This window comes from Muscardinus avellanarius, assembly GCF_963383645.1.
Source record: "Muscardinus avellanarius genome assembly, chromosome: 4".
Lineage (NCBI taxonomy): Eukaryota > Metazoa > Chordata > Mammalia > Rodentia > Gliridae > Muscardinus > Muscardinus avellanarius.
In genome coordinates this window covers 131096533-131240711 of record NC_137789.1, presented here as the reverse complement: position 1 = coordinate 131240711, position 144179 = coordinate 131096533, and the positions used below count along the sequence as shown (strand labels likewise).

Below are 144179 nucleotides of genomic sequence, written 5' to 3'. Positions count from 1 at the left end.
ATGTAATCCTCTCGACACTCCCTTCATGTAGACACTTTTATATCTCAATTTTCTCAAATAAGTAAAATGAGGCAAAGAGTGGCTCAGGTGCATGTCCACGATCACAAAGAGGAGGCAGAATCCAGACCCAGGCTGCCCCAAGAATCTGTGAAATTACTGTTCCACACTCCCTCTAGGCAAGAGGCAGTTTGTGGCCAGTTGTGTTGTGAATTTTTCCTTGGGATCTGCTGTATCTTCTCATTTTTGAAGCTCTGTACCTAATAACCATTTCGGGGATATAATGAATAAATACTAAAGACTCCCAACATATAAGAAAAAGGAGAAGTTTTTTCCCCCCAAGCTCTCATATACCTACCAAGCTGCTTAGCCCTAGAGATAGATTAGGGATCTGTCTTACTGAACAAGCAAACACTGTATATAATATAGTCTGTCTTTAAAAGGACCCTTATGAAAACCAGATAAAAAGTTTTGAATTAAAGGCATATAAAATAGAAATAAGAGTCATCTAGAGATAATTCACCTAAAATACATTTGGTTTAAATGTCAATGAATAAACCTAATAATTATTGAGTGCTTATCTGAATTAACTCATTCAGTTCTTACAATCCTGCAAGTTTGGGTAGTAGTATTATTCCTAGTTATGGCTGAGGAAAATTGAAGAACAAAGAGACAAAGCAAAATGCTAATAGTAACATAATAGGTATCAGATAGTAGGGTAGAAGTTCAGAGTTACCCAAAGGTTATGTTACACTCTCACTTTAGATAGTTCAGCCAAACAATTGTTTCATGTCTTACATCCAAGGGTCGAGTTTAAAAAAAAAAAAAGCCCACTTGTCTGGTGAGGCTGAAGTGTGGGTACAGGTAGATGGACAAGATATGCAAGATGGTTTCTCTACATGTGGAAAACCGCATCTTTCATTAGAAAGACTCTTTGTAAACTATGAGTACTAGTCATGAACCCCCCACATTATCATGCATGCACACTAAAGTTGTTCAGATACCACGCCAAGAGCAAAACAAGTCATAGCAATGACTACGAAGTTAGGAAATTGGCAAATACTCCTGGAAAGCAGAGCTGCAGTTGCAAAGATACAATGCTCTTGCTGACACTAAGTAAAAGCTGGGAAACATACTCTTTCCCCATTTTCCCTCCGCAACTCCTACAGTACAGGAGGGAGCCGTACTTAAGGGGAAAATCCAGTATTTTCTGTTACCCAAATGTAGACTCGTTGTTCTTTTCATTTCTCTTCCTGGCCACATAGATGGTGCCCTCTTTTTAGAGTGTTCTCCAATTTCTCCAGGCAGAACTCACTGCTCCTCCCCATGTGCTCCTGGTACTTGCATTTTAGCACCTATTTGCTTTTGATCTTCTAGATGGCCACTTGGGTATCTATACCTTTCACTGAGGTCTAAACTGTTGGAGGGTGGGAATGGAGTTTTCCACATTTGTTTCCCCTAACTTCCACAGTGCAGTGTCTGGCACTGAGCATATACTCAGTATTGGGGGAAGAAAGGGCCAGACTCTTTCCTTTTAGTAGCTTTACTCACTCCCCAGTTCTCTCCAGGAGGTCACCTTGGAGCAGGGGGCATGATGCTGGGGAGGGGATGACGATGCAGAGACACATTCTGTTCTACATCCAACACTCCCACATCCTGCCAGAGGTTAGGTATGGGACACTGTGTACACACTACAAGGTGAGTAGCTGGAACCCTGGAGTCTGTCTGAGACACAGACTTTCCAAACAGCCACTCACTGCCTCTCCAAGCAGAGGATTCTGAGAGCTTTGCAGGAAGCCAAATCAAAGGCCTGTGAATTAAGAGCTCAGAAAGGAGATGGATGCTTTCCTATATGCTATATGATCTCTTGACACCACAGGATCACTGGCACTTGAAGAAAGTTCAGGTTATGCCACTAAAGTAACAATTCTTAAAGCAGCACACCAGACCGTCAGCATCCCTGAGAAGCTTGTTAAAGTGCAAGTTCTCAGGACCAACCTACTTTTACTGAACCAGAATCTGTGGGGATGGCACTCAGAAATCTGGATTTCAATAAAACCTCCGTGTGATCTTTTATGTATGCTAATGTTTGAGAGGCCTCCAAGTGAGGGAGGGGACACACAAGTGAACTAAGGTAAATCTGATTGGGTTTAGGACCACTGAGCAAGAAAAAGCCCACACCCACAGACATACACTTCTCCATTATATCTGCCTATAAATCCAAATGGGACAGCCAGAGGGAAACCAAAAGAAGCCAGTGGGCACCAATTCGGGCTGCATATTTTTCCAGTCAAAGCCCTGGCCATTGGTGAGGATACAGGAAACCTATGCCAACGGCCCTAGAGATGACTTCAGTCATCTACACATTCCATAGCAGAACACTGTATCGCTATTTCTATGTGGCATAGCCCTTTTAAAATTACTGTGTTCTACAGTTTTCTTTTTCGCTTAATAGATCTTGGAAAGTTTTCTATACCTGTTTAAATAGATACATCTCTTAGTAGCCTAAGGCTATGTCATGATTTACATAACCTTTTGCTTTTAATAAATTTTAGTTTATTATTAGTTATTATTATTTTTAAATTTTATATTGCTTACGATAGCAAATAGGTTTGCATTTACTTATTCATTCATTTGTCCAACTATTTATCAGTATTATTGATTTCCTTCTGCATGTGACATACTGTGGGAAGGGCGAGGTAAACAGAGCTGAGTACAGATCCTTGCCTTGTGGAGCTTACAGTTAATGAGTAGAAATATACACAGTAAAGAAGGAAGGAAACATGATTACACTTTGTGATAAGTGCTATCAAGGAAATGAAGTGTCATGGGAATATAATAGGGAATAGTACCTGGATAGCAGAGTCATAAAAGGATGCTTTGAGGAGTGGACAAAAGGATGGGAGGGTATTCTAGGCATGGGGAACAGCATGTGAAGATCCCTAAGTGAGAAAGCACTTGGCATTTTCAAGGAACTTAAAAGTGGCCAGTGTGGCTGAAAGATGACAGATGAGAGAAAGTAACATGAAATGACACTGGAGAGAGGGGGAGCCAATCAGATGAGATCTTGTAAGGAGTTCGGGTTTTTTGGGGAAACCACTGAAGAATTTTAATCAAGAGTAATATGATTACATATACTAAAGCTTACTCAGCTACCCTGTGGAAAACAGATGGGAATGGAGATGGGAAAGGATAGGTAGAATGGAATAAGCAATATAAAAGCAGGAAACCATCTCAGTAGTCCAGCCATGATAATAATGGATGGTGTGGGCAAGGATATCGCTATAAACAGAGATGGTCCATTTCAAGATATACTTAGAGGGGAAAAGGTGACATGCATAACAGGAATGGATGTGGGAACTAACAAATGGTAGAGGCATTTCCTATCAGGGTGAAGATAGGAGGAGAGTAAATGTGTAGGGAAAGGATGAATTGGGAGTTCACTTTGAACATGTAAAGTCTGAGGTGTTTATGAGACATACATGTGCAATATCAAGCCTGCACAGTCTGAGCTCAAAGGAGATGCTTGGCCCAAAATAGAACTGTGCTGGTATATCTAAATCTTGATGAAAATAAGAGGAGTGTCAATGCAGGAGAAAAACAGGATGAGAGATGACAGGCACAGAGCCTAACCTCACTTAAAAGAAACAGTACTTACACTTGTATGAGAGGAGAGAGAGAAAGCTACAGAGGCAGCCATGCAGGGGGCAGTGAAGGAGCTCCCAAACCATGGCTTCTGCCCCTGTGTAAGGCAGTCATTGGCTGAGAGGAAAGGAAATGATTGAAGAAGAGGTTTGGAGAGAAAAGATCTAGACAAAATCATAATCTCAGAGTTAAAAAAATAAGCTTGATAAAGAAAGAAATATCCAGAGATTAGCGATGTATTAACAGCACACTTGAAGTGGAGATGCTATTTAAGGGAAATCTGTCTCTGTGGTTATGTGCTTGTCTCCAGCCACATTCAGCTGAGGATGATGGATAAAGATGTTTTTGTGTATTTTTACAACCTGCAGGAAAAATAACTGAAAGTAGAATTATTGATTAAGAAAAGTGCATGTGTGTTCATTTTGTATTTCTATAGCAAAATACCTAAGGATGGGTAACATATTAAGTAAAATGTTGATTTGGCTTACATTTCTGGTGACCGGGTATCAGCAGGGGATCAGCATCCTGGCGCAGGCTGCATCACAACATGGCAGAGAAGTGGGGAAAACTCCAGCCACATGCAGAAAGGACCAAGCGTCTGCAGTGGCCTTTCTTTATAACAAGCTGCTCTCTTGAGCACTAATCCAGTCACAAGAGACCTGGCCCCCTCCTGAAAGCAGCAGTAATCCACTCATGAAGGAGAGGCCCCATGGCTTATTGTAACCTTTCATTAAAGCCATCCCTTAAAGGCTCCACCACCTCAAGACCACAACACTGGGGACCAAGCCTCTAGCACATGATCCTTTGGGGGACAAACCGTATCCAAACTTAGCAGAGTATTTTATATGTTGATAGATATCACTAGCAATATTTGCAGATTTAACTGGAAAAGAAAAGTTTTTGTCCCTGTTAGTCTATTTCTGTTGTTGCTTGTTTTTGTTTTGTTTTATTTTATTTTGGGGTATTTTTGTTTTTGTTTTGCAGTACTAGAGGTTGAACCCAGGGGTACTCTACCTCTGAGCTATACTTCCCGCCCTATTTTATTTTTTATTTTGTAACAAGGTGTTACTAAACCATCATGTGCTGCTGGCCTTGAATCTGCAATCTTCCTGTCTCAGCCTCCCAAGTACTGATATCACAGCCAGTCCTGTTAGCCTATTTTGACACAGCAAATATTAACTGGATAATAGTGTTACTAAGGCCAATAACTCACAAGTTTCAAAATAAAAATTTAAAGAGGAAAATAGAAAATTTATCTCATTTATCTTCATGAGGTTGTTACTGCATACATACTGGTTGAGTAGAGTTTGATATATTCATGTGTGTGTATGCACACTTTTGAAAATTGAAGGTGACCTACACTGCCCCAAATGACCCCCAAAACATCATGATTGCGCCCAGGGTGTACCGTAAGTGGTTTGCGGTTATTACCACTGATTTTTCACAGTGCTTTCCCACTGTGCAAGTCTGTCAGGAAAACAGAGTGGTTTGGCTGGAGATGACTGGGATTTGCTGTGAGTGGGGTAGAGCTGTCAGCTTTATATGGGTTTTTCTCTTAAAAAAAATATATGACCTTCCTTTTTAATTCACAGTAACTGTAAAGCCCATTTGGGGCCATGGCTTCCCAACCACTTGGTTCCCCGTGTTCTAATGAATGCGCAGCTCATCTCTCAGGAGGGCTGCCCTTCCGGCTGATGCATCAGATAGGAAACTCAGAGTGATTTGGTCCTGAAATTCACTCTGGGTGTCCATATTTCCGTCGTTCTTTCTTTTCACTTACCAGTCAAAGGTTACTATAACTAATTGGGTGTCTGTTCTCCACTGGCTCTCGTGGTTTGATCTGCACACACTTAGCTGCACTGATGGAATCACCATGTGGCCTGGGAATTGAGTGCTGATCAAAGTCCAAGCCATCCTCTTGCTCTCCACTCTTTTCTGGAATTCAGGCTCTGCCTCCGGAAATGCCCTCTAAAACTTGCATCGTATTTTCTGATAAAATAACATGACTCAGAGAATGTAAGCATCTTGAATTTTAAAGCTCGGCTTTCAAAACTGAAGTGTGTTTGAATGTAAGCCAGTCAAACGAACTGAAAGCTGGTGGGAGGCCAAGGCGGGAGGATGACGAGTGGCTCTGAGCTGAGCTCAGATGCCTGCCGGGAGGCTTCAAGGAGGGGAGCCTTTAATTGTGCTCTTCATCGTCACTGGGGATCTAGAAAACAGATGTTAAAGCCACCTTACTGAGAATGTAGGTAATACGAAATTCAGAGGCATTCTCCAAGGCGTAGTATTGCATGTGGGAAGTACACCGAAGAAAAACTTGTCTTTTCAAAGCTACCTCTGCTAAAATAGGAGGTTCAGAGATCACATGGGCATATACAACTGTCCCACCTCTGAAGAGCCTCAGATAAGCAACTTGATAGCTTAAAACTGTGGCTAACTAATTTTACTATCCAGATACACTGGTCAGCTCTGTGACTACAGGTAACCTTCCTAGGAATGACCATTAGATTCAGAGGTCCAGTTTCCAAGTATGCTGGGCACTTTCAGTGGACATGAGATAGAAGAGAGATTTAGTTATTGAACAAATATTTACTGAGTGCCAGCCTTGTGCCAACACTGTGGTAGGTTCTGGGAAAAGAGTTTTAAAGGAAACAGGCAGGGCCTCCTGCTCTCACAGAGTTCAGAGTTGATCTCAGACAGACACAAATAGCAATAAGTAACCAGATTTGTCAGGTATTGACTATAGATCATGGGAATGGCAATCCTAGGACAGTGGCTTTTTTTTTTTTTTAAGACAGATCTCTAGGGAAGGGCATTTAAGCAGACGCCTGCAGGATGAGAACTAGGTGCCTGAGAGGAACCAGGGGGAGCACTGTTTTCTGCAGGGAGCTTAGAAGGGAGGGGGTCAGGAAGAGTCACAGAACAGAGAGGAGACTAGATACTGTGAGGCACTGGAGTGATTTTTTGGGGGGTGGTACAGGGGTTCCTGGAAACCCTTCTACCTCTGGGCTACACTCCCAGACCTAGTTTATATTTTTATTTGGAAACAGGGTCTCTTAGCCAGCAAGACTGGCTTCAAACCTGCGTGATCCTCCTGTCTCTGCCTCCCAAGCACGGGGATTACAAGCATGCGCCACCATGCCCGGCTGGAGTGATTTTTAATGGGACAAGAGAGCTAGTCAGGGGCCATGTCAGACAGAGTGTGTAGACCACCACAGAAGAGTCCCGGAGCAATGGGCGGTCAGGATGGGGTTTAACAAAGAGCTGCTCTGGTCATATCTAAGATTTACGAGGATGACTCTAGTGGGCTGTGGATAACAGTCATATAGAGTCAAGAGTGGAGGCAGAGAGCCTGGAGAGAGAGCTGCTTCACGATGGTGATGGCAATGAGAGGACAGAAGAGGACACAGGGAAAACACAGTAGGAAATAGAAGTGGACGGACATGTGGGAAGACTGGGTGGGAAAGGGGAAGGGCAAGAGGGGACCCAGAGGATCCTTTTTGCATTCCCTTTTATGCAGACCCAGGATAGCACGGCCTACACCAGTCACATCCATACTATACAAATCCCAGAATGGGTCTGTTTTTCTGGTGGGGGCAAGTAATAGTGAACTGACTAAAAATCTTTGCAAGGGATTTGAATTGGGCCCAGAATGCTTTGTCCCTGAAATATACACCATCTTAATTTCTCCCATCCCAGTGAGTCCTGATCCTAATCTAGTTATGAGCACACAAAGCCAGTCCTTCCTCATCATTTATTTTGCAATTAAGATGTTCTCTCCAGGCCTCTACCCTGCCATCTATTCCTATTTGGAATTCCTACCCTGCCCTTCTTTCCGTTAGTATCATCTGTAAACATAATGATGACCAGGCCTGTATTTTAGCCTCCAGGTCCTTAGAAACAATGTTCTCTATATTTATTTTTGAAGTTACGAGCAGATGGCCATGCTGCATAAGTGCAAGCACTGAAATTTGAACCAAAGAAATGTGATTTTGGAATGAGACTGGCTCCCCATAACTAGGGCTAAACTTCATATTATAGGACTTTAATTTAATATAGGAGAAAACATTTTAAAACAAATAAATAAAATGTGCACTGGAGTTGTTCTAGCTGGGTGTGGTGGCATATGCCTGTAATCCCAGTACATGGGTGGCTGAGACAGGAGGATGACAGTTTGAGGCCAGCAACTTAGTGAGACTGTTTCAAAATAAAAAATAAAAGGGTTAGGAGTATAGCTCAGAGATAGAATGCTTCTAGGTTCAATCCCTAGTGCCACAAAAAAATTACATAGTTGTTTGGATGTATCTAATATGATTAATGCTATTCTGTAAGAGAAATGACACTTGTATAAGTAACTTATACATATTTTTATTTCACAGCTATACCAAAGTTGTTATTTTCCTTGTAACTAGGCAAATGCCAACAATAAAAAAATGAAGATTCTATCTGACCATACTTGTAACCATTGTACTCAAAGGGCTGAAATTTCCATTGCTGTACCTAGTCCCACTCAGGTCCTTAGGTAGCACGTAAGGCTTGTTTTTCATATGTAACCAGTCTAGAAGGCTTCAGACAGCAGAAACTAGCTTCTGAGTCTGGACTTTATGAGGAATGATGGCAATTGTCATATCCCTATTCTATGGTCATTTATAACGTTGGGAAATACGCCTTAGACAATGCATTCCCAGATAACTCTTCAAATAAGTTTGCCTTGCATTGTAGAAACATCTAATATGCAGAATAGATGCTGTTTCTGTAGTATTATATAAAAATCTAAGTTGGAACATTACTGATGATTATAGTGTTAAAACTATAACCTTAATTACTAAACACTACTTTCCAAACACTACTTTGTTCATGCTCCAAATTTCTGAAATCTCTTTGGAAGTAAAATAATGAAGAGTTTTTCTACCAGCCTCATCCTTCTGAATCCACATCCCCAACTGGGCGTGGTGGCACTCGCTTGTAATCCCAGCGCTTGGGAGACTGAGACAGGAGGATCGCACAGGTTCAAAGCCAGCCTCGGCCACTTAGTAAGGCTCTCAGCAACTTAGTGAAACCCTATTTCCAAATAAAGTATAAAATAGGTCTGAGAATATAGCCAGGAGGTAAAAAAAAAAAAAAAGCCCCTAGGTTCAACCTCCAGTACCACAAAAAAAAAAAAAAAAAAGGAATCCACATCCCCCTTGTCCACTCTCTAACCCACCAACTCTCGTGTGTCACTTTCTGTTCCTCTGAAATCCAGAGGCCACATAGCTGCCTTGGTCACTACAGCAGCCTATGAGCTTGCTTTGCTTTCTCTGAAACTTGTGGGTCTTACCCATCAAACTCAGTTTTCACCAGAATAAGATCCTTCTATTTCCCTTGGTTACCAGCTGCCATCTTCTATTAAAGGCTTTTTTCTTTACTTAGTGAGACCCTGTTTCAAAATAAAGAATAAAAATAGGGCTAGGGATGTAGCTCAGAAGTAGAATGCCCCTGAGTTCAATCCCCAGTACCACCAAAAAAAAAAAAAAAAAGAAAGACTATTCCTTTAGTAGTCAAAAGGCCACCTGGGATCTAGGCCTGTCTTCCTAGATAGTTGTCCATGTGTCTCTCCTTTGGTTTTAGATTCTTATTCCATTTGATGGTCTATTCCTATGAATTATATAAACAGAAGGGTGCATTGTGATGGCATGTAGCTTTAAAAAAAGTAAAGACTAAATGGGCCATGAAATTTTGGGAGCTCTACTTTAAAATAAAGTGCCATTAAAGGCACTAAAATGTAATTTTTTGTCCTTTCAGTCTTTCTCTTTTTGTCACAGTATTTTTTCATTTGCCATTTAGTATTGTTCTAAGTAAAGAAAAATTATGATTTTTCACTAATTAGCATGAATTTTATCATTCATCTCTATAATGTGAACATAAGATTTAAAAGCTAATATAAGAGCATTTCAATTATATGTAGAATTACCAGTTATAAAATTTATATTTTATAGCTCTATATACACATACATTTTGTACTTACAAGATCAGTGAAAATACTGAGCAAAACTAACCCAACTGTTTTTATCTCACTTCTTGATATATATCCTTTCTACCAACACTCTCTGCCATCAGATTATTGATAAGTAAGAAAATGCTATTTCTTAGGATCAATATGTTGCCTAGCTTTTCTTCTCCTCCCATGCCATCATTTTCAGCAAAAGTATTGATTAAAACAGACAAATAGCATGAGTAAGAAGGGATATGTTGGGGTTCTCACTTGTGTTTTTTAGGATGCCATTGCCTTGTTCCTACATTCTTAAAAAGTTCTGATGTGAACAGGAAGCGTGGCCTCCCGGGGCCATCAGCCCTTCCATGCCCACTGCATGCCTTATCTTATACTCACTTGCACCTCACTGCACTCCCAGGTGTTGTGGCTCCCCAGAACTCTATGCTTGTGGGATATGGCAAATACTGTGTGCTAATTAAGTAGCAAAGAATGTAAGACACACATATTGTGTACCTCTCTACTCACAAGCATGCCCCATTGAACTTAACTTACAAAACACAAATTCAGTGGTAGATAACTGAGAATTTCATGGCAACAGCAGAGCATTATGCCAAACACAGGGTTGTTCTGAGCACAGGCCCTTTCTGAGGCCCTGTGCAGCTCAGGGTGCATGCCAGGAAGCTGGGCTTGGGACTGAGAGAGGGTCATAGGGTTAGGTAACTAGAAGCAAGCAGATGGCATAGAAGCATTGGCCCTGACAAAGAAAGCCCTTATTATATTAAGGGTCCTAACCTGTTAGGTTTTCTGGCTCAGTTTCTGTCAAGAATATCTGAAATGTTTGTTTATATCTTTGGCTAAGGAGGTAGAAAAGATTGGAGGGAGGTCTGCCATTTCTTCATTATAGTTAATAACAAAACTTCTCAAGACAGAAGTGAGAGACCTAACAAAACTGTACTCTATCGACTAATTACTAATTATACAGGAAATTTTAAAGTATGTTTCCAGTATCCTGCTTATACTTTTAAAGCAACCACTGACACTTAAAACTCCAGAATGGTGATGAGAGCAAAACTAGGATAAAATTTTCCATTGAGCTTATTTTACGAGAAGAGTTTGTGCAATTCAAAACCTAACATCATTACACTCTTGCAAATGTTGGAATTACCAAGTTGTAGCCGGGCGTGGTGGCGCAAGCTTTGTAATCCCAGCATTTGGGAGGCTGAGACCTGGAGGATCGCAGTTCGCGGACAGCCTCAGCTACTTAGTGAGGCCCTCTGCAACTCAGTGAGACCCGGTTTCAAAATAAAGATTAAAAAACAGGGCAGGGGGTGTATCTTGGAGGTCAAATTCCCCTGGGTTCCATCCCCAGACCCGCAAAAAAAGAATTACCAAGTTGTATGAAGTTCATAGTAATATCTTAGTTCGGGATTCAGTTTTTCAGACTGCATATTTCTTAAATTGAATTTGTCTTGGACTTTGAGAATTTCACACGTTTAAAAGAGCTCACATTCTCCTCCATGCTGGGCTTCTGTGGCAAGGGTTGTACTTCACACTGGGCTTCTGTGCCAAGGGTGTCATTCTTTCCAACTTCTCCATCAACTAATAATTCTTTATCAAAGTTTATAAAACCCGTAAATGATTGTAATTATTGGTTTTCAATATTTGGGTAGTTATATATGAAAATATCAAAGATACTTACCGAGTTAGTACTGTGGCTTCCCGTTGGCGCTTATTCAGAGTAACAATTTATATTGGCAGAGTGCCTGTTCCAAAGTGTCTTGTTAGTAGCCCATGATTACATTCTTTTTTTTTTTTTTTTTTTTTTTTGGTGCTGGAGATTGAACCCAGGGGCATTCTACCTTCAAGCTACCCCCTCCAAGCCCAATTCTTTATTTTGATACAGGGTCTCACTGAGTTGTGGAGGGCCTCAATAAGTAGCTGAGGCTGTTCATGAACCAGGATCCTCCTATCTCAGCCTCCAAGGGCTGGGATTACAAGCATGCGCCACCACGCCCTGTTCACAATTACATTCTGAACAAGGACAAGGTGCTGGATGAAATTTTGTAAAACCCTTCCAATGGTGTATGTCATGCCAACCAAGAGAACTACTTCCTATCCCTGGTTATAAGTCAGCATCCATATAGGAAGAATTGGGTCATAACCCAGAAAAAAACCTTGCTATACAGGTGAAACATTGGTTAATTTTTGTTTTTAGTATATTTTATATTAGAAATGATCCAGTTCAACAGGATTGGCTTACCAGTTAATTACCAATCCTCCTCTTCTCCCAGTGTCATCAAAAGCAGTCAGCCTACTGACAACCCTATGCAAGGCATAAGATGCAAGCCTTATGCCTTCTCTTTCTACTGCCTCTGTCTTTTCCTTTTGAGATTCCGTGATGGAAGCTGGCTTTATTCCATAAGACCTGTTTTATCTTGCCCTGAAACTGCCCTATATACCTCACATGCTTTTTCTTGTTCTTCATAAAGAACAAAAATACACATCAGTTTCTCTTACCAGAGACAAAGGAGAAAAATGATTCTCTGTCTCTCCCTAGTTTGATTCTTTATTTTCTGATTCATATTTCTATACTCATACCCTGGATTTGGGATACAACAATGCACCTTTGAGACTGCAAAGATAACTTTAAAAAACACACATGAAGCCTGCTATCAAGGAAAATATCCTAAGAGCCATTTTAGATAAACAGTTTCTTTGTAAAAGATGGATCTTACCTTATACCTGAAGCCCTGTGAGCTCATTGGCCATTGTAGAGAAGAGCCTGAAGTCCAGCAACCTTAGTGGACACTATAAAAGCATAGATAGAATATTCTACATTTAAAAAGTGAAATGTGAGAAATTTGGGGTCATATCCTAAAAATCCACTTCCTAAAGCCCTCTGTAGATGTACCTAGGGTCTGTAAATGGTGACTTATTCTGCTCAGGACTGAGGAGAGACGTGAAGGGAATGGCCTATTGTTTGCATCCAGCATTTCTTTTCCTCAGGATAGATTCTGAGCTTAGAAGTGCCTCAAGTGTAGACTCTTCTCCAACTCTTCTCCAATGTCCAGGGGGGAAAAAGACACACAAGACATGGAGATGGCCCTGTCTCCCAAACCCCAGAGCTTTCCGAGTGCGTCTGTCCCGCAGAGATTGAGTTGATAGACAGAGCTGCTTTGGCCATGCTCCCACCAGTTACACATTGTAGCCATTTCAGGTTCAGCCATGCATGCCAGATTAAATTAAATGCTTTTTTAAAAAGTCTCCAAAGCAGGAAAACATCTTCCCCCAACTGGTATTTTTTTCCTTTTTACATATTCGTTAATGAGTTTCTGCACAATAAAGATGTGGTCTGTAGCTTGTTTTCCAAGGAGGACTCCAATTTGGCTCTTGTGGATATTGCTGCTACTTAGATATAGTTTAATTCTTTAATTGAAGCAGCTGCAAAATAGCTTGTGGACAGCGCAGTGTTCCACAGGTTTTCTTGGAGCCGTCTGCAATGGAGACCACCTTCACTTGTGTGTTCTGAATTCTCTGAGCTTGTCAAAGTAGCTGTCAAGAAAATGTCTCCTTTGTGGCCATTGATGCTGGGGTTGGCCTATTACAACTATGGTTAAGTCTGCAGCTGGTTTCACAGACCCAGTTCTCCTCTTGATAGGCAGAAAGGTGCTAGCATGATGCCACTTTGGACAAAAGAGTCACCCAACTTCTCTCCAACTGCCCTTTCAGAGAGTTCTCTACCGGCTCAGTTTCCACGGCCTCTTAGAAAAGCTGCCAGCTACTTAGGAAACTTCTTTGGTTATCTCTCATTACTTCACCACCTGCCCTCAGTGTGTTTTGAGGAGAGCTAAAGGAATACTCTGGGGTATTAGACACTAGGAGGGAAGTTTCATCTCTACTTCACAGGGTCATAAGCAATGAAGGAAGAAACGTGTGAGCAGGAGCTGGTTCTACCTGACAGGACTGGGCCGAACTTCTCCCAGAATTCCACTCATGTGGTGTTCACCACACTCAGCAAGGAAGGGCTTCATGTAAGGAATATGTGACTTAGAGCAACTGAGTGACTTGTAATGAATACAACTAAAACAATTTTTTTTTTTTTTGCAGTACTAGGGATTGAACCCAGGGGGATTCTACCTCCAAGCTACAGCCCCAGCCCTAAATTTTTATTCTTTTTTTATTCCTTTTTTATTTTTTTGCGGGTCTGGGGATAAAACCCGGGGGCATTTGACCTCCGAGCTACACCCCCTGCCCTATTTTTTTATTCTTTATTTTGAAACCAGTCTCACTGAGTTGCAGAGGGCCTCCCTAAGTAGCTGAGGCTGTCCACGAACCATGATCCTCCAGTCTCAGCCTCCCAAATGCTGGGATTACAAGAGTGCAGGGTCTCACTAAGTTGCAGAGGGCCTCACTAAGTAGTTGAGGCTGGCCACAAACCTGTGATCCTCCTGTCTCAGCCTCCCAAGTACTGGGATGTGTACATGCCTGCACCACCACTCCTGGCTTAACTAAAAGCAATTTTAACTGGAACTTAAATCCAGGGGTCCTGACTCTGAATGCAAACTCCATTGCAAAGGCAAATATTGTAATACTGGCATTCCATGTCTGGAAACTTTAGTTGGTTAGGATAAATGGAAGGCAAAGTTCTTAAATTAGAATAATACCATATTAGACATTCTCACATCTCTCCATGTCATGGAGGAAGAGTTGATTCTTCACCTCAGGATTGGCTTACTTGATGGAAAGGGATTTTAGGACACACCTATCAGAGACATAGAGGTGCATTTAGCAAAGTAGAAAATACACTTCCAAGGGAGAATATGGGCTATCTCAAGAGCGAGATAGAGAGGGGTGCCTTTAGGGGGTTAGGGTTCTTCTTTTACAGGGGCTTTCATGAGGGCTGGGCAAGAGGAATGTGAGACCGAGACAGTTTCCAGTGCTCTGGTGGCCCCGTCATCCTCCCGTCCCCAGACTGATTGAGGTCTCCATGATCGCATCACTACCTAAGCTGGAGAGTCTCCTAAATTATAGATTTCACAATATATCATATGTGTCTTGTTAACAATGCACAGAGCAACTATAATTTCCTTTCATTAACTCTGGGATCTGCAGATTTCCCAGGAATTTGGGAGACAGGTATGGGAAGGAGAATTGGTCTGGGGAGTAAAGGCTGAGGAACCTGTACTAGGTTCTTATATTAAAATTTTATTTTACTTTTCCTTCCTGTCTTTCTCTTTTTTACCTACAACAACAATCAAATATAAATGTTAGGCTAATGGGATACTTTCTCCCCTCCTTCACCTCAAAGAAGCATATATGTTCATGTGTGTTTATGTGATGCTTTACACTGCCCCGTAGGAGAGGGACACGCCCATGCTCTGTTTCCCATTCTAGGTCAGTGGCTCCCTGAGCAAAGAGATGGAAGCGTGATTCTTCTCTACAGGGCACAGTTGGCAATGTCTGGAGACATCTTTGGTTGTTACAACTTTGGGGGAGGTGTGCTACTGGCACCTAGTCAGTACAGGCCAGGAATGCTACAAAGTACCCTACAATGCCCAGGACAGCCCCCCCCCCACAGCAGATCCTCACCAGCCCAAGCTATCCACAGTGCCCAGGCTCAAAGGCCTGCTCTAGCCAGGCGTGGTGGTGCATGCTTGTAATCCCCACACTTGGGAGGCGAAGATGGGAGGATCATGCAGGTTTGAAGCCAGCCTTGCTGGCTTAAGAGACCCTGTTTCCAAATAAAATGTAAACTAGGTCTGGGAGTGTAGCCCGGAGGTAGAAGGGTTCCATCCCCAGTACCACCAAAATAAATAAATAAATAAAATAAAAAGCCTGATCTAGGTCTTAGGATTGGAGAAATCATGTACTTTGTCTCAGTTTCCTGAGATTCCAGTGAAGGGATTATTCCTAGTATATTTTCCTGCATTCTTTGTAATTGTGCCTGGAACTAGAAATCTCTCCAAGATTCAGGAAGGCCTGATGGATTGAGGAAGCCTGACGATCCTCACACAAAGCAGGAGAGTCTCTCACTTGCTTTTCTGCTTGCTGAATTCCACCTTGAACTAGAGACTGTGGCCTGCTGCTCCTGTTCTCTTTGCTCCAGCGCTCAGGTGACTATCACATTTGTCCCAGGCTGGCTCTTCGTATTTTAGGCCCCTCTTTACCATGTAGAGGTCTGGACCATGACTGTGCTTTAAGGTTCTGGTTCTGCCCAGGTATTCAAAGGGCAGCAGAAAGGAGTTCAGGGCACCATGGGCCGGATCTAGAGACCAGGCCTGTTCTTACCTGTTACTTTCCCCTGCATCTAATTTAGCCAGTGAAGCACGCTCTCTGGTCTTATTGATTCTCACAGAGGCATTCAAGGGAGGGGAAAAGACGAGAATGATTTTTATCTCTAAGCAACAGTGGCTCTGAATTTTAAGGGAATTTCATAGTAAAGTCACTAATTAGTGAGATAAGATGTTTTTCCTCCTTGGCTACATGCTGAATTTTACCCATTTGATCCGGGCTGATTCTCGCAACATATTTAACTTGTAAATTCAGAGAACTGTAATAGTGAAGCTTATCTACATAATTTAATTCATTTGCTAATTAATTCATTAGATATATATTAAGCACCTACTCTATATGTAGCCCTTCTTGCTATTTTCTGTCCTTATTAATTTTCTTATCTGAACAATCGATATATGTGTAATCATATGAAATGTTTATATTTATCTTATTTCACTTAGCATAACGTTTTCAGAGCTTTATTCCTTTATATAATTGAAAACTGAATTATTGTACACACTGCATGTTGTTACCCCAAGGGTACCTCGGCTCTTCTCACCTTTTGACTTTTGTGAATAATGCTGCTGTAAATATTCAGGTACAAGTATCTAAGTCCTTGTTTTCAATTTTTTGAATTTATACCTAGGAGTGAAATTTCTAGTTCATAAACAAATTTTACATTGAACTTTTTGAGGAACTGCCAAACTTTTCCACAGTGGCTACACTTATTTGGCAATCCATTTATGATACTAAATAACAGGAGATGTTTTATTGGCATTCAAGACCTTCGCCATCTAACTATCCACATTATTAAAATAAGAACCGTTTGGATGCATTTTTTGTCAAAAATAATTTTCACTGAAAGCTTATAGTTTAGCATTTTTTACAAGAAACTTACCAGTTCTGCCCCTGGCTTTTGAACCCAGACAGCACTATCTGACTTTTCCAAATGAGCAGAAGAGGCATTCCTTTGTGCAAGCTTTTCACTTGCAGATGCCTGGGATTATGATTTCATACCCCAGTACTTCTGGAGCCCCTGTGTGATGACCCTCTGAACTGTGGTTCTGGGTTGGAGGCTTCCTGGATCTATATTCCACTTAATTCTGTTCAGTGCATCACCTCCATCGCACTGGGCTACAGGTTCTTCAGTGCCACTGTGCCCTGCTCCACAGAGCCCACATTAGAACCAATCTCCCACCCTAATCATATGGTCTATGATTGAAGTATCTGAGTGAAAAAAAAAAATTGTCACTTTTTTCAGAGTGCATTACCTGAAGTCCTGATATAGACAGACGGAGTGAGAGAAGCAAGGGACGGGAGACCACAGCAAAGGGAAAATGGGCACCGCGGGCCCTCCTACTTCCACCTCTTTATTAAGCATGTTTATGTTTTAGGTGCTGTATTAGACTCCAGGTATTTAGCTTTGAGAAAATGTGGTCCCATTAACATGGAATTCATAGTCCAGAATGAATCAGATAATCCTATCAACAAATATCTAAATGCAAGCCTAATCAAGTGTCCTAAGTAAAGGAGATGGTTCTTTGAGAATAAAACAACACAGAGATTTGACAATGGGGTGGCACAGGAAGGCTTTCTGGGAAAATAACATGAGTTAACAGAGTGTGCGTGTGCGTGTGCGTGTGTGTGTGCACGCACATGCTGGGGTGGGATAGGGGAGATAGAAAGCAGTTAGAGACAGAAAGACCCTGCCAGTGGTGAGGAGGTGAGGAGGAGGGAAGCTCAATGCCCTGGAGTGTGGAGGCCAGGTGGGGCGAGACAAAGTGGGAAGGGCCTGTTTATACAAAAACCACTGGTCTTCCTTCTCCAGCTGCAAGCAAGGGGAAGCCATTTGATGGTTTTAAGTTAAACAGTCAAACAATAGATTGGAGGAGATTTGTTTTCCTCTAGAAAGGGCAGCAGAGGAAATCATAGCTTTTAGAATTTCCAAAGAGGCTCTAGTCACAGGAGAACTTCCAGGGTCTGGCTTACCATTCCCCTCTGTGGAGGAAGTTGGAGGAGCTGCTTCCCCTACACACTAGCTCCAGTGTCCTTCCATATCTGGTGCAGAACCACAGTGATTTCCTCTTCCTTTCTTCTTGGCTTTCCAAGACCAGATTTCTAGACAAAAGCCAATCTGGTATAGCATCTGTGCCTACTCTAAAGTTTTTGTAACTTTAGAAGTAATATAAGAAACTGGATGCGGTGTTGCATGCTTGTAATCCCATCATTTGAGAGGCTAAGAAAGGAGGATCATGGTTCTCAGACAGCCTCAGGTACTTAGTGAGGCCCTTTGCAACTCAGTGAGACCGTTTCAAAATAAGGAATAAAAAATAGCACTGGGGTGTAGTTCGAAGGTAGAATGCCCAGTACCACACAAGAAAGAAATAATACAAGAGACTCTGTGAGGGAAAAATATTTGTAGTTTTAGATGTCAGTAGGTATGTACTTCTCAGAAGAAATATAAAACTAAAATTAAACAAATGGCCAATAATCATTAAAATCTGGAGATGCAAATCAGAACTATACTGAGATTTCATCTAACCTCAATCAGAATGGCAATCATCAAGAAGTCAAATAACAATAAATTTTGGTGAAAATGTTGGGAAATAGGAACTCTACTACACTGTTGGTGGGACTGCAAACTATTTCAGCCACTATGCAGATTCCTCAGAAATCTGGGAATGGATCTGCCCTATGATCTGGCTGTACCACTCCTAGGTATGTTTCCAAAGGGGCTGAAATCAGAGAACTAAAGTAATAATGCATACCATGTTCATAGCAGCACAATTCACAGAAGCTAAATTATGGAACCAACCAACCTAGGTGTCCATCAACAGATGAATGAATTACAAAATTATGGGAAATACACACAATGGAATTCTACTTAGCAATAAAGAAGGACAAAATTATGTCATTTGCAAGAAAACGGAAGGACCTGGAGAACATTATATTAAGTGAGATTAGCTAGTCACAGAAAATGAAAGGTCATAAGTTTTCTTTAATATGTGTAAATTACAGAGTAATTGGGATACCATAGGGACTCCAGACAATGGAAGAAAAACCTCAGTGGAGCCAGGGAGGAGGTCTAAGGGAAGGCGAGAGAAAAGACTAAGGTTTACTAATGGAAATACTAACATTAACTATATGTGCATAAGTGAATATACATCAATCTTAGTACTCTGTATCAGGAAGGGGGTAAATGAGGAAGCAGGTGGGGGCACCAAGTGCTGTGTGCATGTATGTCACTGTCAACATGATTTATATTATGATATGAGACTATAATGCACCATAAAAGCATATTATTAAACAAAACACCTGTGGTGAGGCCTATCAGTGCTCAGAAAAACCATGATCACTGAACCTTGTGAAGTTTTTATTTCAATCCCCTTCAATCATGGAAGCCCTCCACCAGCTTCAGGTGAATCTTAGTTTGATTGTCCATTCAATCAAAAGTACCAATAGCTAAGGCACTGGGGATGCAAGATAAGCCTTGATCTCAAGGAGCTGTTTTCCAGCCATACTTAACCTTCCCAACACACACACCTGCATGCCTCTGTGCACACATGCACATGCACACATACACACATGCACACATACATACAGACACACACACAGCAGTGTGTTTTCGTGGAAATCTGAAGCATAACTGTGTACATGATATATTTCGATGAAGCTAAAAATCTTTAAAATGACAAAGAGAAGAATAAGCAACATTCATTAAATACTTCTATATATCAGGCACAATGATAGATGTATCCCAAGCATTATTTCATTAAATCCCTAGGAGGACATTGAGTCGAAACCTCAGGGGCAATAATAACTTTCCAGGACTTGAGTATATATCTTTCATCTCTAAGCAAATTACTTTTCTATTTTGGTTTCTCTGTGAAGCCTTCATTGAACTCCCCAAGTTATAAAAAATATTGTTTCCTCTTCTGAATTCCCAAAGTGCTACAAGTGGTTTCTGCTCACATCGTGTTTACTCTAGTCAACCTCATTCTACAAAGAGTTGTGAACATGTTTCTTTGACCCTAAATCCCCTGAGGACAGGAAGGTGTCTTGATCATCTTTGCAATCCCCAAGCTAAATAAAATACCTTTCACACCACTCGTGCTCTTATAAAATGCTTATAGTAGAAAAGAATCCACTAATGTATCCACAGATTCCACTGGATTGGTCACAGCCTAGGGCCACAGCCCAGCCCACTGTTTCTCATCTCTGCCTCTGGAGTATACCATCAGGGGTCTCAGAGGCATGCAACCCAGTGCATGAGCCAAGCTCTGCTCACATCTCCATGAACAGGTTCCCCTTGCCACCCCTTTCTGGCCTATCGGTACACACTCCAGAATTAGAATCCACCTGACCTCAAGTTCCAGGTCTGAAAGCCAAACTCCAGATTGCAGCCCATGCATGTCCTGGCATGTGCTAGAGAGTATCTGAGCAGAGAATGCTGAGGTCCTGGGCACGCAGAGCATGGTCTAGAAAGGGGCACCAGCTTGTGGGCCTCACCTCATAGCTAGGGCTCAGCTGAAGAAGGGCCAGTACCCAGCCTTCTAAAGCCAGGGTCTCCTTGCCTAGCTCTAGATTATTTGAAATAGTCAATGTGAAAACTAGTGAGTGAAGTTCATGGATAAAGACAAGACATTTCAAAAATATATACTAGATTCATATGCACTAAAAATGATAAAAAACAGAACTTAATTTTGCTAACACATCATACACATTGATTAGCCATTGGCATTATTCCTTTTGACTCTTTTTTCTGTTTTGATATGTTCTCTTTTTTATTTATCCCTGGCAGAATTTGGGGTAGAGGGCAGGTACTGAGAATGGAACGCAGGGGCATTCTACCTCTGAGCTAACCCCAGCCATTTTTATGTTTTATTTTCGAAACAGGGTCTCGCTAAGTTACTAAGAGTCTTACTAAGATGCTGAGGGTGGCCTAGAACCTGTGATCCTCTTGTCTTGGCCTTCCAATTAGTGGGATTACAGGCATTGCTACCATTCCAAGCTTCCCTGACAGACTTTATATCACTAAGTTGTAGTGGGCTGGGGCTGGGTCAAGAGGAGATGAGATTGAGGGTAAGAGGGAAATCTGCTGTTGTTGCTGGAAAACCAGTCACCATCCTGCCCTCCAGAATCAAGGCCTTGAGTATCTGACTTCATGCTCATTCTCTATATCCAAACAATCACCAATCCTATCATTGTTATCTTCTAAATAGCTTTCAAATCCTTCTTCTAATTTAACTTCCTCAATCAAATTATCATCATCTTTCTTCTCAACCTCTTAAATAGTTTTCTTCAATTCATTTTCTGCACAGCTGTGGAAGTCAACTTGTTAAATGTAACTGAATAATCTCACTTTCTCTCTTAAAATTCCATCATGGCTTCCTGTTTCTTTTAAGATGAACTCTAAAATCATTAGGCCTACATGACCTCTCACTCCTGCCTTTGCTTACTGAACTCCAGCTGAATTGGTCTGTGTTCAGATTCTAAGATGTGCTAAACTTCCCACCCAGAACCTTTGCAGATGCTCTTTTGCTTGCCCCAAACAGTCTCTGTCCCCTCCCCTGTTTCCCTCAAACCCTAAAGTTCACTCCATTCGAGACTTCATCCCCCATCTCCTAGACTGGACCAGATCTTTTGCTATAGGATCTCATAGAATACTGCCCTGCTCCTCACTTGCTGTTAGCACTATTGACAATCAACTGAAGCTTGGAATGATGTTATGCACATGTTGCTCCAACTACTCAGGAGGCTGAGACAAAAGGTTTGCTTGAGCCCAGGAGTTTGAAGCCAACCAACATGGTGATAGCCCATCTTAAAAAATGGGGGTCATCAGTTAACTGCCAAACTTATGTGCTTAAGGACCATCCTTTGTGCTGGATTGTAAGTTTCATAATGGCAAGGACTGTATTAGTCTTATTCACCACAGTATCCTGAGTGCCTAGCACAGAATCCTAAGCACAGTGGGAATTCTGTAATCAAATGTCAGCACCTCCTATAGGCACTGAGCTGCAGAACTGGTATGCTCGTTTCAGGCCTCAGAGAACACGGGGCTCAGCAATTCATCCAGTAAATTCAGCCAGCCTCTGTCAGTTTCTCTTTTCCTATTTATTTTGGTTCAACTTACTCTATATACTGCCTTGTCTAGCCTTCAGACAGCAATTGACTTTTTAACAAATACTGAGGAAAAAGAAAAGATTTAGAACCCCTGTCTTTTTATTGTCATCTGCTATTAGTTTTTCCCCTCCAACTAATAAATGGACACTATTTTTCTTCAACTTCTTCTCATGTCTGATATATTTAAAGAATGTCTGTCTGTGTCTCTCTTTGTCACCTGAAAATTACAATGTATCCTTCCCTTTGGGTGTTTTTTATTATTGACATCAAAAGCCATTATATTTTCTTCCTTGTTAATGACTCTTATTATCTGAAAAGTTCTCATTATGTTCCATCTTTCCTACAATTTCTTTGTGGTTGTTATTGTTCTTATACATGCATGTATATTCATTATTTTACCTATCTGTTCCTTGCATAAAGATAATTTTTCTGCTTTTTCATATCATTACCTGAAGAAGTAGTCCGAAGTCATTTCATTTGTTTAATTTTATGATTATATAAATGGCATATATTCATAACTATAAAAAGAAAGAAATAGAAAAAGAGGGGAAGGGAAGGAAAGATGGAGAGAGGAGAGAGAGGAATCAATCTAATTCTGCTGAGAGTTACTTTACACAAAGGGGAGATAAGAACAGAGAGAGGGGATGGAGTTCTTTGTCATTGTTTGGGAGGCTGAGACAGGAGGATTGTGGATTGCAGACAGCCTCAACTACTTAGCGAGGCCCTTTGCAAAATAGCGAGACCCTGTTTCAAAATAAAGAATAAAAAATAGGGCTGGGGCTGTAGCTCGGAGGTAGAATGCTCCTAAGTTCCATCCCCAGTACCGCAAAAGGGGTGGAGTGTAGGATAAATAAGGGGCTGAGGGAAAAGCAAGGATGAAAAAGAAGTCTGCACATGACCCATGGAGATTAGTGGAAGTGAAGATTCCTACCATCGACTGCCTTGCCAGCCACAGCCCTCCATCCCTGCAAGGAGGAGCTGGGAGACAAAGAACAAGTCACCATCAACCCATCTATCTTTGGTCAGAGCAGGTCAAGATGTCAGCCTATGGGTGGGTCAATGATACGTTTGACTAAAGAAATCTCTGAAAAACATCATCGAAAACTCTTCATTAATTATCTTTTAAAATATTGTTTGACATGTAGATTATCCATGTATACATGTTACTTACTTTTAAAGCAAAACAATATAATCCATATTTACAAGTCCATCACCCAACGCCAAAACTAAAACATAAGCAATAACTCCCATGAACCTAGGAGTTCCTTCACTCTCCTGTTCCCCTGATTCCCCCGACCCACCCCAGGAAACCATTATCTCAAATTTTATGTTTCTCAACTGTTGCATATTTACATATACAGAGCACACAATTTTATTACAAATGTATGTGTGCATTGAAAATATATTTGACTAAATGTGAACTGATATTTTAAAAATAAAAAGCAAACCTTTGCTTTCAGTATGTGAGAAATACGCAGTCCTTACCTAGATCACAGTCTTTAACCGGGCACGTTGCCCTCGGGTATGGGGTAGGAGGCGTGCTGGAGATGAAGGCGTTCCTGCAGCGATGCACGCTTTCAGAGAGGGCAGTGAGGAGACCCTGGACAAATCGCCGTCATAGAAGAGCAGATGGATGGATGGAGAAGGGGACGGAGAAGCACTTTCCAAGTGCTTTCTGTAGAGATGGGAAATCAATGCGTCTGCCATCAGAGCAAGTGCCAGGCTAACACTGCAGTCTCTGTATTGTTACGCTTACTACTAAGTGGCTGCTAGAGAACTGCTAAAAGTAAATTGTTTTCTGGTTTCATTCCCTGAGCTTTAAAAAGGTTTTCTTGTTCTTTTTCATCAAATTTTTATTTTCATTATTAAACATCTAGGATAATTTATTTTTTATTTTGTTTTGGTACTGGGGATTGAACCCAGGGGCATTCTACTTCCAAGCTATTGAAATAGAGTCTCACTACATTACTGAGGCTGGCCTCAAGCCTGCAATCCTCCTGTCTCAGCCTCCCAAGTACTGGGATTAAAGGAATGCACCACCACACCTGCCTATGATAATTTCTTAACTTTCAAGTGGGGGGAAGGGAATGGTACCTCACACCCTCCTGAAAAAGATCTTTGTTAATTTCTTTTACATCTATGGGTAAGAAATTTTAATGCCCTAAAAATGTAAGTTCTCTTCATTTGAGTTATAAATTTAATTCAATTACAAAGTCCCAACAGATTTTGTTTAGATCCTGGAAAATCTGATTTTGGAATTTCTCTGACTGAGCAAAGGCCCCAAACTAGCAAAGCCATGTCTGAAGAATAAGATAGGAGGATTTTCTCTATCATATTTCAATATATAGTATAAAACAGTAACTAAAATAGTATGGCCTTGGGATGGGGAAGAAGAGCGAGCTCAAAAACAGACCCATGGATATATAGGAGTTTAATAGAGGACACAGAGGGTGTTACAGATCACTAAATGATGGAGAAACTCCTTAGTAGATGATCATCCGTATGGGAAAATATGAAATTAGGTAACTATCTCACACCTATCCCCAGAAAAAGTCTACATTGATTAAAAACTTAACCACAAAAGATAAAAGCTTTTAAAGATTTAAATGAAAATATAATTATCATTATAAACAATATAGGGAGGACTTCTTAACACACACACACACATACACTCACAAATGCTAGACATTTTTATATCCATTAGATTGCAAAAAATTAAAAAGTCTGAAAATAATAGATATTAGCAAGTATACAGGTGCTGTTGGAAGGAGGATAATTTGAATTACTTTATATTACTTTGGAAAGCAGGCCTAACCTATAAATTTGAATTTTTGCATATGTGTGTGTGTGTGTGTGTGTGTGTGGTACTGGGGATAGAACCCAGGGGCATTCTACCTCTGAGCTACACCCCCAGCTCTATTTTTATTCCTTATTTTGAAACAGAGTCTCACTGAGTTGCAAAGGGCCTCACTAAGTAGCTGAGGCTGTCCACAAACCATGATCCTCCTGTCTCAGCCTCCCAAACACTGGTATTACAAGTGTGTGCCACCACGCCTGGCTTGCATATCTGTATATGACACAGACATTCTAGAAATTCTACTCTTAGTTCTATTCCCTAGAATGCAGTGAGCATCAGAATCACCTAGACAGCTACAGGAGTCTGGTACCCCAGCCCTCGAGATCCATTGTGAAGTCTGGGAATCTGCTTCTGTGGAGCTCCCAGGTGATGAGACTGCTGCTTGTGTTCACAACTGGACTACCATTTCTCTGGTTTCTTCACCTGTGTGTTAAGAAACGGGAACAAGAATTTCAAAGCCACAGTGCAAATAGTAGCAAAAACTCAAATATTCATCAACAAATGAATGAATAAAGTGTGGTATATTCACATAATGAAGCAATATACAGCATTGAAAATGAATGAGCTATAAGTGACTGTAACAAACAGGATGAATCTTAGAACATAAAACTAAGTGAAAAAGGATAAAATTACATATAGTACTTTACCACTTTAAAGGAGCTAATATCAAACATATATTTATAAGTTAGTATATGATAAATATGGCTATTTGCTATATACTATCATAACTATTAAGTTACTTAAAAATAACAAAGTTATGCTTGATATGGCAGCACATGCCTGTAATCCCAGTATTTGGGAGGCTGAGACAGAAGAATGGCAAGATTAAAGCTAGCAGAGGCAATTTAGTGAGACACTGTCTCAAAATAAAAAATAAAGAGGGTTGCAGGTATAGATCATGGGCAGAGCACCGCTGGGTTTAAACCCCACTACCATAGATGATAATAATAACAACAATAATATAATAAATAATAATAATAATAAAGTTAGTACCATATATGAAAACATTTTCAATGAATTCAAAGGTTAAATTTTTAGTGTGTGTGGGAAGTGAAACCAGGGGCATTCTATCTCTGAGCTACATCCCTGGTCCTTTTATTTTTTATTTTGAAACTGTCTTGCTAAGTTACCATGTGCTGGCCTCAAACCTGTGGTCCACATGTCTCAGCCTCCCAAGTACTGGGATCATACTTACACACCACTATTCTGGCCAAATATTAAGTTTAAAATTATAATATTAAAAAGAACTAGAAAGAATATAAGTGAAGATACATCTTATCCTCATATGAGAAAGGACTTTTAAAGGAAACAAAAGAAGAAATCAAAAAGGAAAATATTAATTTATTTCCTATGAATTTTTAAGTTCTCCATGTCAAAAAATCATAAGAAGTCCTAAAAAGCAAACTATAAATTTTACAAGAATATTTGTTGTATCATTTACAACCAGAGGATTCTTACAACTAATATTTGAAAATACATTGCAGAAGATTCTGGGAAGATGGTGGAAGAATTTGTCTCCCCACCTAGGTAACCTCTGCACTGGCAGACAGTGTCTAGTGCAACTGCTTTGGTCTCTGAAAGTTTGCATATCCATGAGAGAGCTGGGATAGTGAATTGCAGTTAGTTTTCCAATTTTAGCTCTTAGTTCAGCAGGAACGCCACCCATCTGTTCCTTACCCCTTGGTCCAATGGCAGGCAGTTGTGCACATATTCTTGGAGCAATATACACACGGCTTGCAGGAGCCAGAGTGGACCAAAAAGACATAGTGATCCAAATATCAGTGATGCCTGCCATCATTGTGGGTTGCTGCTTCGATGTGGGTTGCTGTGATCCCTGGTCGCTGCTGCTAATCACAGAGGTACAGACAAAGGAATAATCAGCCATTGCTTTTGCGCCTTGATGCAAGCCCTTCTCTTCCAGCTGAAGTTGCTACAAAGGACATAAAGGGTCCTTTTATTTACTTCCTTCATTATTTTTTCTTTCTTTCTTTGGGAGTAAGTCAGTAGAGACAGGAACTTTCGAAAGCACTGCATATCCAGAGAAAATTAGAAATTAACCACACATGTCCAGGGAAGGCACAGACTCAAATTAAAAAAAAAAAACACTGAGAAAACCTTAAAGTTTACATATCAGGCTGATCCTTGGCACAGAACAGCCTACCACAATTTAAAGAAATAACAAACAAAAACAACAACAACAAAGCAAAATAGCAAACCATGAGGAAGGAGAGAGTGTGATTTCTAGAGTTACCACATTATTAGATTCAAATGTCCAGGCTTCAACAACAATAATAAAATCATGTGGCATGTAAAGAAACAGAAAAGTATGTCCTATTTAAAGAAAAACTGTCAGCAATGGTGGTTCATGTGAGTGATCCCAGAAACACAGAAGGTTTAAGGCAGAAGGATTGCAAGTTCAAGAACGAACTCTAAAACCATTAAATTAAAAAATAAATAAATAGATACTGTCTCTGAAAAATATACGATGGTAGATTTTTAAGTAACTATTAGAAGGCTCCTAAAAGAAGAGGTGGAGAAAGCCAAGAAAAATGAATAAAATGGAAATACCAATAAAAAGGAAGCCTAAAGAAAACAAAAAAAAATCTGGAGTTGAAAAGTAAAATAACTGAAATGAAAATTTTAGTAAATAGTCTCAAAAGCAGATTTGAGCAATCAGAAAGACCAATGAACTTGAAGTAGGATATTGGAAATTATTAATTCTGAGGAACAGAAAGGGAAAATGAAGAAATAGGAATAAAACCTAAGGTATCTGTAGAATACCATCAAATTTATTGACATGTACATTGTGGAAGTTCCAGAATAAGAAAGATAAAAAGGAGCAGAGAGAATATTCAAGAAAATAATGGCTGGAAACTATCCAAATTTGATGAAAAAATGAACATAAACATCCAAGAAGTTCCATAAACTCCAAATAATAAACCTAAACAGACCTACACCGACACTATAAGCAAATTTTTTAAACTAAAGGGACAGTCTTGAAAGCAGCAAGAAGCAACCAATCACACACACACGTTTCTCAGTAAGATTATCAGCAGATTTCTCCTCATAAATTTGGAAAGCCAGAAGGCATTAGGCTGATATAGTAAAAAAAAAAAAAAAACTATCAACCAACATCCTATAGTAATCAAAATTTTCCATCAGAATTGAGGGGGAAAATAAGACATTCCTCAGGGAAGGAAAAGCAGAAAGAGTTTGTTACCACTAAATTTGCCATGCAAGAACTGCTCAAGAGAGTATACAAGTTAAAAGGAAAATACACTTGTCAATAACTAAAAGCCATATGAAAAAATAAATATCTCAATAAAATTACATACATGCCACTTATGAAAGTATTATTGTAACAGTAGTTTGTAACTTTACCTTTTGGGGTTTTTTTGGTATTGGGGTTCCTGTAAAGCCTTCTACCTCTGGGCTGCACCCCCCAGACCTAGTTTTCATATTTTTATTTGGAAACAGGGTCTCTTATGCCAGCGCGGCTGGCTTTGAACCTGCGCAATCCTCCTGTCTCTTCCTCCCAAACGTGGGGATTACAAGCTCATGCCACCACGTCCAGCGTGGATTTTATTTTTATTAGTGCATTGTAGTCATACATCTTAATAGGATAAAAGATGGTGGACGCATACATGCACACATCACCCAGTTAGCCCTTATCCAATTCCCACCTCATTCCTCCCCCTCCCTTCTCATGCTTGGCTTAGTGATTGACTTTGATGTGTTTGTTTAAGTACATCATGTGCATTAGAGAATTTCCCTCTTCCCTCCTCCCATCTCCTCAGGTCACCTTGTTTGCACATCTATAAAATCTCCTTCTTCATCTAGAGTTCCTCTTATGACCCATTTCTCCCTAGCTTTCACATATTAGGGAGAACATCTGATTTCTTGTTTTTTGTGATTGACTAATCTCACTTAGCATAATGTCCTCCAGTTCCATCCATTTTCCTGAAATTATGTAATTGTATTTTTCTTTATGGCTGAGTAAAATTCCATTGTGTACATATGCCATAGTTTTGTAATCCATTCATCTGTTGATGGACATCTTGGCTGGTTCCATAGTTTGGCTATGGTGAATTGTACAGCTATGAACATAGATACACATGCATTAGTTTGGTAGTTTGGTTTTCTTTCTTTTGGGTAGATACCCAGAAGTGGTATTGCTGGATCATATGGTAGGTTCATTCCCATTCTTCTGAGGATCCTCCATGCAGTTTTCCAAAGTGTTTGCATTGATTTGCAATCCCACCAACAATGTAGTATGGTTCCCACTTCTCCACATCCTCGCCAGCATCTGTTGTTGTTTGTGTTTTGAATGATTGCCATTCTGGTTGGAGTTAGGTGAACTCTCAGGGTAGTTTTGATTTGCATCTCTGATTACTAATGATGTTGAGCATTTTTTCATGCATTTATTGGCCATTTGAATTTCTTCCTTTGTGAAGTGTCTTTTTAATTCACTTGCTCATTTTTTAATTGGGTTATTTGTTTTCTTAGTGATGAGTTTCTTGAGTTCTCTGTATATTCTAGATACTAGTCCTCTATTGGAGGAATTGTTGGCAAAAATCTCCCAATCTGTTGTCTCTCAGTTGAAGTTCTTGATAGTTTCCTTTGCTGTGCAGAAGCTCTTCAGTTTCATGCAATCCCATGTATTGATCCACCTTTTAGTTTCTTGTGCCTTTGGGTTCTTGTTGAGAAAGTTTTTATCTGTGCCTATGTGTTGCAGTGTTAGACCTATGCCCTCTTCAAGGAGCCTCAAGGTCTCTGGTCTAATTTCCATGTCATTGATCCATCTTGAATTGACTCTTGTGCAAGATGAGAAAGTGAGATTTATTCTCATTTTTATGCATATGGTTAACCAGTTTTGCCAACACCATTTGTTGAACAGGCTATCTTTTTGCCAGTGTATGATTTTGGCCCCTTTGTCAAAAATCAATTGACTTTATATGTGTGAATTTGTTTCTGAGTTTTCATTTCTGCTCCATTGGTCTATGTATCTGTTTTTGTGCCAGTACCATGCTGTTTTTATTACTATAGCTTTGTAGTATAGTTTAAAGTCAGGTATTGTGAGTCCTCCTGCATGGTTTTTGTTGCTGATAACTACTTTGGCTATTCTGGGTTTTTTTGTCCTTCCAAATGAATTTAAGGACTGATTTTTCTATGTCTATGAGGAATGATCTTGGTAATTTAATGAGTATTGTGTTAAATCTGTTGATCACTTTTGGAAGTATGGTCATTGTGATGATATTTATTCTGCCTACCCATCAACATGGAAAATCTTTCCATCTTCTAAGGTCTTCTTGGATTTCTTTATTTAGTGTTCTATAATTTTCATTGTGGACATCTTTTACCTCCTTAGTTAAATTTATTCCAAGGTATTTTACTCTTTTTGAGGTTATTGTGAATGGAATTGTTTTCAAGATTTTCTTTTCAGTTGATTCATGCTTGACATATAGAAAAGCTACTGATTTTTTTTATAATGATATTGTATCCTGCTATTTGTCTGAATATGTTAATCAGCTATAGAAATATTTTGGTTAAGTTTTTGTGTCTTCTAACATAGGATCATGTCATCTGCAAATAGAATTAACTTTAGTTTTGTTTTGCATTTATATTCCTTTGATTTCCTTCTTTTGCCTCATCATTCTAGCTCAAGTCTCAAGCTCTATATTGCAAAGGAGTGTCAATAGTGGTCATCCTTGCCTTGTTCTTGATTTTAAAAGGAATTCTTGCAGTTTTCTTTAAATTGATTTTTACTGGTGCATTATATTCATACATCTTATTAGGATGCAAGATGGTGGAGACAGTTTGTCCCCATTCAATGTGATGTTGCTTTGGGGCTTGTATAATGCCATTATTATATTGAGATAAGTTCCTTCTATTCCTGTTTTCTGCAGTTCTCTTACCATGAATGAATCTTAAATTTTGTCACATGCTTTTTCAGCATCTATTGAAATGATCATGTGATTTTTGTCCTTAGTTCTATTTATGTGTTGAATGACATGTATTGATTTGCATATGTTGAACCAGCCTTGCCTCCCTGGGATGAAACCAACTTGGTCATGGTGTACAATTTTCTTTATATGGTTTTAAAAGGATTGCTAGTATTTTGTTTAGAAACATCAAAAATAGAATTTTTGCATCTATGTACATCAAAGATATTGCTCTATAATTTTCTTTTTTTTTTTGCAGGACCTTTCTTTGGTTTTGGTATTAAGGTAATACTTGTTTTATAGAAGGAGTTTGGAAGAATTTCCTCTCTTTCTATTTCTCAGAATAATTTGTGCAGGATTGGGTTTAGTTCTTCTATAAAGTTTTTATAGAATTCCACTGGGAATGCACCTAGACTTTTCTTTGATGGAAGGCTTGGTGTTGCTGTTTCTGTTTGGTTGCTATTGTTTGGCTTTCTATATCCTTTTGGTTCAATTTAGATATGTTGTAAATGTCTAGAAATCTGTTTTTTATGTTAAATAGTTTCTGATGATCCCCTAGATTTCGCCACTGTCTGTGGTGATGTCTCCTTTTTCATTTTAGTACTTTGGGTTGATTGTCTCCTTTCAGTTAGGTTGGCTAAAGATTATCAATCTTGTTTATTTTTTCAAAAATCCAGCTTTTTGTTTTGTTGATATTGTATGGGTGTGGTCATTGTTGTTGTTGTTCTCTATTTCATTGATTTATGTTCTAGTTTTAATTTTTCCTGCCTTCTACTGGCTTTGGGATTAGTCTGTTCTGTTTTTCAGGTGCCTTGAGGTGTATTATTAGGTTGATTAATTGGTCAGTTTCTGTTTTTCTTATGTGGGCACTCAATGCTATAAATTCTTTTATACTTTTATTGGTACATTATAGCCTCACATCATAATACAGTTCATAGTGATGGTGACATCCATGCACACAGTGCTTGGTGAGCTTTTTCCTGGCTCCCTCCCTACTTCTCTGTTCCCCGTATAAGGTTTTGAGATAAGCACTGGTATTTTCACATATGTGTATGTCAGTGGAAGTGTTCATTAATTTTCCCTTTCCCTCTTTCATACCCTCTCCAAAATTACCTCCCTGGCTCCACTGGAGTTTCTCCTCCAGTATCTAAAGTCTCTCTTGCATCCTGATTATTCTCTAGCTCCCATATATGAAAGAAAATGTGTAACCCTTCACTTTCTGCAACTGTCTAATCTCGCTTAACATAATTTTCTCAAGGTGTATCTATTTTCCTGAAAATTACAATTTTGCTGTTCTTTATTGCTGAGTAGAATTCCATTGTGTGCATATCCCATAATTTTGTAATCCATTCATCAGTTGATGGATACCTGGGTTGGTTCCATAATCTGGCTATTATGAATTTTGCTGCTATAAACATGGATATGCATAAATTTTCCTCTTAAAACTGCCTTCAAAATGACTCATAGATTTTGGTACATTGTGTTTCTATTTTCACTTAATTTTAATCCTAATAGTGACCACAATATATGCATATACATATGTATATGTATCTATAAAATATATACATATATATGTGGCAATGCAAAAGAGATTTAAATATTTCATTACAAAAAATCAACCAAACACAAACGACAGTAATTCAGTAAAAGAGGGACAAAAATCTATAAAACATACAGAACAGATTAGAAAAATGGCAAAAGTAAGTCCCTCTTTATCAATAATTACTTTATATATTAGTGAATTAAACTCTCCAGTCAAGAAACAGATTGGCAAAAAAAAATTTATGTAAAACATAATCTCATTGTATGCTATCTGCAAAAAATTCACTTTAGACCCAAATATACAAACAGATTGAAAGGATGGAGAAAGTAGTTTCATGTAAATAGTCATCAAAATAAATCAGGAGTAGCCATGGTAATATTGTTACTGAGAGAAACTGTTCCTGAATGGAGGCAAGAGTTAGGCTCTACTGCTTCTCCCTGCTCTACAAATACTGGGAATCAAATCAGCAGGAAAATAGGTTTCACTCAAAGCCAGCTCTGGAGGAAGATAGAGGAAACCTTCTTGTTTCAAATCTCCTTCTTTGGAGAACTCCAGGGCAGGGAGAGGTTTTAGAAGAGGCAGTAACATGGATGGAAAAGTAGGACATACAAATATGCAGATTTAGCTAGCTAGGAAACCTGTTGGTCTTAGAGCTTCCTTGGTGTCCACCAGACTGAGGTAGGGGGGCTCTTCAGCCTTTCGATAGGAGAAAATATAGAATGCACAAAAACAAATGATCAGGAAGTTGTCCTTAATTTCAGACGGACCCTTAATTTCAGAGGAAGTTTGTTTTAATATCAGACAAAATTGACTTTAAATAAAAAAAGTTTATAGGAGACAAAGAAAGACATTACATATTAATAAAAACATCAATATACCAAGAAGGTTTAACAATTACAAACATTCACACACTTAATAACATCATAAAATATGTGAGACAAATAGTGAATTGAAAGGAAAAATATAGATAGTTCTACAATAATAGCTGAATATTTCAATACCCTGTTTTCAGTAATGGATAGAACCACCAGAGAGAAGATAAGGAAATAGAGGATGTAAGCACAATAAACCACTAGAGCAGACAAAACACTTCCCAACAATAGCACACATAGTTTGCTTATTGCCCATTTTTCAGAGTAGACCACAAATTAAGTCAAAATATGGTATGTACATAAAATGGAGTATTATTCAGCCTTAAAAAGAATGAAACCTCTAACATACGGTACAACATGAAAGAGCCTTGAGACTATTATGCTAAGTGAAATAAGCCAGTCATAAAAACTAAAATGTTGTATGATTTCACTTACATGAGGTACACAGAAAGTAGAATGGTGGTTGCCAAGAGATTAGGAGGAAAGGAACTGAGCAGTTAAAATTTAATGGGTTTAGAGTTACAGTTTTACAACATGAGAAGAGTTGTGGAATTGGATGGTGGTGATGATTATGTAACATGGCTGTATTTAATACGACTGAACTATTAAAAATGGCTGGGATGGTACATTTTATTTTATGTATATTTAACATAATAAGAAAAGCTGGGGGAAAAATACTGGTCATTAGGAATTAACTTTATCAACTTCTTTTATGTCTTCATCTTAAAACTTTTTTAGCACTTTACACAAGTGTCCACATCTCTTTTCTTAGGGAAAAAATTGGCATTTAACTATCCCATAGTGGAAAGAAGATCAGTTTAAGATGATGAAACAGATCACAAGTTTAGCTTTATAATTTAATAATGTTGAAGATTATTTATGTTGATCTTGCTGAATTAGATTTTTAATCTTTACATAATTATTGAGAATTAAACATAATGTCTCTTTTTTCTAAATGTGAGTGGCTTCCTAAATGTGTCTTACCTTAAGTGAAAATTGCCTTGATACAAAGATCATAGCAGGCCAAATGCAGGTCTGAGAGCAAGTCTATTTAGCTTTTCAAATTTCCTAACTAAAAACCAGGTGTTTGTGATATGACCTTGAATTGAAGGATAGGAGGAAAAAATTGTGAATTGGAAATGGAGAAAAAACCTATTTGGTGCTTTCACGTTTCTTGTTTTCTAAACGCTTTGAGAATGAAGAAACCACAAATCAAATCACAGTAATTCTCTGTACTAATAGTAAGGACCCCTTCCAGAGTGCATAAAAGTATTTTACAACTGTTGGAGGAAAATAGGTCGCTATTTGATTTCATGGGCTACCACTTACTAGTTTTGTGACCTGAAATGCACCTTTAAACATTCTGAACCCATTTTCATTTCTATAAAACAGGAATAATAATCCCTAAGCAGAGAAGCTACTGAGAACATACCAGGCTAATTGCATCAAACCTAAACATTAAGTTTGAGTTTATTGATCCTTCATAACTCTTATTATTGTTAAAAAGGCATATTATAAATCAGTTTTAAAAGGTGGAAATTCCACTGGGATATAATAGACATTTCATAAAGTCTTTTAAAACACAGAAATTGTAATCAAATAAGAGTAAATTAAGCCAATGACATTTTTCCATCTGTGTGGTTGAATATTTGCCATTTAAATCTTAAAAGACCATACTCAGTAGCCATCCTAGAACCACTTAAAATTCATTAATGTAAACAATTGAGCAAGGGTCAGAGTCCACTGCTCAGGACAAATATGGAGCTAGTCTGGTGAATTAGAGAATTTATCTAGATTTATACAATTCCCCAGACATTTTTAGGCAGATGAGACTATAATTAAAAAACAAAAATCACTAGGGAGCTTCTGCCCAGAAAGATGAAGGCAGAGAAGACAGGTTGGTGTCTTCAACACTGAAGAGCATGCTCACTGTATTTCAGAATTGGGTGTGGTCGGGGCAAACAAATTGGGAAGCTCATATGGTGAACTATAAGTACTGAAGCCATTACCCCATAGCAGATATTAAAAGTTTATATAACAAGAATGTAAATTTTATGTTTGCATCAAATACAAAATAAAATATAACAGCAAATGCAACCAAAATAAAGGTGGTAGTGGTGGCTAGATTTTTATAAACTCAGTCACAGGCCAGGGCTATTGATTATTATACAATTATAGATGGAACCTGGAGTGTTTTAAAGTATCACATTCTTTTCAGTTTAGAATTATTCTATTACTTTTATTGTAGAATGCTGAGGATAACCAAGAATTGCCACTATGGTATGCAAACATTCTTCCGTTTGCCGTACTGGCTCTGGAATCAAGCACTCCGGCTCCTTCCTGGAGAAGCCTCCTCTCCCTTCTCTTTGCTAGCAGTCCCCAGTTACAGTATTTAGGAATAATATTTTGGATTTTCATATTGGAATAATACTAAGAAATCTTCCATTCTACAATTAAACAGAAGCCATACTCCAGCATGAAAGTCACAGGAAACAGAGTTGAAAAATTAAGGACCGCCTGGTTATTTCATTTGTGGAAACCTTTGCTTCATTCATTCCGCCACATGGGTCCACTCCGTTTATGCTTCTGCTCTTACCTAATGGAAAGTCACGTTAGATAGGGCCCATTCAACAACCCAGAGCGAGCCCGTCATGGGGCAACCATACTACTCCAGGTTGGGAGTGGTTTCTGGCCGGTGTTTGTTGTGTGTACTCAGAATGCCTGAACCTGAATTAACCCCTGACTCTTGGACTCTATTCTCAGGACTACTGGCTCTCTCTCCTGTACAAGCGCCTGATTGGCCCCAAAGTCTTGGCCGTGCATGTAGCTGGGCTCCAGCGGAAGCCAAGGCCAGGCCGTGTGATCCGGGACAAACTGAGGATTTATGCACACTGCACAAACCACCACAAGTAAGTCTTCACAGAGGTGGAACAGAAGGAGCATCCAACATTTAGAACTTGAGGATCCCTTTAAGACTAGTATCTGTGTTCACTGGTCTTAGTTGAAAACTGCCTCTGGGATCACCATGCTCTCTGTGGGTTTCAAATAACTTTTGACAGATAGTTTTCCTCCAAATAAACTTTCCTCATAACCACTAGATGTATTCATAAAAGGTTCATAAAATGCATGCTATTCGTTCATTTGCTCATTCATCCAACACATTTTTATTGGACATTTTCTCGATACCAGTTGTAATGACCACAAGGTTTGTTTTTGTGCCTAAGCCTGGGCCAAGGCAGGTGGCCAAATCTCACCCAATGATCCACCAGCAGAGCCTGAGGAAGTAAGTCCACATTTCTAAGAGACATGCTGGAGAGCTACCCCACTAGAAACCTAGCCCTTGTGTTTCTTTTTTTTTTTTTTTTTTTTTTTTGCGGGTTTGCGATGGAACCCAGGGGCATTCGACCTCTGAGCTAAACCCCCTGCCCTATTTTTTATTCTTTATTTTGAAACTAGGTCTCACTGAGTTGCAGAGGGCCTCACTAAGTAGCTGAGGCTGTCCGTGAACTGCGATCCTCCAGTCTCAGCCTCCCGAATTCTGGGATTACAAGTGTGCGCCATCACGCCCGGCCACCCTCATGTTTCTTAAACTGGGATCTCTAGAATTAAGAGTTCCAAAGGTAGTTATGCTGGCTTTAAAATCTCATCAGCATGTCAGTAATCTTCTTGGCTATATTAAGTATTTATAAGCTAAATCAGATATAGGCTTCCTAGCCAGGCCTTAATACCAGTACTTGGGAGTCTGAGACCAGAGAATCAAAGGTTTGAGGCCAGCCTAGGCAATTTGGTGAGCCCCTCAGCAATGAAACCCTATTTAAAAAGAAAAAAGAACTGGGGTATAGCTCAGGGGTAATAATGCCCCTGGGTTTAATTCCCATTAACACACACACACACACACACACACACACACACACACAATGTAGACACAAATGTCTTTTTTGGGGGGTGTGGGGGTGGGGAAAATAACCAGATATATAATAATCCAATGTGATAATATGGTGTTATTCTTCTATTTTTTTATCAGAAGCACTGGTTGTCATTAGAGTTATCTTTAAAACAAACAGAAAAATGAACTATCAGTAAATAAGGTTTAGCAGATAAAAAATTTTAAGACATGAAGACCATAAGGGAGAAATTTAAAACTAGGCCAAAAGCAAAATCCATCTAGCCAAATGTGTCTTTTTTACATCACTTCCTGTTGAAGGTAGGGTAGGCTGCCCTGGAAAAAGGAACTCTTTCTCCTTTTGCAGAGTAAACCTGGGGCAAGGAGGGCGGGGAGTGCCGCCTGCCAGACCTGGTTTGGGGCCTATCTGGTGATCAAGGGGAGGGAGGCACAAAGCTGAAGTGGTCAGATTACACCAGATGCTCCCTCTCTGTCCTGGATGAGACAGGAGCCAACCCAGCTAATTCCCCATGATAAGCTTCTTCAAAGAACCACTCTGAGCAGAGGGGGCTGGGGCCAGTTGTCTTGCCAGTAGATACAAGTGCCTATTGTAGGTGAGGGGAGGCTGGTTTGGGCAGAGGCCAGAGGTTTTCAACATCCCTTTGGCTCAGCAGGAAGCTCAATCCCATACCTGACAGAGAGTGACTGCTTTACAGTCTTGGCCTGGAGTTATCTGATCACCACACAAGGCAACATTGTACTCCTTGTCTCTGCCTGGCCCTGAGGTAACCACCCAAAAGGTGGACCCCCAGCCTCAAGAGAGGAAGATTGCTCTTGGCACCTACCATCCCTGTTGGAAAATACAGTCTGTAGCTTTTCTACTACTGGTCTGAGAACCCAGGGCAAAAATATCAGTAGCCAAATGGGTTTAGCAGGATTTGAGTGTCCACCCAGAAGCCTTCATACATTGTCTTGTTCTGAAGTGCACCCCAGTGTTCTTTGACATTCTCGTGGGAAGTTATCACTAATATTCTCGGTATTCCAGGAAAATGAGCCAGTCACGTTCATTTTTGTATTCTTGGTGCCTAATATAGTGACTGGCATAAAGAGCATAAACGGAGAGATGGCTGAGTGATGCAGAAACAGGGCACCAAGCCACCACCTCTAACCGATAGCTGTCTTCCCCCATGAGGTCAGCACTGCAGCCAGAGGCGGGCGGGTGGCAGAACAGATAGGCGTTCTACCATTCACTACTGTGGGACTGCACACAAGCTAGTGACGTCATCATCTGATCGGGACCTCTCCTTCTACACTGCCAGCTCTCCTCCAGTTGCTAGGGGAAGTCACGGTAGAACTAGGCAAGTCATACTACCTGGCTTCTCTCAATACAACCTCCCCCTCCCCCTGTTAAAAGAAAAGGAGAAAAGACTTTAATAATCCATGTTACACATAACCCTAATGATAAAAAAAAAAAAAGGCAAAGGAGCCTGCTGGGATCTCAAGCCTCCTCCATGTAGCAGGTATCTGGGGCCTAGCACAAGGACAGGAGACGTCCCTGCCCCCTCTCTGGGAAGCATGTGCCCCTCTATCCTCCTCAACAGTCATAAGGAAGCACTCTTGATTCATTTGGTTTAGTTGTGGCCAAAGAAGACTAAGTCACAGAATTGTCCCTGAGGTGGCATGCTGGCTCCATGCAAATAAATCAACCTTGACCAATACTCAGAAAAACAAACATCCTGGTCAAAACAGGCATTGGATGAGAAAGTATAAACTTACTAGTAGAACAATCCAAAGACAATTCTTGCACTCCAGTGTGTGCAGAACACTTGCTACGTGACAAGTAGCTTGCCAGAAATTTGTATTTATATTTTCTTGAATTCTGAAGGTTCTGAGTATCATAACTATATGTAAATAACAAATAAATAAGCCAAAGGATGTTTCATTTAAAAAGAGCTCTTAGAGGTCATTCAGCCAGTGTACTATTGAACACAGGAGTCCTGTTACTGCTCCCTAAGAGCCAGTCAGACAACACCTACTTGGATACACTGACCACCTCTAATGGAAGTCTCTTGCACTGAGGGTCGTTTCTGGCCCAGCAGAGTGTTGTCTCTTATGATTGATTTAGGAGAAAAAGCTGTTCATTTCAACACCAGCAGGTGCTTTTCTGCTTTGTGGTAGGGTTAACACATTAGGATGGTAGCAGAAAGAAGATCTTGTTCAGAGAATAATCAAATGTTGACAGGGAAACCTCCTTTTTCTAAGGAGGTTTAAGAAACAATGTATGTTTCTTGGGTGAAGCTGAAGTCCTTAGCCAGTTTCAAAACCAATTGGAACCTGGTAGAATTTGAAGCAAAATTGAGCCTTTTGGGGTTCAAGTTCGTTTATTATTGGCAAAACATAACTTCCTGTTTTTCAGAAGAAGCTTTTTTAAAGGCTCATAAAAAAAGGTTCCTGAGGCTTCTTGGACATCAAGTGACTCTTACAAAACAATATTTTGATGAGTTAAGTGTAAATGAATCAGAAACATGTGGATTAAATTTCCCTTAAAATACACAGGGGCTTTGAAATTAAGGGGAAAAAATGTTTGGCAAAACAGGGCCTGACTTTTACCGAACCCAAAACCTTTGAATTAGATGTGGAGACAATGGACCAAACCAATTTTCAAGCACATTGGCTTTCACTGGGACTGACCATGGACTGAAAAGCACCATCCTCCTTCCTTTTTCCCAGACTCCCGGCTTCACTGGAGATGTTTCTAGAGCATGACTGTTTTCTATCTGGAACTCAAGATGTGCCTCCCATATGACATCTCCCACCTCGTACACTCAGGCTATTCTGAGTCCAGCCTCTCTTCCCTGACTCACTTCCTCCTCCCAAGGCAACACAGAGAAGATGTCAGGCAGGAAAAGAGCAGCCAGAAAAGATGAACTCCAGATACAGGGGTTGGCTGCTAGCAAAAAAGTCTCACGATGAGTGAGACATAGAGCCATATAGATTTATATTGAGACAGTTTCACTCCAGAAAGAGGCGTTCACTCAGGTGACCCAAAGCCACCTGGATTTGACAACATCAGGAGTCAAAAATGGCCTGCTGACCAAGCCTTCAAAAGATCATTTGCCCAAGGAACAGGTACTCCTCCAGGATTCGTTTTCCATGAGCAGAAAATATACTTTCTCCAGGAATACAAATTCTCAACACAGTACTCTCAGGCTGATGCCAAGAATGTGTCTTTGCAGACAAAAGGCCTCTGCTTCATGCCCTTGCCCATCAGCCACGCAGGTGAGGAGTGGCTGAAGCAGTCTTCAGTGCCAGGCCTCCTACCTGAGGAGGCCCCATGCGTCCTGTGAGAGCCTGTGCACATCGGTCCCTGCGCTCTGCTGATTTGCCTCCCCCATGGGAACTTTGTAAAAGGAAGTTAGACCATTGCCAAGCAGCTTGAAAAGACAGCTTTCCCTGCGGCAATGCTGTGATTTCAGGTCTCCCTCCCACCCACCACTTCCCCGCATTCCCAGCCCTTTCTCTGCCGTCTCCAAGGGCTCGTTCTGCCCCAGCTCTGCCGAGGAGAAACTCATAAATGCAAGCACGTGGCTCTCTCCTCCTCCACTGTTGGCCTTTGAGAGTATTGTTGATAGTTTACAACAGGGTTTACTGAAATCTGGCAAAATTGGTACCCATCTACACCTGTTTGGCTCATACTCAGAAGCTTAGAATACCTGTAGTCAGTGGTATCTTATTCAAGTTTGCACACAGCTAAGCTAAGCTGGAAGCCCACCAATTGAAACTAGTTGGTGTTCTTCTTTAGCGATGATCAACACCAACACAGACTGCCAGCATCTTTCTTCAGAGCTTTGGTGACATGAGTCTGATCAAACCACTTGGTATTTTCTTCTGACTCGTTTGGCGACAGAAACTATTTCTGCAAGGCTGAGGAAGGACCGCAGCAGGAGGACCACACAAGAGAACCATTTCATGATTTATCAAAACATAAATGCAGGCATCCAAAAGCTTTGAACACAATAAAATACCCTCCTAAAGATGCAGGAAAAATCATCTGATGCAGAGCTGGTGGGAGTTCTTCTCATAACCTTAATGGGTCCTTCTAAGCAAGAGATTCCCAAAACCAACTCAGTAGCCAAATACTCAGAAGGATTTTTTTTTTTTAATACAAGTCCCCAGTTCTTAACCCTAAATGGATTGAATCAGAAACTCTAGAGAAGAGCCCTGGAAACTGTACTTCTTTTTAAAATCTCAAGTTATCATATTGACCTTGCTTGGCTTCTCAACTCTTAATTAGCACCTTTAGAAGCAGAGATGCGTGGCCCAGGGATCAAGGGGTGCTGTGCCTGCAAGGAACAGAGTTTTCCTCTGGCAAAGCTGACTTAGACTTTCAACTCCTCCTTTGAAGGTGGGGCCAGGTCATTTTTTTTTTCTGTTTCCTCTCATTTCATCCAGATGGGGCCTTAAGGGACCCCTTAGAAACAAGGTCTTTTTTCCTACAGAGAAAAGGAAATCATTATAGTTTTGTTGATACATGCTAAAAGGCTCTTGCATGTAGGCATATAGTTCTCCCAGGCTTCTGGAGTCCTATGCTGGTTTAAAAGGATTCCAGAATGGTGAATAGCTTTATAATCTTGGGGTAGGTAAAATAGCAAAAGCCAGAATCAAAAATAAATAAGTTTGGTTATATAAACATTATGTAAAGTTAGAATTCACCAAAAAAGGAAATAACAGACAGTAAATAAATTTGAATACATAAAGATTTTTAGACTTTTATATATCAGAATACAATGTAAGCAAACTGAAATGGCTAGAGAAAATCAGAATAAACTTTGCAACACACATGTATAAAAAGGGTTGCTATCTTTAATATATAAATAGTTTTTCAAGAACATGAGCAGGCAGTTTACAAAAGAAGAAATGAAATGGAAAATAAGCAAATGAAAAACTGCTGACCTCAGGATGAATTGGAAAAAATATAATTTAATACAAGACCAAGATCCCATTTTTCACCACTCATATTGACAAGGGTCTTTTAAAAGGTTAATATCCAATGTTGTTCGAGGTTTGAGAAAATGGGTGCTCTCATACAAAGCTGGTGGAAGTGAATTGCTACAGACTTTGAGAGTTAATATCATCAAAATGTGTGTATCGAGAAACATAAGTGAGGTTATACTGTGATAAATAAGAACCCCACTAAATCTTTGTGGCTTTCTCTTTGTTGTTGCTTTTGCTTTTTTTGTACCTTTATGGGTGTGTTAGAGTCTCATGCCATGAGGCAGGTCACACTGACAGTGACAGGTGAGCACCCAGCACAGTCCACCGTGGTTCCCCTGAGCTCTGCGCTGCACCTCTCCATCCCAGCACCAGCCAGGAGTACAGCCTCGTTCTAAAGCACTGCCGGTCCTCTGACAGAGGAAAGAACAACGGCAAACAAGGCTGGCTCCTCAAACCTCTTCCCTGGGGCTTACCAAGTCTGCTCACATTTCCTGGAACAAAGCAAACATGTACTCACTTGGGGGTTCAGCAGGGCCAGGTATAAAATTTCCCCATAGGGAGGGCACCACTGTGAATGAACTGGAAAGTCTGATAAGGGATTCTACAATGCACATTCCCCTTGACCTAATGATTCCAAATGTTTAGAACTTTACCTATCAAAAATAATCATGATGTTCCCAAAGCTTTTATGTACAATGAAGCCTTTTATGACATCATTTATAATGGCAAAAAAAAACTGAAAATGACATGTCTGCAAGAGTAGGGGATTAGCTAAGTAAATTATGTTACATGTGTATGTTTGGAAAATCTACCATTCTTCTCTGAGTAGAAGAATATATAATAACGTGAGAACATGTTAAAGATGTTCATTAACCGAAAAAAGCTGTGTAAATGGTGTGATCCCAATTATACAAAAATTATATTAAAACAGTAATATATTTGTGTGTATCAAAACAATAAATAAATGCTGTTAAATTAATCACTAAAAAATACTGGCAGGACGTTTACCAAAATGTATCATAGCTCAAGATTATATGATTATGGAGGATTTTGTTTCTCTTCATTGTGTTTATATTTTTCCTAGGTTGGCTGGTTTGTTTTTACAATCATGTTTTACTTCCATACTCAGCATAAAAGTATATATTATATATATACATATATGTTGTGTTTTATAAAGTCATTGAAATAAATTTATACAAAAACAAAAGGAATGTGGTAAGGAGTGGGTGTCTTCTCAGGAAACCACAGTAACAAGGCTTTCTTGTCTTGAAGGTCTGTTGTAGCCAAAATCCATAAAATAAGTGCCCCTTTCTGGGGTGGTCCTGTTTTGTGTAGCCTATAAATTATTTAGAAGCATCTAACTGACCATTTCATTTTCATTTTTTCCCTCTGACTCTGGATCTCAGCCACAACTATGTCCGTGGCTCCATTACACTTTTTATCATCAACTTACATCGATCAAGAAAGAAAATCAAATTGGCTGGGACTCTCAGAGACAAACTGGTGCACCAGTACCTGCTGCAGCCCTATGGGCAGGAGGGCCTGAAGTCCAAGTAAGTGCCGACCTGGAGCTAGCTTATGAGCATGTGCGGCTGGAGCCGAGTGGGGAGGAAGCTGGAGTCACCCTTTGGCTGAAGGCACAGGTTGATACTAATTTACTCTGGGGCGCAGAGTGGCCCAGAGTCAGGAGACTGCAATTTCCTTGGGGACCCTGGTCAAGCCCCTCTCTATCTCTAGGTTTAGATTCCTCAGTTGTAAAGTCAAAGGGGACTCTTGGTGCTTGAGCAAGACAGTCCTTTATTGTGACAGACTATCACATTTTAAACTACTTGGCATTCCTGGCACCTATCCACTAAATGCCATTAGTGCCCCTGGTCATGTGATAACCCCAAATCATGGTAGTTAAGAGCAACATCCATTCCCACTGATATTCAGTGATGCTGTAACTCCCTTTCATCTACAACCCTCATGGGGCTTAGAGGAAGCAGCACTGGAAAAGAGGTCAAAAATTCAGAGATTAAGAGTCAGTTCTGCTCCTAACTTTAGAACTTTGAGCACTGTTTGATCTCGGTTTCTCCATATAAACAAGAGAAGGGAGATTATATTCTGGGGGCTCTGTGACCCTGAAGGGGCCCAGAACATAGGCCCCCATCACCATAAATGTATGATTCCATGATGCTCCCTACCTTCTTCCATCTTCACTACTGGAAACACTAATCTACAACAGAAGCAGCCACCAGCCACAGTGAGAAGGGCCTGGTCAAGGGCAAGGACACCCCGGCTCCCCAAGCAAGGCCTCAGGAAGGGTATGGGATGCTCTGCAGACTGGGGGCGTTCCCATTCCATTTCTAATGTTTACCAAGTTTAACAAAGCTGTAAACTTGGAGCAGGTGGCTTGCACTCCCACAGCTGCCCACAAATATTTGCGCTATAATTGTTCACTGTTTCATTGCAACCTTGGTGGCTTGCATTTGGCTTCCAACTGTATGTGCAATGGGAACAAAACACAATCTGGGAAGTCACTTACTGAGTCTCTTTAGCCCACCCTAGATCTGTATTTTCACATACTGGCAATTCTTTCTGGCTCCATGTACATGGCTTCTACTTTCCTTTTCCCAGACCTATCTATTTCAACAGGACTATTCAGTATTTTATCCCTTTGTCTCCAGAATGCTGAAATCCTGACCTTCATCCTACAAGGGAGACAAAGTTCCAGTCCCAGTTTCCCTGCTAAACAATTGTATGACTTAGACAAATCCTTTGCTCCCAATCTCTTGGCATCAACTTCCACATCTGCAAAATTCAAGGGTTCCTGTATATTTGGTAAGGTCCCTTACAGCCCTAAAATTCTCACTATGTCTGAATTTCTGAGGCCTACTAATTCATGGAAGTCTCCTGCTCCCATTCAGCGATGACCCATGAACCATTTCTGGCAGCAAGTCTGACTCCTCAGCAGTGATCGTGGCAGGTTAAGATCCCCCAAAGCCAAAGAGCTTAGGAGCTGAGCCTGCCCAGCCAGGAAGACTGCGTGCACTGTGTGGAGGGGACTGGCCGGTGCTTTGGCCTAATAGGCCAAGATGCCCGTTCCTACTGCAAACTATAAGGTCTATGAGCCTGTTTCCTCCTAGGTAGAGCCACACAAATGAGGTCATCTGTGTGAAGTCCTTGACACATAGTAAATGCTCAGTAGATGTCTACTGCTAATCATGATTTAAAAAAAAAAAAAAAGGCATGCCGAGTGTGGTGGCCCACGCTTGAAATCCCTGCTCTTGGGAGGCTGAGACAGGAGGATCACACAGGTTCGAAGCCAGCCTCAGCTACTTAGTGAGGCTCTCAGCAACTTAGTGAGACCCTGTTTCCAAATAAAATAGAAATTAGGTCTGGGAGTGGTAGAAAGCCCCTGAGTTCCACCCCCAGTACCACCAAAAAAAAAAAAAAAAAAAAAAAGGCATGCTGAGAACCCTATAAAACAAAACTCTGTAACAGGAGGGGATGGTGGTAAGATGGCAGCATTTTTTAAATGAGCTCATTTCCCTAGCAGCCAAGGGCACAGGCCTCCAGCCTATGTACCCCATTCTTGAGTCCCTGCTGCTTGGATCTAGCCACACCTGCACCCTGCCCCACCTCTACCTGTCTCTACTGGACTAAGTGACTCACTAGCTAGCAATATGCGGGGTGTTCAAACTTTGCTGGCTTGTGTTTCACCTTGTCAGTATGTCAGTGAGGAATTGTGCTACAACCCTCTTAAGGTTGTAGGAGAGGGACCGCCACACTGATACACTCCTGTAATCCCAGGACTTGAGAGGCTGAGACAGGAGAATCATCAGGTTGGAGGCCAGACTCAGCATCTTAGTGAGACCTTGTTTCAAAATTAAAAGAAAAAAAAAAAAAGGCTAGGGGTATAGCTCAGTGGTAGAATGCCCCTGGGTTCAGACAAGAAATGTAGGAGAGTGACAAGGACAAAGAAAATTTCATTGCACAGGGGTCCTGAAGAACGTGATAACACCCGCTGAGATCAGATAACAATTTTGTATGTTGGGAGAGCAATGGAGATGGAGTCAGAGGCCTAGATCGGAAGCACATGCTGGCATTTTTCTATGTGGTCAAATCTGTTTCTTTACCTGTCAAATGGGATTATTGTGTGAATCACATGAGAGGATGTGGGTAAAATAAAGCCTTCAACACGCTCTATATACATCTATAAATATAAATACAGGCATTTCACATAGAAAGTTTTGGAGAAGAAAAGAACTGGATTCCTGCCTCTGATCCTGCCACTAATCTGAGAAACTCTGAGCCCTGAACTCACATCTGAGTTCCTTCCCTATGGACTACTCACCTATCACCTCTCCTATCCCAGAACCCAGTGGCTCATTGTGCTAATCGATCTTGAGGTGTAAGCTGCCAGGCAGGCACTGTCGGGGGCGTGCCCAGCACGTCCCGCGCGTCCAGCACGCAGCTGCATGGCGGAAGGAGAGCCAGAGCCCTGCGCGGCCCTTGGCTGGGGATCTCCCAGGAAGGTGTGCTTCCAGGGAGGCCGACTGCAGGAGGGATCAAAGGAAATGCTAGGAAGTGCTTTCAGTCTTTGGTGCTTCTTTTTCTTTTATAAGCCTCTGAGGTCAACTCTGTGTTCTATGTCTGTTAATTCCTTGCTACTCCTTGCTACAACCTGAAGTCATATGAGTGCAGAAGAGAACAGAAACTTTGAAGGCAATGGAACATGTCACTGCTCCAATCTGGAGGAACCAGAAAAAGGACATGGGGCAAATCAGCGCCCCATTCAAGCCACAGTTAGGCGTTTTGGTCTGAGGTTCCAGGATTAGGGAGCTGCCAGATGTTTTTGATTGGTGAGCACATAGGGCCATTCTCATTCTCTTAGAATTGCATCGAGGCTGGGAATATTTGAAGTCTCTGAAAGGGCATCTCCATCTGAACTCAGAGCTAGCGTTAGCTATCACGTGAAAGCACCCCAGGGCTGCTGGGCACACACAGTCCAGGCATCCGGATTCACAGAAAAGTTCCTGTTTCCATTCTTAGTGATGAACCAATCATAAGACCTCTCACACAAGACTCAACTTCCTGTACAAGAGATGGTTCTCATTCTAAGAATCAGACAAAAGCTGGGTCTTCTCTCCCCCAAAGGAAGAAGTTTTAGAAACCGCAGTGTGTGCCAGGGGAGGGCATTCTGCATCTGGAATGCATTCTTCAAGGAATGGCTAAAGGGAATGGGGGGAGGGGTGTAGTTCATGAAAGAAAGGTGAAGTGAATCATGAGGACATTCTTCAGGTACTCACAGGCCTACCAAGCAAAATTAAGTTGATTTGGCCTACAGTACTTCAAAATGGCAGAAAATAAGGAATTCAATTTAAGAGAGATAGATTTCACCTCAAAATGAGCTCATTTTCTAAAGGCTCGCCTGGTCTGGCAGAGGACAGGATACGCTTTCCAAGAAGATGAGAAGACCCATGACATCCCAGAGGGGTTCTGAGTCCCTGCTTTGTGGGAGGCTGGGTAAGAGAATACCCCCTCCTGCCGGGCTCTAAAATTCTATCTTTTCTACTCCCCTCTACCTCCACTCCCAGAGGAGCACTCTCTATAACTGCCAACAAGGCAACTAGTATCTTCAAGGCACTCAGAGACCACACAAAGAGACTGTGGTTTTCCAGAAAATCCCTAGCTGGCCATGTGCCCTGGTTCCTCACCTTTCTGGATGGTGGTCCCATCTGCACCCAGGACAATGGTCTCATTCTGGATAAGTCAGAGGAGAGAAGCACCTTTGGGGCAACTCCACATCTACACAAAGAGAGAATCTGCCCGTGGTCTCCTGTGATCACAAATCAAGAAACATTATCCTCTAGGGGATCACTCCTACCTGAGACATAAGTGTCTCTTACATGAAGCTTGCCAAAAAGCTAACTTACGTTAAAAAAAATAATAATAAGAGGGCTCACTTTTCCAAGGAAATTCAAACCCAGGAAAGGTGTTAGGTCAGATCCCAGGGTTTTCTACCATGTGTTATATTCAATTCTACTTGGAGGGAAGATAATCCAAAAAATAGGAGGATAAAAAAGGAAACAATCTTCAGTCACATTGGCTGTTCTGACACATTGACCTAAGGGAGCTGGCAAATGCTAAGAGTTCTGAGGTATAATGACATTTCGAGGTGACCTGATTCCTTCCCCTGCCTTCAGATGGTCTATGACTAAGCCACTTGGACCAGAGGATGTTTCATGCTTTAGATCCCTCTGGGAAAGAGTGGCCTTACTTTCATCTGACCACTTAGGTTTATAATTATACTGGGCCAACTGTCCCTATGGCTATGACTTTATGAGGAATAGCTTTAGTAACTATTATCTCATTAACACTACAAAGCAGATAGAATAATTTTCCCTCCCTCCCACTTTACAGTTAAAGAAATTGAGTTTAAATCAGTGACTTATTCAAGAGTCAGACAAGTGATAAACCTAGAAAGTACCTAGCAGCAGTGAGTACCTTCACCCTCCTAATCCAGAGCACTCTCTTCACCAATATGAGGGCCAGTAAAATAAAACTGTAATTATGGAGGATGAACATACAGTAACTGACCATGGTTGTGATGTGCTCTGGGTTCATTTAATCCTAAACTCTTTATAGAATGAATATATCTGAATAATACCAGATCACCCAATAGTTCTCCCCTCCAGGCTAATTCACCCTGGTTCCATTGACTTTCCCTTTGAAGTCCTAATTTCAGACCTCTCATACAAGTTTTTCTCTGAGCTGCTTCTAAAACCATCATCAATCTTGAAATTCCAATAAAAGCAATTTTTTTCTCAGCAAAATTAGGGAGTTCGTTTTTACTTCTTCTATTTTCCTATGGAATATTTCCAATGGAATTATTAAATATAAGAATTCACTATAAACCCGTTTAACATGAGGTTTACTAAAATTAATCTCAATATATTATATTCTGGTACTATGTGCACAGGTACTACCAGCTCCCCAGCACTTAACAGAATCCCTCCCCAGAGGCACACTTCTGAGAGAAAGAAGCCACCAGGGGAGGCTCCCTAAGGAAACTAGGAAGTATATGTCTTCATCCTCATGGTAATGTTTCTACACTCTCAGCCCTTTTTATCTTGGAAATTGGTCTCTCTAAGTTGCTAAGGGTCACATTAAGTTGCTGAGACTGGCCTCTGCCTGCAGTCCTCCTGTCTCATCTTCCCAAGTACTGGAATTACAGACATTAACAACCATCTCTCTCTCTCTCTCTCTCTCTCTCTCTCTCTCTCTCTCTCTCTCTCTCTCTCTCTCTTCTCTCTCTTCTCTCTCTTCTCTCTTCTCTCTCCCTCCTTCTCCCTCTCCCTCTCCCTCCTCTCTCTCTCCCCCTCTTCCCTCTCTCCCTCTCCCCCTCTCCCCTCTTCCCCTCTCTCCCTCTCTCCCTCCCTTCCTCATTTTTTGTTTTTTATTGAGATCCTACCTTGTGCCAGATGTAATTTGTATTTCTTCAGCAATTAACTTGCAGTAGAGGTCAATCTGGTTAAATTTTTCTAAAGAATGGTGGTCTTGTAACTCTTAAGTGCCCAAGACTCAGTAGGAAAATCTAGAGAAAAGTCTGAATGTAAGATTCAGTGTGAATACTTCAGTTCAGTAGGTCCCTTGATCTTCCTGATGCTAGGCCAGGCCATCACCTGACCTTCAAGAGCTATTTAATGTGGAGCATTCTGGGGTGAGGCTGGAGGAGGGGACCCTGAGGTCCCTGCCTTCAAAGGGCTGTCTCTAGCATTAGAAACAAACACGTGGCAGGAGGCAGCTTGCGAGTGGTGCCATAAGAGAGGTGCAGAGTATTTCTGCTGAGCTATTATGTTCTGTGTTAATGTTTAAACTTGCTATCTGCATGAGCCCCTCCTTCAGCCACCATGATTTTAGCTGAAAGAATCTGAAAGGGCCTATGAAATAACAATTTTATGGCCTATTCTGTGATGAAATGAACATCTTTTTTTCTTCTTTTTCCACATTTTTCCATCTCCCTGAGACATAACTTTTGCTTTGATTTTGCCCTCATTAAATCTTATATCAAAGGGAAAAATTGGCATCTAGCTGCATGCTGTTAGAGAGGTGTCATATGATGTTAGCCGAACACAATGGTTCTGAAAAACTCAAGTAATTCCCAGGTGCTAGGACTTTAAAAATAGCTTCATGTCCCTGTTGGAACAGACTGTACTGTGATATTTCACCTCTGGATTTAGAACCTGTCTATTGTCAAAGTCATGAGCTTCAAACTGGCCTCCACCTGTCCCGCTGCGATCTCTCATGGTAAGTAGAAGCACCCCATTCTGCTTTGGACATGGACAGATCTGGGAAGGGAGCATGGCCGATGTGCCCTTGGTCCATCTACCTCTGCAGACTCCAGACATCACCGTGAATCTATACTCCTGAGAGTAGTTGGTACCTGGATTATTTTTAACTGTGCTCAACCAGATGTACTCCCTGCAGCTTTCCATTATTACCACTTGTCTGGGATCATTCAGATGAGTTTCTTTTTAAAACAAACCTCTCTGTTCAGTTCTGTAGTTGTTAAAAGTGACTTTCTAGAAGGCATTGCTTATGGGCCAAGAAGTTTCTTCTATAATGTCCCTGTCATAAAGCTTTTCAGCTTCCATCTGATGGACAGCTTGGCTCCTTAGTTGGCCCACGATAGGACTAGCAGCTCCGAATGTAGGAGAGATCCTCCTTAAAGACCAGAGGGTGTTTTCTTCCCATTTCCAGCCTTGCTTTAAAAAGATCAAGCAGAGTAAATCTATCCCTTCTTCTTTCTAACAGTTTTTAATATCTCTCCTTAGAGCTCTAGTCTCCAAGCTAACCACGCCCAGATCCTCAACTTTCCTCAAATGGCCTGATTTCTATCTTGCTCACCTCGGATTTCTGATGACCTCGGGAGCCATCTAGTTATAGGATCATATCTTATGGACTTAACTTTTCAGTTCCTTACCTCAGCTGGGCTTAGTTGAAAAGGTCTGAGAAGGAGTAGGAAATGTGAAAATTTCACTATAATTCACACCACCAACACAGTACAGAAACACTTCTACATATTTGCCAGCTTCGTAATGACAAATTATATTCTTATTTCAATTTATATTCTTTGAGTATTCATGCGATTGAAAATTTTTCATGTCTATTAGAATTATGTTGCTTCTATAAATTTTCTATGTCCTTTACTATTTTTCTATTGGGTGTTGGTTCCCCTTTGCTATCTATCAAATATATTGAACTATTTTCTCCAGCATATTATTTGCTACTTTCCAACTATTTCATTTTTAGGATATTATCATGACATAAAAAGTGTATCCTTGGATTGGGAACACCAGCAGTAGAGCATTTGCCTAGTATGCTCAGAGCCCTGAGTTAAATCCCAGCACTGAAAAAAGAAAAGAAAAAAACTTTTTATATAGTTAAATCTGATTATCTTTTGCTTTGTGCTTTCTCCCATTCCACTTATGTACATATATATTTATATTCCTAAAATCAGATAAATATGCATCTCCTAGTTTCTTCTTGTTTCATTTGTATTCTTTCTATAATGCATTTATAATTTGTTTGAGGGACTATAAGAGGTAAGGAACCTCAATAATTGTGATGCTCAAGCTGAGAGTGTGTGAGGAAACCTGCTGACCTATTAGGGCTTTATGTGGTAATTTTAAAATATCGGGGTGGAGGAAAGAATCCTCTTTTAAAAGCAAGACTTTGACTCCTTTACGTGAAGGGAAACGCTTTGCTGGGGCAGAGGCAGCCATATCAGCTGCAGCCCTTCGAAAGGCCATTCAGAGCCCTCACAAAGAAAGAGGCTGCAGAGCAGGAGCCCTGCGTGGCGAGCAGGCGGCGCGACCAGAGATTTATGAGCTGCTATGAGTGGACGGGAAAGTGGTACTTACTCTAAACACTAGCATTCAAGTTCGCGTTCCAAAATAAGTATATGTGGGCATATGTATTTATAAAAAATGCTTATATTTAAGGATCTGGACCAATCTGTAGAAAAAAGAAAGAGAGGCAAGTATGTAGAGAAACAAGCCTTTAAGAATCTTCAGATGACACAAGCTCATTCATTGGAACTTCGAAGAGTCCAGATCCTTTTGACCCTTGTGCTAACTGGGGGGCACTTTGTGGCTCACAAAGAAATAGTAGTGATAACAGTCTACACGATGTTGTCTAAGCAGATAATTACTCATCATAACATTCCAGTGAGAGCACCAAGTGGTATGTTCTTCCTCTGCCTGGAGGAAGCTTGAGCCATGTCCATTTGCAGAGAGCTCTAGAACACAGCCCAGGACCTGGGACAAAGCTAAAGCATTTTATAGGACTTGCCTGTCAAAAAAGAAATACTTTTCTCTTCCATGTTAAAGAAACTCAGAGCTGTTGTCAGTGCTAAAGATTCATCTGATTGGGTTCTTAATTCATCCTGTGAAGTGCTGCCCACATGCTCCTCTGGTACCTGTTGGGAGCAAATTCAGCTCAGCACTGGAAGGGAGGGTGGGGAGTAAAGGAGTAAAGAAACTATTCTTCTACAATAGTGAAGACGCTGGCTTCAGTCTATCCAACAATAACAAAACAAAACATGCCTTTGAAATTTTTACATCTTTTCTTTGGGTTAAAAAAATGTAGCCTCCTAACATGGTACTCCAAAAGAATAAGAAAATAACTTTTTATTTAAAATAAATTCAGAATGTAATGGTTAGAAAGTTGATTCCTTTCCACTCTCAGCTGCAAATATATTCCCACTCCATCTTCCACCAGTCCTGCTCAATCTTGGCTGCACTTCCAATCACCAGGGGGCTTTAAAACCCCAGTGCCCACACTGCACCCCACGCCAATTAAGCCACAATCTCTGGGCCGGGCCCCAGGCACCATTAGTTCTTAAAGCTCCCCAGGTAATTCAAATATGTGGCCAAGGTCAAGAACGGCTGTCCCTCTATAAACCACAGAAACAAGGTCCCGGGTGATTCGCGGGTTTGATTTCCCCCAGAGTCTATTCTTCATTCAGGCACCAAGCCATTTTGCCAAAGGTGTGAACATGCCAGGAGCCGCTGGGAGCTCTCCATGGCCAAGTGGAAAGACGAGTACTGGCTTCCCAGAGATTTTATTGTTTGTTTTGTTTTAACTCCCAGATTAGTAATGTGCAGATCACTGCACAGATTAGAGGATTATAACATACTTTTATACTTTACAGTGACTTGACATCTTAAACCAAGATGTTTAGGAATCCAGGGTTTTCACTGTTATTTCTGAGAGTTTTCCATTTGTTCTCAGCTCCAGAATATATTTTCTTGTAGCTGACTCCCACCAGCTGGAAACTGTCTGCATAGTTGTCCATCAAGGCGATGGTCTGCGGTCCCCACCCCATTCACTTGGGGACCCTCTTGGAGCCAGAGATCTCTGTTCTGTCCCAGATGCCCCAGATGAAACACTAGTAAATAGGATGTAGCTGGCACATTTCAGAACAGTGGATTCTGAACTGAGGGCCAGGGAAACAGAATATATAGGCAGTACTTGTGGACTGAGAAGTGGCCCTGGTCTTCTCTCTCCACACTCTTCAGAAGCTGTGGTTTAGTGGTGGACAAATAGAAGCTTCAAAGGGCTGGAAAGTTCTAATGCCGCTCATCCTCATAGCAAGACCTGGGTCAGGAATCAGCGTCCTTTGGCTGCCAGGTATCTGAAAGCCCAGGGAAGGACGTGGCTCATTCAGAAGGAGGCCTGGGGCACAAAATGACTGACCAAGCACTGAACACCAGCAGTCACCTTGCAGACCCCTCCCTGCTGATCTTTGCAAGAGAGGTTGAGTCACTACAGTCTTTGCCCGGTGACGTCTGCGAACCCTGGAACATAGCCTTTCCCACCTGGGACATCGTAATTTTTACTGTGGAGGGTATACCAGAACACCTGATCTTCTAGAAACCATTTTGTCAAAGCCAATAAAACTGAGGTATTCATCTTGTTGCTTTAACAGATTTGAATAGGTGTCCAGGGAACCGTGACTTAGAGTCCTGGAACTATGTTAGGGTGCGGCGTATGGACTAGATCATGTGCTTGCATATGGAAAACCTATCTTTGCAACACACATCTTTCCTCCTACCTGACTCTCTTCACACCAGCTGTAGGCTGCCTATAAAAAGAATGCTTCCCATCACCCCCCCAACACAGCCTGTTCCTGATCCACACAAGTAGGAATGGTGAAACCTGGGCCCTCCCCAAAGAGAATACATTGACTGCAAGACAGAACAGACCACGTGAGTAAGCGCAGAAGCCCGGGAGCAGGGAAGGGAGACAGCTTCTCTTGGAAATGTGGGGCATTCTCGAGGCCGAGGAGCCTGAGTAGAAAGGAGCTGCAAGGATGCACTGTGCTTCTAGGAATTGCTGCGGGGAAGGCCATCTGAGGCAACAAGATAAGCTTACTAAAGGTTTGCAAGTACTAAAGTTCCAGGCTCATTTTGTCTTGGCATGGCAAGTCTTCTCATATGACTGGAATATAGGATGCTCTGTGGGTGAGGGGAGAGCCACAAAGATACACTGGGGCCAGACGGCAGAAGCCCTTGAAATCCAGGCTAAATTCGATTTTCCTTTTCTTCCTGCTTTTTGTGTAATATGCTTATTATGGTGTATTTGGCCTCGCATTTGCATGCTTCAGTGTTTTCTGTCTTAGAGAGCGAGGACTAAATCTGTTATAATTGAATTTGTACAGCACAAAGAGCAGTGGGATGTGAGTAATGCCCCTTAAACATGCTTGTGATGTTGGTGATCAGGCACCAGTGCTGCGCAGAGGCGGGCATGGTGCACACACTGAGGTTCCGTGCTTTCTGGTTTTGTAGCCGGCCCGCGCTGTGTGCTGCGCTTCCTGTGTGACATGCCTATGACATGGAGCTTTGAGATGGCTGCAGAATTGAAGTTTCTTCCCAAACTGCCCAGATGATTCCCTCATCTGTTGGGAGTTAACCATATCAGTATAAATCCAGGTTCCTTAATTAGCTCTCATCTTGGCTGCCAAGTGTGCTGAGTTATTTTAAACCATTAGAAGCACATGGTAGGATCCCATTATGGCTTGGACCAGTATTACACAGACTTGGAGAGAACACAGATCAAACTGTGGCCCCAAAACCTAACTACAGGAAAGCCGAGGTCCCTAACCACTGGCCTCTAAAGTCCCCAGCGCTGCGTGGACAAAGGAGTCCTAGTGTTTTCTCAGAGTGTTGCAAAGGTAGTTCAAAACCAGCTTCATTTTATCAGTACAGCCCTCAGAGGGTAGGATGAAGGGCAAATTTCTTCCTCAGCCTCGAGACTGTCTCAATGGCCAGGACCTTCAGATATGGCGAGGACTACTGGAGGGCAAAGTGAACAGGAAGCCTGCTTTCTTCTCGCTTCCAGTCTCTGTCCTTAACAGTGGTAGAGGAAGAACTTGGAATGCCCAGCCAGCCATGTTGGAACCCCTAGAGAGACTGAGTGAAACTCTGGACTATCATAGACAAAAGGCACTGGGCCAACTACCATGAAGAACTAAGAAATGAAAACAAGTCAGTCTCGCAGGCAAAATGCCTCCCGCCCACAGGTAAAATAAGGATGCGAGGGAGCCGAGCTAAGGGGCGCAGCCCGGCGCCCCTCTGCCTTCAGGCTGCGCTACCAGCGAGCCGTGGAGGAGGCCCAGAGGGAAGACCGGGCTTTGGGGTAGATTCTACCAGACTTCAGGTAGGGCAAAGAGAACGGAGGGGAAATGCACCGCGAGTGCCTGCAAGGACGGAAGCGCCGGCCGCGAGCGCAGCTGCCCAGGGGCGCAGTCCCAGCGCCGGGAGAGGGGAGAGGGGAGAGGGGAGCCGGGAGCCTCTGCCCCGACGCCTGCCCGGCTCCTCGGGCTCGAACTTGCCCCTGGCCTGGAGGAGGGCAGGGCGGCGGCGCGGCGGCACAAAAACGTGGGGCCGGCGGCGGGGCCGGGACCCCAGGCCCAGAGCCCGGGCCGGCCGGGCGGCTGGGACCCCTTGCACCCTGGCCGCAGCCCGCCCGCCCGCAGGAGCCGCAGCGCCCGCGTGTGCCCTTAGGGTCAGCCCCTGCAGAGCGCACCGCCATGAAGGGTGGGCTGGGATTGATCGATAGCGTGATCTGCTCCTCCAGAGGCCTAGCGGAGGAGCAGCTCCCGGGGACCCAGACGAGGGCGGGCAGCGGACACCGGCGCGGTCCAGCGTCCCCAGAGCCGCGGCGAGCCCGCGCCGCCCGCCGTTGTGTGGGACAATGGTGCCCTCTAGTGGCGCGGGGAAGCGCACTGGGACTCGCGCGGGACCAGAGGCCCGCAGGAGCACCGCCAGCCGCTGCCCCCATGCGTACCTGCTGGATTTTATTGTCTCCTCTCTTACCTTTCCTTCTTTTCCTCTTCTCTCCCTCTCTCCCTCTTTCCATCATTTAACAGTCAGAAGCCGACTAGAGGTGGCTAGTAACCGATCTAGACCTGCACATTTATGTCCGGAGTCTAAACTAAAACTCAGTTTCTGGGCTTCCAGTCAAATGTCTTTACCATCTTGGTTGTAGTTCTCCTGCCCGAATACTTACAGCTAATATGTCACTGACTGCCTGTCGCGAGAGTGTGTGGGCAGGACAGGGAATGGTAAGAGTCACTGCTGTCCTATAGAGGGCACTGACAAGTGGTCACACCCTGGTGAGGGGTGCTAAGGCCCCAAGAAGTCCTGGGGCACATAGTCCAGACCTGAAGGAGAAGCAGAGACGGCCAGGAAAAGGAACCTGGGCGCCGGGGCAAGGCATGGAGGAAGTTCCAAGCAGAAAACCAACACAGACACAACCCAGACCAGAGGGGGCGGAGGCTGGAGGATGGCAGAGTAGGATGCAGAGGTGGTGGGTGGTGGGGAGCTGGGCAGGGCAGAGGCCAGGAAGAGCCTCCAGGGGCTGGAGGAGTAAAGGGGCCTGCTCCTGAGGACGTTGGACAATATTCTAAGAGCAGCCCAAAGCCACTGAACATTTAAACCAATTAATAGCATGGTCCGAGTTCTATTTGTGCAGGATGGGTCTATTCTAAACTTGGCATTAAACTTTGCCATACACTACCTGTTAGGCTTGGACAACCTGGCGGATAAATGAACAGACAAGAGGGCATCTTAGGGTTCATCTGGCCTGTCACCTCTCTTCTTACAGATGGAGAAACGTATGCTCCGAGAAGGCAGTAACTTTCTCTAGGTGGCAGAAGTAGAGTTGGTTTTCGCCCCCTACTCCAGGGCCCCAAATCTGCCAAACACATCTGAAGGCTTCTCCTGATAAAACACACTCCTCAAAAAAGCTCCCCACCCACCCCAACCAGAGCAGAGCCCAGCAAATCATCTTCAAGATTGAGAAAGGGCGAGCTCATTAGCTTTGCTTCTGGAGACCTCAGAACAGTTCAGCCCTTGCTGAATACTCATGGCCATCAAGAACCATGGTAACAGGAGATTGTACACAGGTTGTGGGGGAGGGAGAGTGGCCTGGCCAAGAGGCTCCCAGGGAGACCTGGGGAGCAGAGGGCTCGACTCCAAACTGACACATCAAATCCCCTTTCCAATAACATTTAAAATTAAGAAAATAAGTTTAGAAATTGGAAGGTAATTTAAACTTTGTAAAAACAGATGGTGATAAAACACAGTTGTCTTAATATTTGGATAATTTAAATGCCCTCAGCACTTAAATTCAGGAAAGCTAGAGAATCAAGGGCAATGGTTCGATGTGGGCTGGGTCATTTGGTGTTTGGGTTGGAAAGTCATGAGCCAGGAATGAGGTCCAGGCCCGTGATGAAAATGTGATAAGAAAGCTTTTCAAAGAAAGAAACATGAGTCTAGTGAACAGCACCTGGGCCTGGGGAGCAACATGAGACAGTAGAGAGAGGTGGTCAGGAGGCCAGAACCTGAGGCCCAGCTTAGCCACTTATTAGCTAAGTGACCTCGCCTACACCACTTAACCGTTCTGACCTCCTCTTAATAGTGAGGTTACAAAAATAATAACACTGCCCTGCGTGTCTCACAGGACTCTAGCAATTACACATGGAGGTGGAGGTCAGAGAGGACTAGATCAGAGGTGTCAGTGCAAATCCCAGCCTTACTATTACTGGCTGTGCAACTCAGGTGAGTTTTATTTGCCCATCCTTAATCCAGTCCTTAGTTCTAACACCTGGACTAAATGAGACAGCGTAAGTCACAGCCTAGTGCCTTTCACATAAACAGTGCTCCACAGTCAGGGATCTTTGTAAACCACCCGCGTATCTGTCTGCAAACTCACAAACTGTTCAGTATACGTAAATGAGAGATTATTTTTATATTCAGTATGATATGGTTACATTAACAAGATAAATACTGAAAAGAAATTATAAACAGAAAGAATAGAACGGAGGTGATAAAGCACATTGTCCACCTTTAAAATAAAAGGATTTGCAGATAAAGATGCATGAGAACTCAAGGTCTCACAAAACCTACTCACAAAGCTAACTCATGTTGGCTCAGCCAAGAGATGGTCATACAGATCTTTTCTAAGGATGAAAAACACTAGCAGTGATCAATGGCCTCTTGTCAGGATGGGATAAGGTATCCAGTGAATGACTGTGAGAATCGGTGATAATTCAGATCTTATCTAACATTTCCACTGAGAGCAAGAATAACTGGTACATTAATGAAATCTGTAAAGACAGCCTCCTGAGAACCTCTTCAGAGCCAGAGAAACTAACGAAGAAAGTCCAAAAATAACGCAGAGAGCCTTGAAAGCCCACTCAGCAGCCCATTATTCAGAAAATAGTCCCTGCTGTTTCTTTGGGCACTGGAGATGCCTAGCCCAGCGAGGGGCAGAGAGAGAAGGGCCGTGGTTCAGGTGAGTTCTAGGCTCGGAGACAGCACAAAGGTGGGTTCCTGACCCAACCCAGGGGGCAGAGAAGGCTGAGAGGAGGCGACAGATGAGCAGACTCTACAAAGAGCCACTGCAGCTCCTCCGGCAAGGAGGGCTGGCGCCGCCGCAGTGCCCAGAAGCCAGACTGAGAGTTGTTTAGTTTGGTCCTGCTGGGACCAGGGTGCCCGGCCTCTTCATGTACCCGCGCTCCTCTGATAGGTCAACAAGTGCCATGGCCTTCCCATAGCAGAGTAATTGTCCTTCTAAAATCTGTCTTTAGAAAAAGCACATGATACCCCTTTCTCCCCCAAAGTTTATTGATACCTTTTATAACTGTTTTGAGAGAACTTGAGCCTTATTAATAACCAACAGTATCTATTGAAGTTTATGTTAGAAAAATGTTTACTATACTTTTAAATGAACTTTTAATTCCTACATGTCTATTTAACATCTTTCATTTGAAAAATATTTATTTCATCTGTGTAAATAACTTTTTTCATTCTAGATTTATACATGGTTTTGTCGATGAAATCTTTACAATAACTGCCAGCTCCCCCCACACCTGCTCCCGAGGCCTGTGGTCCACAGTTAGCATGGCACGTGAGCAGCTGGCAGATGGAGCTGGCTGCACTGTCCACAGTGAAGTGGGGGGACGGCGGGCTGCTGGGAGTTTGAGGGAGTGCACTGAAAACAGATTGCTCTGTCCACAAGGCAGCGCAGGGACAGACGCGGAGGCAAGCTCTGAACTACATAGTAGCAGTGAGTGGAGAAAACAGAGCCGACTTGGAAAAATAATTAAAGATAGAATTGACTTGACTTAGTGACCCAAGACATGGGAACTGGGGAGAAGTCTCAGAAGACTCCCAGCTTTCCGGCTCGGGTGACTAGATAAATGGTGATACCATCACAGAAAAAAATTTAAAAGCAGAAATAAGGACAGAATTTGAAAAGATTGTGATTTTGGACCATGTGACTTTGAAGTTCCTGTGGGACTGCAAAGTGAAGACACATACATCTGAAAGAAGCGTGGAGGCTAGAGATTGGCTTGGGGAAGCACCAACACATGGCTAGTAATCAGAGTCACAGATGTGGGTAACAGCACCCAGGGAGGACCATAGAGAGAAGAGAGCAGCGTCCAAGGACAAGCCGCGGGAGCCCCAGCCTCTGAGAGGCAGGTAGACAGAAAGCGCCGCCAGACATGAAGGTCATGGGAGCCAGGGGAAGGCTTTCAGAGGGAGCCACAAAAGGCATCCGTTCTACAGGGCAGTCACGTACGAGAAAGACCCAAAGTGTGTCTGTCTATGGTGACATCAAAGAATAACAACAGGAGCACTAGCTCTGACTTTCCTGGCTCTTTGTGATTGCAGAGTACTTTGATATTTTTTATTTCATTTCGTTTCCACGATGGCCTCTATAACATTCTCGCAGATGCGAAAGGTGCAGGGCAATGGGGGCGAGGGCCTGGCAACGCCATCTGGCGAGTGAATGGCCCAGCTTCTGACTTTGAGGCCAGGGTCTTAACGTGCACCCTGGCTCTACCCACACTCCAGTTAGCTTTAATCAATTGATGAGGAAATTAGAATGAAGCCTGTTGCAGCACAACTGCTTGTTATGATTATAGTTTTTTTAAAGTTTGCTTTTCACTTTGTTTTCCGCTTCCCAGAACCCAAACGTAGCAGTACTCTGAGATTATCTGTGTCTAAAAGGGCATTGCCTAATTCTTGCATCTACTTCTGAAGGTTTTCAAGCAGAGAAGTGATGGGAATTAGAATGTGTTTGGGCAGGGTTCATTGGTATCATTAAGCTTATATTTGTGCTTATGTTTAAATGCTGGACTTCACATCACCGGAAACAAAACAGTGCAAACTCACCATGAAGACCACAACCTGTCCGGGGTTCTTGTACAACTGGGCCCTCCCTTCACCCTGCCTCCCGCTCCAAGGCAACGGGGAGGCAGAAGGTCCATTAGGTTTGGGATCACAAGCCCCTTGCTGACGCATCAACCCTGGACCTTAGGCCTCAGCTCTTCCTTCCCACTCTGTGAGTCTCCCGCTCCTTCACTCTGCGGGCATTCCACCATGAGGAGGGGCCACTCCCTCTGGCCTGCCAGGTCTGGACCCAGCCCAGTCGTACCAGCTGGGAACTAGCCTGGAGCGCTCCTCTGCCTGGCTCTCCATGGGGAACAATTTACAACGCACTTATCTCAGGACATTCGCTGCTCTGTGGGGCATGAGTCTGATTATGTCTCTCTAAACCTGTCTGTCATTCATAGCACGGAAGGAACACCAAACAAAGGCCCCTATATCAACCAGTAACATTTCATTCCCTTTACAGCTCAGATGATATCACTGCAGTGTTATCACCTTGGAGGCTGGGCAAAGGCCAGAGACAGTCATCACTATGCAGTGTTGGTTTCCTGAGGCTGCCTCACAACTGCATTTCCGGCTGGTGGCCTGCTTCTGGCCTTTAGGCTGGCCCATAAAACTGAGATACCACCTGGGCACGTGTCTGTCAGGAGGAGCTGGGGAGTTGTCTAGATTCTGAACTACAGGCCAGTGGTGGGTGGTATTTCCCTCTCATCTGGGCTGAGTTGAATTGTGTTTTCCCCTTCTCTGGCTTTAAAGTGTCTGATTACACAAAAAGAATAAAAGCAAGCAGGATCGTTTAATTGTGATCACAAATACCTGCTTTATCACCTACTTTGCTGTGTCGGTAAAATGAAGCCACCTGTTAAATATTAAATATAAAACTCGTTCTTAGATTAGAAAAAGGGGAGTTGCTAGCTAGCTCTCTGTCAGACTATCAGAATAACCTTAGACAAGAAACACGATGCCAGTTCTCTAATCTGTCAAATAAACAAATGAAAGATGCAAGTAAATAGAAGATTCCTGAAATCATGTTAAGTCTGTGCATCATTCCACAGGGAAAACCCTTGGGTAGAAATGTCAAGCTGAGCTGCAATTAGGAATTTTTAAAAGGACATGAAACGTTTTCAGCATCTGTATCCAGGGACTTCTCACTGGTCTAAATGAAGCATCTCTGGGTTCAAATCCTGGCCCTGGCCCTACAATTGTATAATCTTGGGAAAGTCACTGCGCTGCTGATGGTAGAGCCACGTCATGGGTCCCTGACCTCAAAGGGCCATGAGGGTGTCTGGTGAGTTACTGTGTAAAGCACCAAAGTCAACTCCCAGGCATGGTCAGCCTCAGTAAGTCCTGGACAGACTGCTGGGTGAGACAGGCCACCGGGCTTTGTTAAGGCTCCTTGCTAATGAAGTAATGAGTCCCATGCTGTTTTCCCCGCTGTAGGTCAGTGCAGCTGAATGGCCAGCCCTTAGTGATGGTGGACGACGGGACCCTTCCAGAACTGAAGCCCCGCCCACTGCGGGCCGGCCGGACGTTGGTCATCCCTCCAGTCACCATGGGATTTTACGTGGTCAAGAATGTCAATGCTTTGGCCTGCCGCTACCGATAGGCCGCCTTCACTCACGAGCTCCCAGCGGCCTGCTGGACTGCCTCCTGCCCTTCCACCCTGATAGTATCCTTATTTTTCAGACATCTTCTTAGCAAGATGCCTCTGCTGCCCCATCCTGCTGGAATCAACATAGATTTGCTCTCCAAGAGACTAAATGTCTTAGTGTGCGCTTAGTCTAGATAGGCTGCATCCACCCCTAACAAAAATGTAGACGTCGTCTGTACCCATATGCTGATAAAGGTATGTGTCTAGAGCTGTATGTTTCCATTTACGTGCACCATGAGAACAGGCTGGCAGCACTCTCCCAGGACAAATGTTTCCAAATGGCCCCCAGCCCCATGATCCTGGTCATCCAGCAGCCCAGCTACAAACCCCGGGGCTTAGCCTGTAGCTACTGTCATCTGCAGAAAATGAGGAAAGAGGAAATAGAAAAGACCTGCAAGAACCCAGTCCTCTTCTAACCCCTTCTTTGTCTGTTTCCTGCTGCTGCCCTGGGTTTTCTGACACCTCTCTTCCCACAGGAGAGCAAATGGGTGAGTCAGCCGTGGCCCGCTGGGTGAGCTGTTTATGTAATTTCCTGGCTGATGTATGAGCCTGTGCATCTGGGTTTCTGACAGTGGCATCCATCACTAGCTAGTCCTCTGGGGAGCGGGTGCTTCAAAAGTAGAATTACAATCATCCTCCAGGTTTGTAAGAAGGTTCTGTTCCTCTGTGAATCCAGATTCCCCGGGGCTTGGAGTGGGAGTCAGGTAACAAGATTCCCTGAGTGGAGAGCAATGTATTAGGCACCACGAAAAGCAATTATAATTCTTCATTTTGCCAGGAGGAAGAGAGTTGTAGTACAAAGAGAAATCACAAAGAAGCACCGAGCCAGCGCATATGCGCGCGCACACACACACACACACACACCACACACACACACACACACAAACACACACCACAAACACACAACACACACACAACACACACAACACACCACAAACACACCCACACACCACACCACGCACACACACGCCACACACACCACACCACAAACACACACAACACACACACAACACACCACAAACACACACAACACACACCACACCACACACACCACAAACACACACCACAAACACACAACACACACAACACAACACACACCACACCACACACAAACACACACCACAAACACACACAACACACACACAACACACCACAAACACACCCACACACCACACCACGCACACACACGCCACACACACACCACACCACAAACACACAACACACACAACACACCACACACCACGCACACACACACCACACACACACCACATACACACACCACACACACAACACACACACCACACCACACACACAACATACACACACAACACACACCACACCACACACCACACACACCACATACACACAACACAACACAACACAACACACACACAACATACCACACCACACACACAACACCACACACACAACACACACAACATACCACACACACCACAAATACACATACCACAAACACACACACCACAAACACACACCACACACACACAACATACCACACACACCACACACACACACAACATACCACACCACACTACACACACACCACACCACACACCACACATACAACATACCACACCACACACCACACCACACACACACACACACAACACACATACCACACCACACACACACACCAAAGCAAAGTAAATTAGACCTGCACAAAACTGAGAATATTAAGGGCATGAGGGCACAATTAGCCTTTAGTCATTTAGTGGCCAGAAACCATTAGAAGGTGTGACTCAAAGGTTGTAGCTGTAAAATACAACTCAACCTGCCCTTCCTGCCTCTTCCCACAGAGCCGCGCCTCTCAATGGCATTGGCTGGACAGAAACCCAGTCTAGCTAGGCATTAAAGATGACCAGGTCCATCCTATCCCAGAGAACAGCACTTTCAGTTTGCCATCGCGGGCAATGTGGAGATGGGCCTGGTGGCAGAGCCCAGCATGGGACTCAGGAAGCTCTGTGTGGACGGGTAGAAAGCAGAGCTATCCGTCCATGCTCAGGAGCTTCAGGACTCGAGGCCCAGAGGTCTGCCAATAAGCCACAACTGCAAGGTTTTTCTTTCCTGTGGATGCAGTTGTCCTTGGGATAAATGACACGAATGGGGCAGGAAGAGATGCTTGATGCTGTCCTAGGGTTCCCCTGTTGTGTGAAAGGACAGAAGTGGCAGGGCAGGGTTGCTTAGGGCCAAGCCAAGGAGACTGCCTGAGAGCCCCAGGGGAGGAGCTGGGCCACGTCTGTGAGAGACAGGAGAGAGGTTACACAAGCCAGGCAGTGGAGAAGCCTCAGCTTGGAAAACGGAATTCAGGTGAGGAAAGCCAGCAAGTTAGTTTTATGTAGAAAGGTGGTAGACTTGATTTTTAACACACTCCTCGTTAGGTACAGAAGGAAGAGCACGCAGGAGGTGTACTAGAGCGAGCAAGAAAGGGGGTGACCAAGGACGGGCTGGACCCCGTCCCAGGCCCTGCTCAGCTCAGAAGCATCTGGAGAGCTAAGAGCAGACCTCGAGACAGCCTCCCAGAGCCCCCAGCGGTCCTCCTCCTCAAACCGGCACCTCCTGCTGAAGCGCTGGCTCTGAGAGGGCAGGAAGAGCAGGGCCGAAACAGGGTAGAAAGGAGGAGAGAGAATGGACAGGCGGACCGGCCAAAGTGAGGAAGAGGGAGGAGAAAAGAAAGGGACAAAAAGGTTGTTTCCATAAACTCTGTGGAGATTTCAGAATCTCCTTTCTGTTCCAGTGCAGGCACAGCTTCGGGATCCCAACAACTGGTCACTAGAGGTCCCCGAATGTCCAGCCCCTGGACTAGTCCACTTTGCGTATATAAAGCTTGTACATGGCATCCTTATTTTCCTCTGAGGTGTGGAGAGCATCCTTCGCTTGCCCAGGGTCAGCCAGGGAAAGAGGTTGCTAATGGAGGAGAGGTCCAGAGCCCACCCTCCCATCCAGCAGGCTCGGCGGCCACGCAGGTCAGACGTAGCCCTGCGCCTCCTGGCAGGCTCTGCTCGTTCTCCGCAGCCAGGATCTCCAGAGCGCCATCCAAACACATTTTCTGTAAATGAGTGTTGATCCTTCACTAAGCCTTGCAGAATATAGGTAATTCCCGCTTCTTTTGTCTTTCTTTGTGTATTAAATGCTGCACCCAAGAGGTTTAAGTTCTGTTTATTCTGTAGTTAATAAAAGGGGAAGAGGGGAACACTGAAATTGATCTTTGAAGTCTTGTAGTTCTGACTTTGCAGCCATCTCATGGAAGAAGCATTTGCATTGTTCAAAGGACACCAAGCAGCTTGCCATAACATCGCTTTCCAAGGCCATTTCAGCCCAGGCGTCTGTCCTGGTGCCCGTTGGCAGGGGAGGGGGTCATTCTAAGGTGTGGCTCATTATAGTGATCCCCCTGTCGTGCTCACCCCAAAAGGTAGCCTGCAGAAAACAGCATCGCAGCTTACGTCAAGGGAGCATTTTCTAGGGCAGCCGGAAACAAAGGAGCAGAAGATCATGCACCAGCCCCTCCTCTTCCTCAATCGAGACCGGCTGAGGGCCTGTGAAACTTAAGAGCCACCTTATTTTAAACTGAAGAATGAGCCGGTGGAAACGCTTATTTGAAAGAGTAATAATGCATAAAGAGGAGTCTGCGCCTTTTGTTGCAATGGTTTTATGCTCCTTCTGCCTCTAGGAATGATTTTCTTTCTCATTTCTTATCACAAAGACTCAGAATAAATTCTCATTGTTATTTGGAGAGAAAGTCCCAATTCTTCTAATGCCCTGAAAAGAGGCTGCAACTGAGGGACATTAGTATTATCTCTGGCTAGAAAAAAGCTTGGAAATATCAGAACCTGACTTCTGTGGTTCTAAGACCTGGGAGGCCCAGAGCCCAATTCCTCCTGCAGCCTGGCCTCCCCACATACATCGGGAATCCCCAGGCAGGCGGCCCCAAGCCCTGCACTCCCAGGCAGGACAGAGGGGGCAGAAGCATTCTTCCAGCACCCCGCCCCCTCCACTGGGAATGAGAACCCCTCTCCTCAGAGGGTTGCTTACCACAGAGCCTCCAGGAGGAGGCATGGTGGGGTGGGGCCCAGCATTGGTACCTGTAAGGCCCTGCGCTTGGGATGGATGCGGCTGCAGCACTCACCTTGAAAACCCACTGAGATGGCTGCATTTCTGAAAACAAAATGTCAGTGTTTAATCTCTACAGAAGCAAAAGTGAATCAGGTGGGTCCCTCATGGTTAAAACACTAAACAAGGTAGGATTTAAATATTGTGAAATATCAACACCGCAACCAAAAATAATAGTGATCCAGTTCTAAGAAGGCAAGGGAAGGACAAGCAGCAGCACTTTCCTAAAGCGACCCCTCCACACCCCACCCCTGAGATGAGTTTAATCCTTTCTATAAGGGTCAAACACCAGAAATATCTAGAATCTTCCCTCAGGCCCACTGATACCACCTGAGTGCTTCTGCCCCAATCTTTACCGAGTACCTTCTCATCAGATTCCATATTTAACCCCCAGGCTGTCCTGGGGGTGCAGTTGAGTATTTAGACCCTGTCATAGTGGAGAGCGCTGGAGAAGGAGCCTGCCATGGCCACCCGGTCAAGGGTGGCAGAACTGGGGTCTGGTCCCAGGTCCGTTGGGTCCCAGAGCCTGTCGTCATTACACTCAGTTACCTCTCCTCTGACTGATGGATGATACCAACCTTTTCTCACCTCTGCACCGCCCACAGCTGGCTTTCATAATGTCCTGGGATGTCCCACAGAGAAGCCTAGCATCCCTTCCCCAAGAACAGCTGGCCTCTGGGCTGGGAAGCCAACTAGCAACAGGCAGTGAGTACGGCTGTGACCAGCCTTGGCGAGTCCCGACTCCCCAGCCCACCGGTGGCTCTTTGGTCTGTCTCTGTTTTTCTGTAGAACAATCTAAGGCCCACTCCCACCACCAACACCACAGTAGATAGTTTGTGGCATGTCGAGGTCCTGGGAGGTAAGTGGCGGAGCCAGTCAGCACCTACACATGCACTGCCCCTCCCCCACCACCCAGAGGTGCGGAAGTCTCTCTCCATCTCCCAGATGAAACAATAAATCCACCAGGCCATCACCCTAAAGGTAGAATTCTGCAAATGCTATTGTTAAAAAAGAGAGTAAACCACAGCAAACCAACTACTCTGGCACCATTTCCTTCCAGACAGCAGCCCCAGGAGCACAGGGAACACTTGGTTGTAGCTGAGAAGTTCCCTACGCCTGGCTTGTGAATCAATTCCTCAGTCTCTTGAGCCAGCAGAGAACAGAGGGCTCTTCTGACAGCCCGTGTCAGGAACATTACTCTTCTAATTATTATTCATGAAAATACTCTAGGATTCTTTTTCAAGTTGTAAATGTTTTATAATAAATTATAGTGTTGGAAGAAGCGAGAAGAAATCTTAGTTTTATTCATCTGGAAGTTGGCAAAATGAGACCAGGAATGCCTCCCAGGAAACCTGTTTCTTCGTGCAAGGATGTTAACAGGTGTTAACATTTCTTTCCAGAAAAGAGATTATAGTATGGTTTATATGAGCCTGGCAATTGCAGGGAAGGCAGGTCCATGAGGTATTTTCTCTTTTGAGGTAATGTTTTGGAAGTAATAAAATGTGACTACTCTAACGTTCTGTTTCAGGGGATTCGGTAGGAAGAGAGGGCAACTGTTACCCACACTACACTCTGACCTTAAGACTTGTGGTCTGGTGATCAGACACTGCGGCCTTTGATTTCATGGAGCCCTGCCCTCTTCCCCACCCCCACACACTTTGCTTCAACTATTCTAAGTAGAAATCAAGTTTTATAATTTAAGTTAGATAATTTGGTTGTATTAATCAAAGTAAATGTTAACTATAGTAACAGGTAGACCCTGGAATCTCGGGGGCTTAACACAAAGTTTATTTCTTGCTTATTGGTAATGGGGTGGGGGGGTTTTCTACTACTAAGGGACATAGTCACTTAGGGATCTGGACTCACAAGGCCCTCCACCATCCGTGGCACCTCCCCAAAGGCTGCTCTAGGCATCCACATGCAGTTGGTAAAGGAGGAGAGAGCGCTGCAGGCTGGCATGGGAATGGCTCTGGGCTTAGCCTGGAGTAGCCTAAATCCTTTCCCCTCTAATTTCATTGGCCAGACCGCAGTTATGTGGTCCATCGAGATACCAGGAGCCTAGGAAGTGAAGTCTTAAGCTGGCAGCCACTTTGCAGTGCTTTTCCATTTCCTGGAAAAGGAGCACAAGGCTTTGATGGATGCTGGGAGGCTGGAGGATGAATCATGGGTATTAGTTCCCTCCGGCTGATTTGCCGTTCAATTAATGACCCAAAAGGCCCTTCTTCTCCATCTCCTTCACCTCTTAAACTCTGCGTCTTCTAATATTTGGCTGATGTTTTCAGAAAACAATCTTTGTGTTGTTCCCCTGTTATCCAGCTAGGATGCACACAGTACTAGATGCTGCGCCCTCTACTGGACGTATCAGAAATATAATTTAAAACAAATAGTTGGTTAAACAGGCACTAGACAATCAAGAGGCCACAACTCCAAACCAAAGGAACTGCCCCTCAGAGGTGACAGCAATGCTATCCCACGGATACTGTCCACCTCAGAAGATGACTCCCTCAGCCTCTCTGGACCGTAGAGTCCTCGTCTATAAAAATGAGGACTTTGAGTTAAGTAAAAAATGAGGACTTTGGGTGAAGTGAACCCTAAGGTCAGCTGACCTTCCCTGCGGCCCAACTGTGTGTCAAATGGTCCCTGTTTGGTGGTGCCGTTTTCTGTTTCCTCCTCATATGGACTTATATGGACTCATATGGACATATGAGGACTTATGAGTCCTCATATGGACTCATATATTAGACACAAAGTATGTCTTTGTAAAGAAAAGACAAAGCCATAGACTGGGGAATAAAAGAGAGACCTTTTATTTTATAGCGTGGTGGTGGCGCACGCTTGTAATCCCAGCATTTGGGAGGCTGAGACCAGAGGATCACGGTTCATGGACAGCCTCAGCTACTTAGTGAGGCCCTCTGCAAACTCAGTGAGACCCAATTTCAAAATAAAAAATTAAAAAATAGGGCAGGGTCTGTAGCTCGGAGGTAGAATGCACCTGGGTTCCATCCCCAGATCCACAAAAAAAAAAAAAAAGAGAGACCTGATGAAGGAAGTTGTATCTGATACCTAATGAAATCAGTAAGTAATAAGGAAAACAATTCTGTTTTCAAAACGCCCAAGAGATTGAACACTTTGCCAGAGGAAAATATGGATGGCATGTAAACGAGGACATGGAACAAAGTTTAACATCACTAGTCAACAGAAAAATGACTAAAACCACAGAGAGGTCCAGCGCATCCCTCAAATGGCTAAAGGTGAAAAGGACACCGTCCAGCTGCTGCCAAGGCCACAGAACAATTATGACTCTCAGCATTTCGAGGCGAAATGTAAAATGGAAAGTTCACCTTGGAAAACGGCTCACAATTCATTACAAGTTTAAACCCACCCTACAGCCTGGCAGTTCCTAGAACTTGACCCCAGGGAAATAAAAACTTACGTTGAACCACTTTACACCGATTAGGATAAAATAAAACAAGTGAAAAACAGAAAATGACAAGTGTTGACAAGGATGTGGAGACGTTTGAACCTTGTAAACCTGGGGGCAATATAAAATGGTGCAGCCACTGTGGAAAACAGTCCGGGGGATCCTCAAAAAAGTAAAAATAGAATCTCCATGTGATTTAGCAGATTCTGGGTAAATACCCAAAAGAAATGAACTCAGGGTCTCAAAGAAATACTGGTACACCCATGTTCCTAACTGCATTATTCACATTAGCTGAAATGTCAAGGCAACCCAAGTGTCCATTGACAGACGAAGGGGTGAGAAAAAATATGGTGCACGTACTATGGAACATTATTTGAGCTTAAAGAGGAAGGCTGTTCTGACAGTATATGAATAAAATTTAAGGACATTATGTTTAATGAAATAAGCTAGTCACAAAAAGACAAATATTGTATGAGTCCCCTTATATGAGGAGCTTAAGAGTAGTCAAAATCATAGCGACAGAAGTTGAAGAGTGGTTGCCAGAGATTGGGGGAGGAAGGGACAGAGCATTAGGGGTTAATGGATATAGAATTTCAATTTTACAAGGGGAAAAAGTTATGGAAATTGATGGTGGTGATAGTTTCATGACATTATGAATTTATTTAATACCACTGAACTGTACATGTAAAAGATAGTTGAGGTGGAAATTTTTGTTGTGTGTATTTTACCACAATAAAAAGTGTGGGGGGGGGCTTGCTACAAAAATCTATAAGCAACTAAAATTAGATTAGAATGGATTACACCAAAATAAAATAAAAAAAACTTTGGTGCTACAAATGGCTGTACTGAGAAAGAAAAGATAAAGCCACACGATGGGAAAAACTTTTACAAATCATGTATTTGATAAGGAACTTATCTAGAACAAAGAATTTTTACAACCCAATAATAAAAATAATTTGAAAGGGGTAATGGATTTGAATAGATATTTTCCCAAAGAAGATGTACAAATGGCCAGAGTGGGGGAGGGGCACACAAAGAGATGATGAACAGCAGGAGTCATTGGGGGAATGCAAATCAAAATCACTTGCTGCTGCTCCACGTCCAGTAGAACAGCTTTAATAATAACGACGACGACGACGACAATAACAGGTATTCACGTTTATAAAAAAGTTTGACACAAGAGAAAAACACGGTGAGTGAACATGGCAGGATAAAGAATGCACAGACCCACCTCAGCTACTCTACTCGCTGGGGAGATGCCAGCAGGGCACGCAGCTGGATTCCCCTGGGCTGGGAGTGGTGGTTGTGGGGGGCTGGGGAGCAATGCTCTGGTACCAAATCGGGAAGTTGTGGAAGGACGATTCTGTCTGTATACCTTTCGCCAAAGGATGCTCCATCTGCTGCATCCCTGCAAATCCCTGCACCCACTTCCCTGCTGGGTGAGGCTCAAGCTCCCAGGTGCACCACCCAAGGGGGGGGGGACATGAGTAGAGAACGAGCCCTTTCCACAGTCCACATCAGACACACACACACACACACACACACACACACACACACACTTTTTTTTTAGCAACTCCAATTTAGATATCTTCCAAATACCGTTCAAGACAAAACCCCTAATGTGCCCACAAAATAGATTGAGAACACTTATAAAGAAACTCCAGTAGCCGGACGTGGTGACGCTGAGACAGGAGGCTCACAGGTTCAAGGCCAGACTCAGCAATTTAGTGAGACCCTGTTTAGAAAAAAACAAAATGTGGCTGGGGGTGTAGTTGGGAGGTAGAGCACCACTGGGTTCAATCCCCAGTGCCACGAAAAGTGGGGCAGCTTTCATCCCTTAATCAAGCTCAGCAACTAAAACCAGGGGTGGGAAAGGTCCAACCCAGAAGCCAGGAAACGTGGGTTCTGATTCTAGCTTGACCCCTCTGCAAGTTATTTCTTCTCTGCCCGAGCCCTCGATTTCCTCTTTTGTAAACCGGGGCCAACACAGGAGTGGTATCAGTTCCCTGGGGGAGAATCCCTTGACCTAAGGTCAACTGGAAGGACCGACGGGGCCGGGCGCTGAGCAGGTGCCTCGGCGGGGCAGGAGCGTCCTCCAAGTGGGGCCTCGGTCCTCCCTGAAGCCCGGGCCACGGCACAGCGGGGCGGGATCCGAGCTCGCAGCCGCCCGGGTCCGACCCCTGGCTCCCGCCGCGGCGGCCTCGGGCGCGGTCACGTGGCGCGGTCACGTGGCCCCACCCGGAAGCGCGCCTCCGGCCGAGCCAGGCTGCGCCGCTCGGCCGCCATCCGGTACGTGGCACCGGGGACGGTCCGGCGCCGCCCGTGGTGGATCCGCATTGGGCAGCGGAGCTTCCTCCCAGAGCTCGGGTGCGGCTGTCCCGGGAGGCGGCGTTCTCGGGGTCCCCGGAGCGGGCCCCACACGCCCGAGGGCCGGTGCACACCAGGCCTGCTAAGCGGTGGCCGGGAGGATGGGGATCTGGGGGTGAAACTGCTGCAATACTGGAGTGGGGGGCGCACGGGGAGGCTGCCCTGGCGGAGCCCGGCGGCCAGAGGGCCCTCTGCCCGCAGAGCCAGGCCGGCCCGAGGCAGGCGGCCAGAGGTGGAGGAGGAGGCCGCAGGGAAGCTTGCTGGGGGAGGGCCGGGATCCCGATGGTGGGAGCTGGGATCTTCTCAGACCCTCCTCTGAGTTCCCCCTACCGAGCAGGACAGCAAGGAAAACGAGGCATCACAAAACCCTGTCTGGGAGGGTCTATTCCCAACAGCCTCAGCCTTTGGGTAAGAAAAAGTAGAACTATTGTCCACTGAAAAGCGCCCCGTGTTTCCAGGAATGTAACATTAAGGCCAGTGGTGCCTGTGGCCAGTCTGAGAGCTAGGTTGCAGGATCTGCGGGACCCTAAGAGCCCTTGGTCTAGCTCCTCCCTGCTTACAATGGTTCCATGATAAGCTTTGTATTTATCCCTACCTTTTTATCAAAATATAAATGAAGCTGTGTGTGGTGGTGCACGCTTGTAATACCAGCGTTCCGGACAGGAGGATCGTGCTTCACGGCCAGCCTCAGCTACTTAGTGAGGCCCTCCGCAACTCAGTGAGACCCTGTTTCAAAATAAAGAATAAAAAATAGGGCTGGGGATGTCACACAGATGTAGAATGCCCTGGGTTCAATTCCCAGTACCAGATAAATATATATATATATATATATATATATATATATATATATACACACACACATACATACACACACACATACACACATTTTTAACATATATATTTAACATATATATTTAACATATATTTAACAATATGCGTGAATCTGGAGCAGTGTAAATCATTCTATTCCTCGAAGAAAGGAAGCTGGGAAGGAAAAATGAACACCACCACCCTCCGGTGGCTATGAGGAGCAGGGTTTGTCCCCTCCTTTCCCAGGGAGTTTGAGGCTTAAGTGACCAGCAACGCCAGCACTGGAGCCAGGTCTGGGATGTTTTTTCTGTTCATTTGCTGCCATTCATGGCGGCCTCTCAAGACACCCACTCTTCCCTTCTCATGGAGGCTGCCCAGCAGGGGCTACTGACCACAGCTTGTCTCTGAGTGGCCCACCTTGAAAGGATAGCTCACAGGAAGAAAACGGGAGGTGGGAATCTGTTTGGGGCCACCTGCTGGCTGGGTTCATGTTCTCCACAGGAGAAAAGGAAGAGGCCTGTGACCTCTCACCCTCTCAGCCAGTCCATCCAGGGCGGGTGGGCAGCAGCGGGACCAGCACCTCCGCTTACCCTCATTCTTTCACGGTATCAAGCATTTGCAGGACTGAGGATGCTGCGTTGCTGTTCCCTGAGCTGGTCTCCGAGCCTGGCCGCCACCACCTCTTCTGGACCTCTGGCTGACTGGAAGCGCTGCTGTGCGGCTCGCCAAGGTAGACGGCCCTGCCGTCCTGGGGCAGACACCACTCTGGGACTATGGGAAGCAGACAGCCTGGTGTGTAGACTGACCTCAAAAACCTCCCTGATGTCACCCTTGCCTAACACGCGGTAGTGCTTGGCAATCCCATCTCCCTGCTGTGGGCCCTTAGTGCCTTGGCCAAGTGCTCCGGCTTGGAGTCGATCCGCCAGCTGGAGATCTGGGGTGAACACAGTGAGGGCCGCTGAGCTGGGCCAGCAGAGGTACAGCAGAGCCGGCTGAATCCTGGACCTTGAGATGCTCTGACCCTCCTGGGAAACCACGCTCCCTCTTGTGCAAAAGTTAGGGCTGAGCTTCCGGATCCTCTTCACAGCTTAGCCCCACATAGTGTGGTCTCATCTGAGCTCCTTGAGGGGATTTGAAGCCAGAGGCTAAGGCCTCTAGCCGCAGCTCACCCGGAGCTCTGGCCTCCCAGTCTCAGTCAGGTTTCCGAAGGGTTGAGAGCTGCAATGTCTTGCTGCTCTGGAGGCCAGAGCAGCTCTGGGTGAAGAAGCCACTCATTGTGAATAATAAAAACTGTTTTGTATGCAAAAACTTAAAACATGCGGCCCGGAGGGGAGCAGTGTGGGAGGTGGGGAACGGGGTTCTGAAGAAGCCATGGCTAAACAGTTCTGCAGAGAACCATGAACGAGCCCCCAGGCAGCCTCAGTTTATACAAGGGCAGGGAGCTTTTGAGTGAAGTGCCTTTAGTGTTGACACGGGTCTCAAGGCTGAGCTTTGGAGCATTTTTTTTTTTTTTAATTGGAAGGACACAATGCCTGGGCTGCCCAGAGGTGGAGTCACTGTCTACTGCCTGGGAGAGTGGCATGGCCCCCGTGGGCAGTCCACCATGTCCAGGCCAAGATCTGGGCCCCATCCTTACATTCTTTTTTAGTAGGCTCCACGCCAGTCCCATGCTAAGGAAGAGGGGCTCCTGGATTACCCAGAGGAAAGAGCCCCAGCCTCGGCACCTGCCTGGGTTCTGAGCCCAGCTCTGCTGCTTTCAGCTGTGCCGCTACCTGTGTAGCAGGGAGTAACAGGAGAATGTCACTTCCATTAGCTTGCAATGAAATACACCAGGAAGGCCCTCCCGGTGGTGCCTCATGTGCAGAAAGGGCTCTGTGAACGTGGCCTGGGGTTAGGATGCTCTTTATGACTCAGGCTGAGCTCCTGGATGCGGGGGACCAGGGGGGACCTTGACCCTGCTTCTCCCTGGCAGATGAAGTGTGTTTTGGTGGCCACCGAGGGTGCAGAGGTCCTCTTCTACTGGACAGATGAGGAATTTGAAGAGAGTCTCCGGCTGAAGTTTGGGCAGTCAGAGAAAGAGGGAGGAGAGGTGAGTGGGGCATAGGCTATCCCAGGAGGGCCGGGCGGGAGGGAGCAGCATGCTTACCCCTCCTGGGCCAGCCTGAGGAATTAGCAGGGCATGTACGAGTCCCCCGACCCTCACTCCCCAACGTGCATCCTCAGAGGTCAGCCAGTGAGGGCAGGAGGAGGTAGATTTTTAACCAAAGAACAGAGAAATTTGTTATCAATTTCTTTACCTAAGAAGTTTAGCATATTCTTAATGCGTAATTTGTCTACAACAGTAATATGGTATAATTGACATACCATTATCCATACATATTAAAGTATACACGTGGATATCCTTTGATGTATATATACCTGTGATTCCATTATAATCATTAAAAAAAAATTATAATCTCGGCCTTACTACCCTACCCTCTAGCAACCACTGACCTGCTTTCCAGCTTGATTAGTTTGTACTTGATAGAAAGGAATCTTACAGTGTGTGTTTGGTTTTTGCTTTGTGTTATTTCTGTGTTTTGGTCTGGTCTCTTTCATTCAGCATAATTCTTGTCGATTCATCCATGTCGTAGCACCCATTCATTCCTTTTCATTGCTGAGTAACAGTCTATTGTAGCAAGAGCGATGAACATTCATATACAAGACTACATGGACATATGCTTTCATTTTGTAGTGGGTAAATGCTTAGGATAGAATGGCTGGATCATTCTGTGTATGTTTAACTTTTTTAAGAAACGACCAACCTCTTCTTTCTTTCTTTTTTTGGCAAGCTTAAGCAATTTTATTATTACAAAGGTAGAAAGAAGGGACAGAACTATAAAGCACTGCATCAGAGAGAGGGACGCAGTGGAGTGTCTTGAAAGTAAGACACTGGAGTTGTGAACATAGAACAGTTTTTATAAGGATGTATTATCTCCCATCCTGTTTACTCGATAGTCTATCTGCCCCTGACCTGATGCATGTGTGGGCCCACCCATCACCTTCAGTGCAAGCCTTTGTTATGATTATAAGGATTTACTATCTCCCGTCATGCTTGACCAAGAAATGACTGACCTTTTCTAAGTGATTGCATCATTTTACAGTCTACTAGCCGTATGTGAGTTCCAGTTCCTCCATATCCTCACTAACACGTAGCTACGGCCAGTCTTTTTCATTTTAGCCAGTGAGTTCCAGTTCCTCCATATCCTCACTAACACGTAGCTATGGCCAGTCTTTTTCATTTTAGCCAGTTTAATATAGGTCTACCAGAATCTCGTCATATTTTATTCTTTATTCTTCAGTGATGAGCAATTTTGAGCTTTTTTTTTTTTTTTTTTTTTTTTGCAGTACTGGGGATGGAACCCAGATGCATTCTACCTCCAAGCTACATCCCCAGCTCTATTTTCTTTTCATAATCTTTATTTTGATACGGTCTCACTGGGTTGCAGAGGGCCTCACTAAGTAGTAGCTGAGGCTGTCCATGAACCTGGATCCTCCCATCTCAGCCTCACAAATGCTGGGATTACAAGCGTGCACCACGACTCTTGGCTTGAGAATCTCTTCATAAGCTTATTTGTCATATCTTTTGCTCATTTTTTATTAGATTCATTGGTTTATTGTATTATTCTTAATTAGTTTTTAAAGTTTTCGATACAAGTATTTTATTGTATGTTTTGCAGGTGTTTTCTTTTCATCTGTGGCTTATCTTTGCATTTTCTTAAGCTATCTAAGAGCAGAAATTTCACTATTTTAATGACACTAAGTTTTCATTCTTGCTTTTATAGATTATATTTTTTGTGCCTTAACATATCATTGCCCAGGCCAGGCGTGGTGGCGCACGCTGGTAATCCCTGCACTTGGGAGGCAGAGACAGAAGGATCGTGCAGGTTCGAAGCCAGCCACACACGCTGGCTTAGGAGACCCTGTTTCCAAATAAAAATGTAAACATTGCCTAGCCAGGCGTGGTGGCTCACGCTTGTAATCCTCGCGCTTGGGAGGCGGAGACAGGTTTGAAGCCAGTTGCGCTGGCTTAAAAGACCCTGTTTCCATATTTTAAAAAAATTATAGATCTGGGAGTTTAGCCCAGAGGTAGAAGGGCTTCCAGGAACCCCAGTACCACAAAAAAAAAAAAGAAAGAAAGAAAGAGAGAAAGAGAGTGATAAGTAAAATAAAAAATTAAATGCGAGTAAAATAAAAATAAGTGAGTACGGCGGAGTGTGAAAAACACGAGAGGGGTCCGGTACACATGGCATGTAAAGTTTTAATGGCACGGCTCTCCTGGGGATCAGGGCGAGGCACCGTGGGGCCCGCGCGCCTGTCCGAAGCTAGAGGACGCGGGCTCTCCTTTTAAAGGCATGCATCTCACGAGATGGGGGGTTTACTCGCGGGAACGCCCAATTCTCGCGGGGTTTCAGCCCCTCCCTTGCCCTGCAGAGGTCATGTGACACAAAGTCACATGAGTGCAGGACCCAACTTAACAGAGAGAAGGAAAGAAATCATTGCCTAACCTAAGAATTTTCCCTATATTTTCCCCTGGAAGAAGTATATTTTGAGGTTTTATATTGGACCTAATAATCCACTTGGAACTCTTGAATATGCTATGCGCTATGGATTAAAGTTTTTTACTTTTTTATTTTTTGCATAGGAAATCCAGTTAATATTACTTTTGTATTCCTCACAAATAGTTTTTCTTTTCACTTATATAATTTCCACTCTGAATTTTAAAGAAGGAACTTTTTTTGGATTTTTTCTAGATGAATTGTATTGGAATGTAGTGGTCGGCTTCTGGCCTTCCTGCCTCGGCCCGGCCTGGCCTAGCGGCCTCTCCGTGCCCTCTGGCCCTAACAGGCCTAATCTCCAGGAACCCACTCCACTTCAGCATGTTAACTCACCATCAGCAGTGCTGATATGCTTGGTACCAAGTCACTAAAAAAAAAAAAAAAAAAAAAAGCATCAGCGGTCATGGACATTCAGGTGATTTTATTTAAGCTAAAAATCAGATCTCTTAGGGTTTTTTTTTTTTTACTTTCTATCCATTAATACATCTAATTTTTAAGTTAAGAATTTGTATTTCCCATCTATAACTACTGTTTCAACTAGATACATTTAAGAAGCAAACTGACAGTCTTCCCTTCTTCTTTATTAAGAGCCCAGCACAGGAACAAATTCCTGATTTTTTAGTTCCTAAATGACTGAAAGGAAAAAAGTCTTTAAAGTTTTATTTTTAATGTATGCCACACTCATTTTTTGGTCTGATCATATAAATAACATGAGTTAATTGTAGGAAATTTAGAAATGCAGAGAAATAGTTTTTAAATGACCCATAATTCCACTGCCCAGCACTATTAGCTTTTTAATATACTTGCTTTGAGTCTTTATCTTTTATATAGTGGAAATTATACCACAGTCACAGTTTTATTTCTTGTTTTTTTTTCATTTGCCATTGTATCAAAGTCATCCATCCATTTTGCTAAATGATCTCAAAAGCATAATTCTTAATGGTGTCATTATACCCTATATGAATAAATGTGTCGTCATTTATTTAACCATTTCCCTAATGCTGAACATATATATTGCTTCTAGTTGATAATCACTATTGCTGTAGGGGACATTTGTGCTTGAATTTTATTCCCTAATTATTTAATATTATGATTATTCCTAAAAATAGAAATGAGTCAGAAAGCTATTCAAAGACATCATAGCACTTTATAATTCCACTAAGTAGTATATGAGAATGCCCCCTTACATACACTAGAAATTCTCGTCCCCCCAAAAAGACGATTCTCCCTATACCTGTAGGAAAAGCTACTACTTTTGCCTGGAGTGGTTTACTTTTTCTTTTTCTTTTTTTTTTTTTTCAGTACTGGGGATGGAACCCAGGGGCATTCTACCTCCAAGCTACACCCCAGCCCTATTTTTTATTCTTTATTTTGAAACAGGTCTTACTGAGTTGTAAAGGGCCTCACTAAGTAGCTGAGGCTGTCTGCGAATCGCAAGAATCATGATCTTTCTGTCTCAGCCTCCCAAATGCTGAATTACAATTTTTAATGCTACTTGGGAGGCTGAGATGGGAGGATCACAGGTTCAGAGCCATCCTTGGAAAGTTAGTGAGGCTGTCAGCAACCTAGTGAGACTCTGTTCCGAAATAAGAAATAAAATTGAGCTGGGGATGTAGCTTGAGGGTAGATGGGTTCAATCCCCAGTACCCACCTCAAAAAAAAGAAAAAGCTACTACTTTTAAGATGAGTTGCTGTACACAATCATATTTTTAAGTATCTTTTCTAGTAATATAATTTGTGTCTGTTTAAAAAAAAATCACAGAATGTGAATAATTCAGCCAGCATTTGTTCTTGTCTCTGTTGAAAGATTTCCATTCAACAAATATTACCTGAGAACCTAGTAGGTGCCAGCCTCGGGGTAAAGCAGTGGTGTCCCTGCTCTGCTGGGGCTTAGTGTCTGTAGAGGGATGGTGTGCAGTGAACCCAATGGCAAGCTCACACCGGGATAGGTGGACCAAAGACACTGGGCAGGGTGTGGGAAGGAGGGCGGCGGGGGACCCAGGCGGTCGGGGCCAGATGATGCAGCGCAGCCCCGTGACAGCTGCCTGGCTGGCTGCCGGGCTGGACACACGTGAGCCTCTGACTCTGGAGTATGTTGCAAGAAAACATACACAGTGCCGCACGTCACGCTGGCCGGTGCCTGGTTCTTTGTCCGAGGCCAGGGCTTCTGCAGCCTCTGGCGGTTAGCACCCGTTCCCATGACACCGCGCCCTTCGCCAGGTGTCAGTTGAGTGTCTGAAGTCGGCCTGGCGAAGGCCCTTTTTCCCTCCTGGATTGAGAATTGGATCTGCAGCCGGTCCCCTGGCTCCCTCCATGGCTATTTAGGCCCCCAAATAATTTACCCAGTTCCTTTTTGTTTTCATTTGTTGTTCTGTTTCTTTTTGTGGAGGGCAGCAAGAACTGATGAAGGAAAAGCTTGTCAAGGCAAATACATACTTGTTATGGAAAACAGGGAAAACACAGAAACATAAAATATGGGGGGGGGATCACTCAATCCTTCTACCTAAAAGTAGTAACTTTGGCAGCATTGGCTTAATATTTTTGATACTTTGTTTCTTCTATGCATTTTAAATACAGAGCATTCATATCCTTAAAAAAATGTAACATAATGGGAGAGGAATCTTCCATGTCATTAAAACACTAATGTCTTTGCATAACCATGTAGACTCTCCATTATTTTGTTGTGCTGTTTTTCTAACCATTGCCCTCGTCCTGGACATTTACAGGTGTTTTCAGTTGTTTGCAGCTGTAAATTATGCTGTAGTGAACATCTTTGTGCACGTATGTTTCCTTAGGATAAATTCCCCAAAGAAGTCCATGCTAACAACAGATGGCATAGACTTCGGTATGTGTATTAGACATTCTTAGAATTGGCACATTCCCAATTAAATGCCCCAAACATTCCACTGTGGAAATGTGGCCAAATTCTTCAATGTTTCCTTCCAGATTCAGAGTCTCATCAGCAGTTATGAGGCTGACCCCACCTTCCCAGCCACCACCCAAGGTGGCGGGAACAACTTTTCATCCCCTCCCAGGCAGGCGGGGTGCTGTGGAGCCACAGTGACAAGGCCTGGGTCTTGGCCAGCCCTTCATCCCCAGAGCCTGGCACACTCTGAGCAGCACTGCCCTCCCCCTTGCAGCTCCCCGCCCTGGAAGACCAGCTTAGCACCCTCCTGGCCCCAGTCATCATCTCCTCCACGACCTTGCTGGAGAAGCTCTCAGACACGTACACCTGCTTCTCTACGGAAAATGGCCACCTCTATGTCCTTCACCTGGTGAGTGTGGCTGCGGCCCTTATTCCTCTTCTCCCCACTCCATGGGGAGCCCGTGTGCCTTCCCTTGTCTGGGGCTGTGGACTCCTTTGGCAGGTAGGAACTGCATGGAATCGAAAGCCCCTGAGACCCAGGCCTCCCTCAGTCGTCTCTTGAGTTGGCGTGGAGGGAAGGAGCCCCCAGTGCTGGCTGACGCAACCCACTGCGCCAACAGTTTGGAGAATGCCTGTTCATCGCCATCAATGGAGACCACACTGAGAGCGAGAGCGACCTTCGGCGGAAACTGTGCGTGCTCAAGTACCTGTTTGAGGTGCACTTCGGGCTGGTGACCATGGACAGCCAGCTCATCCGAAAGGAGTGAGTCCCCGAGGCTGGGCCCCGTGTCCTAGGCTGAGCACCCTCACAGGGCCAGCAAACGTGCCCAGCCTGTGCATCTGCGCTTCCCTGCCTGGCCCTAACTGCGGCCCCGGGTCCGAGAAGTAGCTCTTGAAAGACACTGAGAGACCATCTTGGGCTGAGACCCTCTCATTTTACATATGGGGAAGCTGAGGACAGAGAACTTGAGGAGCTTGCTGGGAGCCATCCAGTTGGTTGATGGCAGCATCCCGTCTAGAAATCTGAGCTCAGTATCCCCAGTCCAGGCTCCATCATTACCAGCCTGGTCTGAGCTAGTCCTCTCTGGCCTCCCAAAGGAGCTTTAGACTCTCCTTCCAGAAAAACATGTGCCCACGCACACAATCCTGTGATACTGTCTGAAGGGGAGGAACGCAGAAAGGGGGTGGCTGAAATGTAGGCCTAGAAGAGCCTGGTGCAGGTGAGATCACACCGGGACGCCCTGAGCCCTGAGTTTCAAGAGGACATGAGCAGATAGGCAGGCCGAGGTGCACACGGCATCACGGTCTCAAGTCATTTTAGCCCAGGTGGTTGCGGTCTGTGTCAGCGGTGCAGGCAGGATGTACCATTTCCCAGGGGTGCAGGGCTGGTCAGCATCCACAGAGCTGCACTCAGTTTCAGATAATGGGCTGGAGGTGTGTGTTTTCAGGACCCTGTGGGGGACATGAGGGGCACAGGAAATGCAAGCACCTTCCTGGCTTCCCGCAGCTGCCTCCTATGTGTCTATGAAGGGAAGGAGGAGCGGGGTCCTCAGGGCTCCGCCCATCCCTGCTGTGAGTCCCCTCGCCTAGCCGAGCCTGCCTCTGGGCACACAGCCCCCGTGCTGTGCGGCTGGCCCACCTACGTGGTCACCAGAGCTCGCTGGCTCTGACGCTGACCAGGACAGGGGTCCTCTGGTTGGGCTTGAGGTGACCTACCTTCTCACAGGCTCTGGCTCCTCCCCAGGCTGCGGCCCCCCGACCTGGAGCAGCGTGTCCAGGTGTGGAAGCACTTCCAGAGCCTGCTGTGGACCTACGGCCGCCTGCGGGAGCATGAGCAGAGCTTCGTCGTGGAGGTGACTGGGGGGCATAGAGGCCACAGGCCTGGGCTGTGGGTTGGGGCCTCCAGCTCTAAGACATATTTTCACCCTAATGAGTGAGGGCCAAGGCCGACCCTGAATTTTACATATTTGTCCAGCGTTGTTCTTCCCTGACAGGTGGACTGGGTGCTGTGATGGGCTTTCCATCATCATGGTACACAGCTATGTCAGGGAAAGACAGACTTTTCAGTGCAGGTTTGAGGCTTACTATGTATTACTGAAATCTCTGAAAACGACCCATTTGACTTCTCCCCGGAAAAAAAAAAAAACCTAAAGTGAGCTGAACAGTGGAAAGCAGTGAACTAAAGCAGCAGCAAAGGCCGGTGTCCCAAAGGCCAGCTCTCCCAACAGCACACAAAGCAGCTGTCCTGGGCGCGCTGGCCCCGCTTGGCCAGGCAGAGGGGCCAGGGTGGCTCTGGGCAGTCGCTCCCCAAGGAGGCAGTCATACGTGCTCCCAGAGCAGCAGCTCCCGCTCCAGCGTGCGTCTGCATCATCCAGAGGGCTGGCTGAGCATGTGTAGCTGGGCCCGTTTCTCACGCGGTGGCCTCGGAAGGGCTCTGGAACTGGCAGTCCTCACGTGATCTCCAGGTGGCGCTGAGTGAACTGACCCAGAAACCACACTCTGAAGGCTGCTGCTTTGGAGGACAGAGTAAGATCATCACAGGTTCCGCTTTCGGTTAAAGAGAAGCAGGTACAAAAGAAAATAAGCCACCACATCTTGCAGGAGCCAGGAGAAATCAGGGAATCAGTTACCAACAGATTTAGATCCCAAGGACCTTGATATGTTAGTCATTAGGTACAGAATATAAAATAACTGAAATTTTTTTTTTTTTTTTTTTTTTTGGTGGTACTGGGGTTCCTGGAAGCCCGTCTACTTCCAGGCTACACTCCCAGACCTATTTTATATTTTTTTATTTGGAAACAAATAAAACAAATAAATAAATAAATAAAACAAATAAATAAATAAAACAAATAAAACAAAGCGAGGCTGGCTTTGAACCTGCGCGATCCTCCTGTCTCTGCCTCCCAAGCGCGGGGATTACAAGCGTGCACCACCACGCCCGGCAAATAACTGAAATCTTAAAAGGCATAAAAGGTAGACTCACTCCAGGTGTGGTGGTACACATCTCTAATCCCAGCTGCTCAGAAGGATTGCAAGTTCAAGGCCAACCATGGAACTTAGCAAGATTCTGTAATAAATTTTTAAAAAATGAAATAAAAAGGGCTGGGCGGCGTCTAACTTAGCATAACACCCTGAGTTCCATCCCCGGTACTGGAAAAAAAACAAAACAGTAGAATCACAAAAATGAACATATAACAAGAGACTCAAAAGTAACTAGACAAATCTGAGAAAACCCCATGTAGATATTTTAGAAATAAAAAACTCAAGAGCTGAGTTAAGCAGATGAAATGTAGCTAAAGAGAGAATTAGTGAACGGGAGGCTGGATCTGAAGGAATTAATTCTCACACTGCCACTTCTCCATTCCTCCAATAGTATACAGCACCCACTGTACACTAAGGCGGTCCTTGCCCTTGAGAGGAAACCGTTTGTACGTGGATATTAATACAGTGAAGCCTCGTATGTGTCATATTAGGCTTCCCATTAAAGGCTGTAGCGGTATAAAGGACCCGGTAGTCAGCTCTTTCTCAGGAGTCAGGACAGGCTTCTCACGGGAGGTGACCTCGTGGAGTTAGGTTAGGATTTAGGCTCTTGCATGAGCCCGCCAGGCCTGGCTCAGCTTCCCTGCCTATCTCACTTCAGCCTCTTGTCGCTCCTCTCTGAAGCTCTCTATGCACTGTCACATGTGACTCCTTTCAGTTTCAGAAAGACTTTATCTTTAGCTCTGTACAATATGTTAGTCATTAGCTACATGTGGCTTTTGAATACTTGAAATGTAGCTAGTCTAAATTGAGTTATGCCTTGCATGTAACATACACCAAACTCTGATGACTTAGCACAAAAAAGGAATGTAAAACATCCAATTAACAATGCTTTTCTATTATACATTGGTAATATTTTAGATGCATTGGGTAAAAAAAAATACATTTTAAAATTAATTTCATCTGTTTCCTTTTTGCAAGAATTTCTAAATGATACATAGGACTTGCATTCTATTTGGGGGACAGAATTGCTCTAAACTCCCTGCGCCTCAGGGCCTTTGCAGCTGCTCTTGCCTTAGCTGCCCTCTCCTCTCCCTTCCTGTCTCTGGCAGGCTTTCCTGTTCCTAGTTTAGAAGTCCCCTCCTCAGGGATGCTGCTTTGAACACTGTAGCCAGGTGGGCCTCTGCTAATTTCCTAGGTATTGGTATTTCCTGCTCGACACATATTTCAGGTGGCACTTATTTTGTCTGTTTTCTTGTACATTGTCAGCCTCACCACTAGAGTGTGAGAGTCCCAGGCAGGCCGGCTGTGCCCGGCTGAGTCTCTCTACTCCCAAGTATCTGGCCCCAGGGATGACTCGGTGTGGACAGGCGGATGTGACCATCAGCCCAGGCTGGCACAGGGGAGGGTGGTCGGTGACGCAGCTTCCTCCGCGCCCCCACCAGGCCGTGGAGCGGCTGATTCACCCCCAGCTCTGCGAGCTGTGCATAGAGGTCATGGAGCGGCAGGTCATCCAGGCTGTCAACGCCAGCCCCCAGCGCGGCGGCGAGGAGGCGCTGCACGCCTTCCTGCTCGTGCACTCCAAGCTGCTGGCGTTCTACTCCAGGTGAGCCCGAGGCCCCTGGCCTGCCTGGCCTTCTTGTTCCCTCCTGCTGGGAAGCAAGGTCTCGGGCCTAGACAGCCTTGAGACCATCTCTTTGAAGCCTTCCCAGACCCTCTTCTGCAGCCCTCAGCCTGCCCTTCCCTGAGGCCCTTCCTCCAGAGCACTGATGGTGGAAGCCTGCAGTTAGGAGGCTCTCCCTTTAAACTGTTACTAGTCCCTAGGGCTTTCTCACTGGCAATTTTATTTTTGTACAACCAAGATTTATTTTAAAAATTAAAGAATTAATTATCATCACAGGCAGTTTTATTTTTGCACAAACAAGATTTCTTTCTAAAAATTTAAGAATTAATTATATTCATACCTTGCCTGTCTCCGGGAAAGACTGAATCGTCTGCGATGCTCCTGGAGGACGGGCTAGGCCCCAGGCTGTCCGCCCCCTGCCCCTGGGGGTGGGCACGTGCTGACTGGCCGCCTGTTCCCTTCCCTGCAGCCATGGTGCAAGCTCCCTGCGCCCAGCCGACCTCCTTGCCCTCATCCTTCTAGTTCAGGACCTCCATCCCAGTGAGGCCACAACAGAGGATGAAGATGCCCAGGTCTCGGGGAAGCAGGAGGGTGGTGACCAGGGAGGGAGACAGCTCAGAAAGCCTGCCTGAGGGTGGTGGCCAGGTCCCCAGAGACCGTGTTCCCTGTCACATGTGGGCGTGATTGGGCATGACCCTGCTCCTTTTGGATGGAAGGGGAGTTCTGGAATGCACATGGCCTGGTGGGTGAAGTGCAGGTTCATGGAGTTTGAGAGCCATCCTTACCAATGGGCTGTATGAGCTGGGCAAGTGCTCCCCGCCCCCACCCTGTCCCTCATCTGAAAGGGGATGCCAGTGGCATCACCCTCGCAGGGATGTCAGGAGGGATAAAGCAGACGCGTCACACAGAGCCGATGGTGCCTGGGCATGGTGACCGCCAGTGTCGGCCCCCCATGGATGTTGTCCTTGTCGTTAGGATGCTGCTGGTTTGGCTACCAGTGTGTTCTGGTTTCAGTGGTTCTGGAGAAAGAACAGATCACCAGACTCAAAGTATCCCTGGCAAGTCCAAGGACCTGTGCAATAGAGCTCGGTGGAGGGCCCGGGAGGGATGGCTTCTCTGTGAAGTGCTGAGAAGCAGAGGAGGGGGTGGAGGAACCGAGTCAGGCATGTGCTAACTAGTGGCCCCTGCCCCCTCGCAGCCTTCCCCACCACGGAGGCCCAGGAGCAGCCAGAACATCCCCGTGCGGCAGGCCTGCAGCCCCCACACCACGGGCCCAGCCAGGGGGAGTTCTGCAGAGACGGTATGTGCGTGAAGGAGAGGACTGCCCTGCCTTGTGTGGGACCAGGCCTTTCCTTCCTCTTGCAAGAGAGCAGGGCAGGCTGAGCCAGCTGGGAGTCTCCCCTGAGCCACCCTCTCCCCTCTCAGGACACAGACAGCTCCTCCCTCCCTGAAGAGTACTTCACACCAGCTCCGTCCCCTGGCGAGCAGAGCTCAGGTGAGGCCCAGGCCCTGCTGCAGCATGAAGGCGGGTGCCATCGGATGGCCTGGGTATCATCGGGTGCCGTGTATCCCCACAGCCTGCGTAGGAATGAGCTCTAGACAGTGCTGTGCTCTGCCATCCCTGCCAGTCTCAGCTTGAATGCACAGGCCCCTAAGACCTCTCAAGTGGCCAAAAGCTTTTTATGACATGCTGGTTTCACTTAAAAACTGATCTAAATGTGTATCAGCTTCATCTTTTTTGGGTAACTAATAATTAAGTCATTGAGTAAAATTAAGTATTTGACATCAAGTCAAATACTTACATTTTAAGATATAAAACACGCTGTCTCTGCAGTTTATTACTCTACCTATTTTTCCAAAGTGTTTTTCTAACAGCCAGGTGGGAGCAGTGGTTCTTTCCCTGGCTGCAGGAAAACAGTAAAAATAAACTATTAATATTCAAAATGTTATTAACATATTGCTTAAGAAAGTAGAGAAACCAAAATCTAGACTGTCATTGTCAGCACAAATGAGCATGAGATTTACCTCTAAAGTTTTGAGGGTAAAAGGAAGGACCCTGTAGTTCAGATTATCTGATAGAAGAAAGAAAGCCAGGGTTGCAGAAGGAGGGCCTTTTTAAAGAACTATGTTTTAAAAGAGTTTGCTGGGCGAGCCAGGCATGGTGGCGCACACTCGTAATGCCAGCATTTAGGAGGCTGAGACAGGAGGATCATGGTTCAAAGGCAGCCTCAGCTCCTACTTAGTAAGGCCCTTTGCAACTCAGAGAGACCCCGCTTCAAAATAAGAATAAAAATAGGGCTGAAGATGTAGCTAAGAGTTAGAATGCCCCTGGGTTCCATCCCCAATACCACACACACAAAAAGCTTCTCCCCCAGACCCCAGCTGCTTTGGCCCTGGTACTGCAGAGGTCTCCTGGCACTGGCCAGCTTGGAAAGGTGGCTTTACTGGGGCTGCAGCACCCTCCTCCTCTGGCAGCCTCCATCCGGCAGCAGGCAGCTGTGGATGGAACTGGAGGCCCCTGGCTCCGGCCCCTCCTCACACGCCATGGGGCCTTCATTCCCATGGTATTCATGCTGTTGACTTACCTGTGGCCTCCAGGTAGCACCATCTGGCTGGAAGGCGGCACCTCCCCCACTGATGACTCTCAGGTGAGCGTCCTGGGTTGGCTTCCCCTCCGGTGACTCCGCCAGCGGCAGCACCACCATCTGCCCCATCTGCCATTGCTGACAGCTCCTCACCCGCCCTGGTCAGGGCAGAGGACAGCAAGGCAGGGCTGAGAGGAGAGCAGGGTTTGCAGGTGACCCCTCGCCTCTTGGCAAATCCCCACCTTTCCCATGTTCTGGGGAGTGAAAGTCTAACTTATGTTTTGATATTTAAAAACAATAAGAATGTAAACATTTATTATAGAAAAATGAGAAATACAAAAGTCAAGTATGGAGAAGAGAATAAAAGGCACTCTCCCTCTCATTCTCAAAGCGAGATGAACATTTTGGGGTGTTTCCTTCTAGTCTTTTACTTGCAGTGATTTTACACACTCGTACTGCATGTATATGTACACACACTATATAGATGTTATTTTCTCTTATACATTTGGTTGCATGTACTTCATTGTACTTTTTTACTTAAGCATTTTTCCATGTACCAAGCACTCTTCAACAGCACGGTTCTTAAGGATTGTTGGAGAGTCTGCCCATGCGTATGTTACTATTTATTTAGCAAATCCCCGGAACATGCAGTATATTGTTTCCAGTTTCTTGCTGTTATATATATCTAGAGTGACATCCTTATAGAGAAATGTTTGTGGCATCTCTAATGATTTCCTTCATTCTCTAATTTTTCCCACTAAATGCTTTCTTACTCAGCCCCCCCAAAGGCTAAAGTCTTGCTTGTTTAGTTATTTTATGCCTCAGTTTCCCCAATTTGGAGGGCTGTCAAGGTGTCCGTGGATGATTGAAATGACAGGTGCACTGAACTTTAAATGCCTCCCTGTCATTGAGGGTGGGGGAGGGAGCCGTCCCCATCCCCCTGGTGTGTGTCCTCCTGCCTGCTTGTTCTATTCCTGAGCACCCCCCGCACCCCTGCCCACTGCCCTGCCCGGCATCCAGTGCCAACTCTGAGCAGAAAGGCCCAGAAGCAGCTGAGACAGACAGCAGAGACCTGGAGCCGCCGGGGCAGTTCCGACAGAGTGCAGGGATTTCAGGACTGGGGTATTTCAAAGCTGAGTGTTTTCTTATTCCTCTCAGTACACAGGATCGTGGGTAGCTACTGCTCGGGGAGGAAGCCCACATCACACACATCGCTGCCCCTTCTTCCTCCACAGATAGCTGAAGACAGTCTGCAAACACTGGCTCCTCGCTCCCCAGTGCCTTCTGGCCCCAGAAGGATCTTCCTGGATGCCAATGTGAAAGAAAACTACTGCCCTTTGGTGCCCCACACCATGTACTGCCTGCCCCTGTGGCCGGGCATCAACTTGGTGCTCCTGACCAAGGTACGGGAGTCCCTCGCCCTGCCCTGGCGGCGCCGGGGGCTGAGCAGCGTCCCACTGCAGCGCCCGTCCCCCACAGAGCCCCAGCACCCCGCTGGCCCTGGTCCTGTACCAGCTGCTAGATGGCCTGTCCCTGCTGGAGAAGAAGCTGAAGGAGGGCCAGGAGGCCAGCAGTGCCCTGCGGTCCCAGCCCCTCCTGGGAGACCTGCGCCAGAGGATGGACAAGTTCGTCAAGAACCGAGGGGGACAGGAGATCCAGGTGGGACCCAGAGCCCACGGGCACCAGCCTGAGAGGAGAGGGCAGGGCTGGCAGCAGGACCAGCTCAACCCAGGGAAGGAGGGTTTGTGTGCCGGCTTCCCTGCCTCCTCTTCATGGTGAATGAGAACAGAAACGCCCTCACTTACATATCCACTGCCTTTTTACAAGTGTGGCAGAGCATGAATCTGGTCCCATTCTAGGATGAAGAGGCAGCTGGGGCAGTTGGCCCATAAGCTGCTGCCAGGGTTGGGAGGGGAGTTTGAGTGCAAGCCAGTGATCTGCCCGACAGAGCGCCACAGCCCTAGAGCACAGAGCCCGCATAGGGTGCTGAAACCAAGAGCTGGGGGCAGTGTTAGCTGTAGTGCCCACCCACCGCCCCAGCACAGTCCATAGGGGTCACTGGGCTGATGCACACCGATGCTACAGGAGCAGAGGAATGGGAGCAGAGGGAGAGCAGCGGGAGCCCCAGGTGGCTCCTGGGGGGGGGGCAAGATGACGGGCATGACTGTCACCATGCCAGGTGCTCAGGCTTTAGGGAGAGCCACCCACAGCTGCGACTGCGAGGCCACCCAGTGCCACCCTCAGGCCACCTGCAGAGACCGCTGTCCCCAAGCCCCAGCCCTGCGCGTGCCCCTTGTCACTGACGGTATCTATGCGGCCTGCGCTTGGCCCGTGGAAGCTGCTGTTTTAAATGGAGCCTTGCGGGGTGACCAGGCCCTGTTAGGCTGCAGCCCACAGAATGCTGCCCAGGCTGCAGAGCCCGCGGGACACACAAGGCGGGGTCTCCTGGAGCTGGCACCCTCCCAGAGCCTGATCTGGGGAGGGGTCTCCCGGATCTCGTGCGGCAACAGGATCTGAAAACTGACCTGCTATGCTTCCTCCTTACAGAGCACCTGGCTGGAGTTTAAGACCAAGGCCTTCTCCAGAAGTGAGCTGGGATCAGCCTGGGAGTAAGTGATGGCCCTGAGGACAGGTGGGGGGCACCGGCCTGGGGAGATGGTCCCCAGAGAGGCAGGCTGCAGGAAGCAGAGCTGGAGGTGGAGAGCCAGCGGGCACGAGGACCCAGCCCCAGGCACCCCGAGGCCCGGCTCGCTGCAGCTGCAGCTCTGCTGGGGGCCACCCAGAGCCAGTACTTCCCCACGTTAATCAGCCAAAAGATGGGGTTGGCAAGACACTGCATGGCAGAGCACCCCGTGGGGCAAGCGGAGCCGCCTCCTGGCGCAGTGAGCCGCAGGGACGGGCCCTCTCCGTCTTCCCTGCTGTGACGCTCTCGCCTCCTGGTGCCCAGGCTGCTCCAGGTGTGTGGGAAGCTAAAGCGGCAGCTCTGCGCCATCTACCGCCTGAGCTTCCTGAGCACAGCGCCCAGCAGGGGAGGCCCGCACCTGCCCCAGCACCTGCAGGACCAAGCCCAGAGGCTCATGCGGTGAGTGCCAGCTCGGGCCCTCCGTGGCAGGAGCAGGGCCACCTCCCATCAGCTCTCACTCCCCTGCTTCCCACTGCAGCGAGCGGCTCATGGACTGGAAGGACTTTCTGCTGGTGAAGAGCAGGAGGAACATCACCATGGTGTCATATCCTGATGCCTGGACCCAGCCAGCCTGGAAGCCCTCCTGGCCCCGGGACACGGGCTCTGGGGAGGGAGGATAGCGATCCCACCACCTCGGCTCCTTTCTCTGAAGGAAAGCAATAGGAACAGTGCCTGGATGCCCTGGCTGTAGAACACTCCAAGGCTGGAATTTCAAAAATGCCCACTCTCCCACAGGTCCTTTATGTTGGTGGATACAGCCAGCAAAATGGTAATAGGAACCAGGGGCTGGTGTGGAGGGTCCTGTGGTCTGGCTGGTCCAAGAGGCCCGTGCCACCTTCCCAAGATTTTCACAGTGCTCAGTTGCATGTAAAAGATCTGAGAAGCCTACTGTGAGTGTGCGTTGCTGTTGAAAGAAGTATTTCCAAGATTTGACCCTTATGGAACACTAGTCTTATTGAATACTGGGAGTAAGGCAACTTCAAGCACCTTTTCCCATATTAAAACCTAAGTCTGCTGGGGCTCTGGTCTTCAGAAGGTGTGTGAGGGGGGTGCCTGGGGCCTCTTACCCAGCAGCGACTGCCCTTCCTGGGAGCCTGGTCCCTTCTTCACCGGGAGCCTTCCCAGCACGCAGGTGGGCGGGCGAGATGAGCGAGATCACTGTGAGGTGGGCTGCCGGCCAGGTGCCTTTGTTAGCTCAGAGCTCTGCTCACAGGACAGTTTAGAGGCTCGTATAATTTAAATTCACCCCCAGAAGTGACCGGCTGTGAACAGGCCATGCTCCTGTGAGGTCCAGAAGTGCTACTGTTAAATGTGCAGGTGTCGGGCGGGGGAGATAAAGAGGTCTTGAGGGCAGCAGGGACCCAGGGGCTTGGCTCAAATGGAAGCCTTGGGGAGGGGGCCTGGCGCCCTGGACACCACTGCCCAGAAGAGCTGGTAGTCTAGCGGCGGGACAGGGAGACGCCCTCCAGGGCCCCTGGCTCTTAAACACCTTAACTCATGCTCACCTACCTGGAGGACTTCCCCGGCCTGGTGCACTTCATCTACGTGGACCGCACGTCCGGGCAGATGGTGGCTCCATCCCTCAGCAGCACTGAAAAGACCTCATCGGAACTGGGCAAGGGGCCCCTGGCCACCTTCGTCAAAGCCAAGGTACCACTCCTCAGGCTCGGTGCTCCCTGCGCGCCGCGTGGGGTACGAAGGCGTGACCCCCACTCAGAAAGAGTGACCTACTGCCCTCTGGTCACCCAGTCCTTCACCCATACTGTACTCATCTGCTAGTGTCTGCACACCTAGTTCTGCCTGCTGCGAGCTCCTTCAGGACAGCTCTGCACCTGGGGCCACGTGGGTCTCAGCGAGCTGAGCAGCACCTCCTGGTGCATTGGGATGCACCTGGCTCGAGGAGGGTGCTCTCTGCATCCAGGTCAGGAGGAGATGGCCCACATGAGTAAACGCTCAACAAGTGTTTGTCGGGTTAAGCTGAAATAGAAAAGACTATAAAGGAAATCCACATGGGCATCTGAGTGTGTGTGTGTGTGTGTGTGTGTGTGTGTGTGCGCGCGCGCGCGTGCGCTGGGAATGAAGGCCAGGGCCTCACGCCTGCTAGGCAAGCACTCCACCACTGAGCTACACCCTAACCCCATCAGAATTTAAAGCTAGGTGGTTTCTACTAGGAAGCCGTTCTTTGGGAGTTTTATTCCCCTAATTTGGGGGAGGGGTCTGGAGATGGAACCCAGGGGCATTCGACCTCTGAGCTACACCCCCTGCTCTATTTTTTATTCTTTATTTTGGATCAGGGTCACACTAAGTTGTGGAGGGCCTCACTAAGTAGCCGAGACTGCGAACCGCAATCCTCCTGTCTCAGCCTCCCAAATGCTGGAATTACAAGTGTGCACCACCACGCCCAGCTTATCCCCTAATTTAACAGACACTTTCATGACAAACTCCTATTTTTATGTGCCACTTTCTAAAAATCTTTTGTTGTTGTTGTTCACATAAAGTGTATCAAAAGGTTAAAATAAGGGGGCTGCAGAAGGCCTGTGTTAAAATCCAAGCTCTGCTTCTAGCCATGCGGCCTTGGGCACAACTTAGCCCAGTGGCCAGATTCCTGTCTGTTAAGAGAGATAACGCTGTTTACATCCAGGGAATATTTGTAAAGCTTACCCAAGATGGTGCGTGTGAAATCTTTAGCAGAGCCTGTGGCACCCAACAGAGATGTAGTCGGGCCAGCGGGCCAGCGCCTGCACCCTCCACGGAGCGGCCAGGGCTCCCGGTGCTGCGGGTCCTCTTCCCTCGGCACACTGCCGCCCCTGAGCTCACTCTGCCTGCGCAGTTGTGTTCACCACATTCTCTGCATTATTTCAGATGCAATTCCTTGTGCCATTAATTCTTCATATCCACAGTTTTTAGCAACTCTCTAATAGTCCATCATGTGAATGTAACATAATTCACATAACCATTTCCCCCGATGTTTGAACTTTTCAGTTGTCTCCAGGCTCTTGCTGTTATAAATAATTCTGCAGTACACACCTTTCGTGCATACATCTGGGTCCGCATCTCCAATTGTTTCCTCAATATGGATTCCCAGAAATGGAATCACTAAGTCAGAGGGGAGGAATGTTTTTAAGGTTATTGATGTGTGTTGTCAAGTTGCTTTCCTGGAAAGTATAGCCAACCCATGTTTCTGTTTGCAGATTTAATTAAATAGTATATCGTGATCAGACAAAGAGTGAATCCTACATCCCTGCCTCTAAGGCTTTTAGCAAGGGCTCCAACTGAGCCTCTTCCCAGCCGCGTGGTCTCGGGCGGCCTGGGTGGCAGGCCCTGCGTGAGGCTAGAGAACTTCCCTGGGGAAGGCAGGGCGGGGGCGATAGCGGGGCGGAGGTGGTGCACAGGGTCTGCTGTTTCCATCCACACATCCTTGCTGGGCTTGAGCCCTGGGGCAGACGCTGCACCTGGCTAAGGTGTGCTGTGTGTTCACACATACTTCCCCAGCTCCTGCTATTGCGCTGTCCTCTCCCACGCCCGCAAGCGGGAGGGGGGGGGGGCTTTCACAGAGGGGGGCCTCCAGGTGGCCATGTCTTGATCTCCTACTATGTCCATGTCTGTTCACAACGTCCTGGGCTATTTTCTGGCCTGAAGGATCAATGTCTAATTTATGACTTATGTGCATAGTGCAGTTATATAAAGTATTTTATTTCCACTACAGCTGCAGGGGCGGCCCCTCCATCCATCCAGTACTGAGCTCCTGCTCTGGGCACAGCCCTGCCCTGGCTCTAGAGAGAGCCCGGCCTTAGGGAGCTGCCCAGACAGCGCTCCTGCTTCCCCCTCCTTCCCCTAATGGTCACCACCGCAGGGCTGAGCACTCTCCCCCCAGGTCTGGGCCCTGGTCCGGCTGGCACGGAGATACCTGCAGAAGGGCTGCACCACGCTGCTGTTCCACGAGGGGGACTTCTACTGCTCCTACTTCCTGTGGTTCGAGAACGACATGGTGGGTGTGCCAGCCGTGCTCCTGAGCGCTGTCCACTGCTGTAGCCATTGGACTCCTTTCCTCTGAACTGTGCTCCGTCTGTCTCTCTCTCACCTCTTCTTGTCCCTGGTGGAACGGCAGGTGAGCAGCAGGCCCCAGACCGTGTTCTGCCATCACCTGGCATTACTTTGCTTTGTGGTCCCTCCACCCACGGGCAGATTCAGGCCGCGTCCTGGTTAGGAGAAGGGACAGACGCCGCTCCGAGAGGGCCCCTCAGCATCCTCTCCTTTCTATAAAGTGGGGTGCGCTGCCACTCCCACTGTGCGGACAGGGTTCAAGGAAGCTGCCCCAGGCCTTGTTCCCCTCCTGTCCTGTGTGCCTCACTGTTCCACCGTGCGCCCAGGGCAGGCAGTCGGCTCTGTGGCCCCTCCCTCCCCTTCCCTCCCCCTCCCTCTCCCCTCCCTCCCTCCCCTCCCTCTCCCTCCCTCTTCCGCCCTCTCTCCCTCCCTCCCTCCCTCTTCTTCTCTCCCTCCTTCTCTCCCTCCCTCTCCCCTCCCTCCCTCCCTCTACCTCTCCCCCTCTTCTCTCCCTCTCCCTCCTTTCTCTCCCTCCTTTCTCTTCTTCCCTCTCTCCCTCCCTCTCTCCCTCCCTCTCTCTTTCTCTCTCTCCCTCCCTCCCTCTCTTCCTCCCTCTTTCCCTCCCTCCCTCTCTCCCTCCCTCCCCCTCCTTTCTCTCTCTCCCTCCCTCTCTCCCTCTCTCCCTCTTCCTCTCCCTCTCCCTCCTTTCTCTCCCTCCCTCCCTCTCTCCCTCTCTCCCTTTCTCTCTTTCCCTGCCTCCCTCTCTTCCTCCTCTTTCCCTCCCTCCCTCTCTCCCTCCCTTCCTCTCTCCCTTCCTCCCCCTCCTTTCTCTCTCTCCCTCCTTCTCTCCCTCTCTCCCTCTTCCTCCCTCTTTCCCTCCCTCCCTTTCTCCCTCCCTTCCTCTCTCCCTTCCTCCCCCTCCTTTCTCTCTCTCCCTCCTTCTCTCCCTCTCTCCCTCTTCCTCCTCTTTCCCTCCCTCCCTCTCTCCCTCCCTTCCTCTCTCCCTCTCTCCCCCTCCTTTCTCTCTCTCCCTCCCTCTCTCCCTCTCTCCCTCTTCCTCTCCCTCTCCCTCCTTTCTCTCCCTCTCTCCCTCTCTCCCTTTCTCTCTCTCCCTCCCTCCCTCTCTCCCTCCCGCTCTCCCTCCCTCCCTCTCTCCCTCCCTCCCCCTCCTTTCTCTCTCTCCCTCCCTCTCTCCCTCTCTCCCTCTTCCTCTCCCTCTCCCTCCTTTCTCTCCCTCTCTCCCTCTCTCCCTCTCTCTCTCTCCCTCCCTCCCTCCCTCTCTTCCTCCCTCTTTCCCTCCCTCCTGCTCTCCCTCCCTCCCTCTCTCTCCCTCCTCCTCCTTTCTCTCTCTCCCTCCCTCCCGCTCTCCCTCCCTCCCTCTCTCCCTCCCGCTCTCCCTCCCTCCCCCTCCTTTCTCTCTCTCCCGCCCTCCCTCTCTCCCTCTTTCTGTTCCTCCTAATGCTTTCTCCTCACCTGTCACCTGTGCACTTGTCATGACTCCAGTTCCAGTGGCCTCCCTCCACCCCTCAGCTCCTTGTCTCTGGTCCAGGCGCTCTGTCCCCTCCCTGCCTCTGCCCCTGGGACCTTGCCTCCTCGTCTGAGGGGTCTCGCTACCCCGTGGCCGCCACAGAGCTCCTGAGTGATGGCACCAGAACTCCAGCTCAGCACTCTTACCTGCAGGCTTCATCTTTGCTCTGTGCCTCAGAAGTGCTAGAGTTCCTTCACCTGTACCTGAGCCTCTGGGGGAGAGGGAATCGTGTGCTGGGTTGGCCCCATGAGGCAGTGGGATGCAGCAGAGCTGTGTGGTGGGCTGCGGGTTTGAAGGCTGGAGGCACTTAGCCTGGAGGGGTCCCTTAACATTGCCCGCCATCTCACAGCAGGGCCAGTGGCTGTGAGCTTCAGGTGGGGCACTTAGGAGGTGCTGTGGTGCCACCTGGCACACTGCCCATGTGTCCGACAGATCTTAGTTCCATCCCACCTTATTTGACCCTGGGAATTCCCATTTCCTTCAAATCAGAGGCTTGACTCCCCCCACCCCTTTTTTTCTTTTTTGTTACTGGGCATTAAAGCCAGGAACATTCTACCTCTGAGCTATACTCCCAGCCCTTTTAATTTATTTTTTGTTTGTTTTTGGTGGTACTGGGGTTCCTGGAAATCCTTCTACCTCCAGGCTACACTCCCAGACCTATATTTTGTACTTTTTTATTTGGAAACAGGGTCTCTTAAGCCAGGGTGGCTGGCTTTGAACCTGCACGATCCTCCTGTCTCCTCCTGTCTCCTCCTCCCAAGCATGGGGATTACAAGCGTGTGCTACCATGCCCGGCCCAGCCCTTTTTATTTTTTTTTAATTAATTTATTTATTTATTTATTTTTGGTGGTACTGGGGTTCCTGGAAGCCCTTCTACCTCCGGGCTACGCTCCCAGACCTATTTTATATTTTTGAAACAGGGTCTCTTACGCCAGCGCGGCTGGCCTCGAACCTGCGCGATCCTCCTGTCTCCGCCTCCCGAGCGCGGGGATGACAAGCGTGCGCCACCACGCCCGGCTTATTTTTTATTTTGAATCAGAATCTTGCTAAATTGCTGAGGGTCTTGCTAAGTTGCTACGGCTGACCTCAAACGTATAATCCTTCTGTCTCAGCCTCCCAAGTACTGGTATCACAGGCGTGCATCACCACACCCTGCTGACACTTGGCCCTTTGGGACCGCTTTGCCTGGCTGCCCCCCACCCACACACCCCGCCTGCCCAAGTCCTTCACTGACCCAGGGTCACCTGTGGACAGTAGTGAGAGCGCCTGAGAGCTGACCACCACACTGGGCACTCCAGGGACAGTCCCTACAAAGCTCACTGGGATTGTCTTCGCTCCCACCTCACAGATGAGCAAACAGTAGAAACAGGTGCACACATTCCTGAAGCACCAGGCACACAGGCCTCCCTTGGCCACGTGTCTCCTGTGCCCCTCGTCCCACCCCCACCCCACAGCCTCCCTGACCTCAGGACCCTCCCCCCCAGGGCTACAAACTGCAGATGATCGAGGTGCCCGTCCTCTCTGACGACTCTGTCCCCATCGGCGTGCTGGGAGGCGACTACTACAGGTAACTAACTGCTCAGGGCACGGGAGCCCCAGGGTGTCAGTGCCCCCATGGGGCAGCTCCAGGAGTGCCCACCTCATCCCGGAAGCTGAGTCCTGGGCAGGGGGCCCTGTGGGCTGGCCAGGTGTCCCGCTGGAGGAAGTGTCCGGAGAGCAGCCTGAGTCCCACCCATCCTGTTGGCAGGGTCTCAGCATCCCCGGGAGACCTGCAGGCCCAGAGCTTCCCTGCTGGCACCTCTTAGCTAGGACACCCCGGCTGAGGATTGAGCACCCCGAGGGTGGGACTGTGGCCTGAGGCCAAGCCTGGAAGCTTAGCTCAGTGAGGCGCAGGAGATGGTCGCCAGCCCAGGGCCTAGGCTCTAGTGGGAGGATTGAGGGTGGGATCCAGGTGCCCTGGTGGCTCAGAAAGGCCCCGGTCTGGGAGATCCCGTGGCCTCACTCCTGAGTCCTGTCCTCTGTTTCCCCCAGGAAGCTCCTGCGCTACTACAGCAAGAGCCACCCATCTGAGCCTGTCAGGTGCTACGAGCTGCTGGCCCTGCACCTGTCAGTCATCCCCACCGACCTGCTGGTGCAGCAGGCCAACCAGCTGGCCCGGCGCCTGGGGGAAGCTTCCCGTGTCCCCCTGCCCTAGGCCAGGCGCATGATGCCCCTGTGCCTCTTCTACAGCCACCCTGCTGCGGGTGCTCCCCACCCCATGCAGAGAACCTGTCCCTACAGCCTCCTGAGGACATGCAGAGGCCCCAGCACAGCCTGGGGCTTCTCCATCCAGCCCTGGACCACCCTCCTCAAGGGGTGACAAGCAAGCCCCCAGATCCTCTCTGGAGGGAGAGAGAGACCACGGGCTTCCTCCAAACAGCAGCTGAGGGAAGGAAGGCCAGAGATGGCAGGGCTCCTCTCTGTCCCCAGGAGAGACGAAGGGAGTCCCTAGTGCTTGGGCCCCCTGAAGACACACACACACACACACACACACACACACACACACACACACACACGCACGCTGTTCTGAGTAGAGGAAGCTACTTCCTAGTCCCCATGAAAGGGGCTCCACTGGCCGGTTTGAGTTCCAGCACTACAGCCCCCTCTGCAGCTCTGGGCTTAAATACTGTCTCTGTTTCCCCACATTTAAAGTGATAACACCTACCTCTCAGGGTGGCCAGGAAAATTACCAAAGACATGGTAGGTGTTTAATAAATGCTGGTTGTTGTTATTCTCCGGGCCCAGTGTGCCCGTGCTTCTGGGCACTCTCGGTAGCCCTGGGAAGCCCCTGCTAGGTCCTGGCCCCTCCTTCCCTGGCCTGTTTCTACCTCGGGCTCCGGCTCTAATCTCCAGACACTGGTCCAGAGATTCAGATCCACAAGGTGGGTGTGAAGGCCAGGCTCCGGTGTTTGTAGAAGCTCCCCAGGCAGTCCGGTGAGCTGCATTTCCCAGGGGTACGGCCCCGCTCTTCTAACCAAGATGTTCCCACCCCAGGTGGGCACAGGGTGAACCTGTCAGATCACTGGGATGCTGAGTGGCTGTTCCCACCAGGCCAAGAGTAGAGCTGGGTGGATAAAGCAGTACCTGCCCCAGAAAGGAGCGGATGCTCTGGAACCCACGCAGAGCGGCCTGCCGTGTCTGGATCTTGGGCAGAAACACATGCAAAAAAAACTAGTTTGGGGAGCAGCTCTAGGGAGAGCAGAGGTGCTGAGAGCTCAGGTCCTTAGAAGGCGGTGGTGAGGAGCAGTGCCCTGGAGATGGCCGTGTCTGTGGTCCTCCTTATATGGTGATGTTACGGGTGGAAACTGAAAAGAAAAATATCTGGTGTGGAAAATTGTTCTGTTAGATAGAATGATTGATAGAAGGGCACAAAGGAAAAAGAACTGATCCTTGAAGTCTATTACCATTTACAATAAATACTTTTTAAAAATAATAATAATATTTTCTGCTACAGCATCTCATGCAGATCTTGAGAAAGCTCGATCAGGGGACCCGCAAAGGCATAGATCCTCCATGAAGTATGTTTAGCATTCCCTTCTTCAAAAAATTATTTTAGGATTATTTGGATCAATATGTATAATTGGAATTTTATATATAAACATTATAACTAAAACTGATGGGCAGCGGCTGTGAGAGACTCAGGCATCAAACTTTTTTTTCCCAAGGATAAAGTTTGGGCCAAAGATTAAGTTCAAACTGACCTTAGTTTGGGCCAGTATATAAGATTAAGTTAAGTCGGCCTTGCAAAGTGAGACAAAGGACACTTTCTATGATTATTTAAATGTCTGACACCCTGCCCTGAAGTCTATAAAAAAAAACTTTTCCTGTCCTTAGAGTTCCTGCTTTCATGGCTGTGCCTTGCTTTTTCTACCAAAAAATATAAAAATTATAATATCCTGAATAAAATGTAGAAGCTTGAAGCTGGTCTCGTGTGACAGCGTCTTCTCTCATTCGACCTCGACTCTCCTCTCACCAACACATGAACCTCGACTCTTGCTAGGGCTGGACCCCAGCAATTTTCCCTTAATTTCTAGCAACTGCATGATGTGAGGTTTCTAGTTTAACCAGTCTCCCTGACCTTTCTATAGTCTTCCCTGGGTGTCCTCAGGGGATGGGTTCCAGGACCCTCCGTGGATACCAAAATCTGCAGATGCTTGAGTCCCTTAAATAAAATGATGTAGTGTTTGCTTATAACCTACAATTATCCTCCCCTACACTCTAACTCAATTACTTATAGCACTTAATACCCTGTAAATGGTATTTAAATAGTTGTTATACTTTGTTGCTTATGGAATAATGACCAGGAAAACATCTATATGTGTATAGTGCAAACACACAAAATATTTTGTTTTTAGTGTGCAGCTGATTGAATCTCTAGACACACAACCCGCAGCTATGGAGAGCAATGCATTATAATAACCCTGGGGTAGAAATTCCAAATCCTGTTTTAGTGCAGGTTCACGCATGACATAAGCCTCCCTGGTGAGGGATGCCTGCTTGAGACTGGTTCTCAGAAAGCCCTCTAACTCAGGACCAGCCATCCTTCTGTGTCTCCTGGTTCTGAGAGTCTTTTGGTAGCTGACTTTCTCAACAAGGCCAGGGCTCTGCAGGAGCCTTGGGCCTGCAGGGCCCGGGCTGCAGAGGAAACAAGCAGGAGAAAAGGGGGTTCCAGGCTCCAGACAGGCCAAAGGGACAGTAAGAAGCCCTCCAGCTGAGGATGTTTGCAGATGAGACCTTTAATCCATGACGATTCTTGGGAAATGGCGCCAAAATACAGAAATGTCCAGGCCTTCAAAAGAAATAGGCCCCAGGAATCACAGTGTGGTCCCCCAGCCCCGCAGTGTAGGGGGCTGCCTGTCACGGTGGCGTTCAGGGCTGGCCCTCTGCAGTTTGCCACAAGACCCTATTTGGTGATGCTGCCCTCGCCACTGGGTCAGGAAGCACCTGCACCTCAGCCACTCGCCCTCCACCCTGCAGGCCTGCTGGGACTGTCCCCCTCCCACTTGGAGGTTCCCATCTGCCATGGCCCAGACCCTCCACCCCTAAAGAGCTCGGGGAGTAGAGGAGCCTGCTCTGGTCAACGGCTGGCTCCCGCCCTTCTGCCCCCCTTGCCCAGCACAGCGCCTGGCACGCTGGAGCCCCAGGGAGTAGTCATTTGATCCTTACTCTGTGGGGGGCGGGGGCGGGACCCAAGACGCCCTACCCCATCTGCCCAGCCGCGCAGACTCAGCCCCAGCGAGGAGGTGGCCCGGCCGGAGCTGCCCAGCTGGCTCCTGGCTGGCTCCTCCCCCTCCTCTTCTCTCCCAGCAGCTCCCCGGGCCGCACCCAGCTGACTGCTAGCAAGTTGCTAGAGGCAGAAATGGCTGCGGGCCGCGGTCTCTGCAGGGCCCTGGGCTCCTCTCCTGGCCCCGCGTGGAGACACAGGCGCCCAGAAGCTGGGGGACACCCGAAGCCTGAGTACGAAGCGGTGGTGATAGGAGCAGGTAAAGTGGGCTGAGTCGGACAGAGTGAGGGCCGCGGGGCAGCCCTGCTCAGAGGCTTGGGAGGGTCGCCCCACCTCCTGCTCCTCTGCCCTGGGCACAATCTGGCCCGGAGTTTAGAGGGAGAGAGAGGCCGAGACCCAGGGCCTCGGGTCTGCGAGTCAGTAGCCCACGGTTCTGGCGCTGGCTCTGTCTCGGCTTGCTCTGTCCTCAAAGGAAAATTCTTGCCCTCTCTGAGCATGGGTCTTGCCACCAAAACTGACAAGAAAGAACTAGGTAAGTGTAGGGGCTCCCTGTGACTCCTGTGAAATGGGCTAGTGAGCTGGCCTCATAGTTTTCTTGGAAAGCATGGTGTATAAGCATTGGTAGAAAGAGCCAGGAACATCAGACAAATAAAATCCAGCCACCCCATGCCCTGAGTTCTGGTCTCCACCGAGGTCATCCATCCCCAAAGGAAAGCAAAATAGGGCGACAGCCCCAGTGCCTTCCTCTCAGAAGTCTGGGGGTCTGCCGCATGGCTGTGCCAGGCCAGGCCACCTTCCCAAGGCCCTGAGGGGGTTGATTTCAGTGGTGCTGGTGCAAAGACCAAGACAGGCCTGAAAGAAGAGGACTCACAAGCTCTCTGGCTTGTCATCTTGTGCACTAAAAGCAGTTGTGAGCTAGTGAAGATCTCAGTCACTCAGTCAGCCCCCTCTCCAGTGAACAAATGTGTGTGTGTGCGTGTGTGTGCGCGCACAATATAAAAACAATATAAAAATAATACACACACAATATAAAAACCAGGCTGGGGGTGTAGCTTGGAGAATGCACCTGGGTTTCATCCCCAGTACCACACACACACACACACACACACACACACACACACATACACACACACACACACACACAAAAGATATGTAGCAGCTGAGTGTGGTGGCTCACACCTGTAATCCCAGTACTTGGGAGGCTGAGATAGGAGGACTGCAGGTTCGAGGTCTGCCTCAGCAACTTAAAAAGACCCTATCTCAAAATAAAAAATAAAAAGGACTAGTGTTGTAACTCAGGTGAATGCCCCGGGGTTCAATCCCCAGTACCATAAAACAAAAACAAAAAACAAAAAAGATGTATAACACACAATTTTACAAATCAAAACAAAATACTCAAATTCCACGTAGTTAGTTGGTTCTTACACAATACTCCCCTTGATTTTTGCCAAACTCAGTAGCCAGCCGGCAGTGACAGCCCACGGGCCTAGTTCCCAAAGCATCCCTGGCATTTCCATCCACTTTGAAGCAGGACAAAAGTGGAAAAGTGAAAGGAGGATTCACGTCTCAACCCCGTTCTCTCTTCAGTGACAGAACGACCTTGCTCGGTGAGGTAGCATCTTTCTGATTCTAGAAGATGATTTTCTGTTTTTGGTGCTATTTATGCACAGTGTGACAGCTACAGATGCAGGCGCTTGGTTAAATTAATCTGCATTATGAGCTTCTAGTCACTCTCTGAGGCCAAACAGTGTTGAGAACAGCAGCTCCCGCCCTGATGCGCAGCCTCCCTACCACCGGGAGGGCGCCGAGTGTGATCTGGGAGAGACGCACTCAGGTCACTGCGTCCACCACCCAGGCACTGAGGGGCAGGTGACCACGAGAACATAGGTCGCAGACAAAGGTAGCAAAATTATTAGAAAATGATGAGTTTAAGTCATTTTTTATATAGCCGATTTAGTAAGAAGTTTATATGATTTAATTTTAATAATGTCTGTGCTTGGCACCTGTTCTACAAAATTCCTGGGCAATGGAAAGTTCCAGTACCTGCTGTCTGGGCTCGGGAAATGGAAACACCTAAGCTTCTTAGCCTCAGCAGCCCCCGCCTCCTCCTGCTCTCAGCCACAGCCTTCGTGCGGTCTCCCCGGCGCAAGAGTGACTCTGGGCCGCCTGCTCCTTGGTGAATTGCCCACGATTGCGTGCTCCATGGGAGAGCTGTCCTTGATGTGGCTTCTTCAGTTGCCAAACATTACAAATACCCTGCCTGGTGTAAACGCCCTGCCTGAGGGGAGGGTTACCTCTGCGTCCCCGCAGTCACCCCAGATCCTGGCAGCCACCTCGAAGAGAGCCTGATTTTACCATTTGACTCCATGTGTCTGAGAATGACCCACGAAGCTTGTGACCTTGCAGACTCCTGGGCCTCCTCCCTGGTGACTGGACTGAAGGTGAGGAGACCCAGCTGCCCGGACATCTGCCAGCCCCTGAGTGAGTCCAATGCTGGGGGACTGCTGAGCCGTGCTGGGGGCAGCTCTCCCACAGAGCCCTGGAGGCTGCCTGGGATTAGCTGAGCCTGCAACTTACAAGGCTTCAAGGGAGCACAAGCCACTGGAGAGCTCCTCCAGGACTCCGGGGATGGAGGATTCTGAGCCCTTGAATCCTGGACCTTGAGCATCTGAGGCCTGCCTATGCACTCATGGGCTTACACACCATCGTTGAACTGGACCCCGTTGCCTGAAAGGCTTTATTAGTTTTTCAAGATTGATGATCACTGCTAATTAAAAAACAAATAAATATCATATTTATCTCAGGCCTGCTAAGGGTCAGATGCTTTGCAGATATTATCAGTTATCCCTCCCTCCCACACACAAAATTTCAAGGTCCCCATATGAAGGAGCTCCAGGCTCAAGGCTGCTAAATGCCTCTCTGAGGACGGCACCAGGGCCAATAGCTGAGCCAGAGACGGTCTGCCTTGAACTTGTCATATGCTTTGCGGGAAGGACTTCTCAAGCTGCAGGTTCAAGCCACACGCGTAAGTCCCAACCAGCATATTTTTTAAAGTTTCTCGTAAATTTTTCCAGTACTTTTTAAAGTAAAATATAACCAAAGGTTCATCCCATTGACCAGAATTAATATTAGTTCGGGAAACTTTGTTGTTTCTGTGAATACATTTATTAATTCACACACCGTGTGCTAGATTATAGCTGTAAAATACATTTCTTCCTGTGGACCATGGTCAAAGGGGTTTGAAAACCCCAACTTTAGAGAGTCCATTGATGGGTGAGGAGTTGGCTCTGTGACCTCTAAAATTCTCGGAAGTGTCCATGTGGGAAATTAAAAACAAAATGGACTCAGCCATGAGGCAATCCTTCATGTGGGCCAGCGCTGCTCCCCTACTAATGGATATTTGTCAAATTAACAGTTGAGCATTTCATTTGGGTTGACACTGGATTCAGGTCGGTGCTCAGAGATCACGGTCATCTACTGATATCTAAAAGACTCAGCGTGGCGACTGTCACCAAGGAGACAAGGGACAGGGCTTCCAGGGCTGGCTGAGGACCACTGGGGCCTGCTCTCTGCTGGCAAGATTCTCTACCAACAGCTGCACTTCCTCCTGAGAGTAAAGAAAGGAGACAGCTCGGCCCTAGGGCTGTGTTCAGCTCAACATGTGGGTCTGAGACCATCTGCATGGGAATTACCTGGGAGCTTTCAAGAAATCAGGTTCCAGCACATACATGCCCTCACCTCCTCAACCTGCTGGATGGACCCCCTTCAGGGGCGGGTGGACGTCTGAGAATCAGTGTTGATGTGATTCTGTTTATGTGTTTAGGGGATTCCGAGCTGCTTGGAACTAGAGGCACTCACTACCCAGAGGCTTGGTGTGGAGCAAGAGCCCCCAAAGCCAAATTCAGGGTGCCGGCCCAGGGGTAGTCCTAAGGTTTTTAGAAAAACGCTTTGAGATGAACACATTTACCCAGTCAGCTAGCACTGAGGCCCACTGGTTACTCCAGTGCACTTTGAAGCGGTGTGTGTTTAATTGACTTCATTTGGAACTGTGTGGATAAAGCCTTCTTGGGCACTGTTGTGTCCAGCATGTGCCACACTGGTGCAGACAATCCCCGCCTGACAGCAGCTCCACACCTGAGCAGCACTCTCCGGGATTGCCAGGCTGTGCCGGTCACCTTCCCCCACCGCCGTCACAATAACTGGCTATCCCTCGAAAGGCCAGCTGCTCCTTGTCCAGTGCTGGAGCCCCGCTGACCAGGTGCTTCTCCTTACTCCTCACACCAGGGTGCACCCCTCAGCCAGCCAAAGGACAGCATTTCTTTCAAGGCAGAGTCCTCTCCTCCACAGGGCAGGGGTGGTCACCAAGGGCCTTCTAGGGTGGGGCAGAGATGGGTGCCTTCACTCCTCAAGAAATGTGTGTCTGTCCTCAGCCAGTGATGCTTTCCTCCCCTCCCCCTGTCTCGTTGCAGGACACAATGGGCTGGTGGCTGTGAGTACCTCCCCCGGGCCCAGTGCACACCATGGGAAAGAAGCAGAGGCAGCCTTTTGTCCCCAGTGCTGCCCTGGGGCTGGGTCAAATGCTCATATGTAGCCAGTCAGGGAGGATATTCTGGGCTCCCTTCCCTGTCCTTACTCAATGCACATGGCCTCCCATGGCCTCTGGGAGAGCAGGGAGCATTCAGAAGCAAGCTGATGAAAAGGCGGGACCACCTGTAGCTGGCATAGAGGGAGAAGATGGAACCTGGGAATTAGGACCCTAGGGCTGTGTGGAGAGCGAGCCCTGGGCTCCCCAGTGGGGTGCAGGCGATGTATAACCTGGAGCATATAGCTGCTGCTTGCCCAGAGCCCCCCTGTGCTAGCTTTATCATAGCTGTGACCAAAGAACCCAACAAGAACAACTCAGAGGAGGAACTTTTATTCAGGCTGTGGTTCCTGAGGCTCCGTCCATGGTTGGCAGGCTCCAAGGCAAAACCATCACAGCAGCAGAGCATGGTGGAAAGCTGAGCTCACAGGACTCATGGGGGAAGCAGAGAGGGTGCAAGAGGAGGAGGCCACGCCCGCAGTGACCCGCCTCCTCAGCCACACCCCGCCTCTGACCCTTAGCACCGGGGACACACCTTCAACATGTGACCTTTTAGGCAGACATACGATATCTAAACCACGATATCCCTGTATTAGAGAGGCCTGGGCTCCCTTCCCCAGCTCAGCGGCTTGTAGATCCCAAGCTGAGCCAGGCAGACTCACCCTTGGACTGTGCTTCTCCACCCTGAGTCCCTGTACCTCTAGCAGGATATTTTCGTGGCCACAAAACAAATGTGGAACATCTTCTTGGAGCAATGGCACCTCTAGAGTATCAATATAGGGGGATTTAGGGAAACAACATGGGTGCCAAAGGACTCCTGTTAAACCCCAATTAACCTTACCCTACCTGTCAGCTTTACTTGAACTCTCTCCAGGGGACCTTTTGTAGCTCAACTGACCAGTAATTTAAACACTGTTTTATATTAAAGTAAACACGGGTTTCTCTCCCAGCTATGCTACTATCTATCTGTCTGGGTTAAGGAGAGTCACTCAGCCTTCCAGAATCACATAACATGAGAACAGTGAGCCCTTGTGAAGGTAATAGCTAATGTGCTGCAAGGCCTGACACTTAAAACTTGCCACAAATGCTGCCTATTATTGGAAGTTCCTATCCCAGGCAAGGCCCACACGGTGCCCTTCAGCCCAAGACCACCAGGAATGCACCTGTGGCTAATCAAATCAGCCTTATTACTCATCGCAGTGAGGGAGAACGCACACCACGGGGAACCGTGGGGTGTCTCAGGAAGGTGTTAGAAATAACCTAATACAGGACTTGAGCTTTGGTTGAACCATTTGGGAGCAGGTCTGAGAAAATAAGGGTTTGCTCTAAATTAGATGCTGTTGGAAAGCAACAACAGTTCTGAGTGGGAACCTCGGCACATCGTCTATAGGGAGCAGAGACTGGGATGAGGACACTGGCAATTGGCAAAGAAGTAGCAGGGGTGTTTGGTATTTTGTAGATGGCACAGAGACCTTGCTTCTGTTTGTGTTTAAATGAAATTGGGGTGAGGGGACTTGCTTTAAATTTTATCATAGTCTCATTGACAGTTAACATTGTTTGAGGTTGTCATCCTGTGAAAGTTTGTATAGTTGAAGAATAACATGACTTACCTCTGCCTCCCAGGCCAGCTTCCAGTATCAGGGGTGCTCTTTTGTTCTCAGTAGGACATGTTAGGGGTAGAGAGCTTGGGTTCATACCGCCTGGGTTCAGTTCCCAATACCTATTCATCAGCTCTGGGAGCCTGAGGCAAGCATTTAACCTCACTGAGCCTCGGTTTCCCCACCCCTCCGGGGTGTGGAGTGTATGGAATGAGGTGCACCCACAGTGTCCGGCACGTAGTAGTTTCCAGGTGATCCTTTTAGACAGCGTGACTTCTCACCCTCTCCATCCCTGTTGTCCTCTTGGTGTGGTGGTGGTGGGAAGGCCAGCACTGTGGGACTGGAGACTCAGAATGAGCTCAACTCAACAAATACTTAATTGATTTTTCCATGAAATGCTGCAGAAAAACTAATAGAAACCCTTGCCTCACTTGCCCCGTCAAATAAAGCTCCACCATAGCCATGGATCCATTTACTGCCCACATCTTTTGTGCCAGAGGCCATTTTGAGCTCTTTCTAGGGACCATCTCAGTGAACCCTTGCAGCAGCCCTATTATCAGTGGCTTGGTTTTTGCACGGGAGGAAACTGAGACTGGCTGGATCAGGTACTGACCTGCACCAGCAGAAAGAGTTGACCCTGGGGAATCTGGAGTTCAGCCTCACCGAGCTGCCTCTTGCTGGGCTGGTAAGAAGGAAGGAGGCTCACTTCCACCTGGAGCAGAGGGGCATCGGGCCAGGTGCATGAGGTGCGCTCTGGAGGCAGTGGGAGTCTCAGGAGTGAAGGTCGCCTTCAGCTGGGACGAGGAGGGGCAGAAGCAGGCACATGAGATGGTAGAAGACCTCTGAACAGCATGAGGCGGGAGGCAGTGTGCTGGCCCCTCGGGGGGATGCTGAGGCCACGGGTCAGTCCCAGGGGATCCTGGACGCTCTGGAGGGATGAACGGAGGGCCCCGTGTGCCCCCAGGCGGCGTACCTGCAGAGACTGGGGGTGAACACGGTGGTCTTCGAGAGGCGTCACGTGATTGGGGGCGCAGCCGTCACTGAAGAGATGATCCCAGGTGAGCCCCGAGAGGTGGGGAGCACTGAGGGAAGGACCGCGGCTGACTGTTTCTTCTGATTGGGTTCCAGGGTTTAAGTTCTCCCGCGCATCCTATCTCCTCAGCCTGCTGAGGCCACAGATTTACACCGACCTGGAACTGAAGGTAGGGCAGCCCAGGGGCTGATGGTTGGGCATGACTCCATTTTCCCGCCTGTGCCTGGGAGCCATTTCCCAGGCCTGGTCTCCTGCTGGATGCCACAGATGGGTTCTGTTTCACCCACCCAGTGTCATAAAAACTGGGAAATTTCACATAAAAAAAATCAGACCACATTTGAAGAGTGAGCTTGGTCACCACGTTCTGCGTGTCAGCACTTGGCTGGTGCCTGAGCTGGGCCAGGGCTCCCCCCTCAACCTGGTCCCCGTCACCTCCTGGGATCTTACCTTGCAGGACGCTGAGCACATGAGGCTGCAGGGACACATTAGACACCTGCACTACTCCTGCCCTCATTAAACTTTGGAGCCTGGCTCCATTCTTGACAGAGTGAGCAGGATGTTGGACCTGGACCTTCACCTCTTCTGCTTCCTGGGCCCTTTGATTGGATTCTGAGAATCTGCCCCCTCCTTGTTTACTTCTTTTCCTCGGCTGACCTTGGGTCCCCCAGGCCTCGCTGCCCCCCATGAGTTCCGCCTCTTCCTTCCTAAAGCTGGCCTAGCACCCACCTCCTGGTGACTGTCACCCCCGCCCCCTCGGCACCACTTGTACAAGCAGCTGCAAGTACTTTGCTCTGAATTCAGAGTTTTAAATAATAAAATGCTAAGCCACTGTTTACGGCTTTCTGGCTGCTGTAATTGGTTCATGTAGAGGAACTCTGTGAATTAGGTGACTAGAGAAGGCCAAATTAAGAAATTATTGTTTGAGAGAGTGTGTGTGGAGAAAGGGAGGGAGGGAGAGGGGGAGGAGGAGAGGAAGAAGGAGAAGAGGAAGAAAAAGAAGAGAAGAGAGAGAGAGAACATGAAAATGAATATATTTTCTCATACCAGATAAAATTTAACCAAGTCCTGCCAGGAATGGCAGTGCATGCCTGTAATCCCAATACCTGCCAGCTCAGACAAGAGAATCACAGGTTTGAGGACAGCCTCAGCAACTTGGCAAAACCCTCAGCAACTTAGTGAGACCCTGTTTCAAAATGTAAAAAGAAAGCAAAATGTAAGGGTGTAGCTCAGAGGAACACCTTGAGTTTAATCCCCAATATAACCCCTCAAAAGATTTAGCCAAGGCCTAGGGGTGAGTCCAGGGTCTTCAGTCCATACCACAGCGTAGCTGAAGGCAATCTGTAAGAGCACCAGTAGCTCGTGGTAGCAGATGTGGGGCTTGAGGCACCCTCTGCCTCCTTCCCTCTCTCGCTGATCTTCAGGTCTCAGCTAAATTCCTCCTGCTCATGGTGTGATCCAAGAACTCTCCCTAAGATGGGGCTCAGAAACCTGCAGGCCCATAAGAATGACCTGAGAGACGGGTAGGGAGCAAAGGTGCCCAGGGATTTTGATCTGGGTTAATTCTCTAGAGTAATGGGGCCTGGAAACCGGCATTTACCACATTCTCAGATCCTTCCGGAACAAGAGGCCCCCAGATACAACTTGTAGAACCAAACCCATAAATCCCCTATATACCTTGCCCTTCAAAACAATTTCTACCTGGGATGGCCAGGCAAGCAAGAAGTCTCATGGGTTCTTTGTGTGTGTGTGTGTGTGTGTGTGTGTGTGTGTGTATGATTTCTTAATTTATTTTCGAGAACTGTCCTGGACAAATAATAATCTTGTTACTATTTAACATTTCTTCCCTTATTCTGATTCCATGTAATTAAAACCATCAAGCACGACAAAGGCACCATTTATAACAGAAAGTTCTGGAAGCCATCAAAAATTATTTGTGTTCAATTAGTTATACTTGAAGTAACTCTTAGGTCCCTCTTAGGTCCCTTCCATGTGTGTAGGGGGGATTTGTTCATCCAATCAATGTTCTTGCTCCGAGTCAGGCCCTGGGAGAAGCCCTGGGGATATGGTGGTAAGTGAGGGAGATGAGGTCCTAGGGGGCTTCAGATAGAGTAGGTAAGTGTCAGGAAGAAAAGAAAGACAGTGGGATAAGGAGGGATTGAAGGTCCAGCCAAGACTGGCGATCAGGAAATCCTCCTCCAGGAGGTGACTTGGGAGCTGATGCTCAAATGCCAAGAAGTCACCAGCCACATGGGCACCTGGACAGGGAGCATTGTGGTCAGCGGGAAGTGGGATGGACGGGCCAAGGCAGGCATGAGCAGAAGGCAGCTCCGTGTGACCAGAGCCGAGGTGATGGGCAGAGGGTCAGCCTATGATGGTGGAGAGTGCAGGGACCAGTGCAGACTGTACCTTGCAGGCAGTGCCCAGGGGACTGGCTCTTATCCAGGTGCAGTGGGAAGCCAGCAGAGCGGTTTAATCAGGAAGGAAAGTATGGGACTCGCGACTTTATCAGAGGTCAGTCCCCCTGGATCTCGGCGGAGGCAGGAGTTTGGTGCAGGGCAGATTGGTGGCAGCCATGGCAGTAGTGCACAAGATGGTGGCTTGGGTGAAGGGGACAGAGATGACGAGACTTGGCAGTGGATGAAATGTCCAGGGTCAGGGAAGAACTAAGGATGCCCTGGGGTGAAAGAGTTCACTATGTTAAGAGGAACCAAGCTGGAAGTTCCTCCAACTTTGGAATCAGATTTCTCCATTTTAATCTTAGAAAGGGCCTCAAAGGTCTCCCAGCCCAAGCCCCTGCCCACGTTTGGAATCTCCCCTATGGAATGCTCAGTGCCCCGCCCTCTGGCCTTACTCTGCATGGAGCACATCCTGCTGTGATTGTTGGATAGGTCTTGTTTGGGTTTGTGTGAGCTATCCCAATACTTCTGCTCACAGATCTCATCTCTGATCTCTGGGCCCTTACCTTGCCTGCAGCAAAGCGTTCATCCCTTCAAGTCAACAGCGTGCTCAGTGGCTGCCCTGCATCCACGTGGGGGACAGAACAGTGGGCCATATGGACAACGTCCTGACCTCACAGAACTCGCATTCTACTCAGGGAGATGAAGGAAAGAACTCAACATGGAGGAAAAATAATGCAGAGTGTGGGGTCAGGGAGTGCTGCCATGGTCAGGAGACTTTGCTGGTGAGGGGCATTGGAGCAGAGATCTCTAATAAGTGAGGAGCAGGCAGGCCATGGATCCAGAAAAAGGTCTCTAGCCAGTGGCCACTGTCAGTGTCACTGTGTTGTAGCATGGGACACTTTGTTCTCTCAGTGCCTCCTCTGGAGAAGTGGATGTGTGCTCTTGGAAAGTTCTGTGAGCTGGTCAAGCATTGGTAAATCAGATCATATTTTAAATGCACCAAGGCCACTTCCATTTAAAGTGGCCCTGGAGTAAATGGGTCTGCCAAGTAAAGTTTTTTGATGTAAATAATTTATCTGCCTTGTACATATGGATTTTTCACATAACCATTGCTTTATTGTGTCTTTCAAAATTTTAATTATTTATTTCTGAAGTGGGCAGTTTTAGATTAGTGTTGAGAGCCAGGGCCTGGGAGTTGCAGAGATGTGGTTTTAAAACCCAGATCTACTTCCTAAAGTGAACTGGGACAAGTTATTTAATTTTTCTGAGCCTCAGTTGTGACATTTGTACAAAGGAGATGATAATATTTATAGAGTTGTTGTGGGGTCATAAGTGTAGACCTTAGTACCATCTCTGGCACAAAATGAGCATGTCATGGTACAGTGTGGCATGGCATGGCACAGCGTGGCATGGTGTGGCATGGTGTGGCATGGTGTGGCATGACGTGGTACGGTGTGGCATGGCATGGCATGGCATGGTATGGTACAGTGTGGTCTCTTGTTATGTGCCTGAGCAAGAGTGCACACAGGTGCCTAAATGGTCACACAAATACTGTTGGAGAAAGGTCAAGAGGAGAGACTGCAGACCCCTAAAATGTTGTCTATGCTGTTTGCGTTCTGCAGAAACATGGACTGAAGCTTCATCTCCGAAACCCCTACTCCTTCACCCCCATGTTGGAAGAGGGAGCAGGGAGCATGCCGCCCAGGTCCCTTTTGCTGGGCACAGACATGATGCAAAACAAGAAGCAAATCGCCCAGTTCTCGATGAAGGATGCCCAGGTAGGGAAGGTGACCAGAAACAGAGCTCCTCCTCCCTTGCCAGCCCAGAGGGGACTCGTGGAAGGAAACAGGCCTGGTTGTAACTGTCCTGCCTCAGATGCTGTTTAAGTTTGCCTTTCCATTACTGTGACCAAAACACCCAACAAGAATGACTTAAAAAAGAAAAGGTTTATTTGGGCTCCTGGGTTCAGGGGTGAAGTCCATAACTGGCCAACTCCAAGGTAGAAACATCACGGTGGCGTAGCATGTGGCAGAGAATAGCCACTCATCTCATGGCAGCTGGAGAGCAGAGAGAAAGACAGGAGGCCATGAGGGACGGATCGAGTCTCCAGAGCCCCAGCCACCTCCCTCCTTCAGCCAGGCCCCACCTGCCTAAATTACCACCCAGGAAATCCATCCAAGTTATTAACCCCTCAGTGGATTTATCCATTGATGAGATGAGATCCCTGGTTCATCGCCAACCATGAGATCTTCCGGGAGACATTCCATATTCAAACCACAACAGATGCAATAGGCAGAGTTGGCACGAGGCTGGGTTTCCTGGCCTGTAGTACACTGGCTCTGCCTCCTAGAGACCACACAAGCAGGAGGCCAGGCCCCGCTTCCCACAGGAAACCTAAGGAGCCCATTTCTGATTTTGTCTTTGCAATTTGTCATTTTAATGGAATGACAACCAAGACTTTTTCATTTGTACCAAGACTTCTTCAGTGTGCTTCAGCACAGGACTGTTCCTTATGTCACACTTGATAGAAGGCCGTGGGTGCACCCATGAGTAGAGCTGCTCCCAGATCTAAAGTTCTGGGCTGAGAATCACGGGGAGGCTGCCAGTAGCACAGACATCCATCCCTGGTCCAGTGCAGGGAGGCTGGGTGTTGTAGACAGCTGTGGGAAGTTGGATCTGTGGTGGGAGCCTGTGGGCTTCTGTTGCTGCCTGGGATAGGCAATGCGTCAGAATGACAGGCCACGAAAGATCAGATGGCATGCTGGGATTGGGGGAAGAGATCTAATGTCAACTAGTCATATATGGAAGGGCAGAGGGCAGAGAAGCTTCCAAGTGGGTTTATTACTTAACCCATACCCCCAGGTATTGGCCAGCTTTCTGTGCCTGGTGTTGGCCACACTGACTTGGTCCCTGGAGGGTCTCTGCTGCCGAGGTCTGTCTGGCCTCCTCCGTGCACTCTTCCTGCACCTGAGGTTGGCTCCCAGACCTGAAAGTGGGAGGGCTCAGCAGAGCCCCGCTGAGCCCTGCAGTGGCCGAGGCCTGAGGAACACCTGTGAAATGTGGCCACCATGTGGGGTGGCATGGAGAGCAGGCATGAGCACAGTGTCCTTGCAGGGTTCTGGGCAGTGGGCCTTGACCTATACCTCTGTTCCAGGCCTTTCCCAGATACGAGGAGTTTATGGGTCGTTTGGTGTCAGCCATTGACCCTCTTCTGGACATAGCCCCAGTGGACCTGGAGGCCTTCTGGCGTGGCTCCCTGCTGCAAAGGCTCAAGTCGCTGTCTACCCTGAAGCCCCTGTTGCAGGCTGGTGAGTCCAAAGAGCAGACATCAGGGCAGGAGGAGTGGCCTTCACAGAGGTGAGCCATTTTCTGGATGCCTGCACCTCCTAGGCAGCCCACCAACTGTGACCACCTCATAGGTGGTGGTCCATTATGGCGGCCTGGAGAACCTCACTGAGAGGCCTCAGCGCCCTAAGTATAGAGCCTGAGACAAAGAGTATACAAGGAGTTTATTTAGAAGAGTGTCCCCAGGTCACCAAAATAGAAAAGGAGGAGTAAATGTGGAGAGAGGAGAGCCAACAACAGGGAGTGTGATTGCACTGGCCACCACGGGGGGCGTGAGGTACTGGCCTGGGCCCTCTGAGCAGCCTATGAAATGCATTTGAGGACCATTCCTGGGAGGAGGAAAGGAAATACTTTATCCATCCGGCTCTGTCCCTCATTGGTAAAGGTGGCTCTATGTTTCTGTGCTGTGTCCCTGTGTATAACTTGTCATGATACCAGAAAAGTCCAGGAAAAAAAAATATAGAAACTTGTTTTTATAGGACCAAAGTGAGATGCTGTCAGGGTTTTAGTGTGTGAAGCTGATCAAATCCCCTGTGGAGCTCATCACCATAGCCGTGGCTAGAACAAGATCTAGGGGCCAAGATAATTTGAAGTGCTATATTCATACAAGAAGGATGCTCTATTGGGGCTTATCAAGGAAAAGTTCTGTGATCAATTAGTGATGTCTGCCATGGGTGTAAAGAGGGAAGGTTTGCCAAGCATGCTATTTTCTAACACCCTCCAGGGGATACAGACAAATTTAGCCTCTATATTCTAATTAAAATACTGAGTCAGTTAGCTATGATCACAAGAAAAAAAACTACAAAACTCCAGTGGCATATAAAAACTAATAATTCTTTCAGGTCTGTGTGGATTAGCTGATCCCAGCTGGCTCAGCTAATCTGGTCTGGCCTCACACACATGCTTATTGTAATGGTGCCAAAACTGTAATGGTGTGAGAAGGAGCCATTCGTGGGTTCTTGTTCTTAGCTAATTTAGAAAAAATAGCCAATACTATACTGCTGCAAGCTTAAGCAATTTTTATTATTACAAAGGCAGAAAGAAGGGACAGAATAGTGAAGCACTATATGAGAGGGATGACATAGTAGAGTATCTTGAAAATAAGACACTGAAGTTTTTGAACATAAGAACAGTTTTTATAGATTCATTATTTCCCACCTTGCCTAACCAATAATCTTTCTATCTGCTCCTGACCAGACTAGGTGTGGGCCTGCCCATTATCTCCTGTGCAAGCCTTTGATATGATTAGGAGGATTTATTATCTCCCATCCTGCTTGACCAAAAGCCTTTTTCCTGCCCTGATGCAGGTATGGGCCTGCCCATTATCTTCCGTGCAAGCCCAAGCCTTTGTTATGACCAAGATGTGTTACTTGGTTCACAAATTCAGGGGTCACATGGTATCTGCTCCCTTTGACAAAGGCCTGTACCATCCTCCCACATCCTTGGAGAACTTTAGCCTATCTGCTAGAAGTTATTTGTTATGTAAACTTGTCTTTAAAATAGGAAGGCCCTGGGCTACAACTCTTGTGTAGTTGGTAATCACTCTTGGTGAGGGAACTCTGCATTATGACCAGCTGCTTCCCCCCACTTGCCTGAGTTCCTGAGCAGCACTCAGGCCCTAATTACTTTTTACATTTTGAAATTAATACCAAAGCAGTTCTCCAGTACTGGCACCTCCCCATCACTATGGCCGGGGTGGGGCAGCAGGAGCAGCTCTGCCTCAGGTGCCTCTTGTTTCCTCTTTGAAGCAGCGTCCTCAGCTGGCAGGGCACATGCTTCTTACATCAATGGAAGAGGATGTTAATAATAGCCATTATGGAGATGAAACATGACTCCCCTTTACAGATTAAAACAGAGATCCAGCAATGTTAAAATGGGTCCAAGGCCACACAGCTCTAAGGAGCCCTGAGGGAATCGGAGCAGGCATTCACCTCCTGACACTGCCTCCCATCAAACAGTCTCAGCCTCCTTCCATTCTTTTATCCCCTGGAACCAGATCAGAGATTTCTTCAGGACCTGTCTCAGATGATGCTTTGTGGCTCTTCTTTTAGGCCGCATCCTGGGTGCCCAGCTTCCTCAATACTACCAAGTCCTCACAGCTCCGATTACCAAGGTGAGCGGCTGCCCGGACTCAGACCCGGTGTGCAGTTGGGGCATCTCTCCTGCCGCCCAGGCCCCTGAGCCCTGCTCCCCGTGGCTTTGCTATCCAGGTGCTGGATCAGTGGTTTGAGTCCGAGCCTCTGAAAGCCACTCTAGCAACAGATGCTGTGATTGGAGCCATGACAAGTCCCCGCACTCCAGGCAGTGGGTGAGTGAGGGTGTGGAGGAGGGGCTGTGGAGTGGAGCAGGTCCTTAGCGAGAGAGCCAGAGAACAAGAAGGGGCTCCTCAGCAATGATGTCCTTGTCCCAGGAACAGGCAAGGGGCCAGACCCGTCATAGCGATGAACCCTCAGGGCGACATCTGGGACTGTGGTTCAGGGAAGGGAAATGCTCCAGGTCAGCAGAGCTGACTCCAGCCAAGTTCCCTGACTCCCCCCTCTCTGCAAAAACAATACGACCTTCCGTCTCAGCTGCTACTCTGTATGCTTCTCTAAGAAAGGCCTCTTCCCACCTCCCCCTGGATATCACAGCATCAACATCTTCCTGCCTCCCTTCTCATTCTCCATCCTACTCCCCTCTCCCCCATGCTCCTTTCCCTGGGTTCCAACACACACTCAGACACCTTGTGTGGACAGGAGGCACCTTTGGGAGCGGGCACATGCTTACAGCCCAGTGGAGGGGCATCAGGGCAGGGTGGTCTGCGGTTGTGGGGTGGTCCTGTGGGAGCAGGAATGGAGGGATGTACCCCTGCACCTACGTGTGTGTTAAATTGAAAGATGGTGCTGAGTGTCGGGCCATTGCCAGTGCACGCACCACAGCCAGAAGCTGTCAAAGTGGCTTTTCTCTCGAGGGATGAAAGCACCCCTTTGGAAGTGGCTTTTCAACACCTATTAAGCCAGCCCGGATTCCCCAGGGGCCATGGAGAAGCAGGGTTGGCAGTGATCGCTGCACCTTGGCTGAGCTCTGAGATTAGCCGGCCAATCTGGATCGTCCAGCTGGAGCCTCTTGTCCTGTCCCTTTGTGTCTCAGAGAGGCTTAGGTGCTGCTCGGCTTATGAAATGTGCCTGCGAGCTATTTGGTGGTTTTTCTTTTCCATTCTTTTAACAACAGACCAGAAATCCTGAGAGAGAGAGAGAGAGAGAAAGAGAGAGAGAGAGAGAGAGAGAGAGAGATGTGTGTGAAGTGCCCCCCAGAGTTACAATAGGAATCCCAGCAGGGAAACATAAACTGATTTAAATAAGGTGCTAAACAAAAGCTGAGGGAGGGAGGGGCTCTCCCCTACTGCTCAGCAGGTGCAAAGGCCGGGGTTGAGCTGATGAGTGCGCAATTCTAGGAACCAGGAGGCTGGGTCTGCCAGGGTTGTGGGGTGCAGGGGGTGGGGGTGGGGCTTGAGGAAGAACAGAGGCCTCAGAGCAACTGCAAGCCCTGAAGTTTGAACGGTGAGCAGTGCTAGGAGCTAGCTGGGCTCTGAGATTAGGGCTCTGGAGCCCATGTGCAAAAGAAAGCGAATGTGGGAGAAAGCCCCTTGGGGGGCTCTTGGCAGCACTTTAAGGAAGGGAAGTGAGCAGTCGCAGGGAGCAGGTGCCTTCTAGAGGGCCTTGGAAGGTGACAGCCGGATTGGGTGTAGAGGGTGAGGGGCCAGAAGGGACCGAGGAGGCTGACACCTGGGTTTCTGCTGGAAACAAAGTATCATTTACTGGGGTGGGAAAGATTGAAGGAGAAATTTCTTGGTAATGAGAGAAGAGTGATACCTGCTTCCCCCCAAAAAACATCCCAGTGGGAGTCATCTATAGGTAGCTTAGACACACAGGATAGAGCTCAGGAGACACGGGGGTGGCAGGTTCGGGAATCACTGACACACTTTTGGCAGTAAAACTCTGCACACAGACACATTTGCAGAGAGAGAGAGAGGAGAGGGAGAGGGAGAGGGAGAGGGAGAGGGAGAGGGAGAGGGAGAGGGAGAGGGAGAGGGAGAGGAGAGAGGAGAGAGGAGAGAGGAGAGAGGAGAGAGGAGAGAGGAGAAGGCAGGATGGAGCAGCAAAGAGTTTTTACAAGAGCCTTGAGCTCACTTAAAGGTCCAGAAGGGGCAAGGAGAGGCTTTGGGTGTAAGATGGAAAAGGAGACTTGCAATTAAAACTCAGGCCTGGCGTGGTGGCACACGCTTGTAATCCCCGCGCTTGGGAGGTGGAGACAGGAGGATCGCACTGGTTCGGAGCCAGCCTCGCTGGCTTAAGAGACCCTGTTTCCAATATATATATATATTAGGTCTGGGAGTGTAACCCGGAGGTAGAAGGGCTTCCAGGAACCCCAGTAACACCAAAAAAAACCACAAAAAAAACAAAACAAAACAAAACAAAAAAAACCCTCAGGAGATGGAGTCCCACCTCCAGTGCCTGATTCTGTGCCCTGCCCCAGGTACGTGCTGCTGCATCATGTAATGGGGGGCCTGGAGGGGACACAGGGCGCCTGGGGTTACGTCCAGGGTGGCATGGGTGCCCTCTCTGAAGCCATTGCAAGCTCGGCCACTGCACACGGAGCAAGTATCTTCACAGAAAAGGTGAGGCCCTTCTGCCGTCTCCTGCTTATAGGTGAGGGCCTCAGGGTAGAAGGCAGCCTTGGGCTTGGAAGGTCCCTGGCCGTACTGATGAACAGGCGGGGCCCAGAATCCAGAGGTGACAGTTGTGCAGCCTGTCAGTGGCTGAACATTTATTGTTAGTGAGGCCCCACTTCTACCCTTTGAATTCACTGGTTGCTAAGCCGCAGCCGGCCGAAGATGCATGGTGAAGGGGTGGACAGGGCCCCCAAGTTCTCAGAGCTTGGGGTTTGGACGAGGACGCTAGGGGAGGTGCGGAGCGGCGTGGGCAGTGGCATCCCACCAGAGCCAAGTTGGATTTTCCTCCCGGGGTTTCTGGGTCTCTTGTCGGTGGGCTCCAGCCAGTGGCTAAGGTGCAGGTGGGCAGCGAAGGCCGTGTTCAAGGAGTCGTGCTGCAGGACGGCCTGGAAGTGAGGTGCAGCGTGGTTCTGTCCAGTGCGTCGCCACAGGTCACCTTCTTGAAGCTGACGCCGCAGGTGAGGCAGGTGGGGGTATCTGCCACGATAGTGTCTGGGAAATGGGGGTGACAGGTGACCAGAAGGACCACATCAGCAGGGTGGGAAAGGCGAGTGCCAAGTCTCCTTATTTGTGGGAGTGGCCAGTTCATGGACAGGTAGCAAGCAGGTCAGGAGGAAGGTCCAGAGAGGCGAGGTGAGCTAGGCCATTGGCTGACAATCGACCGAGCCAGTGCTAGAACCCAGATCTGGTTTTCTATAACTTTCCTATGATCCAGATCTCTCCCCTCTCGCCAACTCTGATTTCTCTGTATCAATGATCTGTTGCCATATTGATGCTGCAAAACAACACAAAACTTCTTGGCAGACAGGAAGAGGTGCTAGCTTGCACACCTGGAGACGTCAGTTGATCTTGGCTGCCTTTGGCGGATCTGCGCCATCAGCTGTCACCCGTGGTCAGCTGTGGGTCAGATAGTCAGCTCTACCCGTCTTGGCTGAATTTGTTCCTGTGTCTGGGAGGCGGCTGGCTGCAGCGAGTCCAAGATGGTTTCTGCTGGAATAACCAGGGCGACCCAGCTCTGATCATGTTACTTTCGGTCCCCAGCACAGTCGTCTAGGCATGTTCTCAGGAACTGGCAGAGGGTGAACGCAAGCAAGCTCAGTCATGTTTAAGCATCACACTGATTGATATTCCTGTATTTTATTTGTTAACATTGGTCAAGGCAAGTCTCATGGCTGAGCCCAGAGTCAGACTAGAAGGACACTCAAGGTTACACAGGAAGAGGGTGTACACACACAGGGAGGGCTGAGGATTTGGGGAAATTATCAAAAGTGGCCATACCTCCCCTGTCCATAAAAGATCAGACAAAATATATATAAGCATGAAGCTCCCAGTTACTCTTGGGACAATTCCTGAGGGCAAGACTACTTTTTCCGAGTACTACCACTAACCAAATTCAACAAAGATGAATGCAAACCACCTTGTTAAAGCAATTTTGAGATACCAAGATTTCCAAGAACTTACAGACCAAAAGAGAAAAGAGGTTTTGGAAACCACTGGCCTCGTCCCAAGCAGGCTGGGACCTGAGATACTTTAGACTTTACAGCAGGACTCTTGGCAGAGCACAGAGAAGTGGTTAGCGCTGAGCGGGAGGCGATCCGGGAAGGCTTCAGAGGAGAGACCTGGGGCTGAACTCTGAAGGATACAGAGGTTTCTGGAAGGGCGGGTCTGAGCAAAGGAAGACTGCAGTGTCTTGAGGTCCTGGGCACCCCAGGTCTTTCAAGGAAACTTCTCTTTCCAGGAGTGGCTTCCAGAGGGATTTGTGGAGAGAATCACTCAGCTGGACACCCAGTCTCCTGTTACCAAGATCAATGGTAAGAGGTCCCAGACTGCTGAGCTATGTCTTTTGAAACCATCTGAATGGGAAACTCCCCACACCACCATCTCCTACCCTGACCTTCAGAGTGTGCTCCACTTTGAAGGCAAAACACTTCTCCATCCTTTCAGACCCCCTCTCCACTTGCTGGGCTCCAGAGGGAGAGCCTGAAGGGCTGGGGACATGACTCTCCTCTTTGGTCCCTCAGTGGCTGTGGACAGGCTGCCCAATTTTCTGGCGGCGCCCAATGCTCCCCAGGGCCAGCCGCTGCCCCATCACCAGTGTTCCATCCACCTGAACTGTGAGGACACCCTCCTCCTGCACCAGGCCTTCGAGGACGCTATGAGTGGCCTGCCTTCCCACAGGTGGGTGCACCAGGCTCTGTGTGTGTCCCTGGATGTTCTGATGTGGGGTCCTGGGGTTGCAGGTAACTGTCCAGACACAGCAGGGACCGACCTCTCCCACCTGGTGCTAAACCTTCACAGTGACTAGGACCCAACTGAATCCATATTTAAGTTCCAAGGACCCAAGTGCATCCCAGGCAAGAAAGCCGTGGGCCAGAGCAGGCGGGTGGAGAGTGTTACGGGTTAGTGAAGGGCAAAGCCCTGCAAAGGACAGCACTGACATTGGGAAGACAAGGAGGAAAAGATGCTTCCAGGAGAGAAAAGGAGGCTTTCTAGTTTGGCAGCCTGGCAGAGGGCACACAGTCTCTGAGCCTCTGCTCTATATTCTCTCCAGTCTGATAAGCTGCCTTCATGCAAAACCCCCGAAAGCATTCCTACCTCCCGCCCAGCTGTGCCTCTGTCCTTCCAGAGAAGGCAGGGGTGCTACAGAGCCCGCACCTTTTCTTCCTGACCATTATCCAGCGGTGCTTGCTGGCAACCTATCAGAGCCAGGCTGTGCACTGGGTATGGGTTGAGGCGACACACAACTGATGGTAAGTCAGGCAATTGTGTTGTCAGGTAAAGCCCATGTGGGCCTAGAGAGAAGGGCACAAGGTGAGGTCTACGCATCCATTCACGGTGGCGTTGAGGCTCCTCCTCCACGCCAGGCTTGGTTCCGGGACCTGGGCCTAGAGCAGTAAGCAAAGTTAACAAGATCTCTGCCTCAGCCTCTGGCCCTCCACTAGGGAGAACAGCCACACACACGCACTGGGGACAGCACTGTGGGGAAGAGATGGAGGGAGGCCTTTGTGTCTGAAAGGAGGCTAGGAAAGACCTTCCTGATAATGTGACATTTGAACAGAGACCTGAAAGAAGTGAGAGTACAGGTCTCACGAGCATCTGGAAGAACATCCAGACAGAGGAGAGGTCAGGTGTAAAGGTCCTTGGGCAGAGTGTGCTGCTGTGTTGGAGATGGTGGTACAAAACCTGTGATTGGAGAGAGAAGCTGGGAGTTTGGAGCGAAGGGTGTGAGAATCTCTGCAGTTCTATCCTGTCGGGGCTGGTGGTAGCTCCTGGCTTTTGCTCAAGGAAAGTTTGTGCAGAGCCTGATGCGACCTTTAGAAAGACCATCCTAACTGCTAAGCAGACAAAAAGGGAGGGCGGCGGCTGCAATTGTTTTGGGTGCAGCACCCAAGGGAGAGGAGGCAGTGGCTTGGGCCAGAGGGAGGGAGCAAGAGTGAGCAGTGGCCAGACACGGAGCACATGTGGGAGGGAACGCTGGCCAGACAGGAAGCAGGGTGTGAGCGGAAAAGCAACTGAAGATGATTATTGCATTTGCTGCAAAAAGGGAAGAGGTTTTAGAGGGAGGAGCAGGTTTTAGAGGATATTAGTTGTTAAGGTTTAAACAAATGACACTGGAGATGCCAATTGGGCCTCTCAGTTCAAAGGGAAAGTTGGGGATGTGGAGAGAAGGAGAATTTCACCTGACCTTGAAGGATGCTCATGGAGTTGGTATGAGCATCCAGGACCCTGTGCTTACCAAAGTCGGCCGAGGATCAAGTACCCTCCATAAGATGGATGGAATAGTATTTGCATATAACCTTTGCATTTTCTCCCCTACACTTTAAATCATCTCTAGATGACTTATAATACCCAACTCAATAAAAATATTATATAGTTGTTACATTTATTTAGTTAGAGAATACTGACAAAAGAAAAATATGTACTGTTTAATATAGACGCCATTCTGTTTTTAATATTTTCAGTCTGATTGGTGAATCTGTGGTGCCCCCAGATATGGAGGGCCAATGGTATTTGGAGACCAGAGGGGAAATGTACTCCAGGTAGAAAAGGTGCTGGTTGCGGGCAAAGGCAGTGGGGGACAGACACAGTTCACCATCACTGTTCTGTCTGGAGGAGCCCAGCAGCTGCACTGCTGTTTGGCCCGCTCAGAAAAGGGGCTGAACAGGGAGGGGTGTGTCGGGTTCAAATCTGGCCGCCTGAGCTCCTGCTCTCTTGGGCCTGAGCCCTTTGCACACTGCCCTTGTCTGTCTGGATCCTGGAGACATTTAAGCTGGGAGCCCTGGTTGGCATACCAGCATGCAGGGACAGAAGGCCGAGACAGGCCACACGTCAGAGGGGGCCTGGGCGGAACACAGACCCTGGGGCCTGACACCCAGCAGGGGCGGGGCGGGGTGGGGCTGGAGGACCTTCTCAGGGGTGACTGGATGGCTCTGGTGGTCACTAAGCCCACGCAGGTGGGTGACCCCTGTGGCCTGACGGCGACTGTGCACCCAGCGTTGGTGTCATCCCAGGGTCTTTGTCATCCCAGGTGCTTTCAGAGTGGCTCCCAGCCCCTCTTTAGACTGAGCCTTTCTCTCTCCGTGCATGGCAGGCCTATGATTGAGCTCTGCATCCCGTCTTCACTGGACCCCACCCTGGCTCCCCCAGGCTGCCACGTCATCTCCCTCTTCACTCAGTACACGCCCTACACGCTGGCTGGAGGCAAGACCTGGGATGAGCAGGAGAGAAACGCGTATGCAGACAAAGGTAGGGGCTGAGCAGGCTCCAGGGTGACACTGTCCACATGGCCTCCTGGCTGCCTCATTCAGGGTGAACACCTGCAGGTGCTGTCTCAAGAGAAGAGAGGCGCCCAAGAGAACCTCGTGCCAACATGATGGCACCTCTGCTGGGTCAGGCACTGGGCTAAGAAAGCTGAAGACAATTCCTGCCCTCAAGTTGCTCACAGTTTAGTGGGAGAGACTAGTTAAGAAACCAGTCACTGTAGTATAACATTATACTACAGTGTATGTCCTATTAAACCAAAGGAGGAAGCTGTGAGCCAGAAAGGAAGGCTTCGAGAGGAAGGGGCATTTGAACTGGGGTTTAAAGGATGGATAGGATTTAACCAGGGAGCGAAGGGCATTTCAAGCCAAAGAAAGAGCTTGAACAGATAAGGGGGGTGGGGGGGGGAGCCTTGCATTTTCAAGAGGAAACAAGTAGCTTTGTGTTTAGGGTAAGGAGGTGGGGAAGAATGGGGCCCGAGTTGGCCTAAGACCCATGGGCTAGTTTTTGTTTTGCCTTTTATTCATTGAGGTCTGATTTGCATAAGGTAAAATGAACCCTTGTAAGCACATAACTTAATGGATCTTAGTAAACTTTCCAAGTCATATAACCATAATACCTCCTCCTCTTCTTCCCAATGCCACCTCATCCCCCTGCTGTCTGGCACCCAGTATTTGATTGCATCGAGGCCTACGCCCCTGGCTTCAAGGGCTCTGTGGTGGGCAGAGACATCCTCACACCACCTGACCTTGAGACAATCTTCGGGCTTCCTGGAGGGGTGAGTCTCAGCCTGGGGGCCGTCAGCACACTCCTTCCTGCCCTCCACTTCCTGGCTTTCCCTGGTTGTCACCCAGAAGAGGGGACAGTGGCAGGAAGTGATTGGATCTAGGCAACAGGAGAAGGGCGGGGACACAGAAGCAGGCCGGACCTGAGAGCGTCACTGTGATGTGACCCTGCTGCTTCCATATCCATGGTCATCTTGATAAAGGAACCCTTACAGGTTGGGCCAGACTGAGACGGTCTCAGCTCCAGACCCGTAGATCACCTCAGTTCTTCTCTCCAAGAACCAAAAGAGTTTAGCTTAAGAGACACAGAACCAGGGTATAGCATTGGAGACAGGGAAAGGCAGGAGACTCCCACATGCGGAGGGCTCTCAAAGCATTGCCGTTCCCCAGGGCTTCCACTGGGCCTCGGCTGCTGCTGCTGCTGCCACGTAAGAGGCACAGATGGCTGTCATTGCCAGTCTCCTTTGTTGATGCTTTAGCTTTGCAAACTTGCTGCTGCTGCTTTTGTTTCCCTACTGGTAGTTGCCTCTCTGCTTGTGCTACTTTCTGCTTTTCTTCTCGCTGTCAAACTGCCTGCTTTGCTCTCCAGACACCAGCTTAGATAGGATGGCAACTCCTCTGATTGGTCCTTAGAGCTGGGCCCCAATTGGTCCATTTTCAGTCTCTCTTTGGAATTCTGGCTCAGCCTTGACCTAGAAGTCAGGGTTTGCTGTGAGCCCTGGCCCCTACCCCACTCACCACCTCGCATCCTTTATCATCCCCCCTATTATACTGGCATCCATAACTGTTGTTAGGGAACAGAATGAATCAATGATCACTCGAGACGCTTCCTGCTGAGAAAGCTCGGTGGAGGAAGAAATAGTAGCTGGGTCCAGTAGATGGGTTCTCAGGGCTCAGGACAATCAAGAGGGCCATACCAGAATTTTTCTGGGGCTTTCATCTTTGGCCCCATCTGGAGCACCGTCTATAATTTAATTGCCTCTGGTCTGAAAGACACAGCCTGAAAATCAGGTTAAGCAGATATGAACCAAATAGAAAAATAAGCAAAACCAAGCAAAGGGGCCCAACAAAAGGGCCCCCCTAAGGGAAGATCCAAGACCAGATTTGTGACACAAGAGATTGAAACAGGGATTGTAGCCATCCTGGTCCAGAAGCCGCTGTTGTCTCATAAGATGTCAATAATTTTGATGTTGTGTTTGGGCAGTGTTAAGGTTTTCCTCAACCTGGGAAGAGGTGCTTATCCAGAAGTAACATGTTTCATTAAGCAGTACGCAGGTACCTCGCATTTCAGCTGTTAAAACAGCTAGTGCTCAACAGTTTTGGAGCGCTAGAAAGGCAAGAAAATTAAGGCGCTCTTGTTTGACTTCTATGGCCTCTACAGTTGCTTTCCAAGTCTGGTGTACTAAAATGGTGAGATTGAGTCAAGCCAGAAAAAGCCTCTAGCAATAGAATTCCCTATCCCTGGCCTTTCTAGTAGAAGGCTTTCACATGTCCATGACTGGGGTATCTACTCCAATCCCAGTCCAACAAGTTGGTACCTAGCCCTGCTGAGGCTTGGATAACACATCATGGGTACCATGTTTCAGGGGTTGTTTTAGAGCTAGTGTTAGGAAAGCTGCCAGAGGTGGCTGCTTGGGAGCTGTTAAGAAACTGCACTGAAGGGACAGCTGCTGCAATAGTACAACAGCCATGCCAGGTGAGGGATAGAGATAAATACAGCCTGGACCTGCAGAGAAAGAGAAACCCTGTACCCATTAGTGAGGGCTCTTCTAGGTTCCCATGGGGGTTAAAGATTACTATTGTTTCAGGGGATCCTCAAAAGCAAAAAAGAACTGAGAGTCCTGGTGCACTGGAATGCAAAAGTATACATCTTTGAGGACAGAAATCAGCGACTGTCCCAGGATGTAAGGGCAGGACTGCCTCATTGATGAGGCATAGGTCTTGCAGTAGCCTCAAAGATACATTGGATTTTTGTACACCAAGGATAGGGAGGTTATAAAGGCCATTACGAAGAGTCAGCAACTGCTAGTTTAAGGCTCCTGATAATGGGGGCAAGTCCCTCTGGGACTTGTGGTTTAAAAGGGCATTGTTTCTGACAAGAGAAACAGGTTGGGTCTTTAAGATAAATGAATACCACTTAGGCTGTAAGGACTCAATTTATTTTTGTTTTTGGTGGTCCATACATCTGGGTTGATTTCTGCTAATAGCAGGCAGCATGCCAGCTTTGGATTAAAAAATATTTTTGTTTCAAATCGAGAGAGAAGATTTCTCCCCAATAATTAGGACACTTACATAACTGAAAACAAATGTGATAGAATATATTGTCTGCCGGGCGTGGTGGTGCACGCTTGTAATCCCAGCATTTGGGAGGCCAAGACAGGAGGATTGTGGTTCACGGACAGCCTCAGCTACTACTTAGTGAGACCCTTTGCAACTAGTGAGACCCTGTTTCAAAATAAAACATAAAAAGTAGGGCTGGAGGTGTAGCTCAAAGGTATAATGTCCCTGGGTTCCATCCCACGTCCTGAAAAAAAGAATATATTGTCCCCCAAAACAACTAAAAGGAGGTATAAAGTATTGACTGACCTGATGCTCCAATGACAGTAGTTGACCTTTTAAACCTCTGTGGTGATATTGGTGGGAACAGAAATCTTGGGAGGTTCTGAGACCCATCAGCTGACAGCACAACAGCAGGGAATGAAGGTAAAGTAAAGATGGTTAAATATGACAGTTTAAAAATACTGGCCAAGCCAATTGATTTTTGACAAAGGGGCCAAAAACATACACTAGAACAAAGCTAGCCTGTTCAACAAATGATTTGGCAAAACTGGTGAACCATATGCAGAAAAAATGGAAATAAATCCCACTTTCTCACCCTATACAAGAGTCAATTCAAGATGGATCAAAGACTTGGAAAAAAGACCTTGAGGCTCCTTGAAGAGGGCATAGGTCCAATACTGCAACACATAGGCACAGATAAAAACTTTCTCAACAAGACCCCAAAGGCACAAGCAACTGGAAGGCGAATTAATACATGGGATTGCATGAAACTGAAGAGCTTCTATTCAGCAAAGGAAACAATCAAGAACCTCAACTGAGAACCAACAGAATGGGAGAAGATTTTTGCCAACTACTCTAATAAAGGACTAATAGCTAGAATATACAGAGAACTCAAGAAACTTAGCACTAAGAAAACAAATAACCCAATCAAAAAAATGGGCAAGTGAATTAAATAGACATTTCATGAAGGAAGAAATTCAAATGGCCAATAAATGCATGAAAAAATGCTCAACATCATTAGCAATCAGAGAGATGCAAATCAAAACTACCCTGAGATTTCACCTAACTCCAACTAGAATGGCAATCATTCAAAACACAAACAACAACAGATGCTGGCGAGGATGTGGAGAAGTAGGAACTCTAAAACATTGTTGGTAGGATTGCAAATTAGTGCAACCACTTTAGAAAACAGTATGGAGAATCCTCAGAAGAATGGGAATGAACCTACCATTTGATCCAGCAATACCACTTCTGGGTATCTACCCAAAAGAAAGGAAACCCAACTACCAGACTAATGCATGTGTATCTATGTTCATAGCTGCATAATTCACTATTGCCAAACTATGGAACCAGCCAAGATGTCCATCAACAGATGAATGGATTACAAAACTGTGGGATATGTACACAATGGAATTTTACTCAGCCATAAAAAATCACAATTACATCATTTACAGGGAAATGGATGGAACTGGAGGACATTATGCTAAGTGAGATTAATCAGTCACAAAAAATAAGAAATCAGATGCTCTCCCTAATATGTTAAACTAGGAGAAATTGGTCCTAAGAGGAACTCTAAATGAAGAAGAAGATTTTAGAGGTAAGCAGATAAGGAGACCTGAAGGGATGGGGGGAGAGGGAAATTCTCTAATGAATATGATGTACTTAAACACATCAAATTCAATCACTAAGCCAAGCATGAGGAGGGAGGGGGAGGGAACGGGGGGGATTGAGTAAGGGCTAATTAGGTGATGTGTGCATCTTGTATCCCATTAAGACGTATGACTACAATGCACCAATAAAAAATTTAAAAAATAAAAATACTGGCCAAAACCAGAAGTAAAAAAAAATGTTTGAGTGGGAAGGGAGACTATAATTAATATTATCCAGGAAGGTGAGCCCCTCTGAGACAACACTTTAACTCCAACAGAAGGTGATTCTCTCAGAAGAAGACATCACAAGACCTTTCACCAACCTTGCAGATCTGTGGCCACCCTTACGGCTTTTGCTGGCCGGCTGATGCCCAAGGTTTGAGAGCTCAGAAGAAGTAGAGAATTAGAAGTGAAACACCCTGTGGTGTTTCCTATCGAACCCAGAGAACCAGCAGGGGCCTCTCATCACTGTCTGGGGCTAGCGCAGACCAAACCGGGGTAGATGCTCACCCACGGGTCTCTAGTGTCCACAAGAGACACTTGTGTAGAGGGACAAAGAAAAGAAAAAAAAAATATCTGAGTCACTGCTCTACTGAAACAGGAACCATTATGGGTTGGGCTGGAGTGAGGTGGTCCGAGCCTAGAATCTATATACTGGTTCTTCTCTCCAAGAACCGAAATAATTTAGCTCAGCTGATGCAGGAATCAGGGTGCAGTGTCTAAGATGAGGCAGGTATCAGGGGTCCACACGGGGAGGGGATTCAGAATGCTCACCGCTCCCTGATGCTGGCGCTGGGCCTCACTGTTACTGCTACTCCTTGTGCAACAGCTTTGCGAGCTTTCTATGGCTTACTCCTCTTGGGCTGGCCTCTGATTCTCTTCTCACCACTGTGTTGCTTGCTGTGCTCCCCCAAGCACCAGCTTCTGTACCCAGGCAACTCCCATCTGGTCCTTGATTGGTCCTTAGAGCTGGGCCCTGATTGGTCCATTTTCAATCCTTCTTTGGAATCCCTGATCAGTCTTGACCTAGAAGTCCAGAAAAGCTGCCAGACAGGCCCTTGTTCCATTTTATCAGTCTTACCTTCAGAGGGCGCTCCCTCCTTAAGGAAGCAAGTCCTCCCTCTTCTCTTCAGTTTACGGAGCACTAGTACCGGGAGCAGGGAGGCAGAGTGAGCTGTGCTGCGGGTGTGCGGCCCACTGCAGACTGCACAGGCTCAGCGTGGGAAACCTGTGACTGCCTCATAAATAACTTTTATATTGACGACATGCTGATATGGCAATATTTGGGATCTATGAGACTAAGTACAATAAATTGTTGACATTCATTTCACCAGTTTGCTTTTACTTTTTAAATGTAGCTACTAGTAAATCTAAAACTTGCACATGTGGCTCTCATCATGTTTTTATCAGACATGTTTTTTAATTGTCCAGATAGAGTAGAGAAGCCCAGGTAGTAGGAAGGAAGGGAATGGGCATGGGCAGCGGGGACAGGGGAGGTGGGGGAGTCTTGATGACAGTACGCATGTGGACAGGGAGGAATGCAAAGGAAGCTGAGAAGAAGGTGTTCTTGTTACTGGGGCAGAAGATGGCAGGGGAACAGACCCAGGAGGAGCCTGGCTCGGTTCGGGGGTGGCGAGGAACGTCCCTGGCAGATGTTGTCTCCGTGTGCGGGAGTGCCTGGACACACGCGTACATTCCCCATCCCACACCACCTCAGTTCTCAGCCCGGGGCTGCTCTGACCCAGGCCAGTGGGGTCTCACTGGGGTCCCCACCGCCCTTGTCTGCTGTCAACTGTGATCCGATGCAATTCAGGCCCAGAGCCCAAGCTTAGATGGTGGCTTAGCAAAGAAATGTGTTCCAGCAGAAGCACGTGCCAGCATCCCCAGCAAACCAAATACTCTTCGATTTTTGAAACGGATCGAAGGGTCTATATCAAAAGTCTTCTAACCCCCTTGTCTTCCCCATTCAGTTTCCTGCACTCAGGAGGTGCCCCCTCCCCTTCTTTCTTCCTGGAAATTGCCTCTGGAAAACTTCGCACCCAACCCAAGAACATGTGCTTTTTCTCTCTCGTATTCATTCCTTTCTGCATTTTAAGACGCCCCAAAAATATCCTAGAAGGAAAAGGACATTCCTGGAGAGCAGGGGTAGGGAAGAAACCTGCCAGGGCAGTAAAGACTACAGCACTCCTATGTTAGCGACATGGCCCTGCCTCCACAGAACATATTCCACTGCGCCATGTCCCTGGACCAGCTCTACTTCGCCCGGCCTGTGCCCCTGCACTCCGGCTACTGCTGCCCAATCCAAGGCCTTTATCTGTGTGGAAGTGGAGCCCATCCTGGTGAGTGACCCACGGTCCCCTTCCCTGTGTGGACTGCAAGGCACCCATGCTGTTATCCTTTCATCTGTTGTATGTGTGGCTCTGGGCCAGTACACTGCGGGAGAGAGGAGAGCTCTGGCTGGCATAAGCCTGGCCCTCCTCTGCTGTGGCGGGAAACATAGAGGGAGCCCAGAGTCTCTCTGAGCTGGTCCCCGGCTCTGCAAGCTCCGCCCACCCCACCCTTCAACTGGGTTTTTGAGCAGAGCTTTGGTTCCAGGAGGAGGTGTCATGGGAGCTGCTGGACGCAATGCGGCCCACGTGGTCCTCAGGGACCTCAAGAGCAAGGGACGCTGAACCATCTCTGACCCAGGAAACTCACCCCTGACCTTTCAGTCCCCATTGGCTTGGCTGCCCAAGAATCTCTGCACCCGGTGATGCTGCTCTAGGCAGCCATGTTTCACGTTTAAAAGTATGTGATTTTCATGTAGCACAAGTTAACTTGTGCCCTGTGCTTCCATGAATGAACTGGATTTGTTTTATTAAAAGCAGTGCTTTATACAGGACATTTGCTTGTATTTTATTTCTGTGTATTAGTAGGACTGTGTTGTAATGAATGGATGTATTTGTCTGGGGTGCTCAGTGTTCTCAAAACAGTCCATTTGACCAATGGAAGAGTCTGATCCAAGCATCTTCTCATTGACTGAGGTCCCCATTACCAGCTGACAGAGGAGGCCCTGCTGGGGCCTGGTCAGCTATAAGAAGGGACCCACAGTCACAGTGGCCCACAAAGAGCATGGACCTGGCAATCTCAAGCCATCAAAACCTCCAGTCAGGCAAATGGCAATCAAGGCTGACTACAACGTTGACTCAGCTGAGGCCCTGTGGGAGCCCACCAGACTATTCAGCCCCCAACTCCCAGGAGCCAACCCTGCCACTTCACTAAAACCATCTAGTGCAAACCTGCGTTATTCTAATGTGGGTTAGGTTGCCACTCTCAGTCACAAAGATTCATAAAAAGGTGCCCTGGCAATGCACCTGCTCCCCTGCTGTCAGCAGCAAGGCCGCCATCCCAAGCAGCCCCATCTGCAGAGGAGGTGAAAGCTCTGGGTAGCTTCACCCTTCTTTCCCCAGGCAAATTTGCACAGCAGAGATGTATTTCCCTTCTCACTTAATGTTTATAAACCTGAGTTTTTCGAGAGTAAGGAGTTGCTTTAAAGACTAAATAAGACAAGATCATGTTTTAGTCTAGCATCTGGAATGTAATAAACATTCAGCACCCAGGAGGTGTTGCTGCTAATCCTGTTGACAACGATGCCATTGTGGGTTCTGTGTTTCACGGAAGGTTGTCTTGGCCACCCAGCTCTGAGACGGGCCCGTGGCAAAACAGCAGACATGTCCCCAGCACTCCCTAAGTGAGAAGAGAGCAGAAGAAGAGCAAGTAACAAGTATGAACCTAAGGACTCTCCACAGGCCTAGGACTGGTCACACTGGACTTGGTTCTGAAATATAGTAGTGATTTTTTTTACTGACAAAAGTCACAACAACTTAATGTAGGAAATTTTAAATATATATAACAAGAGAGAAATATAATAGAGACAGAGACATGGTTACCATTTTACAGTGTTTCCAACCAGTCTTTTGCATAACAGGGATCATAATCCATATTCTATCTGTGGGCTTTATATCTGTCTTTCACTTTGCTTCATGTCATAAACACTTCTCAGTGTCATAAAAATTCTTTGAAAACATTATTTTTAATAGCTGCCGAATATTCTCTTGTAAGGATGAACCATAATTTATTATGGGACATTGAGTTCAGACTTGGCTTTGATTGCTAATTAGCATCAGCCAAAGGCTGGACAGCTACTTCTTTAAGCTCTGTAGTCTGCCTATAATGTCTTGGGTCACAAGGGTTCGGCTGCTGCCCAGGCAAGCATTCCTTCTAAAAGAGGAGGAACCTGGAGGAGGCCAGGGGAGAGGGGAAGAGCTGTTTTAACAGTGTGAGGAAGAATTTCCCACTGTGTAGTGACTTCCTATCCTATGGCTGATGTCTCTGAAAAGATAACATTTGGTCCAGATGGAGAGATGAGATCAGACCTTGGCACTGTGGGGTGTCTGGGCTCCTGCAGGCCCCCTGCTCATGCCAACCTGCTGTGCAGGGTGGGTTAGTCTTACCCAATGTGATGACTCCACAAATTGGCCATGAATCAGGCAAATGGGTCCCTTGCTGACTCCAGCGTATAAAACTCTCACAAGGATAAATAAGTCAGGGCCATATCATTGCCTGATTTACAGTTGCCTGTTTCCCCAAAGCAGGATGGAACACATCCTGCCAGGCGCCACCCTGTAAGAACCTGAAGTTCACCTGGCTAACTCGTTATGTCACAGCTGGGGCATGGTGACCAGAGGTTCAGCGACATGTGAGGTTTTCTGCTCAGGGAGGGATGACAGATGTGGCTGACAAGCTGTAGGTCTTGTAAGTTGGCAAACCACAATGTTGTCAGTTGACAACTACTGAGATCTTCTGTGGAACATGGGTATCACTGCCATGGCACAGGAGCGGAGACCAGCGGAGCACATTATGACATTCCAGGGAGGAAGGGGGGACATGGGACATTAAGAGAAGGAACGCTAATGCAAAAATAAATTAATAAGTAAATAGAGAAATGCATATAGGCAGAAAATCTAAAAAGATATTTAACACTGCCAGGAATCAACTGAATGCAATTAAAGCCAAAAGATCATGTTTTATCTAAAAATTTTTATTTGTAATGGAAAATTATCATTGTAGACAAAAAAAGATGCTCTTGCAAGCTACTATCAGTGGCATAAATTCATATTTAATACTGAGACTCAAAAACCAATATCCATGTGCTTTGATGGGTTATTCCACTTCTTATCTGTTTGCCTAAAGAAATATCACTGATGTCCCCAAGGGCTTAGATACAAAGATATTCATGCAGTGTTATTTGTAATGCCAAAATATTGGGAATAGTCTCAATACTCAAAAGTAAATAATTAAGTTAATCACGATAGCCGCAAGTTATGGAATATCAATTAGCAATTTAAAATTTACTTTTTTTGTGGTACTGGGAATGGACCCCAGGGACATTCTACCTCCAAGCTACACCCCCAGCCCTATTTTTTTTTTTAATTTTAAAACAGAGTCTCACTGAGTTGCAAAAGGCCTCACTAAGTAGCTGAGGCTGGCCATGAACCATGATCCTCCTGTCTCAGCCTCCTGAATTCTGGGATTACAAGTGTGTGCCACCACACCCAGCTCTAAAATTTACATTTTTGAAAATGCTTTTTTATAATCATATAAAAATACTAATAAAAGGGAGAGGTGGTGAGATTCCAATTTGATCTTGTTGACTGATGATAAATCAATAAAAATAGGGACAGATGCCTCATGTATATCAGATACACATACAGAGAGAGATATACAGATATACATGAGTAGGTATATATCTCTATCAATGTCTATAGATATAGAGATAGAGAGGAACAGGAGCTATAGAGACAGAGACTAGGGGAGAACATGGTGCACCCAGTGTCAGAAGTGGCTGAAGTCTTCCTGGCCATTTGGAGGCAGTTTGGAATGTTTTGGAATGGTCTTTACTACCCTCATAGAACTTGTCTAAGAACAAAGTAAATGGATAGGGCTTTGAAATGGTATTTAAAATGATGGTCTAGGCATATTCTGAATGACTTGTGAGTTATTTGTGCCTTGATGCATAGGTATTAGTCATAAGTGAGAGGCTTTCAGAAGTGGCGGGGGCGCCCAGGCCCTCTGTGTGGGGTCCTTCCTCACCTAATACCACAAAGTAGGAGGCTGGCATCGTTTCAGAGTTTTAATAGCCCAACAAAAGTCCTGTTTTTTTTGGAAGGGGGCTAGCTAGGTGAACCCACACTGGTTTTTCCTCTGTTTGAATATGAATTTACACTTGATCTTAGCCAGAAGGCCGAGAAGCGATTGGATATGAATTTTATCAGCTCTGTAATGCAAGTTGTCAGATCAGTAGCTCTATCGCTGGTTAAATATGTCTTTGACTAATAAGAGAATTGGAAGATGAATTAAATGATACTGAGCAAAGGGCACTTGCTTAGTATGCAGAAATCTTCCAAAGCAATGCTTCTCTGAAGAAAATGTAATAAAGGAGACCTCCACAGCGAGAAGGCATCTAGCCCGCCCTCTGCTTTGTCCTCGGACCCGTGGGCCTTTCTCCTGCTTGATTTCTCAGGACCTGCAGGATAGGTGGATTAAACAGTGTTGTGTATAAAGGGGTTGATGGTGCCTCTAGCAGGCACTTAGGATCCCATGGCTTTGCGTATGCACACTATACTTCAGCAGAAAGATAAAAAAACACAACTTGGTGTCTGGATTATAGTGATATTATGTTCACCAGCATCATTACTATATGGCTTTCATTTACTAGCAAAACCCTATGAGTCTAGACTCAGAAGAGGAAATGATGGAGAAGACTAAGAAAGAAGAAGAAAGTAATAAAAGAGATACAGGAGACAGCACTTAGTGCCCCATCCATGAGCCCCACTTGCTAAAGGCCCTGTGCCCTGGGTGTGGGTGTGACCTGTGACTTGTTTCTAACCGATAGGATATGACAAAGCTGACTAATTCACATGAGATAACAGCTCACATCTTACAGGACTCTCTTTTCCTGGCTCTCTGGGGAAACAAGCAGCCACACAAATGAGCTACACTCCGTTGGGAAGAACACCAGCGGCCTCTAGGTGGCAGAGGCCCTCAGTTCTATGGCCTCTGAGAACTGAATGCTACTGACAAGCGTGTGAGCAGAGATGCGGACACTTCCCCACTGGAGCCTCCACACGCGGATGCAGCACGGCCAGATCCTGATCGCAGGCTTGGGGAGCCTCGATGGAGGAGTCAGCTAATCTGCACCTGCACTCTTGACCTATGGAAAGTAGATAACAAGTGGGTGCTATTTGACACCACCGAGGAATGAGCAATAATACGTAATACAAGGGAGAGGCCACCCAGCCATGCACATGATGGTTACAAGATACCTTTAATGTTATGAATTAAAATGACACCCTTAGATTTTAAAGTATCCCCATTCGCAATAACCCTGTGATTTGGGCTTTGCTCCTGTAGTGGCTGCCATCATCCCCCAGGAGAGAGAAGCCTGGAGCCAGACATAGCCAAGAGCGTCAAGTCAGGACACCTGGGTTTGCCTCCTGGATCTACCGCTGACCCAGGGCACATTCCTCACTCTCCCAAGTCTCTGTGACTAAATAGGACGGTGGTATTTTTCCTGGCACAAGGCACACAACAAAGACTAGATTTCTTCCTTCCTTACAAAATGACATGTTACTATACTCATAAACAGTGGGATCAGACAGAGTGAGAGACAGTTTTGAAACATTCAAGGCTCACCTGAAGCAACAGAGTGAAATTAAATCCATCACAAAAAGAAAACAAGCAAAATTCCCTTCCAGTAAAGGTACTGGGCATTAGGAGCCAAAAGCTGGGAGCTTTCATCCTGGGATCTCAACACACACACATGTACAAGCACACACACACACACACACACACACACACACACACCACCCTACAATAAACTACACCAGCTCACATACACACAGATCAATGCTGGGGTGAGAGAAGGAAGCTGGCAGGGCACTTTGCCAAAGTCAGAAGTCCGTGTGGACTGTTGTGCTGTATTTCTGGTCCAATAAATCAATCTGCCTTGAAAGGGCTCCTCCAACTCCGTGACTGTAATTGGAACTACCATCCTCAGGGGCTGTTTGTTAAGTTCAAGGTCAGAAGACAAACACTGCTTTTCAGAGCCCAGCACAATGAATGACTCTTCACCTGCCCCGGGAAGGCTCTGCCCTATCTGGATAACCAACTAAAGACCAGTGTGTCTTTAGGCTGTTGAGAAGTTGGGAGAAATGGGACAGGGTTAACCTCTGTTTTCTCTCATTTTTGGATTTACAAAACTCACTTTAATATTCTCTCTAGGATGTTTCCTCTAAAACCAGTATTTCCATTAACGTGCGGTTGGTTGATCTCACTGTAACAGAGGCACCAGCCCTAAGGAGAATCAGATGCACATAGTGATCACTATTTTGCGAGCACTGATTCTGTGCTGGGCACTGCACCAACCACGCATGTCATGTGCATTACTCCACTTAAATCCCCTCACCCCCGGCATTCTTAACAATAAGTTGGTGTTTCACAGATGAGTAAACAAGCACAAGGAGGTTAACTAGTTTGCCTACAGCCACAGAGCTGGGAGTTGACAGTCAAGATTTGAACTGGGGCCCTTCTGTCACCAAAAGTCATGTTCTAAGGAAAAGGCTACACTCCAGAGCCAACACGGAGGTGGCTGGTTGTGTGGTTGGTCGTCAAGTCTTGCGACTGTTGACCACCTTCTGTGTAGGGCTATCCATGAGTGTAAAGCAGTGGTCCTGGGGCTCAGCATTTACAGCCTAGTGGGGGAAGACAAAACACTCATGGGAAGATTTTGAAGAATGCCAGAGCCCTGTGAATCTGTGCATGCGCACCCATGGGATTGGAGGGGGCCAAGAGCTGAACATGAACTGGCAGAGCCAGGAAGTAATTCTTCCAGTGGAGGAGAAGGAGCTGGAGGAGGAGAATGGGGGGAGAGACTTGATGAGAGTTAAAGAACAGGAGGCCACTGGAGCTCTGCTGGGTGTGCGACAACGGCAGGGAGTGGGGACAGGCACGTCAGCTCCGGGGTGCATGGTCGGATGGAAGAGGAGGGATAGAAGCGGGCCAGGCCAAGGTCCAGGTTCTGAGAACCCGGCACCTGGAAGAAGGCGGGCTTCATTCTCTAGCCAGCATGGAGTTTCTGGATAAGATGTTGGGGGTTAGCATGTGTGGGAGGATGTCCGTGTCCCTTAATTTGTGTAAGTCATCATATTTACAATGTTGGCTGTCCCCTCCTTCCCTGGCTCTCTGCCAAGAACCCAAATGAGCTCTCTGGAGGTGGAAGTGAGTTAGAAACGGGGCACTGTCATCCTGTAAAAGAGCCCTGGCCCCAGCAGCAAATGGTTCCTCATCCACCTCTGCCCAAAGACAGGTGCCAGACCCCAGCTGTGGGGCCTGGATTTGGGAGGCCATAATTACAGCCTGTGACTTTTGTTAGAGATGTTTGTACATCTTGAAAGTAATACAGGGCAGCCAATGTCTCTACCATGAGCTTTGGATCTGTGAAACCAGCCTGCATTTTGTCAAGGGCTGAGGGCAGATGGGGACCCAGGGACTGGGTTTCTATTAGAGAAGCCAGAGACTCATCTGTCTGCTACAGAAACTAGGGCAGCCCATATTTGGAGTTGGGAAGACGTTTAATAATAGTTCGTAGACTTCCTTGGAAAGGCATGGCTTAAAGGGGAACTGGTTAGGAAGGGGAAAAAAGGCTCTGTTTTTATAATAACCCTCTTCAGTTTATAATGAGAAAACCTCGCTTCTGTATAGAACAATCTCCTAATGTGAGTCACCCCAAGACTCGGCTTCCACCTGCTGTCCTTTAGCTCAGGAAGCAGGAGCATAATGGAGCAGTCAGGTGTGAATTATAGGAGTTGGTAAGGGCAGGAAGCACGGTGAGTTATAATAGAGGAGTAAATTAATTTCACATAAGTGGGGCTAGCAGTTAAATAAATAGCAGTCCCAACGCTAACCTGAGTGGAATGCTGTGTCTGGGCCCTGCCAGGAGACAGAAAAAGCTTTCAGCTGAGCAGAAATCAGGTCAACAGTCACCTACCCACCACTAAGGACAACTCCAAAATAATAAGGCAGAAATATCCTTACGTTAGAGCCGAGTGTGATGGTGCACACCTGTAATCCCAGAATTTGGGAAGCTGAGACAGGAGGATCACAAATTTTCAACCAGTCTCAGCAACTTTGGGGGACCCTGTTTCAAAATAGAAAATAAAAAGGACTGGCAATGTAGCTCCGTGGTAGCTGGGTTCAATCTGAAGGGGAAGGAAGGAAGGAAGGAGAGGAAAGAAGAAGAGGAGGAAGAGGAAGACGAGGAGAAGAGGAAAGGGAGGGAAGGGAAGAAGGAAGGAAGAAAGAAAAAAAAGGAAGGAAGGAAGGAAGGAAGGAAAGAAAGAAGGAAGGAAGGAAGGTTGGTTCTTACATTAGAATAGACCCTGCAAGTTAGGGGAAGGCGAGGGCATGTGGGGGACAAGCCGATGTTCCGCCACCTTCTCTGGTGACCAGCACACTCTGGCCTAAGAGCGCCTGTACCGTGGGCTCAGGGTCGCCCAGGGTTGGGGGTAAACTGGGAGCGTGAATACTGAGGATGGCTCCCTCAGGAGCTTCCCTCCCAGGCTGGGTTCATGCTGGTTTTATTTTTAAATTGTCAACCTCTTGTTTGTGTGCTTGCGTGCTTGTTTGGGTTTCTGAGGCCCTGTGCCTCTCAGTTTGGAAGTGGCCTCTGCTCAGGGGAGTGGAGTTCCATGTTCCTTGGGACCCCAGAGGCAGCTGAGCGGGGTGGGGCCAGGGTTGAGCTCCGGTCCAACCTGCCAGGGCGGGCCGGCAGTACTTCATAGTGTTCCTCAGAGGACTGAGTTCAGTCCAAAGCAAAAGCCCTAATGTGAGTTCCGCCATGCTGAAGATGCACGTGTGAATAAACAGCAGTGCTCCTCCCTCACCCCTCCTTCTGGTGAAGCAGTGGAGCCAGGTAAGCAGATGCACAGTGGACGCGGCCCCATGTGACTGCCCTGAGATCCTCCCCGCCAGGGAGAGCCGGCCCTTTGGGTTCTCTCTGCATCGGCCTCTGGAGATGCTTCACGAGGCTGCTGCTTCTCACCTGCGTTTGCTAGAATCTCCATCTAGGTCAAAGCAGGTCTGCAGCTGTAGGCTGTAGGGAGGAGGAGTGTTCTAAGCCCTTTAATCAGCAGTTCCTAAACTTTTGACTAGACTCAATGAGTGGGGTCAAAACACACCAATGCCCCCTCCCCATTCCACTTCTCTCCTGAATTTGGAAATAAGGTGGAGTGGGGCTGAGGGGAACCAGATAGGAACTGCAGAGGAACTGAGTAAAGGTGTTGCAACGAACTTGTTGAACGTGCAATTTGCGTGACTCGCTTTCTATTTATACTGAAGGAGAAGAGGCTAACATTGTGCGCTAGATTTTATTTTTTATTTTATTTTATTTTATTTCATTTTATTTTATTTTATTGCAGTACTGGGGATGGAACCCAGGGGCATTCTACCTCCGAGCTACACCCCCAGCCCTATATTTTATTCTTTAGTTTGAAACTGGGTCTCACTGAGTTGCAAAGGGCCTCACTAGTAGCTGAGGCTGTCTTTGAACCATGATCCTCCTATCTCAGCCTCCCAAATGCTGGGATTACAAGTGTGTGCCACCACGCTCAGCTTAGATTTTATGTTATAGATGAATTCCCTCTGGTTCTGAAAATAACCCTACTAATTTTATTATGCTAACCTTGATTGTAAGATGGTCATTAAAATAGCTCATATTCACAGGCAAGCAAGCCATCAAAAAATGTGCATACATAGCTGGGTGTGGTGGTGCATACTTGTAATCCCAGTACTTGGGAGGCTGAAACAGGAGGCTGAGACAGGAGGATCACAGGTTCATGGCCATCCTCGGCTACTTGGTGAAGCCCTATGTAATTTAATGAGATACTCTTTCAAAAATAAAAAATAGCAGGGCGTGGTGGCGCACGCTTGTAATCTCATCATTCTGGAGGCTGAGACAGGAGGGAGGATCGTGCTTTGCAGACAGCCTCAGCTACTTAGTGAAGCCCTTTGCAACTCATTAAGACCCTGTTTCAAAATAAAGAAAGAAGAATAGGGCTGGGGGTATAGCTTGGAGGTAGAATGCCCCTGGGTTCCATCCCCAGTTCCGTAAAAGAAAGAAAGAAGGAAGAAAGAAAGAAAGAAAGAAAGAATAAAGTATAGGGCTGTGAGTGTAGCTCAGAGGTAGAATGTCCCTGGGTTCAATCCACATTACTGCAAATAAAATAAAATAAAATAAAATAAAGGATTCTTATGAAATAGAGAGACTAAATGTAGCAGTTAGCCCCAGATTTCCCCAGTTTTAGCACTGAACATTCTACGTCATGGCAAACCCCTTCTTCCTGGGAAAACTAGAACAAATTGTCACCCTGTCATAAAAGCAAACTACAAGGAGATTTTACATTTGAAATATGAAAGATTATCAAACTATAGTCTTTTACCAGTATCATGTAAATACTGGGCAATTTCATAGATCCCCAAATTCTCTTGAAGCAAATACACATTACTACCCACTCTAAGCAAACCAGAAACTTTCATCAAGCTAAATGGATAATGAGGGCACAAAACCAATAGTAATTTATTTATAAATAAAAAGTATGAGCAACGACAACCCCAAACCAGAGCAGCTCAAAACAACTGCTGAAGCGCCAGCTAAACAGCAAAATAGATCCCACCTATGTAAAGTGTAGTGTAGAATAACAAGTGTGAGTCCTCAGGAAACTCTGGGAACACTAATTTTAGTTTATGAATAGCAGATTTTTGTGGGCTGCTGCTGGCAAGAGCCTTTTGTTGTACGTGGGAGGGAGAGGCGGGAACGTGTGTGAGATCCACCAGAAGGAGCCATGGGAAAGAGCTGCACTCTGGGGTCAGTTCCCAGTTGTCAGAATGGCACTCGGTTCACACCAGGATGTCAAGGCCAATACCTTGGGAGTCACTGCTTTGGTTTGATGAGTAGAGCCCAGAGAAGCTAAATGACTTTTTCAAAACTATAGTTGTCATGGATCCCAACCCCTCATGCCCACCAGAAAAAAAAAAAAAAATTCTGAGGGTTCCAGACATGTGTTAGGGAGATCTGTAGGGTTTTCAGATGTTCGGCCTATCCTATTCAGTTAATCCAGAGACATCTACGATAGTGAAAGAAGACAAATAGTGTAGGCCCGGTATTGGTCCTATTGTGGGGTGAGTTGTGTCCACCCCAAATGACATGTTGAAGTCTGAGGCTCTGGTTTTTGTGAATGTGACCTTATTGGGAAATAGGGTCTTCACGCGTGCAATCAAGTTTAGATGGAGTCATGAGGGTAGGCCTTAATTTAATATGACTGGTGTCCTGACAAGAAGATAGAAATTCACACACACACACACACACACACACACACACACACACACGGATGCTTGTGTGTACACACAGCCCACCATGTGAAAAGACAGACTCAGAGGGAAGATGGCCGTGTGAAGACCCAGGCAGAGGTTGGAATGCTGCTGCCACAAGCCAGAAACACCTGGGGCCACCAAAGCTGGAGGAGGCCTGCAAGGAACCTTCCCTGCAGGCTTCAGGGGGAGCACGGTCCTGCTGATACCTTGATTTTGGACTTCTGGCTTTCAGGACTGTGAGAGAGTAAGTCACTGTTGTTTTGAGCTGCCCAGGTTTTCCTCCTTTGTTTCTATCGTTCAGGAGTCTGACACAGGCTCTATGTGGCAAAGCTCCCTGGGCTGGATGGCCCCCCTCTCGCCCACTTTGCAGCTGGCTGGGAACAGAAAGAGGCTGGAGAAGAGGAGCAGATCCTCACTCTTCTTTCAGGGCACCTCTCTGTCCCTGCAATGAGCATCAGCTTCGGGGCCTCCCTCCCCAGGGAGGGCTCCCAGCTCGGGACTGGAGCAGGTGACGTGGTATCTGGGCCCAGGTTGTGCATTTGGGGAGATGACCTGGAGGATATCCCCTTCTCCCCAGGGTTCTGGGAACATGAGGGCCTGCTCAAGTGCTTCCTACAGAACCTTTGACATTTTCCTGTCCTTATCCTTGTCCATTTAGCAAGGACAAGGGCTTCGATGCCTGTCCTGCTGGCCCCTATGTTATTCCAAAACAAACGTGAAGGGCTCGTTAGATTATGGGGGAGTGGGCCTGCCTCTGTGAACCTGAGCAGGTTGTACATTATTGTTCTTACACCGCTGACATCTTCATCCACAGCACTAGGCTGGGTTACAGACCACTCTGTGATCTGACAGCCCAGGAATCCACCCAGGGGAGAGGGCAGGCTGGCCGGGGGCAGGGAAACAGCCAGCGGTGCAAGGGCCATGCTCGTAAACACTCAGATACAGAGTGTGATTCCATTTATAAAACAAATAACGGACATGTCTATCTGCATATTAAAATGCCTGGGAAGAAAACACCCAATATGATCTGTCCAGGATTGAATTGTGAATGTTATTTTACTTTTGTTTATTTTTTTTGCTACTATTGCTACAATAAACAAGAAGGACGGGTTTAATAAAAAGTAACAAAAGAAAAAAATCAGCCATAGTTATAGCTCTTGAGCACAAATGTTATTAATATTTTAATGCCTGATAGATAAAACACCAAAAGAGAGGGACATAACTACATATATATATATATATATATATATATATATATATATATATGGAGCATTCACCCTCTCTTACTCCAAAAAAGAATAAAGATGGTTTTTTTCCAGTGAAACACTTTGATCCCCTAGATTTGATCATCCTGTGTTTACAATACTATATTATTCTAAATCCTTTGATGAATAATAATCATAATTCTTGATTGGTGTACAATTGTCCACTAGGCGTATAAGCCTTCACTTACACAAGTAGTCTCTATAATGGGACATTTTAATTTTATATTTGGAAACTTTAAATTAGAAATTCTGTTACTTCAAACATCAAAATTTAGAAAGCAATTTACAAGTTGTGCTATCTTTTTATCTCATCGGTTTACTTTGGATAATGAGCAATAATTTACTTTGTAACTTTGCAATATAAGTATTACATATATGTATAAATATCTATATTACATATACATGTATACTTATGCGTATATGTCTTGTCATGGTATTCTCTCCTTTTCTTCAAATTGTTATTATCCTTTAAATTTTAAAACGCCTCCAACATTTTGTGTCCCAGGATCCAATTTGATTTGTCCTCTTGGAACCACAATTTTCCTTCTGCTGAAGCTAAGAGACTTTGCAGAAACCTGTCCGGAGCCAAGATTCTCATAACATGTCTGGCCCATAAAGTCCGCTGCACCTGGTCCAGGGAGGGTGACGTGGCCTATCACCCCCTTGTCCCCATCTCTCCTGTGACACCACGGGAGGGAAATCAACTGAAGTCCCAGCTGGTTGCTCCACCAGTGCTTGGATTTAGATCTCAAACCAGCCGTGCCACGGCCAGGCTTTCTTATTCCTATTTTTCAATGTGCTACCAGCCTTGTTGGTTTGAAAGTGATTTTGAGTACCAATTCATATTGAGTAAGAGAAATACTATTTTTTATCATGTTTCTATTTTCCTAAAATACTAGTGCCATTTTCTTTTTTTTTG

The 144179-nt window shown here is 46.6% G+C and overlaps 3 protein-coding genes across 10 annotated transcripts in view; all 3 read left to right on the top strand.

Moving 5' to 3' along the window:
- The window catches only part of HPSE2 (heparanase 2 (inactive)), a gene marked incomplete at both ends in the record, with an annotated part of 666883 nt that extends 604439 nt beyond the window's left edge, over positions 1 to 62444 (top strand). For all 3 annotated transcript variants that reach the window (XM_080694401.1, XM_080694400.1, XM_080694399.1), the window contains 3 exons: positions 35990 to 36135; positions 43511 to 43657; positions 62279 to 62444. In XM_080694401.1, coding sequence (XP_080550527.1) covers positions 35990 to 36135; positions 43511 to 43657; positions 62279 to 62444 — 459 coding nt within the window. The remainder of the gene's footprint in view (positions 1 to 35989; positions 36136 to 43510; positions 43658 to 62278) is intronic.
- A 12743-nt stretch (positions 62445 to 75187) lies between these two features.
- Positions 75188 to 98316, top strand: HPS1 (HPS1 biogenesis of lysosomal organelles complex 3 subunit 1; the record flags this gene model as incomplete). 6 transcript variants are annotated; one of them, XM_080695199.1, is made up of 18 exons in its annotated part: positions 75188 to 75304; positions 80954 to 81088; positions 81300 to 81442; positions 82424 to 82532; positions 85104 to 85264; positions 85752 to 85854; positions 86481 to 86582; positions 86708 to 86777; positions 87881 to 87930; positions 89103 to 89270; positions 89347 to 89526; positions 90415 to 90476; positions 90815 to 90949; positions 91029 to 91089; positions 92051 to 92200; positions 94425 to 94538; positions 97607 to 97689; positions 98154 to 98316. In XM_080695199.1, the coding sequence occupies 18 exons, from the start codon at positions 75188 to 75190 to the stop codon at positions 98314 to 98316; spliced, it is 2106 nt and encodes a 701-aa protein (XP_080551325.1). The 6 variants fall into 6 exon arrangements, with proteins under 6 accessions (XP_080551325.1, XP_080551324.1, XP_080551323.1 ...); XM_080695198.1 differs by having other exon boundaries at positions 87881 to 87936; XM_080695197.1 differs by having other exon boundaries at positions 85752 to 85876; positions 86461 to 86582; positions 86708 to 86811; positions 87885 to 87936.
- Positions 98317 to 101520: 3204 nt separating this feature from the next.
- PYROXD2 (pyridine nucleotide-disulphide oxidoreductase domain 2) lies at positions 101521 to 131231 on the top strand (the record flags this gene model as incomplete). The annotated part of the gene is made up of 16 exons (XM_080694847.1): positions 101521 to 101644; positions 105855 to 105874; positions 108530 to 108623; positions 108694 to 108767; positions 112620 to 112775; positions 114152 to 114305; positions 116394 to 116455; positions 116553 to 116650; positions 118858 to 118999; positions 119377 to 119511; positions 120792 to 120864; positions 121075 to 121231; positions 123645 to 123799; positions 124486 to 124592; positions 130747 to 130867; positions 131110 to 131231. The coding sequence occupies 16 exons, from the start codon at positions 101521 to 101523 to the stop codon at positions 131229 to 131231; spliced, it is 1794 nt and encodes a 597-aa protein (XP_080550973.1).
- Positions 131232 to 144179: the final 12948 nt, after the last annotated feature.